General features: G+C 34.6%; 1 protein-coding gene and 1 long non-coding RNA gene across 5 annotated transcripts; one reads left to right on the top strand and one right to left on the bottom strand.

Moving 5' to 3' along the window:
- Positions 1–28,921: 28,921 nt before the first annotated feature.
- On the bottom strand, positions 28,922–64,644 carry PARP11 (poly(ADP-ribose) polymerase family member 11). Of its 4 annotated transcripts, none has more exons than XM_074194625.1 (8): positions 64,567–64,644; positions 51,544–51,675; positions 50,901–51,021; positions 48,275–48,350; positions 43,271–43,343; positions 43,052–43,182; positions 35,733–35,884; positions 28,922–31,723 (listed from the first exon to the last, which is right to left on the bottom strand). In XM_074194625.1, the coding sequence occupies exons 2-8, from the start codon at positions 51,670–51,672 to the stop codon at positions 31,407–31,409; spliced, it is 999 nt and encodes a 332-aa protein (XP_074050726.1). In that variant the 5' UTR covers positions 51,673–51,675; positions 64,567–64,644; the 3' UTR covers positions 28,922–31,406. The 4 variants fall into 4 exon arrangements, with proteins under 4 accessions (XP_074050726.1, XP_074050723.1, XP_074050722.1 ...); XM_074194622.1 differs by lacking the exon at positions 64,567–64,644 and adding an exon at positions 63,587–63,703; XM_074194621.1 differs by lacking the exon at positions 64,567–64,644 and adding an exon at positions 59,533–61,969.
- On the top strand, positions 59,812–135,481 carry LOC141493379 (uncharacterized). The gene is made up of 4 exons (XR_012470200.1): positions 59,812–60,146; positions 109,762–109,847; positions 130,686–130,978; positions 135,435–135,481. It is a non-coding gene; the product is annotated as an uncharacterized LOC141493379 (long non-coding RNA).
- Positions 135,482–144,179: the final 8,698 nt, after the last annotated feature.

Raw genomic sequence — 144,179 nt, 5'->3', positions numbered from 1 at the left:
CAGGAAGGAGCTCTGGCCCTTCTCTCTCTTTGTTCTCCTGCCTTTCATCCTTATCTTGTTGAATATTCTCAGGAAGGACCTTTTGTCCTTATCCCTCTGCCTTTCATCCTCATATTGTTCAACTGTCCCAGGAAGGAGTTCTAGTTCTTATCTCTCTACCTTTCATCTTTATCTTGTTGAAGATTCCACATTTTTCCAGGATACAGACCTTTTGTGGCATGCCCCTTATACTTCCACAGGCCTGGAGATGAGGGATGCTGATACAAGGGGCTAGGCTTATATATACCCTTATTTCAACTATGTGAGTCAGAGATGTAGCATATACCTGCAATAAACTCCTTGCTTATCTCTCACTGGCTTACTTTCATTATTGAACATGCGGGACATGTCCGGCAGAGCTCCCCGAAGAGTTGTGTGAATTAAACTGAGACCCGGCTGCCCAGAGTGGACCGCAACAGGTGATTTTTAGCAAAGAAGAGTATGTACACACACACACACACACACACACACACACACACACATACACACATATATACACACACAAATGCACACACATATAAAAATATAGATACACACACACACACACACACACAAAAGAAACATGCACAAATGATTTAAACCAGAGACACCAGTCAACTACAAATAGTTCTGTGATTAAACCCAAATCAGATGGCTATATAAGATGGTTCCAAAGAATTAGACATCTATATGGAGTGAGATTTCTATGAAATGGATAATTTCTTGTTTTTTTCTTTTCCCTTTCTACCTTTTACCTCTAAGGTTACTTTATCAAAAGGTACTTCCCCCTTTGATTTTGACAAAGTATCAGTCTATCTTTCCCTTTACTCATATTGTTTACCCACATAAAAATTCCTCCACAGAAATTCTTGATGAAGTATGACAATTGGACTGGAATCAGTCTCTAACCTATGAGTAATCAGAGCCTACTAGAGATAGGATATTCAGGAATCAAATCAGAGTGAAAATTCTTGTAGTCAGAAATCCTCCTGAGAGGATCTTGGCTTGCTGGGACAGGGTGAGGCCTTTTATACATGTGAACCACAAAGGGGCTGAACCGCAATATAATCATTCTTAGGTCTTAAGCAAATAGTTCCTATGTCAGATCCAATCAAGGCCAATATAGACATTACTGGGTCCTGTGGGAAGAGTCTCCAAGTTGAATGTCTCCAATCTTAAGGGTAATTGAGCTTTGTGATTGTTCAGTGGGGTACAGAACCAGAGTTAGTATAGTGCAACAAAAGTGCAGTACCTGATTTGGTTCACTTAGCACAGGGGTGGGAACATTTTTTTCTGCTAAGGACCATTTGGATATTTAATAACTTCTTTCACAGGCTATATTTGGTCAAACATTTAATTAATTTTCCCCTAATTAGCTACTAGATTTATTGAATTTCAAGTTCATTTTCTGTTGGTCTTGGAAATGCCAGACCAAATGCCCTGTGGGTCAGAGGTTCCCTGCAGGTATAAGAAACAAAGATTGTGAGCCTGTCAGGATGTGTGAAAGAGAAATTCACTTTTACTATGAATTATTCATTTGAACATGGTTAGATTTTGAAAATGTTTTTTGGTAAATAATTTACTTGATAGACTGTATTGAAATTGATTACTGGATGTATTTGTGAATTCCATTCTGGAACCTTTTGTTACAATGGAAATTACTTTGGCAGGGGTGTTCCAAAAGAAATTTAAGCAGCTATTGATTAATATGAAAATCATAAATCCCTTAGTAAACACCTGGTGATAGACAGAGTAATGCATTTTGCCAGAGGATGTGATCATCCAGGAAGTGGGTGCAAAGGATTGTTGTTATACCAAGATCAGGGCACAATCTGCTTGCTGGGCCTTAGCTCTGGGAAATAGGATAGATCAAAATTTCTTGATATTTTACTCTTTTGGCCAAAGTTAGGAAGTCTAAAAGAATCTCTAACCTTATGACCAGTAAAAGAGAGGCAGGTAGAAGCCAAGATGCCACAAGAGGTCTATTCAGTCAGTACAAGATGTTGTCCAGGGGATTGGTTCCATAGGGAACCTATCAGGGAACTTTGTCCCAGAAGTCATTGCTAGTTATTATTTACTTGAAAGCAGAAAGTGGACAATGGAGGAAGACACCAAGAATGTAGAGGTGGAAAATGCTTAACACATGCTTGAATCAGGGTCTTGGTGGTTGGGGACATAACAAAGTGGAAGAGGGAAAAAAAATAACTAGAACAATGAACTCAGTGCTCATCTAGAATCTTGGACCAGCTGTTGGCTGCTTCTGGGTACATTCCAAATGAATCTTGAGATCTCTGGAGGATTATCTTCAGATTATCAAGAAATCTACACCTATAAGTTGGACAGGTTGATGGAGTAGTAAGAAGGACCTGGTAAGGGTTCTTAGGAAAAACTCCTTGGATACATGTCTGGAAGTGACATCCCACATCTAACTAAGAACACCTTATAGCCTGAACAGCAACCTTTATTCCTGATAAAATAGGAACCATTGTCAAAGATCAGCTGATTATGAATGTCCAAAAGGAAAACCAATTTCCCCACAACAAGATCACTGATTTTAGAAATGCTGCAGTTGTCATGGCTATCAGTAGCTTAATGAAAGTTCCTACTGGTGAATTTTCCCTAGTTGATATCATAAAAGACAAACTAAAGGGAGAGATGACAGATCTCCAACATGGCAGCCTTTTCCTCAAAACACAAAAAATTGTGTCTTACAGAGAATACAGTGTGACTGCAAATTCAAAAGTAGTTGTTGCTACAGTTGGAGCACATCAATAGGAGGGAAAATTGTCTTAATTTGGTCCAATGTAATGTGAATATCTTTAAGTTCTTTATTCTTGGTGTTGTTAAATACAGCCCTAATTGCAAACTGCTTGTTGTACAATGAATGCTTTGATATGTGTGGCCTGGAAGTGAAGTGGCTTTCCTAAAAATTGTGTTATTGGAAGTGATTCCAATCTGGATTCTGCCTGTTTCCAGTACCTAATAAGGAAGAGACTTGGTGTCATGCTTCAAATTGTCATGGATAGGTCTTTGAAGAATGGAGATCAGAGTTCCTATATGAGATAAGAGCATTGTTGATATGAAATCTTTATCCTGCTTTGGCAACCGGTACTGATTCAGAGAATTGGAATGAAGGTCATAAAGGTGGTTTAAAGTGCTTATGAAGTGATCTAACTGAAGGGCTACACTTCTGGTCCAATGGCTTATCTGGCAAAAAACAAAGGGAAAAATTCCTCTCATCAATCTTTGGATCTGAGTTTCTGGTCAACATAATATAGGCCTTTAGTCAAGAGTCTCTAAACAATACATAGTTATGATACAACCTCCTAGTCTTGCAGGACTAGGTTCAAACAATGCAATAAAATTTTTCTCACAATTCCCACAATTGCATAATTACATAAGGTCAGGGAACAAATCAAACTATTTAAAAGGCTCACAATGGACTACTTTTAAGTAAGGAGATTTTCATGTAACCAAGTAAAACTTAAACCCATGCAAAGCAATACAATAATTATAAGCAATGTTAACTAACATCAAGTCTCTTGTATCCTAGTAACCCATTCTCAATAGCCATTTAATCAGCCCATTTTGAGTCCCCAAAGTCTCATATATCCAGTTCCTAGATAGTTTTTCTCAGACATTAGGCTTTATTCTTAGGACAGTTCTAAAAGGCAGTCTACTTTTCTGGTTTCAAATCTAGAAGTTCCTAAATAATTTTACTAGTACAATCACTTAAATTAGGATCTCTAATTTTGAAACTTGAGGGAATTTCAATTTACAAATTATTTGCTGTTTCTATCCTTAACTAAATCTTGTGCCTATTATGAAATTTTTTTAAAATTATTAACTACCTTTCTACTTCTTAGCCTTATTTCTTGCTTCTTAATAATTACTGTCATAATATAATTAATATCTGATACTGCTAAATCTCCTTCCTTTACATGTTTTTATTAGTTTCTTTGACACTCAATTTTTTATTCTTCATTTTTATTATATTTACCCTACCTACATATGAATAACTTATATTTCTCCAACTATTTTAATCTAATACAGTTCTTTGGTTTGGTTTGGCAAATGTACTTCCAGGTATTTTATAATATCTAAAAATTATTTTAAAATTAGTATCTCTTACTATCTCTTCTTGCAGAGTTTTATTTGTGACATATAGGAATGCTGGTGCACCATATGGTCAGCAAAAAGATAATTTTATTTCCTCATTCCTGTTTTGATTCCTTCTTTTTCTTTTTCTTATCTAATTGTTATTACAAATATTTCCAATATTATATTGAATAATATTGGTGACACTGGGCATCCTTGTTTCACACTCATCTTACTGGGAAAACTTCTAGCCTATCTCCTTTGCAAATAATGCTTACTGATAATTTGAGGATGCTTTTTATGAATTTAAGTAAAAACCCAATTATACCTATATTTTCCAATGTTTTAATAGAATTGAGTGTTATACTTTATCAAAAACTTTTTCTGCATCTAGTGACATAATAGATTTTCTTTTGTTATTGATACAATCGATTATGCTAATAAGTTTTCCTTAGTTATATCATTCTTGGTATAAATCCTATAATCTTGGTAATATATTGTTGCAATGTTTTAACTAGTATTTTCTTTAGGATTTGCATCCCTATTTATTAATGAAATTACTCTATACTGTTCTTTAGCTGTTTTACTCTTCCTAATTTTAGGTATCAGTATCATATTTGTTTCATAAATAGAATTTGGTAGGATCCCTTCTTTGCCTATTATTCCATATAAATTATTTAACATTAGAATTAGTTAATATTTAAGTGTTTGACAGAATTCACTTGTAAATCTGTCTGGTTTTAGTGCTTTTTCTTAGGGAAGTTAGGGACCTCATTTATGGCTTCTTCTGCCTTTTAAAATTATGAGTTACTTTAAAAAATGGAAAAATAATTTTACTCTTTATCATTATCACTATAATTTATATGCACCTTCCTTAATTAATAAATCCTTAATCCAATTTTGAAAATTTATTACCAAAACATATTCAAAGTCTGAATTTCTGTGAAAGATAAATTTGGAAGACAATCATATACATCTGTATTTAGTTCTTAGAGAAAACAGGAAGGTTTATCCTTATCACCTTACCAGGATTCCTCCAACCTACTCTATGGGAGAGAAAGAGAATGGAAAGTTGCAGGAAAAATTTTTAACAAGCTAAAGAATCCTTAGAATACTGAGTAAGGAGGGCATAGTCAAAGGAGGCAACTGAGATTTTTTGTCAGTTTCATAGTTCCTTTTTTTGGTGGAGCTTACATAGAATTTGTTCTAGCAACATCTGACAAAAATCAATGGGAAGCTTTATTCTTTGTCCCTTTTTCAAGCATTAAATGATGAATTTTTCATATTTGACCCAATAAAGATAAATTATCTGTATCGTCATTCCCCTAAAGGAAGACAGCAAGGGTGAAATTTATAAAACATATGGGTTTAGTAGACTCCCTGACATTAATTTCCCTTATATCTAAAGAGCTGTTGATACAATTAGATTGTATCTTTGGGGAAGAATCTTACCTGATGATAGCCCTATTTGCCCCAATAACTCCTGGACCTGTACCATATTGCACCAGTTGATCTGCTTAGGTTTTTATGATAGTGTGGTGGGTAATATCCAGGAGTTATTGGGGCAAATAGGGTTATACACATTTAAAGGCACTCCAGGGATTATCATCAGCATAGTAAATGAACAGAAGGAGAAGATGCTCTTTCCCATAAGGTTCTTTGGGTATGACTTTTAAAAAATGAAAAAGATGTTTGACGATCAATCTATGGAGATGTTAATGAATCATATAAGGACATCCAGCAATAAGGGTCCTTACATTGTTAAACATCTCCACTCTATCTGGTATTATCTCAATAACCATTGGGTCATCTTCACACTCTACAAGTCATGTGAAACTTCCCAAGACTTTATAAAGATTTAGGGACTGTTGGAATAAATATTTTTCCCCACTCTCACCCCCATCATGAGGGCCCCTGACTTGACTATTATATATAAGGGAAGGGGGTCTAAGTCTCTGTGGGAACACCACCTCTTTAAAAAGTGATAGATATTGACAGCTACAATAATATAAATACCAGGGACTACTGTGTCTCCTTTTGTTTTGTTTTGTTTTTTGGCAAAGACATTGAAGTGGTTTATCATTTCCTTCTCTAGCACATTTCAGGGATGAGGAACTGAGGTAGAAAGAGTTAGGCAACCTGCCCAGGGTCACACAACTAGTCAGTATCTGACTGAATTTAAACTCAGGAAGATTCCCAATCCATGGGAATCCACTGTGTCCCCAAGCTGCCCATTCAGGTTGTTGGGGGTAGGGCAAAATAGAATTGGAATAGAAAATGCAATTGCCTGTACCATCTAGTGTAGTTAATAAAACAATATCCAGTTCCAGTTCCTAGTAATGGAGATGAATGAGCCTACAGTCCCTCACTATATAAACTCTTCAGTTTGTACCTGGTAATTTATAGTAAATCATCAAGAAATAAACAAAGTTGTTTCACAAATTGCTGTCATTGTTTTTTATTTATCTGAATAGGCAATTCAGGATCTGAGCAAATGATGTGTGATTATTAGTTTCACAAATGCCTGTTTCTCTACTCTTATGGCTCAGTCAAGTCAGAAACCATGCTTTTGCCTGGGGAAAAAATCTGGCTCATAGGCTCAGGAAGACAGTGTAGCAGTACTGGATAAACTGAGGTATCAACATAGTCCCTGGGACAGGTTATGTGACAACATTGTTCAGAAAATTATTAACATCCACTTGTAATATGGAGTATCACAAGCATCTTGACAAAGTCAAAATTCCAACAATAACATTTCTATTCTTAAAATAATGAGATCAGGTTGAATTGTCAGACCTTAAGTCCAATTCTGAGATCTTGCCTTGTGGGGGGGAACTCATATCAAGCTGAATCTAGATCATTGATGTCCTTCCCCCTTTTCATTGAAATTCATTACATGAAGGGCAAAACAGCCAGAATGAAGTCTCCTTGGTCAGACTGCCAGGGGTAGATGGGATCTTATGACCAGGTCTTGCTACCTTGTGACCAGGTCTTATTATTGCTAGAACTTTCTCCCCCCTTCCCTCCTAAAATTTCTCTGTGAGCCTCTAGTTTGGACATCATCAGAGTGGCTGGTTTGCTATTCTGTTATCTCAATTTAAAATAATTAATAATCTCAATTCATGGCTTTCATTTATTTCAATATTTAGCTTTAAATGGTGTCAGAAATGGGATTCATCAAAGATTATCTTCCACAGAACTGCATATGAGCTTCCAGAAGCCCTGATACCAATACAGGCCTTCAGTTTTCAAGTACCCTCTCACTGGACTGAGTAAGTACCTAATCATACTTGAATTTGGACTCCCATCTCTTTGGTTTGAGTTGTCTCTTTAATTTAAAATTGGCAATAAGACTCATGGACAATCTATTTGGGGTCCACATTACCTTACTCTACCAAAAGGACTTACTACAGTCAGTCAAATGGTTTTGAAGTATGGGATTAAATATTTGAAAGTTTTTTGGAACATTGGCAATCATTAAAACTGTAAAGGAAGTTGGATCTAAAATACTTACCCTTCATGAAGGTTTAGGCCAATCAGAATCTTAAAAGAAATGATTTTCTAAATTACTTTTTAAGGAAACTGTATCCTTTTTTCCTTCTTTATGAAATAGTGCAGTGTTGGTAGTTATGCATGTGTGACTGGAAATAGCTAGTAATTCAAAATGAAAGTACAATCTTGTTTGTTATTAGTCCTATGCTTGCTAATTTGTTCTTTCTGAAATACCTTTCTCTCAGCAGAGAGCCTAGCACAGTGGAGTTTTAAGCTCAAAAGCCTCATGCTACTTTTTTCAAATCATCCATGTTTAAAATCAAACTAGCCCTTTCCTGAAGTCACTGTCACATACCTTTTAATTGGTTTATTTATGTGTTCCTCTGTTCTCAGAACCTTTGTTAATGCACTTGATGTTACCCACTCTGAAAATTCTGAGCTTTTGAAAAGATCTTTCCTTTCCCTTTACCTCTCTGAGATGTTCTAGTTTGAGAAAGTAAGAAGTAGACTAATACTCTCAGAATCAAGTGAGATAAGAACAACCTCTCTTTAGAAAAAACAGGTTCTGATTTTGCAGTGAAGAGAGAAAAGGTAACCTTACTGTCAAGAGAAAAATAAGTTTGGTAAGGAAATGTTGGAAAGTTTATTTGTGTTCTTAGGAGTTTTGAGACACCTATTCATTTTTTTTTTAGGTTTTTGCAAGGCAAATGGGATTAAGTGGCTTGCCCAAGGCCACACAGCTGGGTAATTATTAAGTGTCTGAGACCGGATTTGAACCCAGGTACTCCTGACTCCAGGGCCAGTGTTTTATCCACTATGCCACCTAGTTGCCCCTTCCTATTCATTTTTTATTACAGATTCAGATTTATTATTTCATAGCTAAGGACAAAGGAGATCTCTCTAGATGTTGTCCCTTGTTCTTGTGTCCTGTATCTTTAATTTTTAGTTTAATTTAGTTTAATTGATAGCTTCCCACCTGTCTCATGCTGCACATCCCCTCAGGAGGGAATTTTAGCTAAATTTCAATTAAAATTGAACTAAAAACTTCTTCCTTTTGTCTATCGAGAATTTGGGCTATATTTAAATTAAAACAAAAGATTTACTAAAACTTCTCCCTTTGTTTAATCAGGTTAATGTGATTTTTATTAAATGATACAAATGTTTTTCACCTAAGAATCACCACCTATATAAGTAAGCTTACAAGAGGAGGACAAGAATTCCAAATATTCTGACTAACTGAAGCAGTATAGAAAGAAATCTATTACTATTTTCTAGGCTAAAAAACTTTAATTGGAAAATGATATTGGTTTAATTGGATCCCAAAACTAAAGTTTGTGGATTATATTCCATTCTCCATTAAATCTAGATAACAGTCTTCCCCCCTTAATATCTATTTGATATGAATTTAAAAATGCAAAATAAGTTTTTGTTCTATTTAAAACATGCTTTGAGTCAAGGTTATTCCATAGTGACCTTAAATGAAATCATTTTAGAATTTCAGTAGCTTTCATTTAAATTAACTCTATAGCTTCAAAAAGTATCAGGATAGAGAAAAACAATGTAAAGAAGAGTTGGTAAGTCTGAGTAATGGATTTGAAAGATTTGGAAAGAGAAATATAAGCTGGAAGGAAAATGTGAAAAGTAGATAAGATTTAAGAATAAATAGAGGCCAAGCCCCTCTTTTCCCCTGCAGCCAGATCCAGAGATCAGCTTGGGGCTGGGGAGATCCTAGGGGCAGTGGTTCTCTTAAGTTAGGAAATCACCAGGCTCTCTGACTCAGAAGGATAAGAAAAGACTTAAATTTTAATTCACAGGGTGGGGCAGAGCCAAGATATTGGAGTAAATGGAGGAACTCCCATGAACTCTCCCCCAAAACACTCTAAATGCCTTTAAATAATTACTCTAACCAAATTCTAGAGTGGCAGAACATATAAAATGACAAAGTGAAGCAATTTTCCAGACCAGGACAATTTGGAAGATCTGTATTAAGGTTCTGTTACACCAGGGCTCACACAATATAGCCATGGCCATGTCAGAGCAAACTGATTAAAGTCATTCAAGAACAGAACACTGGGTACCTGGGCTCCTGGGGGAAGCTGGGTCCATGACAGCAGTGATAATTTCCAGACTCTCAGACCAAAGATTGCCAAGGAGAACTTGGAAGTTTGGCAGAAAATCACTGCCACACCAGAGTGAGAGCAGAGCCCAGTCCAGCCCTGACCCCAGCACAGACCCAGCCCCAGGTCAGGAGCAGGCCAGGGGAGCAATCCCATAGCTCCTTCCAGAGCTCTCAGCCCATGGATGTTAAGGAAGTCAGAAGAGATTGCAGAGGTCTCTTTACTGTCCCCTGAGGCAGGATTCTGTTGTTTTACCCATTCTCAGATCAAGGTCCCATTATTCAGTCCCAGTCTCAGGGAAATGAGTAGAAAAACAACAGAGCTCACTGCCTACAGTGGAGCAGGGACTCTCCTCATAGTTCCAGGGTAGAGGGGAGTACTTGTGGTCATCCACAGAATAGAGCACAGGCCAGGAGAGCAGTGGGTCCCTAGGAGGGGGGGGGGATATCCCCCAAAATAGTTGCAAAGACCCTCAAAAACTTGGGAAGTATATCCTCCATCCTGGAAGCAGAGCCCCACCTTAACAAAAAATTAAAATCATATCAAAGGTTGGGGAAATGAGCAAATAACAAAAGAAACAAAATCTGACCATAGATAATTACTTTTGTCCTATGAAGGATCGAAATAAACATTCAGAATATAGCAAAGTCAAAGTTTCAAAGCCTCCAAGAAAAATATGAATTGGTCTCAGGTTATGGAAGAGCTCAAAAAGGATTTTGAAAATCAAATAAGGGAGGAAGAGAAAAATTGGGAAGAGAAATAAAAACAATGCAGGAAAATCATGAAAACCAAGTCAGTAGCTTAGTGAAGGAGATGCCAGAAAAATACCGAAGAAAATAACTTCTTAAAAACTAGTTCAGGTCAAATGGAAAAAGCAGTCCAAAATGCCAGTGAGGAGAAGAATGCCTTAAAAAGCAGAATTGACCAGATGGAAAAAGAGATGCAAAAGCTCTCTAAAGAAAATAAAGCCTTCACATGTAGAATGGAGCTAAGGGAAGCTGATGATTGTGAGAAATCAAGAAACAATAAAAACAAAACCAAAAGAATGAAGAGCTAGAAGAAAATGTGAAATATTTCTTTGGGAAAAAACAACTGACCAGTAAACAGATCCCAAAGAGATAATTTAAAAATTATTGGACTACCTGAAAATCATGACCAAAAAAACAGCCAGACCTCATTTTTCAAGGCATTCTCCAGGAAAGCTACCATAATATCCTAGAAGCAGAGGACAAAATAGAAATTGAAAGAATCCACCAATTGTCTCTTGAAAGAGATTCCAAAATGAAAACTTCCAGGAATATTATAGCTAAATTCCAGAACTCCCAAGTCAAGAAGAAAATATTGCAAGCATTCAGAAAGAAATAATTCAAATACCATGGAGCTACTGTCAGGATAACACAAGATTTATCACCTTCTACATTAAGGGTTCATAGGGCTTAGAATATGATATTCCAGAGGCAAAAGAGCTTGGAATCCAACTGAGAATCAACTTTCCAGCAAAACTAAACATATTCTTTCAGGGGAAAAGATGGGCATTCAAAAAATAGGGGATTTTCAAGCTTTCCTGATGAAATGACCAGAGTTGAATAGGAAATGTGATCTTCAACTTCAGGACTCAGATGAAGCATAGAAAGTATGGATGGGAAGTGCAAATTATGACAGATTTAATGATGTTGAACTGTTTGAATTCCTGCATGGGAAGATGATACTGTTAATTCATAAAACTTTCTCATTTATTAGGGCAGCTATAAGGAGTATGTATATATATATATATATATGTATATATATATATATATATATATGTATATATACACACACACACACACACAAAGGCACAGAAGGGAGCTGAAAATGAAGAGATAATATATTAAAAATATGTAATTAATAGGTAAGAAAATAATGTACTGGGAGAAAGGGAAAGGAGAGATAGAATGGGGTAAGTTATTTCACATAAAAGAGGCAAGAAAAAGCTTTGCAATGCAGTGGAAGGAGGAAGGCAAGAGGGGAGTGAGTGAGCTGTACTCTCAACCAAAGTGACTCAAGAAGGAATAACATACACACTCAACTGGGTAAAGAAATTGTTCTTACCTTAAAGAAAAATTGGAGAGCTAAGGAATGAGAGAAAGAGGACAGATGATAGAAGAGCAGGAAAATTGTAGGAGAGAGTAGTCAGATACAACACACTTTTGCAGGGGAACAAAGTAAAAGAAGAGAAAGAATAGAATAAATGGGGGTGGGGGAATAGGATAGAGGGAGATACAACTAGCAATAGCAACTGTGGAGAAAAAATATTGAAGCAATTTCTCTGATGGACTTAGGATAAAGAATGCTATCCACCCCAAAGAAAGAGCTGATGGTGTCTGAATATAGATTGAAGCACACTTTTTTCCCTCACTTTATTTTTCTTGATGTTTCTCTTTCTTTGTGTGTGTGTGGGGGGGGGATTATGTTTACTTTTACAGTATGACTTTTGTAGTAATACCTTTTATGGGTACACATTTTCAACCTATTGACTTTCTCATTGGGGAGAATGGGGAGGAAAGGAGAGAATCTGGAACTCAAGGTTTTGGAAGTAAATGTTGAATCTTGCAAAAAAAATTAAATTTAAAACTTTTCTTAAAAAGAATGAAAAAATGAATACTACAAGTTAAATGATGGTAGAGTCTATGCCAATTTAAAAGGTATTTTTTAGCCTTAGTTCCAACCAGATCTTCATAGGTTCTTGTTATTTATTTTTTTTAAATATTATTTTGTAGCTGTTTCTGTTTGATTCCAAAGAATTGAAGTTAAGCAGCTGACACATCACAGATTCTTTCATCCTGTTGTTGGCAATGCTCAAATATCTGGTTAGATAAGGATAAGAACAGCAAAAAATATGGGGAAAAATGTAAATTTTCTGTTCTAGCAGTTTTTAATCTGATTTTCCTATTAGATTTGAGCTCTCTCTCTCTCTCTACCTGACTTGGTTATTAACAAAGTAAATTTGAATTTTAAAAGATTTATTTCATAAGAGATTTTAACAGAAAAGGGAAGATCTGCAGATCACCTGAACCAAAAGAAACCACTAGAATCTACAATGACACCCCACCCAAACCAGAGGACTGCATTAGGAGATGGTCCCCTTTTTACTCCCATTGTAACAAACTCTTTTCTTTTTACTTCTTCCCTGTGCTCCTCTGTTCTGTGTAAAGTCTGCTTGCTTGCTGGGAACAGCCCCCAACCATCGATCAATCTCTTTCCCTTTCTATTTCTATATTCTATTTTTATCGAATGTCATGCTGATTCAATGAGAATTCTCCACTATCTCAGAATCCAGGTTGGGGGAGGGAGATATGACATAATTGTTCAGGAAATTATTAATATAACTGTATTAAGGAGCATCACATTCATAGTTATTCTGACATTGTCAAAATTCCAATAATGGTGCTATAATCCTACCCTTAAAATGAAATTAGGTTGAACTGAGTCAGACCTTATGACCCTTCTTGAGATCTTGACTTATGGGGGAACCTGGTATAAGCTGGATCTAGGTCATAGTAGTCCTTGCCTCTTCCCTTGGAATTCATGATTTGAAGGGCAAAACAGCCAGAATAAAGTGGTTTCCCCTTGTTCAGATTGCCAGGGGTGGCTGGAATCTTTTTTACCAGACCTTGCTACCTTGTGACAAGGTCTTGCTATCTCATGTTGCCTCCTCCCCCTTCCATCCTAGATGCATAAAAGATTTTTTCCCATGGATTTTTACTATGGAAAATCCACTGTATATTCCTGAGGTAGACAGGCTAGTTATCCTGTTATCTCAATTAAAAATGCTTTATTTCTTAATTCATGACTTTGATTTATTTCAGAACTTAACATATGCAAGGAACCTCTGTGGTCTCTTCCAGTCTTAAATCAAGGATATGACCTAGAGTAAGGAAGCAGGGAACAGAGAGGGAGGTGAAAAGAAAAAAAAGGCAAAAATGACTGAGGTAGTGCAACAGAAAATTACCAGGATGCTAATGCAATGAGATAGCTTTGCTTGTGTGCATTCTAAGATTCATTATGCTTTAAAAGACAGAAAAGGAAAGGGTTGTGATGTGGATATGGGAAGGGATAGGGACTTTTGAAGGGAAATAGAGGGGGAAGAAAGACAAAAAGAGTCATTTGGAATGAAGCCAACCATGAATTTTTTGCTAAGATTTTAATGGTGAGCATTAATCAGAACCAAGTGCAAAAGGTGAATGTAGTAGAGCCAAGAAAAAAGGAACTCTATGTACTAAGACCAGAGAGATTAGGATCTGAGACTGCTTTCAGCTTAGTTTTTCTAAGAAGTTAATGTGATAACAGACTAGATACTGTGTTCTGGGAAATGGAAGCAACAGTCTCCAAAAATCCATCCATACAAAAAAGTACATACATATATATTTTTATATAAATATATACATGTATACACATATACAGCTGTGTGCATATTTGTATATGTATGCATATACACATATATGTGCAACAGTTATGTACATGCTTGTGAGGTTGAAGAGAGGAGATGAAATTAAGGTTTTCATATTAAAGTTTGTAATGTCAAAACAAAAACCTAGTTTCCTTTTATAACTTAGTTAAACATGTATTCTAAATATGAAAAGAGGTTAAGTAATTTGGAACAATGGTAAATAAGAAGAAAGTAGATATTCTTTGGTAGGCTGGAGACATGGAGTCATACAACTCCATTAGGTAATATTTGCATATAAATGAGTCCTACACTTTGATGATACCAATGTGATGAGCTAAAAGAAAGGCAACAGAGGCAACTAAGAATCATAAAGAGCAGGGTGGTGTGCATAAAAGCCTAGGGAACAAGCATTTGATTAACAACACCTGGGTTGCTCTATTTATGACAATGGTATGTGTAAGGGATAGTGAAGTACTATCAACTTTTGGTTCCAGATATCAGAATTAGGATGGATAAGTGGAAGTAGTAGAGGGAACAACTTTACTTTTTCTTGAAAATTTGAAGCATAAAACTTAATGGGATAGGGGAGAGAAGAATCAGTTGTTTGGGTGGTAAGGTGAGGGGAGGGCGTTTCAGTTCATTAAATAAATCTTTGGATATCTTTTCCAAATTATGTCCCTGTTCTGTTCACAATTTTTCTCAGTGATGAAAATAAGCTGACTTGCTAATCAGATTTGTTTAATGACAAAAAACTCTGAGGGACTTATTGGATGATAGAACTGGGATGAATTAGAAAAATGAGATAAATTAGATAAAATGAAATTTAATAGGGAAATATGTAAAGTCCTACATTTGAGGGGGTTTTTTCAATCAAATAAAAAAACATAGGATGAGTAAAGGATTGGGAGACTAGGCTAAAAACACATGAAAATTATCTGGGGCTTTCAGTAAACTGTAATCTTAATATGCTTCAATATAATAGCAGCACTGAAAATCAATATCATCCTAAGCCTAGTAAAAGATAGATAATGAACATAATAAAATTGGTAATTTGGAGTATTGTGTTTAGGGCAAAGTATGCCGAGGAGAATGACCAGATTCTAAGGGGACCAAAGTATTCAAAATGAAGTTTCATTGAATGAATTAGAGATGTTCAATTTGAAAAGAGAAGATTGGCATAAAAATATTCGAGTATTTGAAAAGTAATGCCGTGGAAAGGGGTTTAGATGGTTTCTCTTTGGCTCTTGAGAGCAATGGATGGAAGTGTTAGAAGGTCACATCTGAACTCAGAAAAAAATGTTTTTTCTTTCTTTTTTAGGTTTTTTTTTTGCAAGGCAATGGGGTTAAATGACTTGCCCAAGATCACACAGCTAACCAATTATTAAGTGTCTGAGACCGGATTTGAACTCAGATACTCCTGACTCCAGGGCCAGTGCTCTAACCACTGCACCATCTAGCTGCCCCATAGGAAAAAAAAAACTTTTTTTAAAGCTCTAACAATGAGATCTGCCCAAAAGTGGATAGTCCTGCTTCCAGATGGAGTGAGTCACTGAAGCTCTTCAAGGAAAGAATAGATAACCCTCACCAGGGATGTTGTAGAGGAGATTTCTATTCAAATATGGGTTGAACATCTTAGATAACTGCTTAAATCTCTCCCAACTGATATTCTAAAAGTTGAACTATCAAAACAAATATAAGGCAATTCATAGCACAATGTGGTGGGATAAAGTCATTCATATTGGACTTCTCAAGAATTGCTCAGGCTCTTATAAAGATGGTATATTTTGTTAGAGAATAAAGAAAATAGGTATTAACAATTCTGTTAAATGAATTGTAACTAATTATAATGAATTTGAAAAATGTGAAGTTGTTTTTCATTTTCCAAACTTTTCAATTACAGTTTCTAAGTTTCCTAAGTTTTAAATAGCATGGTTAAATTACTGTAATAAAATTCAAGTTTGAAAAGCAAACTGATAATCTGTGATTTGAGAATTATAATAATATGCAAAGCACTCTTTTGGAGATGGTACAAAGGTCCACATGAAGCTTACAGAATTGTAGCTGGGTCAGGATTTGGGGGAGAACCACTCTAGTTCCTTCCTTTCCCCAATCTAAAGACTTGCTCAGTTTTCATGGCTTCTGCCATGTTGCTTGGTCTATATTAATTCCCATAAAGATTAGATTCTCCAAGACTTTCAAGGTAACAGTCTAATAAACTAATCTACCCTAATTAGGAAAGATCCCTAGGGACTATCTCTCTTCTCAGAAAATATGTGAATTTTTAAAATTTCATATATATATATATATTTAAATATTTCCTAATTATATGTAAAATTTTTAATATTAATTTTTGAGCACAAGTCCTCCTGATTCCAAAAGTCAGTGCTTATCCACTATGCCACCTAGTCATCCATCATTTTTTTTTTGAAATTGAGTTTTCAATTCTTCCCACACCTAGTGAGAAGGCAGGCAATATGATTTCAATTAAACATGTGTAGTCATGTAAAACATATTTCCATATTAGCCATGTTGCAAAAGAAAATGTAAGACAAATAAATCCTCAGAAAAATAATGTAAAAAAGTCTACTTCAATCAGCACTCAAAGGTCAACAATTCCTTCTCTGGAGCATTTTTCATTATGGTTTTTTTGGAATTGTCTTGGATCATTGACTTAATAAGAGTAGCTAAGTCATTTACATGTGATCATCCTTACAATATTGGTATTACTGTGTATAATGTTCTTCTATTTTTGTTTACTTTACTTTGTATTAGTTCATATAAGTCTTCCCAGGCTTTTCTGAAACCAACCTTTCATCATTTCTTTTTTTCCCTTTTTTCTTTTTTTCTTAAAGATTTTATTTATTTTTGAGTTTTACAATTTTATTTATTTTGAGTTTTACAATTTTCCCCCAATCTTACTTCCCTCCCCCCACCCCCCACAGAAAGCAATTTGTCTTTACATTGTTTCCATATTCTACATTGATCCAAATTGAGTGTGATGAGAAATCATATCCTTAAGGAAGAAACAGAAAGTATAAGAGATAACAAGATCAGACAATAAGATATCAGGGTTTTTTTTCCCCCTAAATTAAAGGGAATAGTCCTTGGGCTTTGTTCAAACTCCATGGTTCTTTATCTGAATACAGATGGTATTCTCCATTGCAGACAGTCCCAAATTGTCCCTGATTGTTGCACTGATGAAATGACCATGTCCATCAGGGTTGATCATCACCCCCATGTTGCTGTTAGGGTGTATGTACAGTGTTTTTCTGGTTCTGCTCATCTCATTCAGCATCAGTTCATGCAAATCCCTCCAAGCTTCCCTGAATTCCCATCCCTCCTGGTTTCTAATAGAACAACAGTGTTCCATTTTCATCATTTCATCATTTCTTATAACACATCACATCACTCCATCACAATCACATGCCACAACTTGTTTGCCCATTCCCTTTTAATTACCATTAATGGGTATGGCCTTGATTTCCAATTCTTTGCCATCACAGAAAGAGCTGCTATTAATATTTTGTACAAATAGGTCCTTTTCCCTTTTCTTTTTTTTTTTGATTTTTTGGGATATGGACTAGTTGTATTATAAATCAAAGGGTAAACACACTTTTAAAACCCTTTGAGCATAGTTCCAAATTGTTCTCTAAAATGGTTGCACCAGTTGACAACTTCACCAACAATGTAACAGTGTCACTAATTTTCCACATCACATCCAGCATTTAATATTTTCCTTTTCTGTCATGTTAGCCACTCTGCTAAAAACACTCATTTTTAAAATTTGTATTTAATCAATAGTGATTTAGAGAATTTTTATATGACTATTGATAGCTTTGATTTCTTCCCTTGAAAACTGCTTGCTCATATCCTTTGGCCATTTATCATTTGGAGAATGAATCATATTTTTATTAATTTGACTCAGTTCCATATATATTTGAGAAATAACACCTTTATCATGGAAATCTGCTATAAATTTTCCCCAATTTCCCATTTTCCTCATAAATTTAGTGGCACTAGTTTTGTTTGTGCAAAACCTATTTAATTTCATGTAATCAAAATTATTATTTCCCATGGTTCTCTCTATATTTTATTTGGTCATAAACACTTTCCTTTTCCATAGATCAGATTGGTAAATTTTTCGATGCTCCCTTAATTTACTTATAACAACCTTTCATGTCTGTTATCCATTTTTGACTTTATCTTGGTATATGGTATGAGATATTGGTCTACCTGTTCTTGTTGAGTTATGTCTCACTTTTTGTAACCTCATTTGGGGTTATTTTAGAAAATATACTGGAATAATATTGCATTTCATTGTCTAACTCTTTACAGATGTGGAAACTAAGGCCAATAGGGTTCAGTGACTTATTCAAGTGGCCTATGGTAATTTCACACAAAATTATTTCCAGTTTCCCAGAAATTTTTTTTCAATGGTGAGTTCTTACCCCAAAATTTGGATCTTTGAAACTATCAAATGCTAGATAACTATGATCATTCATTAATGTATATCGTATACCTAATCTATTCTACTGATACAAAAACTCTATTTCTTACCCAGTACCAGATTGTTTTCATGATTACTACTTTGTAATGAAATTTGAAATCTGAAACTGCTAGACTTCCTTCCTTCACATGTTTTTCATTTATTTTCTAGATATTCTTGACCTTTTTTCATACAGGTGAATTTTTTTATTATTTTTTCTAGCTCTAACTTCATTGGTAATTTGATTGGTATGACACAGAATAAATAAACAGGTAGAAATGTCATTTTTATTAGTTCATCTTAATGAACATTAATTAATGTCTTTATTTCAGTGAAAAATGTTTTGTAATTATGTTCATATAGTCCCTGGTTTTGTCTTATCAGGTAAATTCCAAAGTATTTTATGTTGTATACAGTTATTTTATTTTTTAATTTTAATTATATATCACATAAGACAACTTTTAAAAATTGAAGATAATAAGTTTTGGTCTTCAATTAAACTCCACAGTTCTTTCTCTGAATACAAATGGTGTTCTCCATCTCAAATGCCCTAAAATTGTTCCTGATTATTGCACTGATGAAATGAGCAAGTCCATCATGGGTGATCACCCCATGTTATTGTGAGTATGTATATTCTTCTGGTTCTGCTCATCTCACTTATCATCAGTTCATGCAAGCATTTCCAGGATTTTCTGAAATCCTGTCCTTCATGATTTCTTAAAGAACAATAGTGTTCCATCACACACACACACACACACACACACACACACACACACATACACACATATATATATATATATACACATACACATATGTGTATATGTGTGTGTATATGTATACCACAATTTGTTCAGCTATTCCCCAAATTATGGGCATCTTAATTTCCAATTCTTTGCCACTACAAACATAATTGTTATATTTTTGTACATATGGGATTTTTATCCTTTTTCATGATCTCTTCAGGATACAGACCCAGAAGTGGTATTGCTGGATCCAAGGGTATGCACATTTTTATTGCACTTTGGGCATAATTCCAGATTGTTCTCCAGAAAAGGTGGAGTTTACAACTCCACCATCAATGCATTAGTATCCCAGATTTCCCACATCCCTTCCAACATTTATCATCATCCTTTCTGGTCATATTGACCAATCAGATAGGTGTGAGGTAGTATTTCAGAGGTGCTTTAATTTGCATTTATCTAATCAATAATGATTTAGAGCAATTTTTCATATGACTAGAGATAGCTTTGATTTCTTCAGTCAAGAATTGCCTTTGTATATCCTTTGACCATTTGTCAATTGGGGAATGATTTTTTTTATAAATATAACAGTTTTCTATATATTTTAGAAATGAATCTTTTGTCAGAAATACCAGTAAAAATTATTATCCCTTTGCTCTTGGTTTCAATGGTTTTGTTTGGCCAAAAACTTTTATTTTGATGTAATCAAAATTATCCAGTTTATTTTTTATAATGTTCTCTATCTCTTCTTTGGTCATAAACTGCTTCCCTTTCCATAGATCTAACAGGTAAACTATTCCTTGTTCTCCTAATTTGTTTATAATATTATCTTTTATTTCTAAATCCTGCACCCATTTTGACCTTATCTTGGTATAGGGTGTGATACATTGGTCTAATCCTAGTTTCTGCCATACTATCTCCCAATTTTTCCCAGCAGTTTTTATCAGAGTGAGTTCTTAACTCAGAAGCTGGACTCTTGGGGTTTGTTTATCAAACAGTACATTACTATGATAATTTCCTACTCTTTTGTACCTAATCTATTCCACTGATCCACCACTCTATTTCTTAACCAATATCAGATAGTTTGATAACTGGTAGTTAATTTTTATTTTTCTAGGTTTTTGGAAAGTAAATAGGGTTAAGTGAAACTGGTACTTTGTAATATAATTTTAGATCTGGTATGGCTAGGTCACCTTCCTTTGCATTTTTTTTCATTAATTCCCTGATATTCTTGACTTTTTTCTCCATGTGAGTTTAGTTACTATTTTTTCTACTCATTAAAGTAATTTTTTGGAAGTTTGATTGTTATGGTACTAAATAAGCAGCTTATTTTAAGAAGAATTTTCATTTTTATTATATTAGCTCAGCCTACCCATGAGCAATTGATATTTGCCCATTTATTAGGTCTGATTTCATTTGTGTGAAAACTATTTTATAATTATTTGCATTAAGTTTCTTAGTCTGCCTTGGCAGGGAGAATCCCACGTATTTTATATTGTCTGAAATTATTTTAAATGGTATTTCTCTATCTCTTACTGCTATATCTTGTTACTAATATATAGAAATATTAAGGATTTAGGTGGGCTTATTTTATATCCTATGACTTTGCTAAAGTAGCTAATTGTTTCTAGTAGTTTACTAGATGATTTTCTAGGGTTTTCTAGGTATATCATCATAGCATTGGCAAAGGTTGAGAGTTTTGTTCCTTCCTTACCAATTCTAATTCCTTCAATTTCTTTTTTCTTTTCTTTCTGCTAAAGCTAATATTTCTAAAATAACATAATATATATTATTATAATATAATATTAAATTGATTTCCTGTTTCTCTATTTTATTCATGTAAGCATTTAAAGCTACAATATTTCCTCTAACAACTGCTTTAGCTATATGACATGAGTTTTGGTATGTTGTCTCATTATTGTCATTGTCTTGGATGAAATCATTAATTCCTTCTATGATTTGTTGTTTGATCTACTCATTTTTTTTAAAATTAGGTTATTTCCAATTAGTTTTAGTTCTTTTTCTCCATAGACCTTTATTGTGATTTTTATTGGATCATGGTCTGAAAAAGATGCATTCAATATTTCTGCCTTTCTGCATGTGATTATGAAGGCAATTTTTGTGTAAGTGCTATGGACTACAGAAAAAAGGGTATATATATTCCTTTCTATCCCAGTTCAATTTTCTCCAGATATCCATCATATCTAAGTTTTCTATCATTTTATTCACCTTCATAACTTCCTTCTTGTTTATTTTATTGTTAGATTTATCTAATTCTGAGAGGGGAGGGGTTGAGGTCTCCCATCAGTAGAGTTTTACAATCTATGTCTTCCTGTAACTCATTCAGCTTCTCCTCTAAGAATCTGGATGCTATACCACTTGGTGCATACATATTTAGAATTGAAATTATTTCATTGTCTATGGTATCTTTAAGGAGGATATAATTTCCTTCCTTAACTCTTAATGAGATCTATTTGCAGCGGCTTTGTCTGAGATAAGGATTGCTAACACTGCTTTTTCACTTCAGCAGAGGCATAATATATTCTGAACCAATCTTTCACCTTTATTTTGTATGTATCTCTGCTTCAGATGTGTTTCTTGTAAGCATATTGTGGGATTCTGTTTTTAATAAATCCAGTCTGTTTTATCCACTTCTATTTTAATGGGAGACTTCATCCCATTCACACTTAAAGTTATTACTAACTATTGCCATCCATGCTGTCTCCCCCTCTATTTGTATTTTCCCCCCTTTTTTCACCTTATTCCTACTCCCTAGTATTTTGCTTCTAAACACCACCTCCTTCAATGTGTTTATGCCCTTCTATACAACACCTTTGCTTTTCTTTCACCTTTCCCTTTTCCCCTTCTTTCTTCCCTTCCTTCCACCCCACCTTAGCTTTCCCCTCTTAATACTTGAAAGGTAAAATAAGATTCTAAACTCAACTGTGTATGTTAATCCCTCTTTGATCAAAATCTGATGACAGTAACATTCGGGTGGGTCTTACCTCCTTCCTTCTTCCCCTCATTTTCAATAGATCTTTTTCACCTCTTCATGTGATGTAATTTACTCCATTCAAACTCCCCCTTCCAGGGGGTGGCTAGGTGGCATAGTGGATAGAGCACCGGCCCTGGAGTCAGGAGTACTTGAGTTCAAATCTGACGTCAGACACTTCATAAATACCTAGCTGTGTGACCTTGGGCAAGTCACTTAACCCCATTGCCTTGCCAAAAAACAAAAACCCAAACCAATTCCCCCTTCCTTCTGTCTCTTTACTGCTCCCCCTTTAATGAGATTTTTAAAAAATCATTCCATCAAAGACATGGACATATAATGAATATCCATTCCTTCTACCCTGGTTTATTCCCTCTAATAGAGTTACAATTCTCAAGAGTTGTGGGCGGGGGAGCCAACATGGCGGCAGGAGAAGAGCCTCTCCTAAGTGCTCTCTCCATAATATTTCAAAAATCTTAAATTATGACTCTAACAAAATTTTCAAGAGACAGAACCCACAGAAAGATCCAGTGAGGCATTTCTCCAGCCCAAGGTAACCTGGAAAATAGTGGAAAAACTCTGTTCCATGGGGTTAGAGGGGCACCACACTAGACTGAAGAAATTTTAGCCTCCTGGAAACAGCCCCAGGGTGCCTGGGAGCTGTGGCTCCTAGCAACAGAAGTAGTTTCCTGACCTGCACCCCCAGGTAGTACAAAGCACAACTTGGAATATCAGCAGGGAAACCTCTGTCAGAGTGAGCCCGAAGCCCAGGCTTCAGTGGTCACAGCATTCAGTGCACCCAGATCTAGGAAACAGAAGCAAACCCATGGAGCCACCAAGCAGGAGCCTCTAGGCAGCTGCACCACGAGTGCTCAGCCCACTGAAGGTAAGGGAGTGGAGGGAGACTTCCAAGATCTGTCCTCTGTCCCCGAAACAGGATTCTGGGGCTCTGACCATATTCAGATCCTGATTGCAGTCTAGGTGCCCCATAAAGCAAGGACCACCCACCCCCCCTCAGCCCCATGGCAGAGGAGTGCTCTTGTGGTCATTCACAGACCAGGAGAGCAGTCAGAGCCTCACACACTGAGATTCTTGTCAGGGTGTCCCAATGAAACTCAAAAGCTCAGGAAGCACCCCAAAACCAGGCACAGGCTGGGGAAATGAGTAAACAGAAAAAAAAAGGAACCAGACCATTGACAAATACTTGTCTATGATCCCAAGGAGGATCAAAATAGTCAATCTGAAGATAACGAAGTACAAGCTTCTGCATCTAAAGACTCCAAGAAAAATTAGAAGTTGGGCTCAGGCTATGACAGAGCTCAAAATAGATTTTGAAAATCAAGTAAGGGAGATAGAAGAAAAATTGGGAAAAGAAATGAGAAAGATGCAATAAAAACATGAAAACTAAGTCAGCAGCTTAGTCAAGGAGGTCCAAAAAAATGCTGAAGAAAATAACACATTAAAAACCAGCTTAGGTTAAATAGATAAAACAGTTCAAAAAGTTATTGAGAAGAATGCATTAAAAAGAAGAATTAGCCAGATAGAAAAGAAGATAAGGAAGCTCTCTTAGCAAGAGAAATCCTTCAGATGTAGAATGGAGCTAAAGGAAAGAGATGACTTTATAAGAAATCAAGACACGATACTTCAACACCAAAAGAATGAAAAATTAGAAGACAATGTGAAACATCTCATTGAAAAAAACAACTGGTCTGGAAAAGAGATTCAGGAAATATAATTTTAAAATTATTGGGATACCTGAAAGTCATGATCAGGAAAAGATCTTCGACCTCATTTTTAAAGAATTCCTACAGGAAAATTTTCCTGATATCCTAGAAGCAGAGGGCAAAGTAGAAATTGAGAGAATTCACCAATATCCCCCGGAAGGAGATACAAAAATACCCTTCAGGAATATTATAGCCAAGTTCCAGAACTCCCAAATCAAAAATAAAATATTACAAGCAGCCAGAAAGACACAATTCAAATATCATGGCACTGCAGTCAGGGTCACGCAGGACTTAGCAGCAACTACATTAAGAGCTCATAGGGCTTGAAATACAATATTCTGGAAGTTAAAAGATCTTGGAATGCAACCAAGAATCAACTACCCAGCAAAACTGAATGTCCTCTTCCAGGGAAAAAGATGGACTTTCAATGAAACAAGGGAATTTCAAATGTTCCTGTTGAAATGACCAGAGCTGAACAGAAAGTTTGACCTTCAAGTACAGGGCTCAGGTGAAGCATAGAGAGCAGAGGAGAAAGGTAAATTATGAGCAACTTAATGATGATGAACTGCATGTATTACTGCATAGAAAAATGATACTGATAATGTTCATATGGACCTTCTCATTTAATAAAGCAAGTAGAAGAAACCATTATAGAAGAAGCACAGGAGAGAACTGAATTTGAAGATATAATATATTGTAAAAATGGAGTCAATGGCTAAAAAGGAAATGTACTGGGAGTAAGAGAGAAAAGAGGTAGAAATGTTAAGATATTTCATATAAAAGATATTTTTTTTTGCAATGAGCTTTTGCAATGATATGGAAGGGGGGAAGGTGAGGGGGAATGAGGGAACCTTCACTCTCATCAGAAATGGCTCAGAGAGGAAACAACATACACACTCCAGAGGGTATAGACATGTAGAGTAAAAAGGAATCAATATCATATTAGGCATCAATATCATATTTATGTAAATAATTTGGTAGGACTCCTCCTTTACCTATTTTTTCCAAATAGTTTATATAATTGGAATTAACTGTTCCTTAAATGTTTGATACAATTCACTTGTCAATTCATATAGAAAATTTTGTAGGGAGCTCATTTATGGTTTATTCAATTTCTTTAAGATATTACCTTTTTTTAAGTGGCTTGCACAAGGCCACACAGCTAGGTAATTATTAAGTGTCTGAGACTGGATTTGAACCCAGGTACTCCTGACTCCAGGACCCGTGCTTTATCCACTGTGCCACTTAGCCACCCCAAGATATTACTTTTTAAATGTACTGTTTCCTCTTCTAATAATCTGGGCAGTTTGTATTTTTAAAATAAATATTTATTCATTTCACTTAGGTTGTCAGTTTGCTAGCATATATAATTAGACAGAATAACTCAAAATTTTATCTCCATTGTTAGTACATTCACCCTTTTGTTGATATTAGTAATTCAGTTTTTTTCTTTTTTAAAATCAAATTAACCAATGATATTTTAGGTTTTTTTTTTTCTTGCAAGGCAATGGGGTTAAGTGGCTTGCCCAGGGCCACACAGCTAGGTGATTATTAAGTGTTTGAGACCGATGAACTCAGGTACTCCTGACTCTGGGGCCGGTGTTCCACTGCGCCACCTAGCTGCCCCAAATGATTTTTTTAAACAAAACCAGCTTCTAGGCTTTTTTAACTTTCCATTTTATTAATCTCTCCTTAACTTTTCCTGATTTCAATTTGGTGTTTAATTTGGGATTTTTAATTTGTTCTTTGTTTTTTTTTTAGTTGTAGGTCCCATTCATTGATCTGCTTTTTCTTTTATTGTTGTATATGTTTGGAGATTCACATTTTTTCCTAAGCAGTGCTTTGGCTATATCCTCAAAACCCTGGAATGTTCTTTCATTGTTATAGTTCTCTTTAGTGAAATAATTGATTGTTTCTATGATTTGCTCTTTGACCCACTCATTCTTTAGGATAAGATTAAGTTTTCAAATAATTTTTAATCTATGCTTTATTGAATGTAACTTTTATTGTATTGTTATATGAAAATGTGCATTTAATATCTTGACTTTTCTGCATTTTTTGTATTTATGGATTTATTATTGTATTTTTGTGAAGGTATGTACAGTTGAGAAAATGTACAATTGTTTTCTATTCCCATTCAATTTCCTCCAGAGGTCTATAATATCTAACTTTTCTAAAGTTTTATTCATCCCTTAACTTCTTACTTATTTTAAGGTTTTATTTATCTAATTCTGAGGGGAAAGTTGAGGCCTTCCACCAGTATAATTTTATTGTCTGTCTCCTCCTGTAATTTACTTAATTTTTCACTAAAGAATTTAGATGCTATGCCCTTTGGTGAATAAATGTTTAGTATCAATTTTATTTTATTATCTATGGAACCTTATAGCAAGATGTGTGAGAAATGATTCATTTGGACCCCTACTATATTCCTATTAGCATTTACCAGTTTGATATTTTACAAAAATCATAGAGGGATTAGATAAAATAGGTTCTCATAATAGGTTTTTATAGTAGGCCTCAAACTTTAATTCAGTGTTCACTACTTGTTTACCAGTTATGAAATCCACGTGTGCAAAACAAGCATTCTGAAAAAGATATCTCCATCCTATTGTGCTCAAATTTCATGTCCATGCCAGGAGTGGGTGGTTTGGTATGAAAATTTGTTTTTGATATCTCTTGAACTCTCTGTTCCTCTTGCCCAACATGGGGATCACATCCATCTTATGATCAATTAGTTACTGTAGATATCCTGTGTTTTGCCCAACTCATGAACTCCTTGCTGATATATCATTTTTTTTTTTTTGGCCCTCAAAATAAGTTCTATAAATGAATGTGATTTTTGTTTTTTGCTTTACCTCTCTTGAGTGTCCTGGTATTAAACCCTATTAATAAAAGGTCCATGGAACCAGATTTGAGAGGGAGAGAACTATGGACCCTTTAATAAAAAACTATTGGCTTGGAGTTCTGCCTCCAAGTAACTTTTCTTGCAGATTGGACAATTTTGGATCTCACAGATAGTTTCCCTGCCTATCTTTTATAAATAGATTTATTTTTATTTTTTGTTTTGACTGAGATCATGATTACTTCCCCTACCTTTACTTCAATTGAAGCATTCTAGACTGTTCCATTCCTTATTTTAGCTATCTGTGTATTTCTCTATTTCAAGTGTTTTTCTTATAAATAACATTTGGTTGGATTCTGGTTTCTAATACATTTTTCTATTTGCTACCATGTTATGGGCATGTTATGATTACTAATTATGCATTTCCCTCCCTTCTATTTTCTTCTATTTATTATTCTCTCACTTTTTATCTTGTCCCTCCTCTAAAGTCTGGTTTGCTTCTCCCTTTCTTTATTCACCCAACCTTTTTTTTAACCCCTTCCCTTTCTCTTATCCCCTTCCCATCATATTTCTGTTTATTTCTCCCATTGTTATTCAATGGAGTAGGTATAGTTTTCCCTCTTCCCATTTCTGATGGGAAGATCAAGCATTATTTACCTCCCCATCATTTTCCCCTCCAGTGAAAAAACTCTTCTTGCGTGCTTCATATAGGTGAGACAATTTCTTTCTTTCTTCCTTCTCCCTTTGCTCCTAGTATCCTTCTTCCTTGCTCATCCATTAAAAAAATCATAGCAACTTAATCAAATTACTTCTATGCCCTTGGTCTATAGTGAATCTTTCTAACTGCCCTAATAGTAATAAAGTTAAAGTTTAATCTTATTGAGTCACTAGGAATTTCTCTTTCATGTTTATCTTTTTATGCATCTCTTAAGTCTTTAAAATTCAAAATTTCTATTCAGCTTTGATCTCTTCATAAGGAATGCAAGAAAGTCCTTTTTCATTATTCATTTTTTCCCTTAAGGATTATTCAGTTTTGCTGGGCAGGTTATTCTTGATGCAAACCTAGCTCCTTTGCCTTCTAGAATATCATATTCCAAACCTTTCACTCCTTCAAAGTGGAAGCTGCTGAATCTTGTGTGATTCTGACTGTGGTTCTATGGTATTTGAATAATTTCTTTCTAGCTGATAAGTTTGGTAAACACCATTAGTCCAAATAACGAGACAATTTTGTTTTTATGTTTTTGCAAGGCAAATTAGGGTTAAGTGGCTTGTCTGAGGCTGGATTTGAACTCAGGTATTCCTGACTCCAGGACCAGTGCTCTATCTACTGTGCCACCTAGCCACCCCTTACCTAGACAAATTTGAAGAAATACCACAACTAGTAAAAGTTCAAGTGAGAATATTATACCTTACCAGTTAGCTAAAAGGGTTTAGACAGGATTTCAATGAATTAAAAAAAAATCCTATGTCGGTGAATACGCCACATCTCTTTGTGTCTCATTTTTCTCATCTATGAAAAACATATCCTCTACAAATGTCCAATTTTGATTCTGCATCATAGTGTAAAGATGATAAGGGTCCAACAGAGCTAAAAATAAGTACTATATACATGATAGGTATGTCCAGAAGGTTATTTGAATGTTCCTACTATCTCAGGTAAAAGGAAGATTATGTAGTAGGATGAAAGCACATCTACAATGGCTCCCGGAGATGGATCTGTTTGGGGGTTTTGACAAAGAGAAAAGTTCTCTGCACAAGTTGTTTGAGATGAATTGGTGCTTATAATAGGTCAAAATAAAGATTAAAGTACCTCCCTCCCTTTAAAGGTGAAAGTAAAAGCTAAAAGCTGAAAATACCATGTAAACATATTAAGTTTGAGCTAATTAGATGACATATTGCATGATGAGGAAAGGGACAACACATTCCTAGTCACAAATTCAGCACACATATATAACTGAAGAATAATTAATGCTTCAATAAATGTGTGTAAAACCACTTTATTTAGTCTATCAAAATGTCTTCAAATTCCTTTCTAGTGACATCTACATTCTGAACATGAAATGTGCTCATTTTTTTAAAATCTGCTCATTTCATCACTGAAAGCTTCATCAAATGATGTTTTTTTCTACAAACTTTTGCTTTCTATCTCATCACATTCCAAGAAGGAAAAATTACAAAAAACAAGAATTCACACCATTCAACTAAGTACATTTAAAATATTCTGTTAACTTAGGACAATCTTTTCTTCACTAAAAGGACAGTGAATGGATGAGTCCAGGTATCACATTATTTATCAATTGTGGATGATCATTTCCAATGCAACTTTTTGATGGGAAAACCACCAAGAATTAACATTTGTAAAAACCTCCAATTCTGTACTTGGGCTTAAGTGGGTCTGTTCACAACTACAAATGTGAAAATTATCATGTGCTATCACATAATTTTGCTATTAGGCTTATACTGTCCTGGATAGCTTGCCTTGAGGAATGTACTTTGTAGTAAGGGCTGGATGTTTATTAGGAAATATATGTCATATCAAAACAGAATGTATCAATGAACAAATGTTAGCAGTATTGTTCTCAGCAAATTTAGGCAAGATTCAACATATCTTTTCTTACTTTCTTTTGAAAAAAGTTACTATATATAACTCAACTGGTGAAGCTTGGGGTAACTATACAATGCTTTGTTGGGATCCCACAGATAACCTGGATTTGAACACAATTTTCAAAAAGGAGACCTCAAACTTCCACCTTATTTACTCCATTATGATAGTCATGGAAGCAATGGGAAAAACATTCATCCTAAGGTTGAAAAATGATATACCTTGCTGGAGAGAGAAAAATAAAATTTTTTCAAGGTACAAATTACTGCTCATTTTGCAAAACAACCTTACCCTGAATTCCTAATGTCAGTAATATTGTTCCTCCCTTCCCTCAACTAACCATTACCTTGTCAATGCAGAATGACTGCCCAATGATCTCTGTATTCATTTATAGTTTGCTCCTTCAATATTTCCCTCTATCACAATCACCTTTATAATTCTTTGCTAATTTCATCTATATAGGCTGATTGGTCTAGAAGTTTGAGGCAAGAAAGCCTTGCTGCATTGAGCAAGTATTTCGAAGTTGGTACCATATGTAGTATTTCCTTTAGGTAGTGCTTACACATGCAGTCAGTATTAGAAAAACTTAGGAAAAATATGATTCCTAAAGATCAGTCAACACTAATCTTTTTCTTCACACATTTCATTTCTAGCTACCTTACCAGCCCACACTTATGACAATGGGACAGACCATAGACTAGATCTCACTGGGAAATTGGTTTTAACCTCAGTCTGGAAATGTCTAATGATGCTAACTAATGTAGAAACAACAACCCCTCAGAGTGTTTATAGAAGCTGAGAAAAGTTTTCAAGGAAAAGTTTGGCACCAGCTCCTCCTTATAATGAAATATCAAAATAGATGGAATGTAGAAAAGGCCTCCATAAAGTGGATTTGTGAATTATACCTAAGTTTTCAAAAGATTGTCCACTGCTACTTACAAGTACATAGCAAACCTTCCAAAGTGCTACAAACTTTGTATTAATACAACATGGAGACACACAGAATCGAAATATAACTAAGTTACGTAAATCACAGGGGAATAGGAAAGAGATATAAATCTCAGAAGTTCACAGAAGACACTCCAAGAAACAAACAGGAAAAGGGGATTCAGAGCAATAAATTAAAAAGTCACACTTTTCAGAACAGGATATACACCTTGTGCAGCAGGATTTGGTGCAGACAGCTCCAGAGGAACTGTGAATGGACTACAGGTGCCATGGCCTATAGTCTTTGTCATTTCAGCTGGAGAAGAGAACACTGAATGATGTAAGCAAGTCTGGGCCTTGCAGCATGCTTTCCCAAGGACATCTGAAACAGTAGGGTACTGTACCTTGGCTTTATCCTATCAGCTCCTGTGATAGCACTGTGGCTATTTCTCATCTGTTTAATCTACAGAGTTTGAAATTTCACTCTCCAGAAAGCACACAAAGCAGCACAACATGAGAGTTACATTAAAAAGGGGAAATTCTTACAAAAGTTTACAGCACAGTACATTTATGCCAAGATTTGTATTTCTCCCAAAGACTTGATATAGGAATTGTTTAGCCTTTAAATTGAAAAACCACATTCTGTTAACAGACAAGTAAACTTTCAAAACTTTTGAATGCTTATGTTAAGTGAAGTTATTATTTCAGATCTGAATTAGCTTTGCTACCTTATTTCTTAAAAGGCAACAGTATCGTTTAGTTCCTAACTAGTCCTTTGAAAGAAATACATAAGGCCCAGTGCATCTTTAAGGTAGAAGCCACTCTTCACATCTGATTCAAAAGTTGGTCAGAATACTAAACATTTAGGGACTGTATAACAGATATATCAATTCCTTTTACACAGAAGCAAAACCCATCCATAATCACCACTAAGACAACAGATCAGTGGAATTCTATTAAATACTCAGGATAGATCTGATTGGCATCAAAAACAACAAAGATCTTTGGATTCCAGGTGTTATCTACACAGCTGTCATATAAATTCACAAAGCTTCCATCTTTGGAAGGAGGACGCATGTATTTGGAGTCTCCATTTATGTAATCTCCAATTAACACTCGCGCAAGAAACATGGATTTGTAGGTTCTGAATAAGTGTCGCTGCTGCAAGTTGACACCATGAATCTGGAAAGTAGAGCCGTGCTTCATGTCGTCTTTGCAGAAGCGACTGGAGTATGCGGCATCTCTGGCAAAATAGGTCCCTTGAGGGAAAAGGACAAAAAAGTCATCATTATTCTATAGACTGATTATACATAAGGAAAAACCCTCTGATTTTCAAGGGAGTAAAATATACAGTAAAACAAACTGAATGTAGATGTTGGATCTTGTTATTTGTAAATCTTTCCATATGTAGCCATATGCCAGGGATGAAAATAATGATATTTATCCAAGCACTTTAAGGTTTGCAAAGCTTTATACCAGCATTATCTCCTGGATCCCCACAGCAGTCATATTAGGCAGGTTGTACAATTATTACTATTACCATTTCACAAATGAGGTAACTATGGTTTGAGGGTTTGTGTGTGGCGGGGGGGGTTAAAATCCTTTTCTTGGAGTTGTGATGCTGTGATGTGTTACAGGCAAAATCCAAAGCTGTTTCTCTATTGAGCCTAAACTTCCTGCTTCTCCTGCTCTCCCTGGCCTGGGCCTTCCACCACCTGCTGGGGACCCAACAACATGGGGCCCTCCTGTGCCGTGCTCAAGAGAGACTAGGACAGGGTTTAATAACACTGTCACCTCAGGTGAGTCATTTTATTTCCCAGGGCCTCTTGTTCTCATTGTAAAATGAGGCAGTTGAATTAGGTACCCCCAAAGTTCCTTTTAATACTCAATCTATGGTCCTATGAACTCAAAAGTGGGTCTATCAATAAAAAGATTTTTGTACTTGACAAAAAAAAGAATCTTGGTATTTCCTTAGCCATTAAGGTTTGCAAAGGGTTTCACAAATATTATCTCCTTTAATCCTCAGAATAACTCTGGGATGTTGATGGTATTATTGTCCTCATTTTATATATGAAGAAACTGAAGCAGACAGAGGTAAAATGTCTTGCCTGGGTCAATTTGACCACCTAATTTGAACTCAGGGCTTCCTGATTCCAGGAACAGTTCTCTATTCACTACACTACTTGCTAAAATAATTTCAAAAAATCAATACTGCTGAAGAAATAATAATTCATATTTACAAGACAATTATAGCACTTCCTTTCTTTCTCCACTTGATGGCAGGTCCATTACCTGTACAGTCTCCTCCCTGGAACCCTGGTCTTCAACTATGGTGCTCTGGCTCGAATCTTGCTGGACCCAGGTCTTCCCTGAATCTCCTCCCTTCCTGCTTTTCAGCTCCTCTTTTTGGCCAGTCTTCCCACATTAGAATGTAAGCTTCTTAAGGGCAGGGAATAGCGTTCTTACAGCTGGCAGAGCTTGACACATGGTGAACACTTAACATACTCGCATTCTCTGTCTGTCTCTGTCTATCTCTTCCTGTCTTATAGGTGTCTCTGTCCCTCTGTCTCTGTCTCTGTCTCTGTCTCTCCTCTCTCCTTGTATCTTTTTTCCCTCTCATACCTATACACACACACACACACACACACACACACACTGTACACACACATTCTTCTCCCAGTCACCTCTGATAACAAGAAGTAGGATCCTCTAATAAAGTGGGTATGAAAAAACAATATTGCTAAGATGTCATCTTGAAAAACTTTTAGAATTTTTGAAGCCCCTGATATAGCATTGGTATTATCTTTTGACCCTTATTGTTAAGCAAATGGAATGAACTCTGTGAATTGTTTTTTCCTTTCTTCATCAGATTTTACACATCTAGGAACTCTAAAAATCTTCCTGATTTTAACTGGATTCTTTGCAACTAATTATCTTTGCATAATTCCACAGATGGAAATGATCTAAGAGATCATTACACCATATATGAAGAAGAATCACAAAAACAAAAAACAAAAAGAGTTGAAAAGGTTTTGAGATCATCTAATTCAACGAAAAATATTAGAGGTGGTATGGTGACTTGTCCAAGGTCATGCAGGCAATCCTCATCTAAAATTACATTGACATTTGATTATTCAGTTGCTGTTTAAAGAGGAAGAATTCTTACTCCAAATTCCACTTTGGGACATTTTTAATTATTAGAATTTTTCCTAACATTGAAATTAAATCAATGTCTATCAATAAACCTACCATATAAAAGGCACTGTCTTGGACACTAGGAATAAAACAACAAAAACAACAAAGTCATTTTCCCCCAAGAACCTTACATTCCACTGAAGTTACTTATAATTAGACACAAGAAAAAGATTATTTGAGAGGAGTGAAAGCACTACAAAATAGGGGAATCAAAAAAGGTTTCCCATAGGAGGTAGCACTTGAGCTGATTCATAAAGAAAATTTGTCATTTTTGATGTTCAGGTATATTCAATTCTTTATGATGCCATTTGACATTTTCTTGGCATTTTTCTGGAGTAGTTTACCATTTCCTTCTCCAGCTCATTATACAGATGAGGAAACTGAGGGCCAGATTTAAACTCAGGTCCTCCTGATTCTAGGCCTGATATTCTATCTACTGTACTACCTATTTGCCCCATAAAGAAAGCTAAGGATTTGTAAAGTCAGAGACAGGAAAGGAGTGAAGTTCAGTCATTAAGAACAACCTCAATGGAGGCAATGGGTAGAATACAAGTTCTGGAATAGCAAGTAAGCCAATTGGACCAGAACACAGGAGTAGAAAAGTCTTAAATAAGCCTGAAAATGTCAGCTGGACCTGACTGTGCAGGACTTTAAAGTCAAGTGAGATGACATTTGGAAATATTCTGGAAGAGAGTGGCATGGTCAGTATGCCTCATTCAACATTTGTTCAATGCTCCTAGGTTCTGCCCTCTCTGCTCTCTCTTCTTCATATAACCTTTCAAATATTCAAGAACTCCTTAAACCTTATCCAAACAAAATATTCTCAAGTCTTTTAACTAAACCTCACAAGAACAGCTCTCTAATCCTCTATTCACTCTTGTCATACTCCGCTGGACACATACCAACCTGTCCTTAAAACATGATGCTCAAAACTGAAAACTATACTCTAAATATGGTCAGAACAAAGAGGAAGACAGTGGAAAATTGCTTCTGGACAGAATGGTTCTCTTTATTGTAGTCTAGAATAGCATGAGGCTTGAGGGAATTCTTTGGTCTCTGTTGACTCATGCAAACCACTAAAACTCACAATCTTTTTCACCTAAAAAGATATATCACATAATCAGAATTAAGAAATAAAAGATCAGAAATGCTACTGTCAAGTTCTTATTTTTTCTCCTCATCTCTTATTGACTTAGTTGCATACCTGGGAGAAGTCAGACTTTCAAAATTAAATGAAAGGGAAGAAATCATTGCTTCCTGACATTTATCTATATTCCTTACCATCATACAAATCATTTATTTTGTTCCAAATTCTCTTCCTGTAACATTTACATTTATGCTTATGTAGAATGTACATGTTTCATTTGCCTCTAAATTTGTGTAAATTGTTATATACTTTATACTAAATGCTGCCTGGTTTAGCATATAAAACTATCTATTTGTACTGTGTTGAGTATAAATACAAAATCATGTTATACTTGATCAATAAATACTTTTCATTGATTATTTTCAATACAATGAATAGAATATCAGAATATTCCTAGTATTAAGAATCAGAATAGTTTCTGGATCAGGTGAAGGAATTCAAGTTTTTCTTCTAATTCATACATATTGCAAATAATTTCTGTATACTTTACTAATTTTTTTTGTTTGTTTGTTTTAGGTTTTTGCAAGGCAAATGGGGTTAAGTGGCTTGCCCAAGGCCACACAGCTAGGTCATTATTAAGTGTCTGAGACCGGATTTGAACCCAGGTACTCCTGACTCCAGGGCCAGTGCTTTATCCACTACGCCACCTAGCTGCCCCTTTACTAATGTTTCTAAGATAAAACCATAGGCTTCTGGGCAGAACTCGGTGCTCAAAACTGTTACTTTGAATTAAATGAAAACCAAAACCTTTAATAAAAATAGCAATGGCTGATATTTATAAAGTAGTTTAAGGTATGTGAAGTGTTTATAAACATTATTTTGTTTAATATTAAAACAAAACAATTGGTTACAATGTAAAATTGAATAAGATTGTCTCCCTTTTCGGTTCTAAAATGTAAATGGAATCTTGATAGTTAGATAATTACCTTTTCCAAAAACAGCAGCATGGATACCATTTATCCTCCAGTCAAAATTGTGGATACAGATTGCTTCTACAAATTCACTGCTGGTACCATGGAACAGCATTTGTTCATTAATCTTAGGCACACCCCTCTTCTTTTTGAGCTGAGCTTTTTTCCTAAAAGTATGAAACAACAAAAAAGAGCCCACCAAATAAAAGCATAATACAGATAATATTTAAGTGATTTTTCTTAACAAGCAAAACTTAATAGAAAAATGTAAAAGAAATGAAACTGAAGGCCATGTTTTTAATACAACTTATAAACAGACAGTATTTAAGCAAATGTTTATGCCCCTCTTAGCCACATAAGAAATAACATAAAAATTATATACCCTTGCATGCTCCTAAGATAGAATATTTCATACAGAAAAATGGTTACTGCTCAAAGTAAAGTTTTGCTTTGCTACATCTAATATCTATGATAGGAATACTTACAAATACAATAACTTTCAATAACTTTAAATGTCAGTCTCCATTAGTCTGAGTTCAGTTTAGCTGTTTTTCTTTATTAAAAAAAGCTACACATTATGATTCTATGAAGTAAGAAGCACAGAATTTTGTGAGAAGACTTTTAGAACAAAGGTAACAAACATGCAGTCCTACAACATTTCTGAGTGAAGTCTGAATCAAATGAAACATATTTGGGGAATATTTAACAAAGTAAATAAAAATGCAAGAAGCATAGAAAATATTACATTATGTAAAACTAAATCTATATATAGCCCACAGAGATGCTTACATATGGATTAATGGACCTAAATCCTATTCGAGGTTGACCCCACTGCTCTAGAACAATCTCCTTGACAATGCAGGTCAACTCTTTTTTCATTTTATTTATGTCTTTTGTTTTTCATATTTGTATATGAATATGAATACGTCCCTCCCTGCAACCCTTGTGACTATAATTAAAATGGAAAGAAAAAAGTTTAGCAAAACCAATAAACACATCTACTACATCTGACAGTATCTTCAAAGTTCTGTCCTAGTGGTATCAAAATCAAATAGAAATGGGGACCTCTAACCCATATATAAAGATCTCTGCAGGTACATATCAGTTCATAAAACCACAAATTAAGATTATTTATGTTTTGCTGGAGTTAATTTATTTTTTAAATATTTCTCAATTACATTTTTTGGTTTTGTGGAATAATGGGACTTGACCAAGGTCACACAGCTAGTATGAAATGTCAGAGGCTGGATTTTAATTCAGGTCATCCTGATTCCAGGGTCATACTCCATATACTGTGTCACTTAGCTGCCCCACCCCCTTCCCTCCCAATTACATTTTTATTTTTTTTTAATGTTTTATCAAGGCAAATGGGGTTAAGTAGCTTGCCCAAGGCCACACAGCTAAGCAATTATTAAGTGTCTGAGGCCCCATTTGAACTGAGGTACTCCTGACTCCAGGGCCAGCGCTCTATCCACTGCCTTACCTAGCCACCCCCCAATTACATTTTAACATGGTTCAGATCACACTTGGGAATGTTGTAGGCTACATTTGGACTTCAGGCTGCATATCTGATACCACATTCTATATCAATGATGCATGTCTTTTCTCACTTCTCTAGGACTGAGCATGACATTGTATTTATACTTTCTTTAGTTTCATTTTGTTATTCCTTCTGTTTAGAATGTTTTAATAATTTTATATATTTTTTGCCTAGTTCTGCTTCCTTCACTTCAAAATAGTTTATATAATTCTCCCTATCTTTCTTTTAATTCTTCATATTTGTAATTTATTTTATTACATTCATGCATTACAATGTACCTAATCATTCCTTGTTGAATAGGAGTATTTAGCTATCATGAGACTTTCTGATATTAAAAAAATTCACAAATAGAAAATCTTTTATTTAACTTTGACCTCTGTGGAGTATATGCCTAGCTGTAGACCCTCTTGGTCAAAGGATATGGTCATTTTCTTTGCTTTTTTCCTGAATAATTCTAACTGATTTACAAAAGGTTAGGGCTAATCTATAGATGCAACAGTTTATTAGTATGCCTATCTTCCCACAGTCATTCTTACAATTGTCATCAACTTTTGTTATATTTGCTAATTTGGGGAGTATGATATGAAACCACAGAGTGTTTTAATTGTGATCCCTTGTCTTAGAAGCAATTTAATCTGTAAAGAACTGTAAAGAACTATTTGTTCATATGTTAGTTTTGCAAGATAGTTTATTCCATTGCAGATCATTTTAACTATCAGGAAGTCTTTCTTTAAATGGAGTAAAAATGTTCCTTATTTTTAATTCCAATAAGCATAAGAAAAGGAAAAAGTACTTGAGGTCAGTAAAGCAAAGGGAATTGTATAGGTGATTTGGCAGAATGTGGAATAGCAAAATAGATAAGAGACTGGTTTTCAGAAGGGAAAATTTCAGTGAAGCTGAGGAAAATTTGAAAGAAAGGCCAAGAAGGAAGGATAGAGAGTACAAGACTAGGTGCTATGGTCTAAGGGCACAAATACAGACAAAAAGCATGGGGTAAGACACATGCAAAAAAGAAGCTGAAAAGTGTTGAGTGTGAGAGAGAGAAAGAAAGGTATTTGGGAAGGGCCCTCAGAAAGAGACCAGGAGAATGAAGGAGGTCAACCCCAACTTCTACACAGAATGGAGGCTTCAAGAGGAGTTTCCCAGTGGGGGAAGGGAAGCAGGCCTTGTGGTAGGATATTCCAGAGAAAGGGAATATAGGAGCTAGCAGGCTATTTCAGAGAGAAAGGCCTCAAAGTTCCTAGATGAGCTAGCAGTACAGGGAACTTAGTTTTATACACTAAATGCTAAGTGTATAAATGTCAAGTTTTTTTTTTAGTGAAAAGGAAAAAAACAAGTTTGTTTGGTCAGAGAGGGAAATCATGCAGGGACTTGTATCAAGTGTATGCTGTTTGTATATCTGACACAGTGGAGCAACTATTGTCTGTGTTCTGAATGTAGGTGATCTCCTTCCTGAAGGAAAAGGTAAGGTTTTGAAGAATATCTTCCACAACCAGGTTTTGAGTAAGAATGAAATTTTCTAAAAGAAAAAGAGGCTTCCATGAAGAGAAAAAAAAGTATACGAGGATAAGAGTGGAGATTTGGTCCATGTTTGGAGATTGGAAAGTAGAATAATGCTAGAGTGAAGAAAAGGAGAAAAGGAGAGTAATGCGAGGTTGTATGCTCTGAGAAAGAACACATCAAGTAGAAAGCTATCCAAGGGGTTCAGGAAGCAGTTATATCACCACAACAAAACAAAAGATTTGTAAGCAAAGAAGACATACCAAAGAACTCATAGACTTATCAAACTTGATGAAAACTACACATTTTTCTTGATATATACAGAGGTAAAAATTATATTTCCAAAAGAAACCCACAAAGACTGACAAGGTTTATGATGTCTTAGCTAATAAGTTGAATAAAATAGGGTCACAAGTTGTGTTTTCACTGCTTTGGTATCCATTAAAAAGAAGATAGGCATAAATTAAAAGTTGATTTGTGAAGGTGGTGTCTGAGAATGGAATGTGGACTTCTAGACCACAGCTTAAACTAAAGGGATGACAGCTTCCTGATCAGAGGTATAGTAATAAAGTATTTTTCTGGTGATCAAGAAAGCATTAAAAGTAAAAGCAGATGAGGGAAGAAGTTTGCTCTCATGTGTGTGTGTGTGTGTGTGTGTGTGTGTGTGTGTGTGTGTGTGTGTTTGTCTCTATGGATCCATGTGTCAATACACATTATGTCTCTAAAATGTATATAGACAATATCTCTAAAATGTATAAACAAATAGTGCCAAAGTCTCACTTCAGTTTTAAGCTTACATATAAAAACACATACTATATGACATGTATAGCTGAGCATACATGCATTATTTATGTAGAGATGTAAATTTATATATGTAAAATACTTATCTGTGTACTCCCCCCCCAAGTGAATACTATAGAAAATAGCTAAATCTATTATATAATCTCATTTGATCCTCACAACAGTCCTGGGAAATGGGTGCTGTTATTATCACCATTTGGCAATTAAGGAAGTTGAGGCAGAAAGAGATGAAGTGACTTGCCCAGGATCACACTGTTGGTAAATATCTGAGGTCAGATTTAGAGTTCAGACCTCTGAACTCCGACCCAGCACTCTGTCCAAAGCTGTCCAGTAATTTCCAGAATCCACCTTTTCCCTTTCTTTGAGAGTCAGAGAGCAAATTCCCCATCTTCTGGCATTTCTCAGATTAACTCTAAGTAGGACAGTCAAAGTCAGGCTCCTCTTTAAGCTTACCTCACTCTAATTTATATGATCATTGTTTCTGTATGTTAGATTCTGAAGTGCTTGAGGACTCTTTCATCTTTGTCTTCCCAGTGTGTGGCACTTGCCTTTGACAGTATGTTGTACTGGAAAGACAGCTAGATTTGTCACCTGACACTGAATCCTCACTCTGCCACTCACCACCCAGGGCAATTTTCTGGACTTCAGTTTTTTCAACTGTCAAATGGAGAGGGACCTATATGACTAGAAGGTTCCCTTCTACTCTAGCTCTAGCTCTAGCTATGACCCCAGTATCATGGAGACACATGCACTGAATGTCAATGATGCAGGTTTCAATGTGGAAGAGATGCTGTGGAGTCGAAACCTGAGGTGAGGGTAGGAGGATCTAAAAATTCTACTCTTGGCCATTTTCCTTTTGTTTGACCTCTTTTCTTCTATTAACTCCTTCCTGCTAACTGAGAGCCTTGGAGAGAGTAAATTCAGCCTACAGGAAAAGTCCATATTCAGAATACAAGGGGACAAAAAGTTAGTAAGAGCCAAGGAATTATACTGCTTCTTTCTGTTTATCTATGAAGAGACTATTTGATGGGATGTTAAGTGTTTTTCATTTTTTTAAACAATGGGGGAAGAACTGAATAAAAGGGTTGCTAGGAGAATAAGTTAATGAGAATGTAAGACAAGGTTGACAGTACTGTTACTTTATCTATTTGGATCCCCAGTACAAGGCATGATGCCTTGGACCTAGCAGCCACTTAATGTGCTGAATTGTCAAATCATTTTCAAGAGTTTTCTTCTGGTGTCAACAAAATGACAGAGGATATACCAGTGAAATATGAGCCTAGGTTTCACCAAATTGAAAAGATTGTGATTAAGGGTTCTGAGATTGAAAACATATTTGTTATCTGAGAATCTGCCTATCAAGTATGGAAAAGTCTTCTATCATATGGTTGGCTACAAGATGATGATTTTTTTTTAGCCATGGTGACCATAAAACACTCAAATTATATAAAATGGATCTGATCAGAGTATGTATTTCATAAGACTTAACTAAGTTTGAATTAAGGATTCATTAGCTCATCTTACACAAACATTTCTTTAACTTATCCACAAAGAATATAAAGTAGAAAGGGAAAAAGACTTTGAAATCCATCATACAAGTAATCAAAAGTTGAGTAAATATCTAAAACTACTGGTATCTAAAACTGCTGGTATGGTCAGCTATTGTCACATAAAAAAGGAAAATTGGTATGGAAAACAAATTAGAAAATGACTTTTTTCATATAGAGTCCTGTGATTTACATCAATTCAGGTCATCTTAGGTATGTGGGAATTTGCTTGTATACTTACCAACCAGAAGCAAATCCACACCCAAGTTCTTACAAGTCAAATTTCATTGCAAAAATACTGATACTAAGAAAGTCTTACCAAAAACAACCCCAAAATCCTAATTTTTTATATTTAAGACACCATTAGTGTGAAAATAATAAAATTAACCAGATTATTTGACTGTTGAGCTGCAACTGATATGGTGGCTCTCTTCATATAATTGAAAGCTTTCACGTGAAGGAGAGATAAGACTTGTTCTATTTGGTTCCAGAAGGTAGAACCAAGAGCAATGAGTGGAAGCTACAGAAAAACAAATTTAGGCTAGAGATAAATCTTCCTAATAATCAGAGCTACCCAAAAGTGAATGAAGTAATTTGCAATATTTGACTTCTATCCTTACCTGAAAAAGAATATTAAGAAATCTATAAGAGCTACTTCCAACACATCTCTAAGCCTCAAAACATTTCTGCCTTTCAGTAACCAAGAATCAGTTTATTTCCCTCCCAAATTCAAATCTTAGTTTATTAACTAAAAGGAAATTATTTAGAATGTTCTCCAAAAGAAAACAAAAATTTATACCAAAATTTTTTAAATTTTACACAGAAAACTGAGTCAAACACTCAGTTGATTATTTTCAACAATTTGGAATTATTACAAGAAAAATTATGTTGATTCTGCCACTTATAACCTTGTTTGCTTGTAGCATGATAATGCCACTTGTCTAAAAAATTAGCTAGAAACAAATTAATCATGCAGTGATGGGGGAATAGTTGAACGAATTGTAGCTTGAATTTTGCCCTAAGGAATAATTCAAAGAAATACAAGATGACATATCAAATTGTACATAATGAAAGCAGAACCAAATAAACAATACATCCATTGATTACCATTATTACAGAACTTGTTAAATAAAATTCAAGGTAAATTTAGTAGATAGAATTGGTACCAACTTATTAAAGTTAAAAAATACACCTTTCTCTTCTTTTAAAAGAGTGAACTATATAAAAATATAGGTTTGCATGCAATCATTCTTTTAGGCTCTTTTGCTCAACTCTATTGGAAGACTACACTCTACAAGAAGGTTTACTTAGCTGAATTTGCTTGGTTTGGTTACAAATTTAGTTTGTCTTCAATGCTGAAACAAAATTAATTGGAAAAAAACAGATAAAAATCATATCAACAAAGCCACAATGGTCCTAAAATTTCTTTATTTTCTGCAAGGCAATGGAGTTAAGTGACTTGCCCAAGGTCACATGGCCAGGTCTGAGTGTCTGAGGTTGGATTTGAACTCAGGTACTTCTGATTACAGGACCTGGCTTTATGAATTGCACCATCTAATTGTCCAAATTCCTTTTTTTTAATACCAAATTTCAGATGCAATGGATTTGTTTTTAATTATACTAATGTTATTTGCAAAGATAGAAATGCTTACTGGAGTTTTAGTATCACATCATATAATATTCACACAAGATGCTGCAAGCAGTTGGTTTGTTTTACCTTATTTTAAAAATGAAACAAACTTTTATCCACTGTTAGGTAAATACAAAGTGCGTACTAAGCAAGAAGGACAAGAAGAGGATAACAAGGTTACACAGCCAAATAACAGGTAATTATATATGCTGTTTTAAAAAATGAAATGCATTTAAAGCACTTATGTTCTCATATCCTTAAAACATGTAGCCTCTTAATATGCTCAGAAGAGGATTTAGCTAAGAAATCAACTCACCTGCAAAAAAACTCCCACAAATCAAGGTTCTGAATCCGCTGAATTCTTTTGATACGGTTGCTATCCACTGTTTTCCCAAACAGATTTGCAACTTCATTGTATTCATTCGTTTGCTTGTGCAAAGGAATAAGCTGAAAAAGAGGTTTGCATAATTTCAGAGATGTACTTATTCTTTTGAGTTTTTATTGTGTGTATTCAGCACTGAAATTCTGCTCTTACCTGATATGGTTCTTCAGTATTCACATTCTCCCAATGGGATGGCACAGGAATAGCCTCGTTTTCGCATATGTAACTTCAAACACCACGACAAAACAAAATAAAACACCACACTTTAGAAACTGATTGTAACTATCTGCAAGCTTTCTTCTGACGTTAAATTCTCATGTTCTGGGTTTTAGAGAAATGTGAGGCCTCAGAGTAGAAATTTAGTAGAAAGTTTCCAAATCCAACTTGCAAGTTACAATTCAATTCAACAAATAATTATGAAACACCAGAGAATTAAGGATGGCATTAGGGAAACAGACAAAAACAAAATGATTTCCACCTTAAAAGGAGTTCAATATATTTGATTATAGCTGCCTAGTTGTTAGCAAATGTCCGGGTTTTTCTGCAAAAGTAATGTGATTACAAGAAAAGAGAAAGACAAATTTAACTAAGGCTTCTCTTTTTAAAAAGCCTCCAGGGGTTCCCCATTGTCTGGTTAATAAAATCTGAAGACCTTGGCTAGCATTCAAGGCTTGTCATAACCCAACCTCACCCTATCATCCCAGCCTTACCTGCCACTACCAATTGCTCCAAATTACACATTTCTCTTACTCTACCTAAACTAGACTATTGACCATTCTCCAAATACACCTTATGTTTTTGACTTTTACACTTTTCAATCTTCACCTAGAATGACTTCTTCTCCTTACCCATCTCCACCTACTAAAATCCTATTCATCCTTCAAGGACCAATTCAATTCTATCTCTTCCATGAATTCTTTGTTGATCATCTCAACTGTAAGTAGTCTCTTCCTCTTCTGAACCTCCCAAGCACTTTGTATATCACTCTGGGCATTAATAACTATGATATAAAAAACCCCAATATGCTATGTACATTTCTTACCTTTTTTTGTTTAGATAAAAAAAGATCTACAAGATAATAAGACAGTGATTGTCTCTTATTTAATCATGGCATTCTCTATTTCAATTGGGATTTTCAACAGTGATTTTCATATCATATACCATTCAAATACTTGTTGAAAAATGAAAAATAATGAAAAACCTACAAAGCCCTGTAACTCTAAAAATATTAGCTTCTAATTTTAAGCTTTCATGCTCTATAGCAGAAATTCTTAATATTTTTGTGTCACAGATCCCTTTGGCAAGTCTGGTGAAGGGTATGGCTCCCTTTCTGAGAATAATGTTTTTAAATGCATAAATAAAAGATAAGATTGCAAATGAAACCAATTATGTTGAAATACATACATATACAGACAGACAGATTTTAAAAGCAAGTTCACATCCCCCAGATTAAGAATCCCTCCTCTATAGTATTCTCAACCTATCCCACTCCATTACAATCCTACCTTTGTAATTTTCCTCAAAATGTCTTTAATGAAATGGGAGTGAGGGAGTACCAGACTCCATTCACAAGCTTTCTATACCAAAATGTACTATTTACATGCATATTACATTGATTTCCTATTTTTAGGGTTTTTTCCAGATTATAAATCCTTTGAATTTATTTTATTCCAGATTATAAACTCTTTGAAAAAAGGTATTAACATTCTATGCTGGACAATCTCTACAATAACTACCATACTGTCATGTATTTGGAGGGGTCCTCAATAACATTAATTACAATTATAGCAAAAAATAAACAAAAAAAAGAAAGTTGGAGAGAAAAAAACTTGCAATCCTTCTAAAATTTCTCCTTAGAAATAGCTTTTGGCCACATACCAAAACAAACTCTAAATATATACATGACAGTTATAAAGGATCTCATCCTGTACAAATTAGCAAAGTTAGAAAGCATCTACCTATTGGATCAAGGATAGGGGAAAAATTCATGATCAAATAAGAGACAGAAAGGATCCCAGAAGATAAACTGGATAATTTTGACTAAGTAAAATTTAAAATGTTTTCACAAACAAAACCAATGCAACTAGGCTAGAAGGAAACTGGTTAAGCAAGGGGAAAAAATCTTTGTAGCAAATTTCTAACAAGTTTCATTCCCAAGATATACAAAGGAATTAATTCAAATTTATAAGGAGCATTGCTGTTTTCGGGGGGGGGGGGAGAATAGCAGCTATCAATAGCTAAATGAAAAAAACTTCCAAATAACTAATAACTGGAGTTATGAAAATTAAAGCAACTCTATAATCCTACATCAGATTGGCAAAGATGATAAAAATTTTAAATGTCAAATGTTGGAGTGGCTACAGGAAAGCAGGTACATGAATTCACTGATGAAGTAGTATATATCAGTCCAACCATTTTAGGAAGCAATTTCGAACTATGCTCAAAAAATTAATAACCTGCACACACCATGAGATACACTTATATCACAATAACAAGGGCTATATTTGACCTCAAAGAGAAAGAAGAAAAAATAAATGGTCCAATATGTACAAAAATATTTATGGCAACTCTTTTTTGTGGTAGCATCAACTGGAGAATGGCAGAACAAATTATGAATATAAATGTAATAGAATACTGTTTGGCTGTAAGAAATGATGAATGAGATGGTTTTAAGAAAACTTGACAAGTCTTAAATGAATTGATAATGGATGAAGTAAACAGAATTGGGAGAACAATTTATTCTTAAAAACAGTATGAGCAATTCTGAAAGACTGAAAAAACTGATCAATACAAAGACCAATCATGATTCCAGAAAACTGATGAAGAAACATTGTACCAGTTAAATATGCAAAATGTGACATATTTTTAAACAAGGTAAATGTGAGAAATTGTTTGACTATGCATATTTATTACAAGGATTTTTGGTTTTCTTTTTAACTTTTTAAATTTCCTCTAGCAGAGAGGTGTGAGGGAAAGAATAAAAATGTGTATCAACTGAAAACAAATAAAAGAGAAGAAATCATTATCTAACATGACATTCACCTTAATTTTAAGCCCTGGGAAAGGCAAGGGGTTTGTTTGATAAGTCATTTTAGGACAAAATATAAGATTTTTCTTCTCAATCCTATTTTTTTTTTGGCAAGGAAACGGGGTTAAGTGACTTGCCCAAGGTTGCACAGCTAGGTAGTTAGTGACTGAAGCCAAATTTGAACTCAGGTCCTCCTGACTCCAGGGCCTGCGCTCTATCCACTGCACCACCTAGCTGCCCTTTCTCAATTCTATTTAATGTAAATATCCAAAAATATTTATCTTTCTTCCTGAGGATTTATTATTCTCCCTTTGGAATCCAGAAAAAAATCTCTGAAAAAAATTAGCCAAAAAAGAAAATGTTTCTGCAATGCAGCACCTGAAAACAGGAATTTGTGCTGTTACTATACCACAAGGACATAAGTTAACCAAATTGCAGTATTTCCTGGATCTCCTTCAGTACTTTTGCACTTAAGAAAATGGAGTTAGAAGTAAGTCCATATGGGGCAGCTAGGTGGCGCAGCGGATAAAGCACTCGCCCTAGAGTCAGGAGTACCTGGGTTCAAATCCGGTCTGAGACACTTAATGATTACCTAGCTGTGTGGCCTTTTGCCTTGCAAAAAAAAACCTAAGGGGTCAAAAAAAAAAGAAGTAAGTCCATATGAAGTACGACCTGGTTGAGAGGTAGGAAAGATTTGGAATCTGAATGCTTCTGGCCCTAGAGTCAGGAGTACCTGGGTTCAAATCCAGTCTGAGACACTTAATAATTACCTAGCTGTGTGGCCTTTTGCCTTGCAAAAAAAACCTAAGGGGGAAAAAAAAAGAAGTAAGTCCATATGAAGTACGACCTGGTTGAGAGGTAGGAAAGATTTGGAATCTGAATGCTTCAGTTCTAGTTCTGTTCTAGGTTTAAGCTGTGTGACCTTGGAAAGTACTATTGCTTTTTCCTAGTCTTTGAAATCATAATAGTTTTTGCTTCAGCTAATATAGGGCTCTTATTGGTAGGAGCAAATGGGATGATGAAAGGCATTTTCAGAACTTCAAAGCATCATATAAATTTAAGCCATTATTATGAGATTCAAAGGGTCCTTTCCAGTCCCACTACTAAAACTCACCTCACAGGCTTTAACACGATCATCAAGCAATTTTTAATGATTGTGTAATTTATTCTAGGACTTTTTTATGCAGAAAAGATGAGAATAACAGGAAAAAAGAACACTGCTAGAGCATACTATGGTTTTATTGCAGATGTAACAGTTACATCGTTTTTTCTTTGCGTTGTGTTGTGTTGGACTTTTCCTGACCGCATTTGGGGCTCCCTTGACAAAGGTACTGGAGTGTTTTGCCATTTCCTTCTCCAGCTCATTTTACAGATGAGAAAAGTGAGGCAAACGGGGTTAAGTGACTTGCCAGGGTCACGCAGCCTGTTAATGTCTGAGGGCGGATTTTCATTCAGGTCTTCCAGACCCGGGTGCGGTGCACACAAATGGGTGCCCCGAGTCACTATTTAAAAGATTTTATCATGAAACAGTGCCATCATGTGCTTTGTTAAATTTAATTAAAAAGAGACGGGAGAAAAATTACTTTTACATGCCACAAGTCCTACAAACCATTTAGCAGTCTGCACCCCCAGCCCCGGCTCTAGAGGAACTTTCCTTGGGATTGGGGCCCACGGAGCCCTCTGCATGGGGGCTGCGGGGACCGGCCCAGGTCAGTGGGGGCGGCTGACAGTGCCGAGCGAGGCCGAGCAGAGACTGGGCCGCAGCGGTTCGGCCGGCGGCGGCGGCGGCGGCGGCGGGGACAGCAGCCCTGGATGGAGGTCTGCTGAGGCGGTGGCGGCAGCGGCGGCGGCGGCGGACCACTCTGTGGAGCTTCCAACGTGGAGGGTTCCTCTGCGGCTCTTTTCTTCGGGGATTCTTTTTCGGGGGGGGGGGGATGGGGGAGGGGTGGAGGAGAGGCCCTGGGCTCCGGCAGGGCTGGGCTCCGGCAGGGCTGGGCTCCGGAGCGGAGAGCCGCAGCAGAGAGTCGCAGCACACACAGAAGATACGGCTGTTAAAGCACTATGCCCGAGCATAGGGACGGGGTTGGGGTGGGCGGGCAAAGTTCTTCTGGGCTTCTCTTTATTCTTACCTGAATGCTGTGATGGAAAAGGGGGCTCTTTTTATTGAACGCTGCTTTCCAGTTGTCAGATTCATTTGCTTCATTACTGGATGCAGGGATGGAAAAAAAAAAAACAAATGCAAAACTCTACAATATTCCCACAGGGGCACTTAAGCATTATATCTCAACCAGAAGTTATGATGCTTTGACTGGGGGGGGGGGGGCTTCATCTCATGCATATTAATTATCTCGAGAAATGATTCTCCGAAGGACTGTATCTTCACTGTTCAAATTAGGCTCATAGAACACATCAGCGCAGTACCCAGGGTGCTGGGTCAAGACACAAAAGTGATGGAAAAACTCTAACTTTGAGGAAAGTTAGAGCGATAAGATGAGAAAGGAATGACAGTGCCAAATCCTTTGATCTGCATGGGAGAAAAAAGCTCTTTTAAAGATGGAAAAGTCTTTTGCTAATGAATAAAGGGTATAAGACCAGAGCTAATTTGTAGAACTTAAAAGAATTTTTTTAGGGACAACCATTTGCTCCCTCTTCCATACATTTTAAGTGAAAATCAAAGAAATTATAGAACGTGGATATAGTCATAAAAGTTATACAAAGACTTCCTTATAATTTAAATAAAAAACCCGAAAAGTACCTGTTTTTCTTTCTCTCCCCTATCCCACCCCTGCATTTTCTAAGAAGTGAATCCTAGACTGTAAAATCTTGGCCAACATACATTTTGAATCAAATCACTCAGTCATTCCAAAATAAAGTGGTCCATCTATCTGAACAAATACAATACAATGCAAAGTGGAAAGGGCATTGAAGTGGAGTTAGAAGATGTTGATTTGAATCCTAACCTCTCTGGACCATCAGGATCAAAGGGAGAGGTGATGAGCCTAATGAACTCAAAAGTCATTTTCAAGTCTAAATCTTAAGAATCAGCGGTGAAGTACTGAAAAAAAAGGGACCTTCTTTCTCCCTGAATTTTCCTTGTCCCAATCATATTGGCAATAAAATTGTATAAGTGCCAAATAACACCATCCTTTGATGTGATTCATAGTCTAATGTCTTCTTTTTGAATTAGTATCATTTTTTAATCTGCTTCCTATAATCCTCAGTCAGGTTTATGGAAGAGAAAGTTAGTAAGCTAGTAGCAGGAAAGTAATGGAGAGATGACTTAAAAAAAATACAGAGTTGATGGCACTTTTATCATTACAAAGGATTCTTACTCTTTGATTAAGATATATTCTAGTGAATTGGAATTGATGGGATAAGTAGCAATATATCTTATTGTATTTTCCAAGGAGTGTTTGTGCAAGTCATACCATGTCAGTACCTGCATAAAAAGAATCTATACAAAAGACTGATTCTTTGTGACATCATCCTTCTGAATACTCAGCAGAAAAACAACTCAAAGACAATTTTGGCAAACAACTACTTGTTTGTTTTTCCTAAAGGTATCAACAATTTGTGGAGAGTTTTGAGTAAAGAATGTAGTTATAACCCTTGGCAAAAAAACTATTAGAAAAGGCAGTAGTAAAATTACTTCAATGCAATGGCAACTTTTAAAGAAATTTAACTATTTCAGACTTTGCAATTTTGACTATTCCCACCTGAAGTTTTACCTGTAAAACCTGAAACAATACTAATTCTGCCATATAAGTCACTACTTACAATAACATGGAAAAGTAAGTATAAAACGGAACTGCATAACAATAAAAACGTACTCTTCTTTTTAAAAAAAACCTGCCAATTATTAAAATATTTTGCTCTAGGCAACAAAAAGCTGACTGAACTAGAGACTTACAATAATAAGAATTAACTCTAATTGAATTTCATATTATACCTGATAATGTTTGTGTCATGAATGAAATCCAAACTACAAATGATTTCTAGATTAACCAGTAAATGTGTGAAAGAACCAAAGGAAAAGAATAATGGTAAAAGAAATACAAAGAGCTATATCTGATTTGGTCTGATACTATATTATTGACAAGTCACTTAAAGCCTCTATTTCTTCTTTACAAGGATAAAAGATAAATTTGCTCTTGATTTTGTTTCTACTACTGAAATATGCTAGGAGGATGAGTAAAAGAGTGGTACTCTATGAACTCAAGATATATTACAATCTATATCTATATGTATTATAATCTGTATATATATATATAATACCTATTAATATATGAAAATTCTTCATACTGTTCCTTGAGAGGCAGATTTTTAGAACAAAAGGGAGACAGATTTCAGCTTAAAAGAAGGAAAAATGTCCTAGGAATTAGAGATGTACAAAATGGAATAAACTGTCTTGGGAGATAGTGTGTTCCCTGATTTCGGAAGGTCTCAAACAGGGTGCATGACCACCTCAAGAATATAATGCAAGTAGTAATTAATTTGTAAGATTTATGCTTAGACTAGGTAATTTCTGAAGTCCCTTCAAACTCCTGGATTCTATAATTCTATCCATCATCAAGAAATTAAATCACTTAATTAGATATTATTAAACACTACAGTTTTCTTCATATTTTGCATATTATCATATATATTTCACTATTTTGCAATTAGACTAACCAAATTATGAGATTCTTACTATCATAGATTTTATCTCATCAACATGAATTCTATATAAACACAACTATTAGGAAGGAAACATACCTGAAAAGTCTAACTTGTAGCTGTATTTGGAAGTAGTAAAAGAGATGGAACCAATAGGGTTTTCCTTGAAGCTTTTTTCAATATCTTCACTACTAACGGAACACTGAATGTTGGTGTCCGGCTTCAAAACAAACCAGAAAGTTGTGTTTTACTAGATGAATTATTAATGGTTTGGTCAAAGAGACACTACTAATAGTGAGAGTAAAGCAAACAATAAAAGCTTCACATCATCTGTTCTAGCACTCCATATTTCAGGAGTATGGCAAAGAAGCAAAAAAATAAAACTGCTTATTCTTTTTTTATTATTCCAAAGAAAGAAGCCTCTCTCTCTAACCATAATCTTTAAAATCACCTTACTAAGTGGTTCAAATTAGTTAGATTCAGGTACACAAAAAATGTCACCCACCCACAAAAATCTAAATCTGTGGAGGTCCAAATTTGTCAACACTATATTATGATTCCTAAAACACAAATTACAGTGAAAAAGAAATAGTGCTAGCATTTATTAAATTTTAGGAAAATTATTCCATTAATTTCTTAATTTCTTTCAGCTACTTAAAACTCCACTAATTTTCCTGGAAGTTTTTCAATCTTTTGATATCTAGTCTAAAACCCTTCTGCTAAATAAAAGGAATGGAAATACCTGAAACATGTGCCATTTCCCACATTCTGCTAAATAAAACCAGCCCCACTGAGTATCTGAAGTATCCATTTCATTCATTCCATTGTTGCTTGGTTTTGAGCAGAATTCTTCTGCTGCTCTGTGAAACATTGCCTGAAATGTCAGAGAGAAAGGGAGAAAGACATTTCATTAATGACCAGCAATTTGAAAAATGTCAGGTCAAACCAATTTTTTTGCAATGAATTTCATTTCAGGATTTACATCTACCTAATTATTTGAATTAAAATAGATAATAAAATAAATTAAAATTAAATTAAAATGTTAAACTTCATTATTATATTTAGTCATCAGATAAATGAATTTATCATATATTACATCAATAACCAATGTAATATACTTGACAGAAAAACTTCCATTTCAATGTGTAAAAACACTTTACCAAAAGAATCCATTTATAAATTAAGATCAAATGCATCTGAACAATGAAAAAAAAGTAGTGAACATCATTATTTTTAAATGAAATTTAAAATTCAAGAAAATTCAAGAAAGGACTGAAGGAGGAAGAGGAGCAGCAGTTTGGGAAGGATATTCTTCATATTTTAAAATTGTAGGAAATTAAGACGCAACAAGACAAAACATCACAACTATGAAGGGCTAAGCAATTTAAGATTTGGATCCATCTAGCTCAGTATTCAAATAGACTGGATTTATCACAACCGATACTTTAAATTCCAAGGCTGATTATTCAGGATAACAAACTTTTGTTTTTGGTTTTGGGGGGGATTTTTCAAGGCAATGGGGTTAAGTGACTTGCCCATGATCACACAGCTAAGTAAGTATTGAGTATCTGAGGCTCCTGACCTGAGGGTGGTGCTACATTCACTTCACCACTTAGCTGTCCTCAGGATGGCAAACTTTTAGAACTTTCCCTACACCTGATTCTTTTCTACTAGAGTTCATCTTTTTTTGTTATCTTACGAATCATATCACAAAAAAAAGGAAAAGAACAGGATGGAATTAAAAAAGAAAGAGGTAAAAGAAAAGGAAGAAAACTGAATCTGTAATTTGTTCTAGCACATAATGACTTAGGACTCTTTCTGGAATAGTGTCAACTTTCTGTAGATTTAGATATTTGGTTTCTTGATGCTCTCCCCTCTAATTCTCCATTAGCACAGATGATGGAGATATATCTCTATCCAATATCTTTTCTAGAATACTCAACCTGTGTTCTAATGATGTTTGGGGTACACTAGTGTTTAGTAAAAGTTATTAAAAGTTTTCTTGCTCCTTTTGATACCCTCATGAAGAAAAAGGCCAAAGGTTGCTTAACTTTTGTCTTTAAATACCGATGTACTACTGCATAAAAGGTTAATGCTGAGCAGTTCCAAATGGCAAGATGAAGGAACAGAGGGAATTGAAGATGGAGTATTTGTTAAAGGCAAAGCGATTTAAGCTCAATATAAAGATAATACCATTCATTAAAAATGCTATAAGAAATGGGACTAGTTGACCTCTAAGATCCCTCCCTTAATTTTTTTGGATTCCATGAAATCCCCTCAGATGTGATCTAAAAATTACTCATCATATACTGAAATCTACCAAGGAGTAAGTTATGAAATAAAGATTCCATTGTATTTAATATTAATATTAAAAGTTTGCAAAATGCTTTTACTACTTTATTTTAGACATTTCCTACCAAATTATTAGAACAACATAATTCTCAATTTAATGATAGGAAAACTAAGGCACAAGGCAATAAAATTATTTTTTCCATGATCATAGAATTAGCCATACAAATATACATGTACATGTATACATACTTGTAAATACTGAGGGTTTTTTAAGACTTGCACATGGTCCATACTCCACAAATGCTCTGTGCTTTAAATACAAATATCAACAACCACCTAAAAAAGTGTTTGGTCAGAGAAATACAAGTTTTCTTAAAAAGGGATGCCATTTGATACCACAATTGGCAAAATTCAATACTGATATTACCCTAGAAAACTTGATCTGCTATTATATTGTCAGTAGAACTCTGATTGGTCCCCCCCTTTTTATTAGAAAATAATGTGGAGTTATATAATAAGAATTACAAAAATATTCACACTCTTTGAACTAGTTAGGTGATACATTAGATAGTGCTGGGACTTAAGAGTCAGGAAAACATGATTTTAATTTTAGCCTCAAGCACTTACTAGCAGTGGGACTCTGGGCAAGACACTTAAATTTTGGGTTTTTTTTTTTAGTTTCCTTAACTGTAAAATGGGGATAATAATAGTATCTATCTCAAGGAGTTGTGGGATGAAATATTTGGAAAGTATTTAGCACAATGCCTGCTGCATATAATAAATGCTTATTCCTTCCTCTCCCTCCAATGATTCTAATATTATTCTCTATTATATGTGTGATATTATATTTTCAACTTAAAGATATATCACATATAGCATTATGTAACATATAATACTATACAGTCAACACATAGCATTTAAATTTATTTATAATATCAGTATTTATACCTTAGTTATAGGACAAAAGACAAAGGAAAAATATTTTAGTATCATAAATTGTAATAGCAAAATGATGAAAATAATGCATATGCCCAAGTATTAAAGAATGAGTCAATAAATTATGGTATGTTAATATTTTATTGCATCTAAAAAAGTGATGAATACAAATATTCAAAATATTCAAATAGTATTCATGATTGCATCACTGTAGCTGTTCTTTCCAATAATGTAGATCACAAGACATCTATGGCTACTCATTCTATGGGACTTTTACCTGTGTCTTACCAAAAGTTCACCATGTCCAATATACTAGGGATGGGGTGAGTGTAATGGGGTGTAGTTTTTTTTTTTTTTTAAGAAACCAATGTTTATTTTCCATTCACATTTTCCCAACACTATTAGAGCATCTGGGTAAAACTTAAGACCAGTCTGTGACCTGAGCAGTAGGAGCTGCAGACCAGTCCTCAGTAGCCGGCCGAGCACTCCGAATCTTCAGTAGGGAACTGCTGAATGGGCACAGATGGCACCTGGATGCCCTCAGACCAATCAGCCACCTCTGGCTGAGCAGCAGTGAATTCTGGGGCAGGTGCAGTCCATTCACCCTGAAATTCCTCCTTTGTCACTGCCTTCTCAGCTGCAGCCTGCTCTTCCTTTTCAATCTCCTCTGGATCTCTGTAGAAGTAAAGATCACGCATGACCTCCCATGGGTGCTCACGGGAGATGGTACTATGCATCCGCAGGACTTCTCGGGCCAGCATCCACCACATCAGACCCACTGAGTGAGCTCCCTTGTTGTTACATGGAATGGCAATGTCCACATAGCAAAGTGGGGAGTCGGTGTTGCACAGTGCAATGGTTGGAAAGTTAACATATGATGCTTCAGTCAAAGGCTGATGATCTGCACAAGGATCAGTGACCACCAAGAGGCGAGGCTCCCTGAAAGCTGCCTGGATCTGGTTAGTGAAGGTGCCCGGGGTGAAGCATCCAGCAATAGGTGTGGCGCCAGTGGCAGCAGCAAATTTCAGAACAGCTCTCTGGCCAGTGTTCCTGGATGAGATGACACTAACATCAGCTAGATTTTCAATGGCAACAATGGCACGAGCTGCCAGCAGAAGCTTTTCCTAAGTTCTCTTCAAATTAATGATATAGATGCCATCACTCTTCCTTTTGTAGATATACTGTTCCATCTGGAAGTCCAAATTAGTGCCACCCAAATGGGTGCCTGCAGCGAGGAATTTGAGGACATCCTCCTCCTTCATCTGCAAGACATCCAGGGCTCCGGATATTGTGAAAGTTTCCCTTGAAAGTTACAACGGAAACCGGGAACAACGCTGTATGGACCCCTCTTCTGGGCAGCGCAGAAAACAGGGTGTAGTTTTTAAATTGGGACAAGGATATAAATAGAGCAGGAAGGCTGTCTATAAATTATACTCTCTCATACACTCATTTTCTTTTTCCTTTAAGCATTTTACGTTATGAAATCCTTTACTCTTCTCCTTCGTTACTTCTTATTCATAATATGTTGCAGTTGGTGCATATTCACCCTATATCTCTCTCATACACTTCCAATTTTTATTCAGAAAGTATTTTTCTTCATTCAAAGCATAAACTAACTTTCCTGGATTAATTCCTGCTATATTATTTTAAGAGGTATTTTTAATTTGTGAAACAAAAACAAGCATTTCCATTAAATAGTATAATAAAGATAATTGCACATAAAACCGCAAATCTACTATCAATTTGCTAAATTTTAAATTATATTATATATAATTATATAATTTTAACTATAAAACAAAGTTATATTTTTCCTTTTTTTTCTTCCCTTCCCTCCTTCCCACTCTAGAGAAGCCACCATTAGATGCAAATTATGTGTATGCCAAATTGTTCTATACATTCTTCTATTTATGAGTTTTTTCTCTGGATGTAGTGTCACTATTAATTATTAAAATATGGATTTAATTAATATTTTCAATGCTTTAAACAAAGATTTTTTTATACAAAGTGAGCTACAATTTACTAAAGATGTTGGTTTTGATATAATTTCAATTCTTAGCATAGTCTTAGCAATTCTAGCATAGTCTTGTAAAGAGCTAATAAAGTAATTAACTTCCTAGAAAGTTTGCCTGCTCAATATTCTTTCTCCTACAAAGAATAGCTGGAACATGGTATAGAAAATGAAAGGATTAGACAGAAAAGTGGCTTGGAATAGGTGTTCATTAGGTAGAAATAGCTACGGCAATTCTAAGAAACATTAAAAGGGATGAGTAATGTTCATCACCTCATCACCCGTACATGTTGGTATATTTATATTATTTTTTTAAGATGCATAAAGGACAAATGTTTTAAAATGTTACTAAATAATACATTTTATGCATTTCTACAATAGAAAAATAGGCATAGGAGAATCTTGGTTTCCCAACATCTTTCAGTCAATTGTGATGATATAGATGTCATCTTATGTGGAATTGTTCATAAAAGCCTGTCTATTCTCTTCTAATACTCTCATGATAGTTGATCTTGGTATTTGGGGAGGATTACTCTCACAAATATTTCATAGAGATGGGATAGTTCAAGAGGTATTAATGTCCTCCTTGTCATCTTAAAAAACAAAAAAGTTTCGAGATGTTCCCCTAAGCCTTTGATATCCTCCTCACTCTCAGAATTTATTTCATTTGATCTTCCCAAGTTTTCTTCAAATTAATTTTTCTTTCTACTGCCTCTTGCTGGAGTTTTGGGTGGGTTTTTTGGGGGGGAGGGGTGGTTTTGGTTTTGTTTTTAGTGGGGGAGAGGGAAAGGGAGTTAGGGCACTGATCCTAATCTTCCACTATCTTGCTCTGTACAATTTCAAATGTGAGTTTGCATTTTAAGATGGTGGTAGTTGCTCTTGGCTGCTGTCATTTTTCACTTAGCCTGCATGTCAAGTGTCTTTATCTTTTAGGCTCTTTTGGTTCCCTTGTGATGGCAACTGATCTACATTGTTAAAATTTCTTATGAAATTGTTATAATTAGTACTGATGTCCTTTCCTCCAGATTTCATATTACAAAGTTAATACATTGTTTAAATAGGTCAGGTTTGATTTATTTTATTTGTCCATCATTTTCTTTTCATGTCTATTCTTTGTTTTTATTAATTTTGACCTTTGCTGTAACAAGTCTGTAGTCTCACTCTATATAGCTTATTCAGAAATAATTTTCACAAGAGATTTATTTCCTGTATTTTGAATTTTTTGTGATACTTTTCAATACTCACCATGTCTAGTAATTTCAGAGTATTTCTCAAAGAAAGTATTCATGATGGACAATTTGACTCAAAGATCTTACTTCTAAGTACATACTGCAATGGAGGTAATATCAGCACTCTTTATGATAATAAAGAATGAGAAACAAAGTATATGAACATTGATTGAGGAATGCCTATATAAACTGTGGTTTATAGAATATTGTGTCAAAAGAAATGAAGAATTAAAAAAGACTTTGGAAAATATCCATGAATTAATAAAGAATGAACAAAGAGAACAAAAAAGAAAATAGAATGTAAATTTGAGTGCAGGGACTGTTCCATTCTTTTTATTTTTATCCATTTAACATATTGCCTGGCACAGAAAGGTACTCAATAAGTGCTTGTTGAATAACTGAATCAATAAACAAAGCAGATAAAATGTTTACACTTTTTTGGCAGGTTTTAACTTTTTCTTATTTATATATCTGAATACTTGCATGATTGTTCAATGTTAAAGTAAAATTTAATTGAGAAAAAGGGAGTAGTGTTGGCTCTTCCTAGAGAAGGATGGCATTTCCCTTTAGATGTTGGGCTACAAGATAATGATTATCAAGATTAAGAGAAGTCACTTTCTTCAGAGCAGTCCGAGGTTGCAACTGTCTTTCCCTGAAGACATAACTGGACCACAGGAACACTAGCCAGATTCAGCTAAGAATGATTGCTCTTTGGCCCTTAAGCTTATGTTCTGGGCTTAGCAAACCCTTTATCCCTGATCTTGTGCTTATTTAAAAATTCCATATACAGAAATCATGAATGTAGAATCTCTACAGATCTCATGGCACTGTCTTGAAAGAAAATAATTTGAGAAAATAAAATTTAACTATTTAACTTTAACTATTTTGTTCTCACTCATAAGACAAATATTTAAAAATTAATGATTTTACATATGAATGTTATTCCAAAGAGGTTTTGGTGTTTTTTTTAAATGTACGCCAGAGACTACTGACAGGGTTAAAATAGTATTGATACAACTCATGTTCTTCATTCAAAGCATAAACTAACTTTCCTGGATTAATTCCTGCTATATTATTTTAAGAGGTATTTTTAATTTGTGGAACAAAAACAAGCATTTCCATCACATAGTATAATAAAGGTAATTGCACATAAAACCGTAAATCTATTATGTACAATTTGTTGTTCCTTTTATTAGGACCAAGACGGCAAAGACAGAAACCAGGAAAATTCTTAAATTATGAGTTCATGCCATCTATTTCATGCACAAGTGAGATTTTGCAATTATTTAACTCTCAATAATCTGGTTTAATAAAAGGGCTTATATAAAACAGAATTTCTATTTGGTTTTGAAATATTACAGACATCCCTTGACATTTGTGGGTTTCACATTAGTGATTTTGGCTATTTATGGGTTGGTCATCTATAATTTAATGGGAATTTTGGGAGATTTGCAACATCTGGAACAGAAATAGGCAAAGAAAACTAAATAAAAAATTAATGAATCATAACTGCCTAATACTGTTTACAATTATTTTACACTTACTACTATAAGCATACATATATAAATTTATCGTAAACATTTAACATTTTGTTAAATGCTTCAGTCCACTAGAAACTCTTTTGGGAACGCCTCCTTGTTGTTTTGCTACCCTCCAGACTCAGGCAGGTGATGTTATCTGCTGTGATCTTTGGTATCTTGCACTTTTCATAAAAGAAAGAAATCCCTGAAGCAGACTGCTTCTTTAGTTATGCAAGATCCTAATCTCTCATAGAAACTACAACATTTTTATGGATGTAGTGTGCTATTTTACTTTGTCTATTAAATAAATTTGATCAGTTATTAAAAAATAAAGATTTGTAATAAGAACTAGAGTCATTTGCAATTTTTCACATTTACCGGGGTCTGTGCCCTGAACCTCAAGAATGTCAAAAGATGACTGAGGTAATGTTGCTTTGGGTTTCTCCCTTTATTTTAAGAGTAAACGGTTATTTTTGGTTTGAGCTAATATTAACATTAAGTTGTATTTTCGAAGCAAGAGTTGAAGCAGTCTAGAAGTATGTCACATGATAAGTTAAAGGCAGCTAAAGATTAAAGTTTTACCATAGATAATACAAATGTGGAAAACGGAGAGATTAATATAAAATCTAATATTTGTTTAGAATATTCCTTGATTTCTGGAAGAAAAATCTAAGTTTGCCACAAATCATTAAATACATTCTCATTCAGATTTTTACATAAAAGCTCAAATAGGTAAGAATATATACCTGGACATGGAGCACCATCACGAATAGAGTACTTGTCTTACAATCAACAGACGGCAAGAAAACAATATTCCAGTTTATTTAGAGAAAACGAAGGCAGATTTCTTACATGGATCTTTTAAGGTGATGAGACAAGTGCGGAGAGGGGTCAGGGAGAGCGATAGAGACCCGCTGCCTCTCCCGCGGCTGTGCTTTCTCTAAACTTTGAGGCTGCCCTTCCCGTGACATATGGGAAGTTAACTGCTTTGTGGGCGTAAGCACTGGTCATAGTTGATGGTGAGACCATCAACGAAGCTGTGGGCCGGGGAGCCAGGACGCAGAGGCTCTTCACCTCAACCAGCGATCCTGCCCTCTCTGGTTCCCAGGTCCGCACCTTGGGATCGGCGGGGTCCACAGAATGCGCAAGGTCCGCTAGGACCAAGGTCTCGGGATCCGCTCCTCTTCAGGGATAAGCTGTAAAAGCGGGCTAGCGGCTTGACGGACCCACTCACTTCCTAGAGCACAGCTCACACAAGCACCCCTGGAAGGGCCAGACACCACTCCTGCGGTTCCCTGAATTCACCCGCTCTCAGCAGGTAATCAGTGGCTTCTGACCCCTAGGTACGAGGAGCAGCCAGGTACGGTACCCCCCACAGCAAATCTGTAGAACTTGTAGGTATCCATATAGCGGAAAAGGAAAATGACAACTGTTGGAAGGAGAGGTGGGAAAACCCGGACACTAATGCCTCATTGAAGAACTGTGAACCGATTTAACTATTCAGGAGAGTAATTAGGAACTGTGCTCAAAGGGCTAAAAAAATGTACATACGCTTTGATTCAGCAACCCGCCTACTGAGTCTGTAGTCCAATGGACCTATTTGTACAAAAATATTTGTAGCAGCTCTTTTTGGTTAAGAATTGGAAACTAATTCCCCATCAATTGGGGAATGGCTGAACAAGTTGTGGTACTTGATTGGAATGGGAAATAAGGAACAGGATACTTTCAGAAAAACCTGCAAAGTCATGAACTGATACAGAACGAAGTAAGCAGAATCGGGAGATCGTTGTACACGGTAACAGCAATACTGTATGATGAACAACTGTGAATGGCTTAACTATTCTCAGCAATCCAATGATCCAAGACAATTCCAAAGGACGCATAATGAAAAAGGTTATCCTCTTCCAGAGAAAGAACTGATGGATTCTGAATACAGACCAAAGTATATAATATTTTTCACTTTCTTTTTGGTTTGAGTTTGCTTCCACAAAGCAACAAATATGGAAATATGTTTTAAATGATTACATATGTGTAATTTGTCAGATTGCTTACCATTTTAGGGAGGTGGGGGGAGGAAGGAGGGAGAGAATTTAAATTCAAAATAAAAAAATTATTAAAAACTCTTATACATATTTGGAGAAAAATATTTTTATAAGAATTTTTAGCTATCAACAAAGATAGGGAAAGAGATCAGTTCCACATAAGCAGGAAGCAAAAGCGTCAATGAGAGGTTAGACACCATTCCTGCTCAAGGATTAGTCTGAGAATGCTTGGCAGAGACAGAATGCAATGCAGGATCTTACTAGTCTTCCATTTCACTTTCAAAGTTTTCCATTTTTTTTATGGAGAAGAACTTGTAACATATATTCCTCTAGTGACTTTCAAACCAATCATATGATTTACTATGAATATTCTAAAAGTCTGGGCTCTTCCCTTCCCTTTCCTTCCTCCCAACCCCACAATACATTCTGTAAGAATAGGATAAAAGGCAATTTTGCAGTTCTAATTTTTATTATAAATGATTAGGATCAACATAGATTATCTTTTTAAAAAAAAATTGAAACCAGAAACTGCCTGCAAAAAATTCTGCTTACCTTGCTGCAAACTACAATTTACTCCCTGCTCAAATGTTTTTATTTTCTTCCTTTAAATTCACTTAAAACATCAACCTAATTGTAGTTTTTTGCACCTTTTCCAGAATCTCCAAAAACTCTTAAAGATTTTTCTTTGGTTAGTTAATGCCTATTTCTTGTTCCACCTGTCAGTTTGCTATCTATCTCTCAGTTAGGGCTACTTGATAGAGACCTTACTTTAAAAAAAATAGCTTTTGTTTTTGTTTTGTTGGTCTGTGAGCATTTGCATAATTGTTCAAGCTTTGAAGTCAATTTAAAATTCATGAGTTAAAGACTGACCAGCCTACTTAAAAAAAAATTAAGAACTTAGATAATTACTTTTCACAAGAAGAATGTAGATATCAGGTTTTTGAGTTTGTCAAAAAAATGTGCTTAAAAATCTGGATAAATGACTAAAACTGCTACATGCACCATTATATGTTTATTAGTTGATAAAATAAAGCTTATTTTCCTTAACAACTTGTAGTTTTAAAAGGGTGATGGGACAGTGAAAAAATAACCACAATATATACATAAGATATTCACTGAGGTTTTTGTTAAATAAAATTTAAATATTAAAAAATTATCTATGGAAAATTCAGCTTTGAGGGAAAAACTCACAATATTAAAAATTAGTATAGCAGACATTATGGAGATAAAACCAAATCTGATTAATGGCCAAAGCAATGCTTGTTGTTAGCAGAGAATGGGCTTGTGTGGAAATTCTAGAAACTATTGACAATAACAGTTATCAAAAGTATACCATAATTGTGGAAATTCTAGAAACTGTTGACAATAAGTTATCAAAAAGTATATCAAAAAGAATGCTAGGTTTATTTATTTTTTGACTACTGAAATCATTAAACATATTTGATTAGAATATCTACTGAGGTTTTGACTAATAGGCAAAACAATGGATAAAAATATCATATGCTTAACCTAAGAAAATTTGAATATGGAAAAATTATATGCACAGAGCTAAAAATACTTTAGAAAATTACTAGATAACACTGGATTAGAGTCATAGCAAATCAAGAAATCTTGTCCAAAGATACCAGATATTCTGCTATTTGATAAAGTTAACAAGGAGGTGAAACTTCTGGATACAGTTGTGTCACTTCAGTAGAAACATCACATAAATCTGGGGGAGGGGTGAGAATATAATAGGATCTCTCAGAGAAGCTAATGATAATGTGTAAACAGAGTAGCAAAGTAAATATATATTAGCTGGACTTTTTTTTTTAAAGAGGAGTGCCTCGTCATTTTGCTATAAGATCAATTTTTCTTTATCTTGGTCATATCGTTAGAGCTCTATGTCTGAATTATTTTTTTCTATATTGATTCTTTTAAGCCTGTGAAAACCTTTTTTTTTTTAAATGGAGCATTTAAAATAAATGCAAAAATGGAAAGAAAATTATAGGAAAAAATGCAGAAGTCACTGGACATAAAATCAAATGGTGCTTTTGCGATGTTCGATGACAGATGGAAACGAAAAAGCCTAGAAATCCTCCATGTAAAAGCTGAAAGACAAACAGCTTCCACCCTTCTCCCATCATCTCCCCCCAGGCGCTGGAAGGTTCGGCCCTCACGCACACAGGTACGGCCTCCGTGCCAGGTGCGGAGGAGGCCTCGGGGCTCGGGGGCCGGGCCGGGCCGGGGTGGAAGGTGGCGGGTGGCAGTGCGCGCAGGGGCAGGGCGGGCACTCCAGGGCCACGAGCTTCCTCCTTTGTGGAGGGCGCGGGAGCACCCGGGCCTCGCTAGGGGCCTAGCGCCGCGGGGTCCCCGCCACTGGCCAACTACTGGGGGCCGGAGCCGAGGAAGTCGCCGTGGGGGGGGAGGGGAGGCAGCTCGACCGCGGGGTTAAGGAGGGGCGCCTCCGGCCGCGGGCCGGACCCATTTTCGGGGGCGCAAAGGGACGGGAGGTAAAACAAACCCCAGTTCGGGGCCCGCCGCTCCCGCCCACCGAGAATCCCCCCCTTTTCCCCCGAAAGGCCCGGGGGCGCGGCGGCCACAAAGGCAGGGAGACCCCGCCGCGGCGGGGCGGGCGGAGCGCGGGGCCGGGGCCTCCGCACGCGGAACTCGGGCCGGGCCCGGGAGGGGGGGCGGGCTCTGGGGCTCCCCCGCCCCTCTCGCGCCCAGTCACAGCGCCGCCCCGCCCCGCCCCGCCCCGCCCCGCCCTGCCACTCACCCGATTCGCCTCCCACATGATGGGGGCCGGCGCGGGAGGGCCGCCCCCCAGGGGGAGCGGGGCCGGCACGCCCGCGGCGGCTCCCCGGAGGGGCCTCGGAGGGATCCACCGGCGGCGCGACCGCCTCCTGCCCCGGCGGCAACGGCAGCCACTTTGGCCTACGGGCCACACTTCCGACTTCCGGCCGGCCCGGAGCCACGCCCCCTCCCCACCCCACCCCCCCGCCGGGCGGGGGCGGCCGCGGGGCGGGGCGGCGGAGGGAGGTGACCCGGGGAGCCTCCTGGCCCCGGCCGGCCCGCCCCCCCCGAAGGGGCGCAGCCCCTGCCCTCAGGCAGCTTGGGGCCGGCCGGGGAAGGGGTAGGCCCTGGCCCCCGGAGGCCGCCCCGAGGCCGCCGCCTTCGGGAGGGACGAATTGGGGCCCGAGGGGGGTGGGGAAGGCGCCTCCATTAAGATGGCCCGGGCCCCCCTCCCCGAGAGGAATCCCAGCCCGTCCAGTAACAAGCTCAGCTCCAGCAGCAGGGGCTGGGGGGGGGGGGGGCAGCGGGGACCTCCTCCTCCCCGGGCCCCCCCGGGCCCCCCGGGAACCTCCGCCCCCCCAGCCCCTGCTGCGGGATCCTCGGGTCACACGCTCCCCCGATCCCGGGGATCCGCTACCTCGGAGGCGATCTCAGCCTTAGGTTTTCGGGTCGAGGTCTGCAGTCGGAAGGAGCCTCTGGGAGGCCAGCGAGCCTCGTTCGTGACCAGAGGGGGAAATTTTGGGGGGGGTGGGCGTCTGAGCACCCCCACCCCCATCCCCGTTTGGGTCTGGGGGGGGTGGATTTTGCAGTCGGGGAGACCCTCTGCTGTAGCGAGCCAGGCAGACTGACGGCTCCTTCACGACGTCCCCGAGGAAAGTTAGGAGCAGGCAAACAAAAGCCCGGGGATGCTGGAAGGACGCCCCTTGGTTTCAGAGAAACCTGCCGATCCCCGGGGTCACTTACTGTCCCAGGTTGGAGGGCTCCTGGATGGTGTGCGGAAAGCGCCTCACCCGGCTCCGATCGGGGTCTCTTGCTACCTGCTGCCTGAAGCAGGGAAGTGTGGTGGCGCCTTTCTCTCTCCCGTTCCCTCCCTTTCCCTCTCCCCACCCCCCTCCTTCTTCCTGTCATTCCTCAGGTCCTTTTCGAATAGCTTACGCGATCCGATCCCCCCCAGGTTCTCCAACCAGACGGGCAAATCTATAGGCTTCTTCGATCTCTCTATGCTGTTTCCAGGGTTTTCATTGGATCGCCTCTGCCCACCGACCTTCTTCACGTCTTTAATCTCAACAAGTCACCATCCCCACTCATCGCCATGACTATCCCTTTGGGGATGCTGACATTTTATTTTCCCAGTTATGTGGGGAAAGGAGGGGGGGGGAAAGGGAGATGTCATAGTGTGTATTGCGGTTATTTGTGGGGGTTTTTCCTCCTTTTCTGCTGCAATGTCCAAGAAGGTAGGGTTCGTGTCTCCTCTGATTTTTTTTAGGTGTTCTCTATACAAAGCAAATACTTATTATTTGTTGAATTAAATTGAGAGGTGATCCCCCCCATCCCCTTTAAACCTGACACATACTTCAGTACTAGCAGAAAATTTCTCTCGATATTGTGTTTTTTAACGAATTTTTTTTTGGCCCATATAAAGGGATATTTGTCATGTTGCCACAATACTTGAGGCCAAGGGAAAGGTTTATTTTTTTTTGGGGGGGGGGGAATCTTTGAATTACATGTTCCAGGTGGTTGTGTGTTAGAACAGCAAAATCATCCAAAATAGTCTGATTGGTTTAAGTCTCACTTTAAACATCGAATTTGAGTCTCACAAAGAAGGTTCATATTAATCTTCAGATTAGTGTTAAAAGGCTGAGTTTTTGTCTCAAAGACAGGTTGAGATTGTTGAAAGTGCTGCAGAATTTGTCAGATGTGATGCATCCAACTGAATTTTATTTTGAGCTCATTGTCTTACTATATTGACTATCCTGGATATATGTGCTAATAGCCTAATTCAATGAGCTGCGCCTCTAATGCATGTTCCAGATTGGAAAACAGGCATTCTTCAAAACAGGCATTCTTCATCCTTTTGACTTTATAAATAAACGAAGAGAGGCTATGGAACAATTGTAAATCTCATTGAGAAGATTCTAGTATAAGCGGACTTGATTCTATCTGCATGTCATCTACGAATAGGATTGATCATCTGGGGAATTTCACTATCCAAAGAGGAATATCTCTTCCATTTGAACTCTGCCTAGGTGATAAGCACATTTAGTGAAAAATTTCCTGTTTTCTGCTTCACTTGATGCTGAAATCAGAGAATTATTGAATAAAATTTTTCTGTAGTTGCATTAAGGGAGCTTATATGATATATTTATATGCACAGCAGATTCCTTGTTGAAATAGCACCTTTCAGGGTATGTTTTGGTCTGTTAGATGCTTTAAAAAAAACTGGGATCAGGAGAGTGACGAGTAGTTATGTGTGCCAAACATAGAAAACTGAAAAACTCAGAAAAAATATGTACCAGATAAAAAATAATCTCAATCTAAGCCACAAGATCAGAAATCATTACCCTAAGGTAAAATCAATATTGAATAAAATGTCAAATAATTTTAGAAAACTTTAACCCTAAAGAATTTCCCTTCATACCCACTCTCAAGTCAGTCTTCCCAAGAACAAATTCAAAGAAACTAGAAAGGTAGTTAGGCTATGAGAAAAAAAAGTATCTTTGCAGTGAACATCTCTCTCTGATAAGAGTCTGATAATCAAGAAGTGACAGAAATCAACATTAAAAAGAATGTTTTTCCAAAAGATATGTTCAAAGGATACAAATAGTTAAAAGAAGGGTAAAATGTGAAAAAACCACGTTAAAAAGTTGCTTCAAATCAACAGAGAAATTCAAAATAAATCAAGGTTTTACTTCATACATAGCAAATTTGAGTAGATGACAAAAGATGAGAAGGATCAGTGTTGGAAGAGCTACAGAAATCGACACATTAATATTTTTGATGGAGAAGACTAAAGTCATCTTTATCTACTGCCAACCAACTGCCAACTATGGGGCAATTGAGCAGACTAGAGACAAGACTAAAGACAAGGCAGTATTTTCTGGGTAAGTCAGAGGATCACCAGTAGCTTCTCTTAGACTTCAGTGAAGATGGTCTGAGACTCTGAACCCAAGAGCTTTGGCAAGAACATTGCTCCCTCACTGCCAGCTCCACTCCAAGTCTAAGCCCCACAACTATTACTGTGGAGAAGAGTCACACCTTCCATCCCACAACCAATACCAACTACTCACTAACTGCCACAGAAAGACAAGCAATCTCAAGAATCCTGGAAGTGGCATCATTCAACCTGTTCTAGCCCTGTATTTGCAGCTTTTAGCAATTCCTATAGTTTAGAAAGGGTCCATCATCCCCACTGACACAAGGAATGCAGATCAATGTAGCTAAAGCATCAGGGCACCCTGGGGAAAAGATGGGAGGCAGCATATATCAGGCAAGTTGAAGATTCACCACTTTCAGCTCAATCATTCAGCTTTCCATAATCCCAGGGACCATAGCTTCACTATTGTTTCTTTTTTGAAAATTTATTTTTAATTTATGGGATAAAATAGGCATTTCCATAACACAGTACAATAGAAAGATGATTGCATATGAAACTGCAGATCTACTTGTTATTCTTTCAAATAACAGAATTATCATATAAACTTTTTTTCTTGCCCCCCCCGCTACCAATAGGTGTGCATGTGTTATGTGTATATAAAATTATTCTATACACACTTCTATTTATAAGTTCTTTCTCTGGATGCAGATAGTATTTTTCTTCACATTTGGGTTTTTATAATAGTCAAAATCATGTATCTCTCAAAATCTTAAGACAATATCACTTATTATTTACAATGTTTTCTTGGTTCTGCTCATTTTACTCTTCAAGATTTTATACAGATTCTCCAACCAGATGGACGTGTATTTTCTAAACTCATTGAAGCTCTTTTTCTTTACAGCAGAATAGTATTCCATCACAATCATATACCATAACTTGTCCAGCCATTCCCCAATTGATGAGTATCTCTGTACTTTCCAGTTCTTTGCCACCACAAAGAGAGCTGCTATAAACAATTTAGAACACATAGATTCTTTTTCTTTTTTCCCTAATTATCTTTGGAAATAGACCAAGTAGTGATATTGTTGGGTCAAAGGGGAAACCTTTTCAAAGAGTATATAACTCTTTCAGTATAATTACATACTACTCCCTAAAATGATTGGATCAGTTCACAATTTCACTAACAATGAACTTGTGACCCAATTTTCCACATTCTCTCCAGCACTGATCACTTTCTTCTATCATTTTAGTGGATTAATCCGGTAGATTCAATGTTTCTCTCTTGACGTCTAATCCTCTGACATCCCCTTTTCCTTTTATTTCTCAATATCAGATTCTTTTCCAATCTTCTCAGGCAAAGTAGTTAAGCTTCAGTATTTGACTTTTCAGTGAAAAGCCTTTCTGATCTGATCCACTTGCTGTCCAAGGGATTCTGAAAACTCTTCTCTAGCCCTGCAGTCAAAATGCATTGATACTGCAGCACTCGACTTTCCTTATAGTCCCACTCTCACAGTCTTACAATGCTGCTGGAAAAACCATACCTCAGATACATCTTCCCTTCAGAACCCACTGGAAGTAGCCTAGGACCATGAATGCAAGAGCTTTGGGAATAGCAGTGCCTTGAACCTAGATCTTATAACCATCATCTGGGAATAATCTCAATGGGGATGAGGTTGGGCAATTATTTCTCTGTTCTTTAGCATTGCTACTAAAGAGTCAGCTAGGTGGTTCAGTACATAGAGTACTGGACTTGGAATCAGTAAGACTCATCTTTGGAAGTCTTTCTCAGATACTAGCTGTGTGAATCTGAGGAAGTTGCTTTCCATATCTGTAAGTTGGAGAAGAAAATGACAAATTCCTCCAGTTTCTTTACCAAGAAATCCCAAATGAATTCAAAGAATTGGACAACTGAACAACACCAAAGAGCAAAAAAGATGCTGCCAAATGGCTCAACATCAGAATCTGATTTGATTTCATCAGTGGAAATGACATTAAAGAAAAGGCTGCTTTTGCCCCTGAACCCTGAACATCCTACTCCTTCTGTCTATCTATCTATCTATCTATCCATATATATATATATATATATATATATATATATATATATATATAGAGAGAGAGAGAGAGAGAGACAGAGAGAGAGAGAGTCTCCACTAAAATGTGAACTTTTTGAGAGTAGCGATATTACATTTTTATTTGTATCCCCAGTGCTTTGCATATACTAAACACATTAATAAATCTTTTTTCATTCATTCATGGGAATTCATAAAACAATTCTAGAAAATTATTTTATATTATCCTTTATAAAAAGGATTATAATTCCCATAACCAACGAGCCCACTGAGATTCACAGATACATATGTGTTTATTTGCATTATATATAGATATTGCAACATCTATATACAAACACACGGAATACACACATACACCCACACAAACACATATACACAACCTCTATGTGTGTTTGTCTTTGTGTGTATAAATTTTACTAAGGTGCTCAAAGACAGAATATACACTCAAAACCCATATTAAACAAAATTTTTCATTTCGCTTTCTGTAGTAGCAAAGAATTGAAAACCAAGTGAATGACCATTGATTGCAAATGGTTAAATCAATTTTGGTAAATTGATGTAATGGGTATGAGTGGCTTTAAATAAGGGGAGTTAACCTATATAATCTTAAAGGTCACCTTCCACCCTAAATCTAGTGTCATTCATTCTATGATCCATGATCCAAGACAAAGTAATAGGAAAAGCAGATGCAAGTAAGAGAATAAAGCATTAAGCCTGAAAGTATGAAATAATATTAAATTTAATATGTATGCATCAAACTTTTGAAGCCAAAAGTGTTTAAGAGAATCAATAGATAACTAATTAAAAGATCTAAATAGTGAGGTAATAATTGTTGAGATCTTCAATGTGCAGCTTTCTGACTCATACACAACACAAAAGAAAAGTTAAATAAGGAAAATTAAGAATCTGAAAATCATATTAGGAAAAGTATATTGATAGATTCTTATCAATTATTGAATGGGAATCTTTAAAATTAACCTTTTCAGAACCTTTAAAAACTGATCTAGGAAAATAAGGATTTAAGGCAAATTCTAAATACAAACTTTGTAGAACTTTATGCAAAAAATGCAATCAATGAGGAAAATAAAAAGGGATATGGATTTAAATGCAAATGAAATAATTTATACTAAAAAGTGAGTCAGAACAAATCACAGAAACAACAGTCATATTAAAGAAAACAATTTGCATGCTCACATTAATGAAAGAGAAAAGACGTGTACCCTTAAAAGCCTGAAGAAAGAAAAAAAACCCTCCAAAACATTGATCTACGTTTGCATTTTAATACAGATGATCTTGATGACTGATGCTTTATAATATAGTTTGAGGTCTGGAAGTGATTTTTCATAATTTCTCTTGACTTTCCTCAAAATGAATTTTGTTATTATTTTATCCAGCTCAGTAAAGTATTTCTTTAGTATGTTGATTGGTATAGCATTGAATCTATAAATTAACCTTCGTTCATTTTTTTTTCTTTTCAAAGAGGATCAATGATATCAATGAGGCAGAGTTGCACAAAGTCATCAGCCTTACCCTCTCTTCTAGAGTCATCAAAGCCCAGTAGCAAGATAAAAGCCAGAATGATTGGTGATGACCTGGGATGCAAAGGTTGACTTTGGTGTCTTCAATATCTTTGTGTGTATAAGCATTCATATCATCTGCTTTAGCCACCTTTATGACCATTGGACCAAATTTTTCTTAACTGTATATTCTACCAGAGGAAATCTTCACATGCTTGTGATAGATATTCCCCAAAGTTTGAGGCCTGTTGGCTACCCTCAAACTGGTTCACCCCTCAGATGATATGGTTTTCCTGAGTTGTGGCTGCTGTTCCGTCTTTTTGGAATCAAAGGTGAGGGTTGGGGAAAGAGATGAATACCAAAGGTGAATGAGCAGCCCTGAAAAGGGCTTGGTAAACCCTCATACCAGAGGTGCTAATCCTCCTTGCATACCCCCATATGCCCTTGATTTGGAATATACTTGTCGCTGCTGTTGTTAGGGTATAATCTAGCCATGATACTTCTAGTCATTCAAATTGTCTTTAAGGAGAATTTTGTTTGAGTATGCTTTGAAAGATTGATTATACAATATTTATTGTAGCTATTTTGAATAAGGTTCCTCTTTCTACTGTTGTGTTCTGGACTTTGAGAAATGTTGATTTTTTGTGGTATATTTTGTAGTTTGCTAAAAGTATTGTCTCAATTTTTTTTGTTAAGTTTTTAGGATTTTCTAAACAAACCACTGTGTCAATAGAAATTAGGGAAACATTCATCTCTTTTTTGCCTAACTTTCTGTCTATTTATCTTTTCATATTGGTATTTCTAACATTTCTATAATTACATCAAATTATAAGAGAAAAAAGGGGCATCTTTGCTTTATTTATTATCTTTATTGGAGATCTAGTGTATCTCCTTTGCACATAATACTTATTTGGGGTTTTAGATACTTTTATCATATCAAGAAAATGTTCTTCTGTGTCCATAGGGACTTTTTTTAAGTGTTTTTTTTTGCAAGGCAATGGGGTTCAGTGGCTTACCCAAGACCACACAGCTAGGTAATTAAGTGTCTGAGGCCACATTTGAACTCAGGTACTCCTGACTCCAGGGCCAATGCTCTATCTACTGCACCACCCTATGGGACGTTTTTTAGGATAAAGGAGTGTTAAGTTTTTCATCATTCTTTCTGCAATACTGAGATAATTATGTAGTTTTGCATGAATTTTTAAAATTGATCAATTATATTATTTTTTCCTAATGTTGAATATTCTTGGCATATAACTGGGCAAAATTGTTTCTAATTATTTTCTTAATTTTTGTTGAGAATTTCTCTTTTTATTTTTATTGGTAATTTGACTTTTTCTTTTTTTTCAAAGAATCAAATTAGCTAGTATCTCTCTATCATGTTAGTTTCTAATTGCCATATTTTATTTCTTAATCCAAACCCTGAGATTCCAGCATCTGGGATAAGAACTCATTCTTGGATTAAAAACTCAGAAAACTGGAAAATAGTATGGCCAAAACTAGGCATAGACCAACATCTTACACCCTATACCAAAATAAGGTCAAAATGGGTACAGGATTTAGATATAAAAGGTGATATAAGTCAATTAGCAGAATAAGGAATAGTTTACCTGTTGGAACTATGGAAAGGAGAGCAATTTATAATCAAAGAAGAGATTGAGAACATTATAAAATGCAAAATGGGTTTTGTTTACATTAAATTGAAAAGTTTTTGCACAAATAAAACTAATGCAACCAAGATTAAAAGCAATTTTTGCAACTAGTATTTCTTCATTTCTACTAAATATAGAGAACTGAATCACATTTATATGAATACAAATCATTCCCCAATTGATAAATGGTCAAAGGATATGAACAGGTAATTCTCAGATGAAGAAATTTGCTTTTATTTTATATAAGATCATGACTACTCTACATAGTTTGAACTCATCAGAAACATAATAGATTTTGCTCCATATGTCCTTTCCCCCCTTTTTTTAAAACATAAATTTATTTATTTATTTTTCCAACTCCATGAAAAGATAGTTTTCAATATTCTTTTTCTGTAAGATTTTGAGCTCTACATTTTTTCTTCCTCCCTCTATCTTTGCCCTTCTACTCTTGACAATGAATCTGATATGGGTCTTATAAATATGTAAATATATATGCATATATATATATATATATATATACATTCTATGTTAAATATATTTCCATATTAGTCTTATTGTATAAGAAGAATCAGAACAAAGGGGGAAAAACTATGAAAGAAAAAACCATACAGCATAAAAAAGCAAAATTTAAAAATGGAAAATAATATGCTTTGGTCTTCATTCAGACTCCATATATAGAGGGAGATGATAGATAATTAAGACAGATAATTTGGCATAGAGTCAAGCTCTTCTACATATTGGCTTCTTTCTATTGTCTTCCTTTCCTTTTGGGCCCTCTTTCTGAATAAAATCTGGAAGCCCAAGGACCAAGATCTCTACACTTTCAAGCTTTTGTCTACTCCCTCAAACAGGCATCGAGCATCAAATAATCATTCTCCACCATTATGGAGAATCTCATGCAAATGAGCTTGAAGCCCTGGTGACAAATATTTTGCTCCTTGGGGTTAAAATGGGAAAATCAAATAAGAAAATGAATTTGAAAGAATACAAATAACCAAAGAGAAAATGAAATTTTCAATTGATGCAGAAGATATGCTGGTTTACTTGGAGAACTCTAGAGAACACATTTTAAAGAATTGAAATAACTATAGCAAAGAAACAGGATAAAAATTAAATATACATAAACCATCAGCATTATTATATGTTGCCAACAATAACTGGAACATATACAATACTTCGTATTCTGCCTATCAAGACACATACAAAAATGGTACAAATTCAATTATAAAATACTCTATAAAAAGAAAAAGACAAAATTAATTAGGGAAATGTTAATTGCTCATGTATTGACTGACACAATATATTAAGTTGTGAACAAGCATTTTTGTGGTTTTTCCTCTGGGTAATCATATACATACAAGCAGAAAGAAAGAGTCCCTGCCATCACCAGATATAGGGGGGCTGCTAGTTGCCTTAGTGGATAGAAAGCTGGGTTTGGAGTCAGGATGACTTGAGTTTAAATCCAACCTGCACTTGCCACTTCTGTGCCCTTCAAGTGTCACTTAACCACTATTTGCCTCAGTTTCCTCATCTTAAAATGAAAATAATAACAGAACCTGCCTCCCAAGGCTGTTGTGAGAATCAAATGAGATAATAATTCCAAAATGCTTAGCAGTGTCCAGAGCATAGTAAGTTTTATATAAATGTTAGCTATCATTATTATCATTATATAAAAGGTCTAAGGATCAGAGAAGAAAGGGAACAAGGATTCATTAAGTACCTACTATCACTCAAGTATTTCTTTGCTACTACAAAAAGAGCAGCTCTAAATAATTTTGACCATATTTTTTTTATTTGATCTCTTAGACCTAGTAGTAGCCTAGGTGGATCAAAAGAATATGGACATTTTAATATTTTTGGACATCATTCCAAAATGTTTTCCAGAATTGCTAGACCAATTCACAACCCTACCAACAGTGCATTAATATTTCATTGTCCCACAGCTCATCCAATATTTGTCATTTTTTAAAATTATCTTTGCCCCTCTGATTGAGTCTGAGGTAGACTCTCAGAACTGTTTTATTTGATTTTTTCTGGTTACTAGTGATATGAATATATTAAATATGACTACTGTTAGATTTATTAACTTGAAAATTACCTATTCATATCATTTGACTATTTTCTATATTTGAATCAATTCTTCTCTCTTGGAAAAGAAATCTTAGAGAAATTGTTGAAAAGATATTTTTCCCATTTAATTTTTTATTAAATCTTGCCAACTGGTAAATTTGGCAAGATTTGGGTTGTGGTCTTAATAGATGGTTTTTCTTGTACAGAACCTTTTAAATTTTATGGGAACAAAATTGACCATTTTTAAATTCTATTATTCTCTTGGTCATTTTTTGTTTATGTACTCTTCTCTCTTGTAATTGAGAAAGGCAGCTAAGGCACAGTAGAGTCAGGAAACCTTAGTTCAAATCAGATACTTACTAGCTGAGTGTTCATAGGCAAGTCATTTAACCTTTGTCTCAGTTTCCTCAACTGTAAAATAGGGATACTATCACCTCCCAGGGCTATTTGTAATTATTACAAGAAACAAAGAAATAGTTACTGTTGTTTGTCTTTCATTTCTCAAAAGATGACCATGACACCAGAGAGGTGATACTATGACATGTACAGGAACTGAATTTGAATGAGGAGGCTGTGCTAAGTCCCCAGTCTCACTTTTTCCTCCAGAATCATCTGGGTCCAGTGGCCAGATATGGATCAGGATGACTGAAGATGGCCCTGGCTGCAAGGCATTCAGGGTTAAGTGACTTGCACAAGGTCACACAGCTAGTAAGCATCTGAGCTAAGATTTGAACTCAGGTCCTTCTGACTCCAAGTCTAGTGCTCTATTCACTGTACCACCTAGCTGCCCCAAAGAAAAAGAAACTAAGAGAATAGCCATCTATTAGGAAATGGCGACAGAATAATATAAAAAATAATGAAGAATATGATTTCCTAGAAAAATGAACTGATATAATGTGAATTGAGCAGGATAAGACTAAAAATTTATACAATAGCCACAATTAAAAAAGAAAAAAAGTTAAAAGACTGATAAATGCAATAAACACACTTCTATGGAACTGATCACATTACTTACCTCCCAAAAGAGGGATGGTGAATGAAGGAGCAGAATAAGATATACATTTCTGGAAAGGACTAAAGAATGAGAGAAATTATTATTAATAAACAATAATTTGGGAAGATACCAAGTTCAACCCTTCTTCTAATGTCCTGATTTTAAAATTTTCAGCCTCTTTAAGGACATTACTGATAATGAGATAAATTAATTTTCTTGTTCTCTTGAAAAAGAGAACCCTATTAGAGTAGCCATTGTGTTCTGTTCAGACTTGGGTGGAACCTACATTCTTTGAATTTATGGTCCAAGACTGGGAGGTCTAGGTATAGAGATAAGCTTCTCTGTCCAAGGCTGACATATCATTCTCAGCCCCTTATTTTAATATAACCCTCTTCCCACTGGGTTGATTTCATTCTTCTTCCAAAAAAAAACCTTATGAGCTCTGAGCACATCACCATTATTATCTTTGGTCTAAGAGAGATGACCAAATGACTCTCATTTTTGTTAATAGTTACTGGCCTTATTAATAAAATGATTTAGAGAAATTATGTCTCTTGAACCTTATTTATTTTTTCTTAAGCACAGTTTTGACAATTCACAAAGGAAAAGAAGAAAAGAGACAGATTTGACTTGAGGTCTCTCAGGAAATGCTCTTTCCTTTGAACATTCATAGGGAGATTTCCTCACCTAGAAAGAGAACGTTTCCTGAGAAATTATAAGTTGGGTTTTGACTCTCTTTTCGAACTGAAATTTCTGATCTTAATCTGCAATCATCTTTGGGTAAGCATACATGTGTCTATCTATTCTATTTTTACTCACAACCGTAAGGAGATTGCCTCACCAAGGTTATGGAGATATATTGAGCACACAAATTCTTGAAGTTCCACTTGGGAGGCTTAGATTCACTTTGGAATAGGAGTCAAACCATTTCAGTTCTGCTGTAATTAAGCAAATGTGGTCCAAAGTCTCCTATAAGGAAGAGTTCTAATTAAAAAAATTCTAGATTTCAGGAAGGAGGTGCAGTTTTTGCCAAAGAGGCTTTGGGGGTGGAGGGTTCTATTTAAGAGGGCTTAATATTGGAATTAAGGTAATTGTAAGAGTACTCTATGTTCTGTCTGTGTATTGTCTTTGTCTTTAAGATATAAGGCTATGTTTGCTCGGTCGGGGGGAACTGAAAAACAAAACAACAACAACCTGGATGAGATTCTCCCAGAAGTTAGTTTGGGAGGTGGAATAAGAAAAGAGATATCTCTCTCTCTCCCCCCTGCCCTCTCCCTCTCCCTCTCCCTCTGCCTCTCCCTTTCCCTCTCCCTCTCCCTTTCCCTCTTCCTCTCCCTCTGAGTAATAATATCAAGTTTTGCTCTAGTGGGATTTTAACTGCAGCTCCGAGCTGATAGCTTCTCAAACCAAGGAGCCCATAGCTTAACTATAGCTGCAAGGGCTGATTCTTAGAAGCAAGCCCATCATCTCAAGTGAGCTTATTTAATGAGCCACTTAAAGCCACTAAGATTATTTTAAAATTAAATCTCGAAAATTGTCTTTGCCCTTGACCCCAATATATCTGACATCAGAGCAATGTGTTTAAAGCTGCAAAAATAAGGTTTTTTTTGTCTCTTAAGACATTTTGATCAGGGTTTTAAAATTCAGTCACTTTGGTATATTAGGAATGTATTTAAAATATATAACATTGTAAAGACTTTTTTTAAAAAAAAATAACGTTAGTGAAAATTGCTAGAAATACAGCTCTGTTGATTTGTAAATTATTAAGTGTTAATTTTCTCCATATTCTGAAAAGTGAGGAGCAGCAAGAAAGGAGGATGAGTATGATTTGGAATTTAGAAAACTATGTAAAGTAAGCAGTCAAACCTTTTGTAAGACAGTTTCTATTATAGGAGGTTAGGAAGAATCAAAATGGAGGACACCATGTGTTTCAAGAAGATTTAGCTGGAAATAAAGAATCTTACAATATGAAATGCTTGGAATAAATATCCCTTATATCAATATAATTCTAAATCACTGAAATTATAAATTAAGGCTCTATATGCTATTTTTTGGAGAATAGGTCTAAATATATGCATCATCATCATCATCATCATCATTATCATTATACTATATCAGGAAAGTTGTGACCTGTACAAATATATGTATAAATATAATATTAACATTAATTTAAAAACTTGTTATGCTAGAAATATTGCTTAAAATGTGAACTCTTCTTTAATTATTTTGGGTTATGGATTTAATTTGTTATAAAAGACTGATATAAAAAATAATAATCCATAGTTGTAATAGCTGCATTAGGCTGTCAGTATTTAAGATTTTAATCTATCCCCATGATGGTTAAAATGCAGTGATTTGGTTTCAAATAAGAACTAAAAATTACAAAGGAAAAGATTTTTAGATCAGTCTGTAATTCACCTTTAGTCCATGAGTAAAGTTAGATAATCTGGTTAATTATGTTCACCCAGCTTTCAGGATAAATTTGTGTTGTTCAATTATTTAATTATTATTTAAGCCAACTATTTAAGTAAAACTGTGAAAGCTCTTGAAGGTTTCTGCCAGGGGGAACTGACCACCCCCCAGCAATATTAAATCATATTCCTTAGGTCACTTCTTGGACTGTGCCAAAACCAGCCTTTCAACTTAGAATCTGATACTATTTTAGCCTAGTACAATTTAAGCCAGTCTATTGATAATAGAAGTGAATTTGAACTGTTGTAAACCTTTATGTATATTTCTTAGTATATACATCTTAAAAATCCCAGGAGGATCAGAATTGGAAGCTAGAATTCATGGTAACTTTTTATCTGATAAGTCTCAAAGGTAAAGGAGGCAGGAGATTTTAGCCCTTTCAGGAATAAAAGATAAGGTTATACAGATCTTGGAATTGTTACCATGTGTCCTAAAAAAAAGAGGGGGGAATACCTGAATTTATGGATAATAATCTATTTTCCTTTTAGTGATTATGTCAGGATTTGATTTGATTTAAGTAAAAATCTCTCCTGAAGGAATAAAGAACAGGATCTGATAATTTCTATCAGAATTATGATAAATTACAACTGAACACAAAAAGACATTGTTATTTGACATTAAGAAATTTATTACTTTTAAGGCCCCAGGAAAGATTTTTTAACCGCCTAGGGTGCTATTTTATATGATTATAAAGTGGTTGGCATAGGGCAAATGCTATATGAATGCAAACTGTATTTATTATTACTTTAAATAGATGTAATTTCTTCATACTTGATAACTTTATATGTTTTAGATGTGATTACTATGCATTGTCATGTGATTATTATACAGTGTCAGTAGTATTAAGATGAATGATTTTCTGTTTAAGATCATTTGTAAGTACATTCAGCTGAAGCCACCTGATTGATCATGAATGGATTTTTTCAAATTTTAAATGTATAATATTGCTTATGGTATTGTTATGTTTCTAAATTTTCTTAAATTATGTAATTTGGTAAACTATCAGCAATTTCCATTGCTGGATTAAGAATTTCACTGTCAGAAAAAATGAATTGGTAAGGAAACTGTTAGATCATTTTATGTGCAATAATGTTCTGAAGTACTGTAACTTAAGAACTTAAACTTCTAGTTTTACCTTTATTTAAGAGGAAATTTCACCTAAAATTGTTTGGCAATCAGTTATGAAAATTATGACATTGTTTACTAGTTATAATTTTAATAACCTATAAAGCATTTACATGGGTATTTTAAAAAGAAAAATGGCTAATAATACAAAGAAAAATCTTGTAAAATCTCCTTTGTAAACCTATAAGAATTCTTGGAACCATCTAGTCATAAGTTCATATCAATCCTGTTCAAGAGTTTTCTCTGTTGTGGAATTCCTACTGAACAGATGGGAATCCTTGATTTGATGATTAAACAAATTAAGGAGTTCAAAAAAGGATTATCCTGGGAGAAGAGGAAATTGGGAGGTAGAATGGGGTAAATTATCACATGAGGAGGGGATGAGCTTTGTTTGAAACTCATCAGATTTAGCTCAAAAAGGGAATAAGGTGTAATTTTTAAGCCTTGTATATGTTAAGTTGGTACTTAAAGCAATTAACCAGCATTGTTTTAATAAAGCTTTAAGTGAACTATTGCAAATTCACCTTCTATGTGGAATTCCAAAAGGTAATTATTTTTCTTGATTTCTAGTGATTTTTAAAAAGACAATGGCAAGAAAAAGATATCAAGTAAAATTTTAAAGACCTGTCATTGTGATATGACCAATTTAATTAGTTTATTTTTTGGCTTAGAAAAACTGAATCTCCTCCCCATTGTAAAAACCTTTTAACTAGAGGGGAGTAGTACTTAGAAATTTGTGATGATTAGGTATTTATTTTGTTTTTAATATTTAGGCGATTTATTTGTGATACTTGAGGATATTTTACAACTTCATCTTGATAAATTCCAGTGTTAAAGATTTATTTTTGCCTTAAGGTTGAATAAGAATGAGTTATCTGTTAAATTAGTGGCTTCCAACCAATTTACTTCATGACAGTTTAGTGATTATTTTTTTAACAGGATAAATTTTAAGTTGTTTTTAATAAAGAGAAATACTTTTACAAAGGAATGTTTAATTCAAAAAAACTTTAGAAGGCCTGATAAATTTTATTTGGAAGATAATTTTATAGTATTAATAACATTAGGTCCAGCTTTACTGTAATTAGTGAAACTTTATTGTTTGAGAAGATAACCTTTTAGGACCCTGAATTTTCCTTCTGAGTTTCATTCTTAGGTTTGTTGTGTTCTTGGATTGACCTTAAATGGGTGCTTTAAGAAAATAAAAGTCAGCAGTCAACTCAATAGAAGCAACATTGGAAATATAAGGATAATGAATATCTGTCCATATTTATCCCTTATTGTGTTATTCTTAATTCATTTTCTCATGCAAGAAATATATCCCCACCACACAGTCCCAGCTTAGCAGACTAGTGGCACTGCAGTCTGGCTATGAGGTTTCTAGTACTGCCAGCCCCCTGAAATTCACAGCACAACAGGTGTGATTAGAGCAGGCCACCATAGCACAGTGGGTCAACTGCCAACCCCAGAAGCCCTGCCATAGAAAGCCAAGGACCTGGCCCATGCCCCCCCCCCCCCCAGTGTAAGGAGCTTGGGATACAGTCTCCTGTACCCTGGGAGCAGACTTTAACTTTAAAAAATGAGCAAAAAAAAACCCCAAAAAGAGCACTGACCATGGAACGCTAATAAAATGACAGAGAAGACCAAAACACAAACTCAGAAGACAACAATGCCAAAATGACCACATGCAAATCCCCAAACGAGAATATAAATTGTTCTTAAGACCAAAAAGTCCTCTTGGAAGAACTCAAAAAGGATTTTTTAAAATCAAATAAGAGAGATAGAAGAAAAATTGTGAAAAGAAATGAGAGCTATACAAGATAACTATATAAAAAAGTCAACAGCTTGAAAAAGGAACCACAAAAAACTGACTGAAGAAAATAACTCCTTAAAAATAGAATTGGCTAAATGTGGAAAAAAATCCACTGGTGAGAGAAAAAAAGAACTTTAAAAGTAGAGTTGGTCAAATGCAAAGGAGTTACAAAAGTTAACTGAAGAAAACAATGCCTTAAAAATTATAATTGGATAAGTGGAAACTAATGACTCTATGAAACATCAGCAATCAGTCAAATAAAATCAAAGAGTGAAAAAATATAAGAAAATGTAAAATATCTGACCTGAAAAACAGATCCAGGAGAGATAATTTAAGAATTATTGGACTTAAAAAGTTAACAAAAATGGACATGCCCTTTGATCCAGCAATACCACTACTGGGTCTATACCCCTGAAGAGATGATGAAAAAGGGTAAAAACATACTTGTACAAAAAATATTCATACCAGCCCTGTTTGTGGTGGCAAAGCATTGGAAATCAAGTAAATGTCCTTCAATTGGAGAATGGCTTAACAAACTGTGATGTATATATATATATATATATATATATATATATATATGTGTGTGTGTGTATGTGTGTATATATATATCTGTGTGTGTGTTTGTGTGTGTGTGTGTGTGTGTGTCATGGAACACTATTGTTCTTTTAGAAACCAGGAGGGATGGGAATTCAGGGAAGCCTGGAGGGATTTGCATGAACTGATGCTGAGCAAGATGAGCAGAACCAGAAAAACACTGTACACCCTAACAGCAACATGGGGGTGATGATCAACCTTGATGGACTTGCTCATTCCATCGGTGTAACAATCAGGGACAATTTGGAGCTGTCTGCAATGGAGAATATCATCTGTATCCAGAGAAAGAACTGTGGAGTTTGAACAAAGACCAAAGACTATTAACTTTAATTTAGAAAAATAACTGATATCTATTTTCTGATCTTGCTATCTCTTATACTTTATGTTTGTTCCTTAAGGACATGATTTCTCTCTCTTTACATTCAATTTGGATCAATGTATACCATGGAAACAATATAAATACTGGCAAATTGCCTTTTGTGGGAGGTGGGGGGAGAGAAGTAAGGTTAGGGGAAAAATTGTAAAACTCAAAATAAATAAAATCTTTTAAAAAAAAGAACAAGAAATTTTCTGATTGCTGCAAAAAAAAAGAATTATTGGACTACCTGAAAGTCAAGTAGTTTAGTTTAGACAGCATCTTTCAAGAAATTATCAAGGAAAACATTCATAGAAAAAATCCACCAATCACCTGCTGAAAGAGATTCCCAAAATGAAAATTCCAAGGAATATTATAGCCAAATTCCAGAATTGTCAGGTCAAGGAGAAAATACTAGAAGCAACCAGAAAAAATAATTCAAATATCAAGGAATCATAGTCAGGATTACACAGGATTTAGCAGCTACTACATTATTGGATCAGAGAACTTGAAATATAATATTCTGGAAGGCAAAAAATCTTGGATTAATCACAAATCAACTCAGCAAAATTGAGCATAATTTTTTTCAGAAGAAAAGATGAAAATCCAATGCAATAAGTAACTTACAACCTTTCCTGATGAAAAGATCTGAGCTGAATAGAAAATCTGATCTTAAAATCTAAAACTCAAGAGAAATATTAAAAAGGTAAGCAGGAAAGAAAAAAGCAGTAACATGATATTCAATAGGGTTAAATTGTTTACATCCCTACATGGGAAAATGATACCTATAACTCTTAAGAAATGTATCTCTATTAGGTCAGTTAGGAGTATACTTAGATCATGTGAGGATAAAGCGACTTTGATTTGATGATAAAAAAAATTAAGGGGTTCAAAAAAGGATTATCCTGGGAGAAAAGAAAAATTGGGAAGTAGAATGGGGTAAATTATATCACATGAGGAGGGGATGAGCATTGTTTGAAACTCTCATCAGATTTAGCTCAAAGAGAGAATAGGATGCACACTCACTTGGGTAAAGAAATCTATTTTACCCTATAGGGAAGTAGAAAGAAAAGGGAGAAAGAACAGGGAGAGAGTGTTGATGGAAGGGAGGGGAAGATTGAGGAAGACAGGGGTTAGAAGCAAAATACTTGGGGGGGGGGGGACAGGTTAAAAGGAGGAGTAAAGTATAAAAATGGGGGGTTTTGAAATAGTAAAGAAACAAGTTAAGTAATCATAACTGTAAATATGAATGGGATAAACTCTCCCATAAAATGAAAGTTAATAGCAGAAAATCAATTTCTATAACATGCTATTTACAAGACATATATTTGAAGTAGAAAGCTACTCATAGATAAAAGGTAAACGACTAGAGCAGACAAAAATTGCTAGGGAGAAAAAAACTGGGTAGCTATCCTGATCTCAGACAATGCAAAAGCAAAAATCTAATTAAAATAGATAAAGAAGAAAAACTTCATCTTGCTAAAAGGTACCATAGACAATGAAATAATTTCAATATCTAAACATATTTGCACCAAGTGGTATAGTGTCAGAATTCTTAAAGAAAAAGTTAAGTGAGTTACAGGAAGAAATAGGTAGCAAAACTATACTAGTGGGTGACCTTAGTCTCCCCTTCTCAGAACTAGATAAATCTAACCACAAAATAAACAAGAAAGAAATTAAGGAGGAGGTGCAGCTAGGTGGCACAGTGGATAAAGCACTGGCCCTGGAGTCAGGAGTACCTGGGTTCAAATCTGATCTCAGACACTTAATAATTACCTAGCTGTGTGGCCTTGGGCAAGCCACTTAACCCCATTTGCCTTGCAAAAACCTTTAAAAAAAGAAATTAAGGAGGTAAATAGAATTTTAGAAAAGTTAGATATAATAGACCTCTGAAAAAAATTGAATTGAGTTAGAAAAAATATATACCTTTTTCTCAATGGTATATGCTACCTACACAAAAAATTGACTATGTGTTAGGACATAAAACCTCATAATCAAATACAGAAAGGCAGAAGTATTAAATGCATCCTTTTTAGATTATGATGCAGAATATATATATATATATAATAAAGGAACATAGAAAGATAAATTAAAAATTAATTGAAAACTAAAGAATGAGTGGATCAAGAAACAAATCTTGGAAATACTCAATAACTTCTTCAGTGTAACAATAATGAGTCAGCATATCAAAATTTAGTGGATGCAACCAAAGCAATATTTAGAGGAAATTTTATCTGTAAATGCTTACATTAATAAAAGAGAATAGAAAAAGAACAAATCAATGAATTGAACATGCAACAGAAAACAGATTAGAAAAAGAACAAATTAAATATCCCTAATTAGATGCCAAATAAGAAATTTTGAAAATCAAAGGAGAGATTAATAAAATTGAAAATAAAAATATTATTGAAATAATAAAACTAAACTATTATGAAAAAAAGTAAAGTACATTTACTTTTGGTTAATTTGAGTTACAAAAAGAGGAAAATAAAATGCCAGAATCAAAAATGAAAAAGGTGAATTCACCATGAAAGAAGAGGAAATTAAAACAACTGTATGTCAATCAATATGGTAATCTAAGTGAAATGCATTAATATTTACAAAAATATTTATTTGTATTACCCAGATTAACAGAAGAGGAAATAAAATATTCAAATAACTCCATTTTTAGAAAAAATTTCCTCAAAAAATCTCCAGGACCAACTGAATTTGCAAAATGAATTCTACCAAACATTTAAAGAACAATTAATTCAAATCCTATATTAAAAATAGGTTAAGAAGGAATTCTACTAAATCCCTTTTATGACACTAATATGGGACTGATACTTAAACCAGGAAGATCCAAAACAGAGAAAAAAATTATAGATTAATTTCCCTAAAAGAATATTGATTCAAATAATATAAATAAAATGTTAGCAAAGAGATTACAGCAATTTTTCATGAGGATTTCATGAGGATTTATCATGATCCAGTAGGATTTGTGCTAGGAATGCAGGGTCAGTTCAATATTAGGAAAACTATCAGTATAATTAACCATATCAAATAAAAAAATAAATTCTATGATTGCCTAAATAGATGCAGAAAAAAGTTTTTGACAAAATACAGCACCCATTCCTGGTTAAAAAAAAAACACTATAATAAATGGAGCTTTCCTTAAAATGATAAATAGTATCTAAAACTATCAGCAAACTTATTCACAGTAGGGATAAACTAGAAGCCCTAACAACAAGATCACTAATGAAGCAATGATGCCTATTCTCACCAGTATTATTCAATATAGTACTAGAAGTGTTAGTTTTAGCAATAAGAAAAGAAAAAGAAATTAAAGGACTTGGACTTGGCAATGAGAAAACAAAACTATCATTCTGCATATGTTTTGTTGATATACTTAGAGAATCCTTGAGAATCAACTAAAAATTACTTAAAATAGTTGAAAACAACATGCAAAGTTATGACATAAAATAAATCCACATAAATCATCAGCATTTCTTTATATTACCAACAAAACTCTGCAAGAAGAAATAGAAAGAAATTCACTTAAAACTAACTGGAAATAACATTAGATATTTGGATGTCTACTTGCCAGGACAAACCCAGAAACTTTATGAAAACATTTACAAAGACTTCACACAAATAAATTCAGACCTAAACAATTTGGGAAAATATCAATTGCTCATGGATTGGCTAAGCTACTATGACAATTTTATTCAAATTAATTTACCAAACTGCCAAAAATTGTTTTAAAGAACTATAGAAAATAATAAAAATTGATCTTGAGAAATAAAAGGTCAAAAATATCAAGGAACTCAATAAAAAATGCAAAAGAAGATGACCTAGCAGTACTAAACCTAAAACCATATTATAGCAGTCAGCAAAACTATTTGGTACTGGCTAAAAAATAGAGTGGAATAGATTAGCTACACAAGACAAATACTAGATATTTGATAAATCCAAAGACTTCAATTTCCGAGATATTAATTCACTATTTGACAAAAATTGCTAGGAAAACTGGAAAAAGTATGGCAGAAACTAAGCACCTCACACCATATACAAACAAAGAATCAAAATGAGCATGTGATTTAGACAAAAACTATAAGAAAATTTAGATAAGAAAATTATGAAAACAAGGAATAGTTTCAGATCTATCAAGAAGGGAAAAATTAGTGACTAAATAGGAGATAGAGAACATAATGAAATACAAATGGCTCATTTTGATTACATCAAATTAAAAAGATTTTGCACAAACAATACTAAGATTAGAAGGAAGGCAGAAAGATGGGAAACAATTTTTAAAAATGTTTCTGAAAAGGGCCTCATTTCTCAAATATATAGAGAATTGAATTTATAAGAATGCAGGTCAGTCTCCAATTGATCCATGATCAAAGAATAAATAAACAGCTAATTTTTAGATGAAGAAATTAAAGATATCTATAGTCATATGAAAAAATGTTCTAAATGTTCTAAATCACTATTGATTAGAGAAATGCAAATTGAAACAACTCTGAGGTATCACCTCAATCCATCAGATTGGCCATTATGACAAAAAAAGGGAAAGGATCAATGTTAGAGGAAATGTGGGAAATCTGGGACACTAATGTATTGTTGATGGAGTTGTGAACTGATCAGTCTTTCTGAAGAGCAATTTGGAATTATGCCCAAAGGGAAATAAAACTGTACAAACCCTTTGATCAGTAATAGTCCTACTAGGTCTGCATCCCAAAGAGATCACAAGAAAGGGTAAAAAACCCACATGTAAGAAAATATTTATAGCAGCTCTTTTCATAGTGGCAAAGAATCAGAAATTGAGGGGATGTCCATCAATTGGGGAATGGCTGAACAAATTGTGGTATGTGAATGTAATGGAGCACTGTTCTAATGAAGGATGAAAGCAAGATGCTTTCAAGAAAACCTGAAGACTTACATGAGTTGATGCTGAGTGAAGTAAGAGAACTAGGTGAGCATAGTACAAAGTAACAGCCACATTGTGCAATGATCAACTGTGATTGACTTAGCTCTTCTCAGGAATACAATGATCCAAGAAATTCTTAAAAACTCAGGATGGAAAATGCTATCCACATCCAGATAAAGAATTGATGAACTCTGAGTGCAGATCAACACATACTCTTTTAACTTTTGGTTTGGTTTCATTGGGTTTTTTCTTTTTTTCTTTTTGCTGCATTTCCCTTTGCTTTGTTTTTTTTTTTCACAATGTGACTAGTGGAAATATATTGACATAATTGCAATTGAATAACCCATTTTTAGATTGTTGCTCCCTTGGGGAGAGAGGGAATGGGAGAAGAGAGGGAAAAAAATTTGATACTCAAAATCATGTAAAAATGAATGTTGAAAACTATCTTTACAAGTAATTGGAAAAAGTAAAATACTAGTTACCCCAAAGAAAGAAAGAAAGAAAGAAAGAAAGAAAGAAAGAAAGAAAGAAAGAAAGAGAAAAAAATATGCTAGGCTACTTATTGCAATTGCCCTGTGAACACATTTTGATGCTATTATAATCATGTCCCTACTTATAACTCTCAGTAATTTTCTATTACAGTAGACAAACAGCAGAAGTTTGTCATTTCGATACTAGATCTATTAATTATTAGATTAATACTAAGGCATGTGAATTAGTTTAATGAGCTGCAAGTGGGAAAGATGCTTTGAATCTCAATTTATAGTCATTTCATGACCTAAGCAAGAATTATATTAGTACTTGAATTTATTACAAGTATAAGATTCAATTCCTGAAGAATCTCATTCTTTCTGAATGATATAAATATAATTAGACAAAGGTAAATAAGCATGTAAAACCAAGTTGTAAATCTACTAAATTGTGAGATTTGTCAGGAATCTATTTTGCTTATGTTTTAAGGACTAAGAATTCAGGACAGACAACTGTGTTAGTGAACAGAAGTTAATTTATGAGCTATCTTGTGTCACCTTGATAGGAACTCTGATTTTGTTACTTAATCTGGGATTAGAATAAGTGTAGAAATGCATGCAAAGAGTCACCTTAATGATGTTACTTTGCTTAAAGGGATTCTGAGAGCAGTAATTTATTTTTATGTCCATTTGAACTTGGTTAATAATTGAACACATTTTACAATAGAAAATATTTCATAAAATCTACTCTCATTATACAATTTGGTATTATTATATTTATACATCCCAAGTCTTTTGTTGTTTGCTGTTAAGTATCTTAAGGCAAAATCATTTGTATAATGTATTTAGGAGGAAAATCCACTTAGCCTGAAAAACATACTTAACACTATTATATCAAGATAGGATTTTTCTTGATGAGTACCTTCCTGTTACCAACAGGTAGATTGTTATCTAGATTACATAATCTTTGAGAGCTAAAACCACCTAAAGCTCTGATTATTTGAATCTTTTATTTAAAACCTCTTAGGATGTAACTAATATCCTAAGTCTGACTCCAGGTACTGACTATCAAGGAATGCTACTGAGTCAATGAATCAATGTCAGTAACCCTATATCGTTTACTTCTATGAATTGTAGGTAGAGTATTTATGGGAAAGGCTGGAAGAATGACTCTTGGCATGAACTGAGTTGGATTTTCCAATTTGCTGTTTTTCTCTTGAAAATATCCCCCCCTAACATTTTTTTAATCTAGTAGTATGTATGTTCACCTACTGGATGTGAACTGTGTTAGAAATCAAATAATTTTAGGGTCCTTTTCATACCCAATGGTTGAATTCATCAAGAATAAAGAAAATAATTTTTTAAAGTGAATAAAATTGGAAACTTTTGAAAAATTGAAATCCGAAGCAATTATATTGTATAATTTTTAGTTCTTATATGTGAAATGTAAAGTCTAATTTATCTAAATGTTTACAAGTCACTATATGAATGGTCCATTTAAAATATTCAACACACATTTACTAAGCCTCCAACTTTGGACAAGATTTTGTGCTAGGTGATAAGAATAAACATGTAAATTAAGATAAATCTTGAAAAATAAAGGAAAAAAAGAAAATATCACACCTGGCTGACTTTAAACCTGACTCAATGCAATTGGCTATTCATATAAATTTTGCCTAGAACTGACATTAAGATAAGGGAACATTTTCCCTTATGTCTCTATTCTTTCTTTATGACAAATTTCTATAATTATTGCAGATGATCAGTACGAATATAACATTAACTATTTATCTTATAGGCAAATACTGGAGCACATCTGAGTTACTACAATAAGATGCAGGTGTAAGATTTGAGTCATTTGGTATAGAATTTTGGTCTTTTCTTTATTACAAACAACTGCTTAAGTATTTAATCTTGACATCTGTTTCTAGCTATATATTCCTGTGAAAGTTAAGATTCTTTAATTTTTCACAGTGGTATGGGAATAATTAGGCAAATGATACAAAGATTTGTAAGAACAGGAAGTGATTCTGTTATTTAGTGAATATCATAATTATTTCAGTTCAATGTAAGGAAAGAAATATCAGTAAAATTAATTATCTTAGAAGAAGAATGGCTTGTGGTCTATCTTGTAAATGCCTTAAAAAGATATCCACTTTTGTTTGGGGTTATGCATTTGAATATTGCTAGAAGTTGAAAATGTTCTACTATAAATAACTCAGTTGATATGCACTGTTTTAAAATTGATTACTCCATGTATTTATATATCTCATCTCAGAACTTTTTGTTACAATTGAAGTTGTTCTGGCAACTTTTAAATGAATTTTATTATTGTATTAAAATCCATCTTTTAAAAAGTGTTGTTATTAATTTCTTAGTGGAATCTCATCTTCCTAATGGAGGAATAAATAATGCCAAGTTAAAAATTGGGTTCTAACTTTCTGTTTATCTGAATATATATGTATATATATATTAGAATATATAATCATATATGTATAAAAGAACATAACAATTGGCCAACCTAAAAATATAAATTCCATGTTCCAAAAGGATTCAAATTTGATTTTCTGATAATAGAAAAATAAAATTTGAACTAACTTTCATCTGGTTATCAAAGTAAATTTAAAATCATGTTAAAACCAATTTTGTAGGAAATTTTTGATAGAAAAGAACATTTCCAAAAGTTACCTGAGTTGGAGAACTACTCTCAGACCACAGCCAAACCACAGGACATCATCAGATGTTTCCAGAGTAATAGATGGAGACATGTCTATAAAATACATGATCCCATTACTTTTTAACCTTTGCTCCTTTTATGCGTAAGTTCTTTTTTTTTTTTTTTAGGTTTTTTCAAGGCAAATGGGGCTAAGTGGCTTGCCCAAAGGCCACACAGCTAGGTAATTATTAAGTGTTTGAGATCGGATTTGAACCTAAGTACTCCCGACTCCAGGGCCAGTGCTTTATCCACTGCACCACCTAGCATCCCCTGTGAGTTCTTCTTATCAAAGGGGATCACCCTCTTTGATTGTCAAAATGTTTTCAAAGGAGATTAACCCCTTTGATTTTGTCAAGTGCCTTCCATCTTTCCCTTTTCCCCCTCACATTATCTCTTCTCATAAGTTCCATGGGGAGAAATCCTAGATAAATTATTCTTCAACAGTTATTTATTCATTGAGGAGGCTTTGCAAAAGTTAGTTCTAGAAATGAATCATAGGAGTAATTATTTGCATACAGTGAATCAATTTAGTTCCACAAAATACTATGTTTTGGATAGTAGGTAGGTTAGGAATTCCAAACTGAAAAACAAAATGGTGTTTACCTTCAAGGTCAATACTTGGATGAAAATATGAATGGCACAAAGAAAATTGTGATACATATAAAGCAAAATGTTTTTAAAATATTGAAGAGGAAAAGAACATTTCAAACTGGGGATCTTGTTCAAGGAAGGATTCTTGGGGAAAAGGGTCTTAAAAAAAGAAAGATTTCAACAGGTAAAAATGTAGAGGAAATGAGTTCCAAAGGGGAGACTGTCTGCATAAAAATACAGAACTGGTGGTGCAGGATGAGTAGGGAACATTTTAGTGGCTGATTGGACACAGAACAGGGGAGGGAGAGTAATGAGGAAGAAGAGTGGAAGGTAGATTGGAGCCAGATGCTGGCAGACCTTAGCCAAAGAGCATTTGTATTTTGTCCTACAGATAGTGGGAAGTTACTGAAGTTTTTTGAGTAAGGGGTTGCCATGGTCAGAGATTAATTTGTCAGCTGCAGGACAAATAGATCAGGTAAGGGAAACCAGAGTCAGAGAGGTCATTGTTAAGAAATAAGTCATTTACAGTGTTACAGGTGAGAGTTGATAAGAACAAGATGAGGGAAAGGGTGAGAGGGAACAGATTCATGAAATATAGTATGGATTTTGGAACTGATTAGAATGTAGAGCTAAAGCAAAATTTTAAGTCTTTCCTGAGCTGTTAGAGTAAGAGAATCAATTTGATATATGTTTTCAAGACTCTACTGTAAGTGATTTTATTCTCTGCAATTCTGCTCAGATTTTCAAAGCCCTGATTATCTTCACATGTTTATTTCAGTAAAGAAATTTGATTCAGATCTTGAATGGGGATTTAAAAAATAAATATCCTAATTAGATTTTATGATCATTTTAAAATGTATGACGACTGAATCACTATAAAATGTTGTTGCATATGGTTTAATTTTCTCTTATTCAGTATTCATTCAACAAATATTACATTTATATATGCAATATAGCATACAGGGATGATAAGGGATGTCCTGCAAAGATAAAAAAAAACTGCTTTCAACAGTCTAGTAGGGGGAAATAATATATAGACACAGATAAATACAACAGAATTTAACATAGAATTATATGGGAGAGAATGTAAGACATTATATTAGATGAAGAAAAAAATCATTTGTAGGGTTAATGGAGATGATGACATTGTAGCTGGACCTTGAAAAGTAAGGATGGAGGGGTGGAGCCAAGATGGCATCAGGAGAGGACCTTCTCTCAGTTGCTCTGGAGCAAAACTTATAAACTTATAAAACTTACAAACTTATAAACTACATTTTCAAGAGACAGAACCCACAGAGGAATCTAGTGAGGCAATTCTCCAACCCAAGGTAACCTGGAAAAGAGCAGAAAGGCTTGGCTCCATGGGTAGGAAGGGTGGCCCACCAGAGGGGTGGCCTGCCAGAGTGAAGGAACATCAGTCTCCCAGAGGCAGCCCCAGGGTGCTGGGAACTACAGCTCATAGCAGTGGGGGCAGTTTCCTGATCTATACCCCGGGAGCACCAGGCACAACAGTGGGGGACCTCTGCCAGAGTGAGCATGTGAAGCCTAGCCCTCAGGGCACACAGTGAGCAGAGTGACCACCTCAGCCCACATCCAGGAACCAGAAGCAGGCAGAGCCCATAAGCAGGAGCCCCCAGGGCATGAACCCATTGAGCCTAGGGAGGGGAGTGAAGAGAGAGACTGCTGAGCTCTGTCCTCTGCCCCCTGGAACAGGACTCTGAGGTTGTGACCACATTCAGTTCCTGATTGCAGTCTAGGCCCCCCATAGAACAGCACCTCCCCAACTCAGCCCTGTGGCGAGGGGGGGTCGTTTATAGTCATTCACAGACCAGGAGGGAGGACAGAGTCTCACACACTGAGATCCTTGTGGGGTGTCCCAAAAGCTCAGGAAGCACCCCCAAAACAGGCTTAGGCTGGGAAAATGAGTAAGCAGAGAAAAAAGAGAAAGAACACTATTGAGAAATACTTCGCCTATGATCCCAAGAAGGATCAAAACACTCAATCTGAAGATGAGCAGGTACAAACTCCTGCATCTAAAGACTCCAAGAAAAACAGAAATTGGGCTCAGGCCATGACAGAGCTCAAAAAAGACTTTGAAAATCAAGTGAGGGAAATAGAGGAAAAAATGGGAAAAGAAATGAGAGAGATGCAGGAAACACATGAAAATTAAGTCAGCAGCTTGGTCAAGGAGATCCAAAAAAATGCTGAAGAAAATAACATGTTAAAAACCAGCATAGGTCAAATGGATAAAACAGTTCAAAAAGTTATTGATGAGAAGAATGCTTTAAAAAGCAGAATTGGCCAGATGGAAAAGGAGATAAGAAAACTCTCTGAGGAAAACAAATCCTTCAGACAAAGAATAGAACTCAGGGAGATTGCTGATTTTATGAGAAATCAGGACTCAATACTTCAAAACCAAAAGAATGAAAAATCAGAAGAAAATGTGAAACATCTCATTGAAAAAATAACTGATATGGAAAAAAGATTTAGGAAAGATAATTTAAAAATTATTGGAATACCTGAAAGTCATGACCAGGAAAAAATCCTTAACATTATTTTCAAAGAATTATTACAGGAAAATTGCCCTGCTATCCTAGAAGCAGAGGGCAAAATAGAAATGGAGAGAATCTACCAATCTCCCCAAGAAAGAGATCCCCAAAAAACAACCCCCAGGAATGTTATAGCCAAGTTCCAGAACTCCCAAGTCAAAGAGAAAATATTACAAGCAGCCAGAAGGACAAAATTCAAATATCATGGAGATGCAGTCAGGATCACACAGGACTTAGCAACAACTACATTAAAAGCTCGTAGGGCTTGGAATATAATATTCCAGAAGGCAAAAGAGCTTAGAATGCAACCAAGAATCAGCTACCCAGCACAACTGAAGTCCTTTTCCATGGAAAAAGATGGACTTTCAATGAACGAGGAGAATTTCAAATGTTCCTGTTGGAATGGCCAGAGCTGAACAGAAGGTTTGTTCTTCAAATACAGGACTCAGGTGAAACATAGAGAGTGGAGGAGAAGAGGAAAATGTGAGGGACTTAATGATGATGAACTACATGTATTCCTGTATAGAAAAATGATACTGAAAATACTCATATGAACCTTCTCATTTAATAGAGCAGGTAGAAGGAGCTTTTATAGATGAAGCACAGGAGAAAACTGAATTTGAAGATACATTCTAGTGTAAAAATGGAGTCAATAGATAAAAGGGAAATGTAATGGGAGAAAAAAAGGAGAGGAGGAATAGGCTAAGTTACTTTGTATAAGATTTTTCTTTATTACAATGAGCTATTGCAATGATATGGAAGGGAGGGAAGTGAGGGGAAATGAGGGAATCTTTGCTCTCATCAGAGTTGTCTAGGAGAGGAAACAGCATATATACTCAATGGGGTATAGGCATCTGGAGTAAGAAGGAGGGAAGGGGGACAGGGAGAAGGGGGGAATGTGAGTGATGGAGGAGAGGATGGACCATGGGGGGAAAGTGGTCAGATATAACACATTTTCTTTTTTTACTTCTTGCAAGGGGCTGGGATTGGATGACCTGTCCAGGACCATAGGGCTGGGTAAGGGGTGGTATGTGGGTTTGGGGCCTCTTGGCTCCAGGGCTGGGGATCTGTCTGCTGGGCCACTCAACTACCCTACAGCAGAGACAGAGTGAAAGGAGAGAGAAAATATAGATCATGGTAGTAGAGAAGTGTGAATGGAGGGAGTTGCGATTCAGCAATGGCAACAGTGGAAAAATATGGAAGTAACTTTTGTGATGGACTTATCCTAAAGAACGTGAACCACTTGAGACAGAGCTTGTGGTGTTGGAACACAGACTGAAGCACATTTTTTATTGTTATTATTTTCTAGGGGGTGTTGCAGTGCAAATGGGACTGGGTGGCCTGCCTGGGGCCGCACAGCTAGGTGATTGTTGGGTGTCTGAGGCCTCATTTGGACCTGGGTGTTCCTGGCTCAAGGGCCAGTGAGCTGTCTGCCACCCAGCCACCCCTACTATTATTATTACTATTTTATTTTTATTTTGGGTCTTTTTTTTTTTTGGTTTTTATAAAGCAATGGGGTTGGGGTGGCTTGCATGGGGTCACACAGCTGGGTGATTGTTGGGTGTCTGGGTCTGGATTTGGGCTTGGGTGCTCCTGGCTCCAGGGCCAGTGCTCCATCCACTGCACCACCTGACCATACCTACAATTATTATTAATTATTTTTTTAATTTTAATTTTAATTTTTTTTCTCTCCCCTTTACTTTATCGCTTATTCAGGTCTATATTTTCTTGGGGGGAGGGGGCATTATGTTTACTCTTAAACAAGAATATTTTAGTAATGTATAAAAAACATTATTTGTACAAAATAAGAATACACAAAAGACTGACAGATTTTTTTCTGTGGGGGTGGGGGGAGGGATGTAAGATTTGGAAAAATCGTAAAACTCAAATAAAATCTTTAATAAAGAAAAAATTAAAAAAGAAAAAATTAAAAAGAACAGTGAGGATTGATATTCATAAGTAAAGATGATCAGGGGGATATTTCAGACTTATATTCAATTGGTGGGGCAGATGGGTGGTACAGTGGATAGATCACTGGGCTTGTAGTTAGGAGGACAGGGGTTTGAATTCAGCCTCAGACACTTGACACTTAGCTGTGTGACCTTGGGCAAGTTATTTAATCCTGATTGCCTGGAATCCAGGACCATCTCTAGTCATCTCAATTTAAATCTGGCCACTGGACCCAGATGACTCTGGAGGAGAAAATAAGGCTGGTGACTTAGTGCAGTCCCCATCCCCACTCAAATCTAATTTATATGATTGTCACAGCATCACCTCCCTGATGTCATGGCTTTGTTTGAGAACGAAGGAAAAATATTATTATTACCTCTCAATAGAATTAAATGGGAGAAGGTGAGAAATGATTATTAATAAGCAAGAATTTGAAGAGATCCTGAGTTCTTTCCTTTTTCTAAAGTCCTGATTTTAAGTCTCTTGAAGGTCAGTGTTGATAATTGTTCAAGACTCATCTGATGTTGTAACTAGCTTTGGGTGGGACATGGATTCTTTGAATAGATGGCTCAAGGCTAGGGGTGGTCTGGTTGTGCAGGTCTATATTTTTCTTGGGGGGAGGGGGTATTATGTTTACTCTTAAACAAGAATATTTTAGTAATGTATAAAAAACATTATTTGTACAAAATAAGAATAAATAAAAGACTGACAGATTGCTTTCTGTGCGGGGGGAGGGATGTAAGATTTGGAAAAATTGTAAAACTCAAATAAAATCTTTAATAAAGAAAAAAGAAAAAATTAAAAAAGAAAAGTGAGGATGATATTCATAAGTAAAGATGATCAGGGGGATATTTCAGACTTATATTCAATTGGTGGGGCAGATGGGTGGTGCAGTGGATAGAGCACTGGGCTTGTAGTTAGGAGGACAAGGGTTTGAATTCAGCCTCAGACACTTGACACTTAGCTAGCTGTGTGACCTTGGACAAGTTATTTAATCCTGATTGCCTGGAATCCAGGACCATCTCTAGTCATCTCAATTTAAATCTGGCCACTGGACCCAGATGACTCTGGAGGAGAAAATGAGGCTGGTGACTTAGTGCAGTCCCCTCTCACTCAAATCTAATTCACATGCTTGTCACAGCATCACCCCCTGATGTCATGGCTTTGTTTGAGAATGAAGGAAAAATATTATTATTACCTCTCAATAGAATTAAATGAGAGAATGTGAGAAATGATTATTAATAAGCAAGAATTTGAAGAGATCCTGAGTTCTTTCCTTTTTCTAAAGTCCTGATTTTAAGTCTCTGGAAGGTCAGTGTTGATAATTGTTCAAGACTCATCTGATGTTGTAACCAGCTTTGGGTGGGACATGGATTCTTTGAATAGATGGCTCAAGGCTAGGGGTGGTCTGGGTATAAAGAGTGCTTCTCTGTTCAAGGGTGACAAGATGTCCTTCTTGGCCCCTCATTTTAATATAGCTCACTTCCCAATATGTTAACCAAATAGAGTTGATTTCCATTCTTCTTTCAAAAGAACATATGAGCTACCATGATAATCTTTGATTGAAGATAGATGGTCAAATGACTATCTTTTTTATAATCACATGTTATTAATAAAATGATTATTACCTAGAAACTGTCTCTTTAATTTTTTTAAACATCACATGTAGGAACTTATTTTCTTTGATTATGCATATTTTTTCTTTCTCAATAAGGCCATCACATGTGGTATGAATAAAATAATAAAATGAATATGTGAACTGGACATTAAACAATGTACTACAAAATAATTAAATGAAAAATACATATGTTTCACAGTTATAGGCAGGTGATCTTCCCATGTTTCTCTGAAATCATCTAGAAATAAATTCTTAAGCAAATAAGAAATAAAAGCAATTATAAAAGATAAAATATATAATTTTGATCATTTGAAATTGAAAAACTTATATAAAATAAATTTATAAGATAGGAATTAATTGACTGAAAAAACCTTTATTTCAAATGTTTCTGGTTAGGATTTGTGTGCATGTGTATAGGTGTGTATGTATAGACAGCTAATAAAAAATAAGATTAAAAGCTACTTCTCAATAAAAAAAAATTGATCAAGGGATATGAACAAATAGGTCTCAATTTAAAAATTGCAATCTATTAGCATATATATGAAATAATGCTTCAAATAATGATGAGAAAAAGAAATCACAAATTAGCAAAAGTAATAAAAGACTGGAATAATCAACATTGGAGTGGTTAAGGAGACACAAACACACATATATACATTCTTGTTAGAGTCATGAATTAATATAATTATTCTGTACATCGTTTTTAAATTATGCAAGTAAATTGACTAAATATTCATACCTTTAAATCAGAGATTCCATTAGGAAGTCAATGATAAAAGAAAAGGCTCCATATAAATTCATTTATAACATCATTTTATAAGAGCAATTTTTTGTGGAAGCAAAGAATTGGGGAATAGAACACACGTTCCTAGATTGGAAAATGACTAAAAATAATGGAATATTATTGTACTTTAAGACAAGTATGATGAAAGAGAAGCATAGAAAGACTTATATGAACTGGAAAAAAGTGAAGCAAGCAGAACCAGGAAAATAATATGCAAAATTATTATAGTGATGTATATTGAAAGAGAAACAATTATTAACAAATCACAAAATAATCAAAATAAATATTACAAAATTTTGAAGAATAAGTTTGAACCTCAAAGAAGTCATATTAGGCAATCACCCCAAAAAACACAGAGATAGAAATATACAGTCTTGTAACATTTATATTCTGCTTAATAGTGGTAGTGCTCAATGGTTTTAATTAATGTTTATCTTCTTTTTAAAAAAATATTTGTAATTAAGGATGATTCTAGGAGGAGCAGGCTTGGAGCTAAGTAAAAACAAAAAGGTATTAATAAGTCTCTTTCAAAATTCCAATAAAATAAATTAACATTAACTAATTAGATAAAAATTTATATGAAACCCAGATTATCTATCTAATAAGACAAAATTCACAATAAACAGTAAATTTTTTAAAATGCAGAAGAAACAATATTTGAATATGTGACAATGAAACTATTTCAATGAAATCGATAAATATTTACAAAAATATAAAGAATCCATGTTAACAAAACAGAAAACAGAGAGTATAAACAAGCCTGCTTCTAAAGGAGAAACTGAGGAAACCATGGATGAATTACTGGGATGGTAGGTATTCTGGTCTAGTAAATTTCCCAAATAGATTAGATAAAATGTTTAGAAATCAAATAATCCTTCTGTCATGTAAGTTGTTTTTTAAAACAAAGGAAGATTGTATCTTAACAGATTCTGTAGGATGGTTTCAGTTGATCAATCTAGGGAAAAATCAAGCAGACTCAATCAACAAACATTTATTTATTATCAACTACATGATAGGCACTTGACAAAAGTCTGAATTTACTAAGAAAGATGAAGGATAGTCTCTGACCTCAACATACTCACAGTCTAATGGGGGAAACATAATAATTTTGTGTTTCTGTGTGTGGGTGTGTAACTTGAAGCTAATTAACACAGGAGGAAAGCTAGCATTAAAGAGGATTTCAGTTGTTCATTCATTTCAGTTATGCCCAATTATTTGTGACTCCAGGTGGGATTTGTGGCTAAGATGCGAAATGGATTGCCATTGTCTTTCTCTAGTTCATTTTACAGATGAGGAAACTGAAGCAAACAGGGTTAAGTACTTTCCTCAGGGTCACTCAGTTAGTATGTGTCTAAGACTAGATTTGAACTCAGAAAGATGAGCCTTTCTTACTCCAAGATTGGCATTCTATTCTCTATTCCCCCCAGCTGCTTTTACTGAGGATAGGGAAGAGCTTATTGTAGAAGGTAAGATATTATCTGAGATTTTAAGGCACTGAGTTGTTGAATAGCGGAGGAAGGTAATATGGTCAGACTATGGGCAAGTCATTTAATCCTGAATGTCTCACATCCAAGACTATCTCCAGTTGTCCTGATTCATATCTGGTCAATGAACCCAGATAGTTCCTGAAGAGAAAGTGAGACTGGTGACATAACACAGCACCCCCCTCATTCAAATCCAATTCATGTGCTTATCATGACATGACTTCCCTGATGTCATAGTCTTCTTCAAAAAAGTCTTCAAAAATGAAGGACAAACATCATGCTGCTGTTAGACACACTACAAATTGTAATGATGCAATTATAATTTGACAGTGCTTTGAGTGCCATGAATATAACCACATCACAAAATTTTATTTAAGTTTTATTATCACTACATATCCATAATATCAAAACAAGAAAAATAAAGGAAAAAGGAAGTTTTATTACAATATTTTTTAACTTGAGACTAGCTTCACCAGTACTATTGAACACTGAATGACTTTAGAATAAACCTTTGCTGCAGAATCAATAATGTTTTTAATTAATTTAAACAAAAAAAGGTAAAATTGCACTTTTATGTGAAACATACTGTGACAGAATCAATTTAATGTCAACTAACATCATTTCAGGCAGAAGTAAAGTTAAGCTACTTTATGCTTTCCCAATATTTTCAAAAATAAAAAAAATGAGATCTTTATCCTGATACAAATTTGCAATAAATATAACTTTTGAACTCAAATCACAGTTCCAACAGCATATATGACAGGTACATAACAAGAAATAATGTAATAAGTTTCTATAAATGTTTTCCAAGTAATGAATATATTCTCAATTATAATAATATGCTCATGGATTGATAATCAGTATTTGGTCAATATCTGTTGGTATGAAAAGACATTTTCAAAGACAAAATATGAAAAATCTCTTTGCACATCAGCATTAACAAGTGAGTATTTTCTATCCATTTTAAAGATAAAGAACACTAGCTTTGAACTTCAATTAAAGTAAAATATCACCTAAAAAGAATTTCATTTTTCTCATTAGTAGATCTGTATTACCTAAAAAATCATAATCAATTATTATACTACAATGAATTTCATCAAGAAAGTTTATGGAAATCTGATTTCTCTTTGTTTATACAGTATATCCCTCATTTTTGCTTCTTCACTTGCGAAGTCTAAAATATTTGCCAACCACTGCAATACAGAAAAAAAAAAGATTTTTAGTAAATTTTGATGCTCATTTATGTTCATATCATTAAAATATATAATAACAAAAGGACATATTCTTAATGTGATCAAAATTATTTATTTAAGATCAGGATCTGGCATTATTTGCAAGAACTTAAGAAATTTTCCCAGTAATCTTGCAAATAAGTAAAGATGTCCCCTGTATTCACTCATTTGACAAAAAGATTAAAAATATGGATTGAGAAAAAGAAACTGAGAATAACCATTATAAGGGGAAAGGGGGGAGATTAATACTATTTGTTGATGATCTAATTACTTAAATAAGTCACTGAAAATATTCTGACAACAACTTTAGTAAAGTAATAGGATAAAAAAATCAACTAATAAAAAGCATTATCCTTTCTTTCTGTACATTTCTTGGGATGGGGGAGGGGGAGGGAACCAAAATGGATATCTATGATGAGAAATTCCATTTTCAATAATGAAATTCCTTAAATATCTGCTTACCTCCCAAGATACTTAAATGTAAGACTTAAATGAATACAACTACAAAACAATTTTTACAAAATAGAAATAAAATAACCAGTATGAAGTCAATATTCATGCCTAGGTTAATACACTATTGACCAAATTATTACACAGATTTAGGGCTATACCAATCAAATCATAGAGATAATTTATGTAATTAAACAAAATAATAATAAAATTCACCAAACCATAGAGATACTTTATGTAATTAAACAAAATAATAATAAAATTCACTTGAAGGAATAAAAACTCAAGAAGAGATCTAAGAGGACAAAAGTAATAAGGAGGCTTAGTGCAATTAAAGTTGCAAAATACTACAAAGTTTTAATTATCAAAACTATTTGATTCTAGGCAAAAAAGAGTTTATCAGTGGAACCAAGTGCATAAATATAATTTAGAAACAAATAGATAAGATTGTAATGACGTAATTTCTGATTCAGCAACTCAAAAAGATTTCTAGGATCACATTGTGTAGAAAATCTCCTTCTAATTAGAAAGCAGAAATTCAAGAACAGTTTTGTCTTTCCATTTACCCATCTCTTGTGCCATATAGTAAGAATGTCTATCTCTGCCGTTTGTCTCATCAAAGCTACTACTAACAGCTCTTAGGGGAAAGAATACTGTCTCCTCTGCCTTCATACACATGTTTTGCTATGTTTTCAGGATATCTGGAGAAGAAATATGGAAGAGAAAAGTTAAGAAAAAAAAAAGCTCCAAATTCTTAATAAAGTGTGACCCCTTCCAACAGAACCTTTCACTTCTGACTTTTCAGGCTTCTGAAAGACAAAATTACAAAAAAGTGAATTTATGTTTGAGATGAAGAAAATCTCCATAATGATTCAAGCTGTCCAAAAGTTCAGTGGACTAAGTAGGTTCCCCTTTTTTTGAAAGTCTTTAAGAAGTTGGATAGCCATTAATTTAGCCAATTATAGTAGGGCTTCCTTGCATGTACGTGTTGGACTAGATGCAAAGTTTCTTCGAGCTCTCAAGTCCTGTGATTCTGTGATTGGTGACTGCCTTTCCTTCAAAAAAAAAAAAGCTCTAGCAGAACTTCTTGTCACATAGGAAACACTAAATAAATATTTTTTCATTCATTCATTCTTCCTCAAAGACTGAGACATCAATTCATCTTCAGGGCAGGTTGAAATGAGATAATTGGCAAATTTTTTATTCCTCTCAACAAGGTTCCCTGAAACCTGTCAATACCCAGAGGAAGATGTAGTAAAAGGTCCCAAACAAAGCATAATGGCTCTTTAAATTCCATTACATTTTTTAAAAAGTGGTTCATCCCACAGTAAATTCAAGTGGATAGGGAGTAGCTTTGATCAATCCCCTACAGTCATTTTTTATATTCTATTACTTTTTAAAAGCTACATTTATGGTCAGATATGATAAGAGTTAGGAAAGAATATAGATAGAGATGAGAAAACAAATGAAAAAAAATGAGAGCCAAAAGATGTAGGGAAAGGAAACAAGAGTCAAGAGAATGATGAAATTAAGGAAAAAAAGTTCCTTTTTTTTAGATTTCTAATGATAAAGTAACAAGACTCAGCTTGAAAGGAAAATAATGATGAATCCCTGGGGTCAGTCATAGGACTGAGTCTTACAGTTATTAAACTGAGGAAGAAATTAAGAGATGAAGATTAGTCAATACACCTTACCTGGGAAGGATTTAGAAAAGGAAAAACAGAGCAAATATCACAAACCTTTTTTTCTAAATTATAGGAAATTGAATCTAGAAGAGTAATTCTCATTGTAATTCACACTATATAGAATAGATATATAGAATATCTATAGATATTATATATTATTATATATTCTATAGAATATATAGATATATAGAATATCTATATTGAAAATTACTAAAAAGAAAAAAGAAAATACTAATGGTTATTCCCTTTAACTATTCAGAGAAATTGTCTTGGAAAAACAATAGACATCAGCATTCAGATCACAGTACCAGCAGTCAAAAACAACAGCTGACATGATGGAGACGCTAAAAATATTCTGAGGCTGTAAGTCTTGGTTGTTGCTTTTCATCACAGGAATGATGTATTTGGGTTGTGTTCCCCATATCTCAAAAATCACTTAATAGGAAGAATTCACTGAAATAACTTGGAGAAAGTAACAGATTTTTAGTCATTTGAGGTAAAAACTAGAACTTCACAGGATTTTCCTATGAAACCACCTTGGAAATTATCTAGTCCAATTTATTAATTTTACAGATAACAAAACTGGGGCCCAGAGTGGTTATTGGACTTGTTTAAGGCTAGAAAGGTGACAAACATCTAAGGCATGATTTGAATTCAAATTTTCTGACTTCAGTGTTCTTTCCCCTATAACATTAGCAGGGACCTTAGAGATAAGTTAGTTCAATTATCTTATTTTAAAGAAAAAAAAATGGGATTCAGAGGGAGCAAAGTGATGTGGTCAAAGTCACATGGTAACAAATAACAGAGCCCTTAAGATTTATTTACATTATTATAGTGATTGTAGTAATAAGTAATATTTATACAACACTTTAAAGTTGACAGTTATATATATGTGTATATTCACATACTTATTTGTTGTTATTTTTGTCATTTTTCAGGCCACTGACTCCATGATCCCATTTGGGGTTTCCCTAGCAAAGATAATGGAGTATTTCAAGTTTATTTTACAGATGAGAAAACCTAGTCAAACATGCTTAAGTGATCTGCTAGTGATCACACAGCTAGGAAGTGTCTGAGACCAGATCTGAAAGTGGGAGGATGAGTCTGGTGTACTGTACACCCTAGCTCTCCCCACAAAACTCTCTCTCTCTCTCTCTCTCTCTCTCTCTCTCTCTCTCTCTCACACACACACACACACACACACACAGTATATATATGTATATATATATATATACTCATATAGATGGCATACATACATTGATATGTATGTGTACACATATGAATAGACACATGCATGTATATGGGACAGTGACTTTGCTCAGCAGATAAGAGTGCCAGTATAGATAGACAGAAACAGATGCATCTATGTCTATGTGTGCATGTTTATGTGATGGTTATATGTATATTTGTTCATATGTATGCATATATATATATATATATATACATAATTTGATTCTTGCCACAATCCGGAGAAATAGGTGTTATTATCATCTTTTTACCAATGAGTAAACTGAGGCAGAGATCACATGACTTGCCCAGGGTCTCATGGTTACTAAATGTCTGATACTGAATTTGAACTCAGTTTTCTAGATTCCAAATCCAATTCTTTATCCATGGAACCACGTATGTTTCTGATCTTATTACTCTGCATTGCTTCATACAAGTTATCTTAAATTTCTCTCAATTTAGCATATTCATGATTTTTTATTCCATTATATTCACTTACCATAATTTTTGAGCCATTTCCCAATTGATGAGCACTCATTTTGTTACAAGATCTTTGCTATAAATATTTTTGTCCTTTTCCTTTTGTTCTTTGTCCTCTTCAGGGCATATGCCTAGAAGCAGCATGAGTAAATCAAAATATATGCATAGTAGTAACTTTTGAAGTATAGCTTCAAATATAGCTTCCCAGAAACATTAGAGCAATCCACAATAATCCTGCAAAGTTTATCAAGGGCACTTGACTTCTGATCCCAGACTTGCTCTATCTCCATGTCTGTCTCCATCTCAATCTCTCTGTCTCTGATTCTTTGTCTATCTGTCTCTCTCTACCTCTCAAATTTATTTATTTTTTTCTGAATTTAAAAAATAGAACAAGCATTTACATAGCAATAGACTAGGAAAAAAAGATGATTGTACACAAAACTGCAAATCTAAGATGCCTACTTGCTATTCCTTTCAAATATAAATCAGACTCTTGATCTAGTGCTCTCTTGATCATATGACTTCATTTATATGAATTAAACAAAATGAAACAAAAAATCAAGGATTAAAAGTGGAAAGCAAAGTATCTTTGGGCTGGATACTCCATAAATAGATCATATTTTGTTTTCAGGAAGAACTTCAGTTCAATGATATCATGATGTCTATATTTTTCCCTAATAAATTCTAGGAAAGAACACAGTGCAACTTTCTCTATTCATTTCCCCAGAAAGTTGTGAAATGTTTCTATATATCTAACCTGAATCCTTATAATTTATTTATCCTTTTCTTTCTGCTAAGATTTAAATATATGTAGAAGGTTATTAGAAAAGGAGGCATAGGAAAAGAAGAGAAGGGGATAAGGAAATATGGGCTTTTGGAAAAGGAAGAAAAGAGGAAAAATAAAACAGAAAAAGGAAATTCTTTTTGTTTTTTCTTACTCCAACCTTTCCCCACTTCAACTCAACCTTCATAGCTGGCAAAGTAATTTTCTTGTAATGCAAGTCTGATCATGTCAGTCTTTCTTGTTCAAAAAATTCAAATAGTTCCTTATTGTCTCAAGGATCAGATATAAACTCTTCTGCTTGACATTTCAACTTTTCACAAACAGGTCCCTTTCTAGTCTTCTTCTCTTAAATTTTAATCTCCATCTTTGTCACTGCAGTCCAGCCATTCTTGACTACCCACTGTGCTTTTGTCTTGGCTGTCTCCCATAACTGGGATACATTCTGTACTCTCCTGTTTCTTGGAATTTACTTCAAGGCTCACCTCAAGGACCATTTTATTTGTGAAATTTTCCTGCATATTCTAATATTTATGCAATTCTTTTGCCCATTAGAATGTAAATAAACTCTTTGAGGACTGGGTTAATTTTATTTTAGTTTGTTTATCCATGGTGCTTTCCACAGTGTCTGTTGCATAGTAAATACTTAATGTTTGTTGATTGATTGAAGAAAGCAAAGGGAAGTAGAAAAAAGAGGATAAGTAAAAATACCATCCTTTAATTACCATTCATTCTTTAATCCTTTTTTAAAGCTTATTTAGTATTTTATATTCCTCATATATAAAAACAATTTTTCTCAGTTATATATAAAAACATTTTTAACATCCTCTCCCTTCCTCCTCACCTATCCCTCCCCTCCCCATTGAGAAGGGAAGCAATTCTATGTGGGTCATGCAAAACATAATAGTCATGTTGTATAAGAAAATACAGACAAAACGTTCTCAAGAAAAATAAAGTTAAAAAAGTATGTTTCAATCTTTATTCAAACATCAATTCTCTCTCTGATGTTGAATAACATTTTTTTTCATCAAGAGTCCTTCAGAGGCGGCTAGGTTGCGCAGTGGATAGAGCACCGGCCCTGGAGTCAGGAGTACCTGGGTTCAAATCCGGTCTCAGACACTTAATAATTTCCTGGCTGTGTGGCCTTGGCCAAGCCACTTAACCCCGTTTGCCTTGCAAAAATCTTTTTTTTTCTTTTTTTAGGCTTTTGCAAGGCAAACGGGGTTAAGTGGCTTGGCCAAGGCCACACAGCCAGGAAATTATTAAGTGTCTGAGACCGGATTTGAACCCAGGTACTACTGACTCCAGGGCCGGTGCTCTATCCACTGCGCAACCTAGCCGCCCCTTTTGCGCCACCTAGCTGCTGCTGCCTTGTAAAAATCTTAAAAAACAAAGTCCTTTGGAGTTGTCTTGGATTGTTGTATTGCTGAAAAAAGCTTTCACAGCTGATTATTTTACAACATTGCTGTTTCTTTGTACATGGTACATTTCACTTTTCATTGGGTCATATATGTCATTCCAGGTTTTTCTGAGAACATTCCTGCTCATCATTTCTTATAGCAGAATAGTATTCCATCATAAACATATTCCACATTTTTCAGCCTTTCATTTCCCAGTTGATGGGTATTCCCTTAATTTCTAGTTCTTTGCCACCAGAAAAGATTTGCTATAAATATTTTTGTGCTTATAAGTCCTTTTTCTTTTTTTATCTCTATTTTTTATATTTTTTAATTTTTTTAAATCTCTATTTAGGAAAGAGACCTAGGAGTGGTATTGTGAGGTTAAAGACTATGCATGGTTTTTGTGACCCTTTGGGCTTAGTTCTACATTGCTTTATAAATTGATTGCATCAGGTTCAAACTCCACCAATAATGCATTAATGTCTCATTTTCCCCACATTCCTTCCAGAATTTATCTCTTGCCCATTCTCTCCTTTTAGCTAATCTAACAGATATCAAGTGCCTCAGAATTATTTTAATTTGCATTTCTCCAATCAATAGAACATTTTTTCAAGTGGCTATAAATAGCATTGATTACTTCATATGAAAACTGTTCATATCTTTTGATCATTTACCAATTAGACAATGGTTCTAATTTTATAAATTTGACTCAGTTCTATAAATGTTGGAGAAATGAGACCAATATAAGTTGCTTCAGAAGTTTTTTTCATAGTTTTTATTGCTAACATCCTATTTCCCCCCTTTTTATTCTATTCCCCTCTCCTTTCACACTGTACCTCTTCAAAAGTGTTTTGCATCTGACTATTCTCTCCCCCAGTCTGCCCTCCCTATATATCTATATATGTATATATATATATATATATATATATATATATATATATATACACAAAAAACTATATAAAATGAGAAAGTTTTTCTGAGTTACTAGTATCACCTTTCAATGTAGGAAAGGAAACAGTTTAAGCTTATTGTTTATTATTAATTTTATTAAATCCCTTATGTTGAATTATTAGTGATATAGTATGTTTTCATATGGTTGTTGATAATTTGAATATCCTGGTATGCCAAGACATCTAAACTTGAATTGCACAGTTGGGTCAGAAGTGAAAGTAAAAATATATGTTCAGCAGTTCTTACAAAATTTCTTTTGCTTCCTTGGAGTATAATATGCTGTAGGTTATTGTTTCATGCTTTAAGTATTTGTTTAATATATACTAGAGGAAATAAAGAATTGCCTTATCTCTAGTATTTATTTGACATAATGTATATTTTTTCTTAAAAGACTTTGTTCAGTCCTTTTAGGGGAGACCCTAGACATGAGCTATAGTTAATCTTTCAAAAGATTTTTCACTGGACTTCAGTATGGAGGCATAAGCTAGAAATCATGATAAAATCCTGATTCCTTCTCTTTGGGGTCAGGCCTTCCCCAGACTGAATCAGTTTGTCTCCAAATCAAGAGATCTTTGTAATAGGAAATAACCTTTGAATCTTGAGTTCTACTTACTTCCCTCTATAATCATTATACTAGTCTTTCCACATCTCTCCAAATGCTTCATAATTATCATTTTTTCCTGAAAAATAAATTCCATTATATTCTTATACCTCAGGCATTCCCCCAATAAATGGGAATTCATTTTTTTTTTAGTTCTTCGTCCTACAAGAAGTATTGCTATAAATGTTTTGGTGTACCTATAGATCTATTCTTTCTATCCTTCTAGATAGATCTATCTTCTTTCTTTCAACTACAGAGATAACTAAGTCAGAATATGAAATGTCATTACTTTTCTTGCATAATTCCAAACATATTTCCAATATTTGCTTGAATTCCCAAGGCTATCAACAATGTGTTCATATACCTGTTTTGCATATATTTCCCTAAGCAAAGTAATGAGACACAGATCTTGAGAGATAGACATGTCTTCCCACAGCTCATCAAATATTAACTATTTCTACTTTTTAGTCATCTTTATAAATTTTCCAGGCATGAGATGAAATTTCAGAGGAGTTTTAATTTGCATTTCTCTTATTAGTGATTTGGAACAATTTTTCAGAGAATCACTTATAGTTTGCAATTCATTTTTTGAAAACATTTTTTCTTTTTCTTCTCATACACTTTATTGAGTAATGGCTTTAGGTCATGACCTATTCAAGAGCAATGGCTCTTTGTAATCATCACATAATTTTCTAAGTACTCATTTATCATTGCTTTAATTTTAAGAGTTTGCTAAGAATCATAATTAGGTCCATATATTAGTTTGCGTAATAACCATACTCTATTAGTTCTATTTTGATCCCTAATTTCTTTTCATTATACTTATGCAGAACCAGTTATTTCTTGTCTATGTAATTGTGAATTTCCCCCCCCTTCTTTAAGTATATTAAGTTCAAATTCTTACTACTAAAGAAGTTCATAATACTTCTAGTGAATCATTTATTTACTCTTATGAACCTTCCCTCAGGGTGCCTAGCTTGGTGTCCTCCATGAATCTGATGATCTCCATGATGATGATAAAGTCATTTTTATCTTTTACAACATGCTAATAGAAATGTAATGAACAGTAACAATAAAGTAAAAATTTGATATTTTGCTTCTCTGAAGGCATTATATTAGGTGGTCTCACTTAATCTTTTGGGAAGACAAATTAGATAAAAATATATAGGACCATTTCCAATGTTTTTATTGCTGCCAAGGCAGCAAAAACTGACATTCCAATGCATTGGGCATTGAGTTATGCAAGCAGAATTATGGACAGGGTGAGCAGATGTAATTAGATAAGTCTGTGTCCTTATGTCCTTTTACCTATTTTTTTTCTACACAAATTAAGTCTCTGTGAGAATCCTGTTTCATATTTCACTGGTAGTCATTTGCTGAGAGCTTCCTTCTCCATTCTTCTTCAACTCAGTTCTTCCAGATACCTTCTGTCACTATCTTCACTTTCCCTGTTGCTTCGCTGAATGAGGTGGCCCTTCTCCTTGCCAAGACAAAAACGCTATATATTCACAAATGATCCCATTCCATTCTATCCTATCATTTCCATTCATTCCCAAGTTACATCATTCTCAATTCCTCACTCAACCTCCCCATATCCTATTTGTTGCCAATGTCCACTAATTTAACCTTCAAAATATGTCTCATAAATATCCCTCTTCTATCTTCTGACATTGCTACCATCCTAGCTAGTTCATGCATCTATCACCTAACTCTTGGGCTCTAATATTAATGGGTTACTTATTCTACCTGCCTCAAGTCTCTTCTTATTCAAGTCTGTTTTCCACTCAGCTTCCTAACAAGTAGATCTGACTATGACACTCCTCTGTGCAATAAAGAAATAAAGATGTCTTCCTATCATCTCCAGAACAAAATATAGAATCCTTTGGTGTTCAAAGTCCCTTATAACCTGCTCCTTCATACCTTTCCAGATTTCTTGTACCTTACTCCCCACCAACTTGCTTGATTGGTTGGTTCTTGCCCTTCATTAGGAAAGAAGACCAAAGTAACATCACTATGTTGCAGACAAGTTACAGTGTATTGGCCTGTGGCTGATCAGACCAATAGGAGCTCAGAATACTCTACAGCAGGTTGGGCACAAATAGTTCATGTGAACACCTGAGGTGGGTGGATATTCTGCCTTGCTCATAAAACACAGCACTCTCTCTGATAAGGGCACGCCATGCTGTGGGGTCCTGTGCCAATGTATTCTATGTTGAACAATCAATTCCAAAGATAGTCTTTTTGACAAGCATATGTTTGGCATTCTAACAATGTGGCCAGTCCAACATAGTGGCACCCTCTGTAGTAATGTTTGAATACTTGGTAGTTTAGCTCAACAAAGGACTTCAGTGTCTAGAATCTTATCCTGCCAGGTGATCTTCAGAATCTTTCTAACACAATGGAAATGGAAGAGATTCAGTTTCTTGTTGGTAAACTCTACATGTTTCAATGAATTCAGCACAATGGCTCTGTAGACCTTCAGTTTGGTAGTCAGTCTAATACCTCTTCTCTCCCACACTTTCTTCCAGAGTCTCCCAAATACTGAGTTATCTCTGGCAATGCATGTGTCAGCTTCATTATCAACATGTACCTTCCTGGAAAGTATACTGCCAAGGTAAGTGAATTTATCCATAGTATTGAAAACTCCTCTATTTGCTACAACCAAAGATTCCACATATGAATAGTGTGTTGGCTGATGAAGCACTTGTATTTTCTTAGTATTAACTGTTAGATCAAAATTAGCACAAGCAACTGAGACTAGATCCATACTTCGTTGCATCTCAGCTTTGGAGGCTGCACTGAGTAGATAATCATCTGCAAATAGAAAATCATGTGCCCATATTTTCTCTACTTTCCTTTTGGCTTGTAGCTTTTTCAAGTTGAAGAATTTACCAATAGTGCAGTATGCAGTAGCTGACTTTGATGTTGCATTCATTCTCAGGTAAAGTGTCTGATACATGGTTGAAAACATCATGATAAAAAGCATGGGAGCAAGGACATAACCTTGTTTCATTGCATTGATAACTGGGAAATCTGAAGAACAAAATTCATTATCTAAAACTCGGGCAAGAATGCCATCATGAAATTGATGTACAATACTGATCAACAGTATGAACAGCCTTGGTCAGAAAAATAAATGTTGTATACAGACGTCTGTTCTGCTCCTGGCATTTTTCGTGGAGTTGCTGGGCAGCAAGTACCGTATTGACTGTTCCTTGTCCCTTTCTGAAGTTCTCAAGTAGTATCTTCTAGGTGAAGGATTAGCCTATTAAAGAGGACTCTAGCAAGAATCTTGCCATCAATGACTAAGATTGGTACAGGATAATCTTATGCCTTTTGCTTTTTTTCTGTCTCTCCTGGGAGACAAACTTCAGTCAGTTTTTATTTGATCAACGAATCCCCAACCTTGTAAATCTCAGCTGGCATTCAAAACCTCTTCTTCAGCTAAGGTCTGATTGACTTCAACTGGAGATAAACAGTCAGTGACTTCTGCATTGATTGATGAAGGTTGGTTAAGGATACTATGGAAGCATTCAGCCCATCTCTCTAAGACTATGTCCCTATCACTAATCCATGTTTCTATCAGTCCTGAGTAGTTGACATACATTATATATTCTTGACCCATAAATTGCCTTCAGAGTATCATAAAAGCACTTTGAATTGTGACTATCTGCATTAAACTGAATTTCATCTGCCTTCTTAATGAGCCAAGAATTCTGCATCTCTCTAAGCTTCACCTATACTTTACTCTTATTAGAATTAAATGTTGCCATCTTAGAAATGAATGAACTATCCTGCTGGGTAAACCCTCTGGATTCTCATTTTTCATTTAGCAAAATCTGTATTTTCCCATTATTTTCATCAAACCAGTCTTGATGTTTGTAAGTGTTCTGAACCAGAGGAGCAAATGAAATGCTATATATACCAAATCTCTGAAAACTGCCCATTCCCTTTCTGTTCCACTGTTGCCAACTGTATATTGGCTCAACTTTCCCTCCAGGTTAGCAACAAATTTTCCCCACTCAGAGAAGCACTCTAATTTCACATTCATTCTTCTGGAGGTCATTTTGCCTTGGGCTCATCATTTCTTTTAAATGTAAATATTTAGCTTGGAGAGGATGATTCTAATCAGACCAGCTCTCTGTACTATACAATGCCTTCTTCACTCTTACATCCTGTATGTCTCTTCTCCTTACAGTCCCATAGTTTATTTGATGTCAATGTTTGCTGTGAGGAGGCATCCAGGAAGTTTTATTACATTTAGGTGAATGGAAGATGATGTTTCTGATGAGGTCATGAAATATTTAAGTCTTCAGTAGTAAGTGGCCATTGCTGTTATTCTTTTCCCCACTCCATTCCTTTCACACACTGCCTGCCATGTCTGGTAATATTAGCCTACTTTAGTGTTAAAATCACCCAGAATTAGAAGCTTGTCCTCTTTTGGTACATTGATGACAAGAGTCTCCAAGTCTTCATAAAATTTTTCTTTGACTTCATCAGGGTTTGTCATGGTGAGAATTTAGGCACTTGTAAGAAAAGCTATACAAAAGAAGACAGAATACTGTGGGTCTTGCTTCAAACAATTAGGAGGAGAAGGAGAATTTATACAATGACCTGTCAAAATATACTTCCTATGTATATGTCTCTGATACCAAGTAATACCATCATAAGCCCAAAGTGAAAGTTTTTCTGTCCTAGAGAAGCAAGTAAAAAGTTTAGAAAAATAAGTCTCTACTCTTAAAAGACTCCAAAAACTGAAAACAAGTATCACAATCAAGCAAACTTTTACCCATAGTTCATAGAAACTGTGACACTGAAAGTGACACCATTGAGAGATAAACTAGTAAAAAGAGGAACATGTAGAATTCTTCTTGGCTGGGTCATGTGAAGAAGCAGATGGAGGTAGGGGTGAGGGCAAGGTCAGAATGATGACTCCTGTCCTTGATCATGGGGACTTTTGAAAGTTGCTATTACAGATGATGGCTACTAGTAACTGAGGAAACCTAAAGAAGTCTAAAAACTGGAAGAATAGAGAAAGCCCTTTAAAATATTTGAGCTGAATCTTATATCCTGAAAAAAAAATACAGAATTTATATCCACAATTATGATCTCAGACAAAGTTATGGCTAAAATGGATTTAATTTAAAGAGATGAACAGAGTAATTACATTTTGATAAAAGGTACTGTACTATGCATACCAATATAGCATCTACATTTTAAAAAGAAAAATTAAATGAATTATAAATGAAGATAAACAGTAGTACTATAATCATGGGCAACTTTAATTTTCCCCTTGCAGAAGTAAATTAACTAAAAAATAAATAAGAAGGAAGTCAAGGAAGTGAATAAAATTTTAGATATGATAGTTATCTGAAAGGAATTGAATGGAAATAGAAAGAAATTCACCCTTTTCTCAGGGGTTCTTGGTACCTTTATAAAATATTTGTATACCACTGCATCTGGGCTCATCTTCAGTAGTACTGCTCTGTAACTTACCACTGAACCCAGATGATTCTATAAGAGAGAGTGAAGTTGGTGCCTCACTTATATCCAATTCTATAAGAGAGAGTGAAGTTGGTGCCTCACTTATATCCAATTCACTTGCAGGTCATGCTGTCACCATCCTAATGCCACGTTCCTTTTAGAGAACAAAGGACAAACAACAGCAATATATTAGCACATTGCTAGATTAGCAGAAAAGGAAATAGAATATCAAAATGACCTATTTTAGAAAAAGAAATTGAACAGGCCATAAATGAGTATCCTAGGAAAAAAAGTACCAGACCAAAAAGATTTACAGGTGAATTCTTTCAATCATTTAAAGAAAAACTAATTCCAATGTTAAATAAATTATTTAGAATAATAGACAAAGAAGGGATACCATCAAACTCTTTTAAAAAACAAATATTATAATGATAACTAAACTAGGAAAAATAAAAACAGAGGAAAAAATTATAAACAATTTCATTAATGAATTTAAATACAAAAATCCTAAATAAAATATCAGCTAAAAGATTACAATAATATATTACAAGGATTATTCATTATGATCAAGTGGGATTTATACCAGGAATACAGGGGTGGTTTAACAGAAGGAAAACTACTAACATAATTGATTATATGAATAATAAACAGTTAAAAAATAATATGATTATATCAATAGAAGTAAAAAACCTTGATTAAATACAATAGTAATTTCTATTAAAAAGCACTTGAAAGTATAATAATTAATGTATTTTTCCTTAAATTAATTTAAAAAATCTAAAATTATCAACTATCATTATTTGTAATGGGGATAAACTTCTTTCTTTCCAGTAACATCAGGTATGAAACAAGAATGCCCAGGGTCACCAATATTGGTGATCTTGGAAATCCTAGCAATAGCAATAAGAAGAAAAAATAGAAGGAATTAGATTAAGGAATGAGGAAATAAAACTATTTCTTTTTGCAGATGATATGATGATATACTTAGAAAATCCCAAAGATTCTGCTAAAACATTATTTGAAACAATTACTAGTTTTAGCAAAATAGCAAGATATAAAATAAATCCACATAAATCATCAGCATTCTGATATGTAGCATAAAGAAAATTCTGCAAGAAGGGGTATAAGTAACCCCATTTAATCCCATTTTAAGTAACCATAGATGGTATAAATACCTGCTAAGACAAATCCAGTAATTATATAATCAAAATTATAAAAATCTTTTGACACAAATAAAATCATATTTAAGTAATTGAAGGAACTAATTATTCAGGAATAGGCAGGGTCAATATAATAAAAAAAATCAGTTTTCCTAAGCTAATTTATGTATTTATCCTAATTAAATTACCAAAAGAATCATTTTACTCAATTGGAAAAAATAGAATTCATTTAAAAAAACAAAAAAAGTCAGGAATATCAAAGAAACTAATGGAAAAATATCAAGGAAGGAAATTTAGTAGTACCAGATCTTAAACTAAGGCAGTAATTATCAAAACTACCCAGTACTGGCTAAAAAAATAGAAACGTAGATCAATGGAAAAGAATAAGCATAGAACTTACAGCAACAAATAACTATAATAGCTTCGTATTTGAAAAATGTAAAGACTTAGGATTTGAGGATAAGAATTTAAGGCTGGAATGACTGGAAAACTGGAAAGCAGTATGACAGAAACTGGGCATATATCAATATATTACACCATTTAGCAAAGTAAGGCCAAAATGGATACATAACCTAGATATAAAGAGAGATAATAGAAGAAACTATGAAGAGCATGGAAAATATTACTTATCCACCTTATGGATAGGTGAACACTGTGTATAAGCAAAAGATAAAGAGAGAGGTAAAGTAAAAAATGGATAATGTTGATTACATTAAATTTAAAAGTTTTTGTACAAGTACAACAAATGACTACAAGATCAGAAGGAAAGCAGAAAATTGAGGGGGGGGAATTCATAATTTATCAGATAAAAGTCTCATATCTGAAATATATAAAGAACTTTGTAAAATCTATACAAATATTATCATATTTAAAAAGCTTTGAGAGGCATAAATTCTAGGGAATTTAATCATTTTATAATCCTAGCTTGATTAATTGTCATTTGCCATAGACTATTTAGGAGACAATCTGAAATTATGCCCAAAGGGCTATTAAACTCTCTCTACCCTTTCACCCAGTAATACCACTACTAGGTCTATTTTCAAAGATGATTAGAGGAAAAAGAAAAAGACCCTATACATATCCTAAAATATTCAGAGTGACTCTCTTAATGGTGACAAAGAACTGGAAATTGTAGGGATGGCAATCAATGGGGAAATGGTTGAATAAATTGTAATAATGATTGTGATGGAATCCTACTGTGCCAAAAGAAATGATGAGCTTGATGAGCTTAGAAAAACATGGATACACTTGTGTGGAATAATGAAAAGTGAAATAACAGAACCAAGAGAATGTTGTATACAAAAACATCAATATTGTTTTAGGAACAACTTTGAGCAAATAAGTCATTTTGATGACTATACCCAAATTAACTATAAAAGCCATATGAAGGAAGACACTATCTGCATCCAGAGAAAGAACTCATAAATAGAGGTATGGATAGAATGATTTCACACACACACACACACAGATATTATACATATATATATACATACATACATATATATATATATATATACATATATGAAAGTAAAAAAAGATAAAATTTCACCAATGTTTGGCTCTATAAGGTAAGTGAGAGTTGTTGCTCACTTGTTCCCTTGTGTCCAACCCTTTATACTTCTGTGGACCATACTGTCTTTGGAATTTTCTTGGCAAAGATGCTGAAGTGGCTTTTCATTTCCTCCACCAGTGAATTAAAGCAGACAGAGGTTAATTGCTGGAAAATGTTTTAGACTGGATTTGAAATCAGCTTTTCTTGACCCCAGGCTCAGCAGTCCATCCACAGACCCAGTCAGCTACCTCCTTAAGAATGATTATTACAGGGGTGGCTAGGTGGCATAGTGGATAAAGCTCCTGCCCTGGAGTCAGGTGTACTTGGGTTCAAATTTGGTCTCAGACACTTAATAATTACCTAGCTGTGTGGCCTTGGGCAAGCCACTTAACCCTGTTTGCCTTGCAAAAAAAAAGAATGATTATTACAAGTCAAAACCTAGGAGAATTTTTTTTCAAGGATGATTGCTAAAAGTGAAAGTGAAAACCTCAGTAATTAGTATACAAAGTAGTACTCAAACTGAGTCTTTTAAGGAAGCATGGAAGGGTGGACATGAGGGAGAACATTACAGTCAAGGAAAATAGATAAAAGACTTCTTTTGCTTGGCCTTCCAACTTCTCTATAGGTTTTTGATAGGGTTAATCATCCTCTCTTTCTGGTTACTCTTTGTTCTCTGAGATATTGTTATTCTTGTAATAACACTACTTATTTTCTTTGCTGCTAATCAGATAGACAGACAGAAAGATATAGATATAGATATCTCATTCCCTCTGATGATATTCTCTAAGGTTCTAAAACACACATATAATATATATGTGTATAATATATATATATATATATATATATGTATATACATAATATCTGCTGATAATTCACAAATCTGTCTCTATCCTAAGTCTATTCTATCAGCTTCGGGCCTGCATCACCAAACTGCCTATTGAATATTTCAAACTGGACCTTTGTCCCAGTAATATTTCAAACCCAACATGCCCAAAACAGAACAAAGAATTTCCCCCTTCAAATTTCCCTCTTTCAGACTTTTCTACTTCTGTCAAATATTCAATTATCCTTCCATACACTCCCTTATCTCATACATCAAATTCTTTGCCAAATCTTGCTCTAATAAAAATCATGTGAGACTTAATCAGCCAATGAGTGTGAAAAAAGAAACGTCTCTGTTGCTAGAGGCCAGACTCCCCAGGACTAAATCTAATCCAAACCAAATGGTTGGCTGTAGAACAAATAAGGATAAGTGAGTTAGAATCTCTATGTTTACCTGAGCTGTGTCTCCATATTGGACTTTCATTCCATTTTAGTTCAAGTCATTAGGTTCAAAATCATCTTTGAGTTTCAGTTTTCTCTTCTGTAACATGAGGTTATTTGACAATATCTAATGTCCTTTCAGTCCTAAATCCTAAAAAACAAAGTGTGTTTGTCAATGGAGAGAAAGGAAGACAATGGTTCCTTGAAAAGTGTACCTTTCATTAATGAACTTTTTTGACTATAGTCCATTGCCATCTAGTGTTTAGAATGTATGCGTTCTACTTGTAAGAATAAGATAAATATTTTATTTTTCTACTAGCTCTCCTTGTTTTTGGTTCACTTCTCATGAAAAACTGGCTAGTCAAGCTGTGGGCTAAAACTGAAAATTATAGATTCACAAAAGTTATATTATGGGAGACATTTAGAGAAAGGGTGATAGCCCTAAAGTGAAAAGGACAAATTTTTCAAATGTGAATAGAGTACCTGCATGCTAATACAGCCATTTGCCACCATTTACAACAGAAAATAATAAGAATTTTTCTTAAAACCCTCCTCAATCTTATTCATAAAGATCTCTGCATCTATCAGTGTTTGACTGATCTCTCATGTAATTTCAGAGTTGAAAGGTACCCATTATAATAATTCAATTGTCTTAATTATGATTATCTTTACTTGAAGACTTCAAGTGATAGAGGACCCCAAACTCCCTAAGAAACCTCCTGTCTACTGTTAGATCATGAGTTCTGAAACAATTTTTGCATCATGAACTCCTTTAGTAAACTACTTTTTTAGCCCATGCCCCTTGTCCTAATAATGTTTTAAAATACATAAAACAAAACATGTAGGATTAAAAAGGAAACAAATTATTTTAGAATTGAGATATCAAAATATTTTTTAAAAGATTAAAAAACTTAAATTTAAGAATACTTATCTAACTACAAGGAATTTTTCTTCTTTGAAGCCTAAAATAATCAACTAAAAATATGCAATTTGACCTTTACAGGGTTAAAACTGGCTAGTCACAAGATTACTCTTCAAATAGTGAAGATAGGCATTGTTTTATTTCCAGCATTGCTACCACCACTACCCTAATATATCCCTTCTTTGTGTTAAATATCTTTAGTTTCTCCATTTGATCCATATATGATATTATCTCTAATCCCCTCACATTCAACTTGAACTCTTCTCCATTTTCTCCATGTTTTTTTAAAGGTGGTACCTAGGATTGAAAACAGGATTCTATATGTGGTTTGAACAAGGAAGAATATAGGATTTTAAGATTTGCCAAAGCACCTTCCTTATACTATTCTATTTGGTCTTCACAAAAGCACTCTGAAATAGATGCTAATATTATTCACATTTTCTATATGAGGAAATAGGCTGTGTGGTTAAGTGACTTGTCCAGGGTTATAGCTAATATGAGAAAAGATTTAAACTTAAATCTTCTTGAATCCAAATTCAGTGTTTTATCAACCATGACGCTTAGTTGCAACATTCATTTTCCTCTTAATATATAACACTTATATACCCTTTATAATTTACAAAATACTTTAGATATATTATCTATGAGTATAGTCTCTTCTTGATGGTTCCTTAATCTGTAAAATGAATTTTATCCAGCATTCAAAGAAAATTCCCATTATATAAACTGTTTCCAAATTCTATGATCCATATATATATATAGTCTTGGAACCTAACCTAATGAAAGACAAGGGAAGAAAGACAAACCAGTGTTCCCAAAGAACACTGTTGCCAAAAGCATTAACAAATAGCCTATAAAAAATAAATTAACTATGACCAAATTGAATTTATACCAGGAATCAAGTTTGGTTCAATATAAGGGAAACTATAAATAAAATTGAACCTATTAATAGCAAAAATAATTTTTAAAAACACCATAGTCACACATTAGGCATTTCACAAATTTCAACACTGATTTCTATTAAAAAGAAAAAAATCACCAGAAAGCATAGGAATAAATGGAAATTTTTTAATGTGGCAAATAGTATTCATCCAAAACCAAGAGCAGGCATTATATGTAATGAATAAAGGTTGGAGGCTTTTCTGATGAGGAGAGTTAAAGCAAGATTGTCTATTACATTACTATTATTTAATATAGCAGTAGAGATGTGAGCTATATCAATAAATCAAGAAAATAAGTAGAACAGAGAGGAAACAAATCTATCAATTTTTGAGGTCTATCTAGAGAACTTTAAAGAGTCAACTAAAAATTAGTTTGCAAGATAAAAATTATGATCAATATTCTTATCTATTATCAATAAAACAGTAGATAAATAAAAAGGCAAATTCCATTTAAAATAATTGCAGAATGTATAAAATACTTTGAAGTCAATCTAATAATATAGACAGGGTGGCAACTAGGTGTTTCAGTGAGTGGATAGAGCACTGACCCTGGAGGCAGGAGGACCTGAGTTCAGATATGACCTGAGACACTTAATAATTACCTAACTGTGTTTTCTTCAGCAAGTCACTTAACCCCATTACCTTGCAAAAACCAAAACCAAAAAAAACCCCCCACAACAACAACAACAACAACAAAAACAACATAGATGGGACAGGTGAGTCAGAAGGATGGGAGTTCAAATTCAGTCTCAGACACTTGGCACTAACTAGCTATGTGACCTTGGGCATGTCATTTAACCCTGCTTGCCCTGCATCTAGGGCCATCTCCAGTTGTCCTGATTCATACCTAGCCATTGGACCCAGAAGCTTGAAGCAGAAAGTGAGAGTAGTGACTTAGCACAGCACCCCTCACTCAAATCCAATTCATGTACTTGTTATGGTATCACCTCCCTGATATCATGGTCTTCTTCTAAAATGAAGGAAAAATATTAACACACAGACACACAAAACTATGTGAGTTGTTTTCAAAACACTCATTTCACAAATAAACTAATTAGAGAGATTAAGTATTTAAGTAAGCCATGCAATATATTAAAAATTACAGTTTTACCTAAATTAATATATTTATTCCAGGATAAGCAAAATGCAAAAATAGAAATAGAAATAGAAAAAATAACATTGAAATGAATCTGGAGAGATGAAAGGTCAAGAACTTCCAGAATGAAAAAAGTGTAGGTAAGCCTCAAATAAGAGGCCTTATTTAGATCTTCTCAGAAGGAAGAGGAAATGGTGGTGTGTTTCAGGAATCATAGCAAAATAATTTGCATGTAGAAAGGATAATGTGCAAAGGCCTCATGTGGACAATTATTCTTTGTGGATTTGGCTTGGGGCCAGATGAGAAAGATCCAGTTAGAAGAACCTATTCCTTAGGCCCCATAATGATTCCTCTGAAAGACTTTTTTTTAAATTAATTTTAAGGTTAATTAATATATAATAAGGTCAACTATACCTCTAAAAAAGAGAAAATGGAAAACAAAATTTAAAATATTTGATTATTTGAAGTTATTTTATTACTCTAATTATTTAGAATAGAATTTCTTTTCCTATTTCTTCCTAATGAATTTATTGGTAATAAACAGTAATATTAATGATTTATTTGGCTTCATTTTATGTACTTTTCTGAATTTATTTATTGTATCAATTAATAAAATTCAAACATCATCAATAAAGTGATTTGGTTAAAAAAATAGGTCAACCAGTGAAAGAGATTAAGCATATCATATATAGGAGAAAATAAACACAGCAGTCCATTGTTAAATAAACCCATTTTATCACCTGCAAAAATGACCTCATTAGCTGAATCAAGATTCAACTGAAACTTCTAGGGAAACTGGAAAACAGGTTGGCAGGTATTAGGGATAGACCAGGATCACACATTGTATGCCATGATAAGCTGCAAATGAATATGTGACTTAGACATAAAAAATTAGAAGAACAAATAAGAAATTCTTTTTCCCAACTATGGATAGGGAAAGAATTTATGATACAACAAGAATAAGCAAGCATATAAAAAAAACAAATGGACAGCTTTGCTTATATAGAATTTAAAAGGTTTTGCACAAATACAACCTACACAATTAAAATTAAAAGGAAACACATACCTGTAGGGAGGTGTGGGGGTTGGGAAGTCTTTGCAGCAAGTATATCTGATAATGACCTCATCCAAGATATTTTAGGAGGTAACTAAAATGTATAACAAGAATCTGTCTGCAATAGATAAATGATCAAGGTTATGAATAGGTAGGTTTTAAAGGAAGAAATTCAAGCCATCAACAACCTCATGAAAAAAATTTTCCAAATGACTAGTAATTGGAGAAAGGGAAATTTAAGCAACTCTGAGATTCAACTTCATATCCATTATATTGGCAAAGATAACCAAAAAAAAAAGGAAAATGACAAATGTTTGAAGGATTATAAAGAAATAAATATTCTAATAGATTGTTGATAGATATATGAATTAATCTAGCTCCTCTGGAAAGTAATTTGAAACTGCCTCAAAAATTATCTACCTATATATGCCTGGTGAACTAGCAAAGCTACTAGTAGGCTTATGCATCCAAAAAGGTCTACTCTCTCCCACACTAAAAAAAAACAAAGAATAAGATAATTAATACACACTAATTAAATATAATCAAATTTTATTTAAAAAAAGAAAATTCTTGTTCATTTCCTTTGAAAATTTACATGATAATCATTTATTTTTAAAAATTGTGAAAATAAATACAGTTTATGTTCCAACACTGGTTATAGAAAATGAAAGGATAGAGTCATCATTTTATGAAGAATTCAATAAGAGCATCTAAATCATGTCAACATCTATTTCAATACTTGGTTACTTTAATGGAAAATGGAAATAGAAAGGATGGTGAAAATTGAAAAATATGGTTCAACAGTAAGGAATAGAAAGGAAAATTACTTTTAGGCTACACAAAGCTTTCATTATTATCAATATTTTCTTCTAGAAAAAATTGGGAGTCATTTAATATAGCAAGCATCACATAATGCAAAAAAGCAAAATTTATTACATTTTAACAGAAATGGCTCGTTTCTCATGTGGGAATCAATTCTGAATCAACTGCACATGTACAGTCAGATCTCTAATTTGTTAAAAAACAAAGAGCAATATTAATTTTTTAAATTGCCTAAAAAATAGTATATTTTTCAAAGAACTTCTACCTGACTTATTTAAATACATTATTGAAGTAAAAAATGGAATGAAGGAAAGGTTAATGTTATAACTGAGACAAATTTTTAACAATTTCATCAGTTTAACCAATATAAATTAGTTTCCATAAGGAGGATAACAAAAGAGCCTAGAGACTGCCTCAGCAAGCAAAGACTTGATCTCCTTGACAACAGGGAGACGTGGCAGCCAAGAGCAGCACAGGTTTGGAATATAGAAGCTTATCTGTAAAATCTTACAGAGAATGGTGGTGGGAGACAATGAGCAACAGCACCTTTCAAAAAAAGTGAGGAGTTCAAGGAAAAATAGTTTAAAGAAATCATGGTGAGAGGTCCAAGTTAAGCTAGATCATTTCAGGGGTATTTAAAGATGAAACTGGAAAGAAAAATAAAAAGATCTAAAATGATTAAGATCTATTAAAAACAGATTTAAAACCAGATTATTTTATAATCATGTGACAAGAATAAGTAGCAATCATTAATGTAGGTGTGTTATTTAGAGTTCATAAAAAAAAAACCCTCCTATATGTTGGTGAGCCTCTTTGGAAATTTAATGGAGGACATGGATGAGAGTTGAAGGCATGGATGGATCAAAGGAATATAGATTTATTGCTAGAAGGAACCATTTTGTCCATTTCTCTCATTCACAAAAGAAGCTGAAACTCAGTGACCTATCCAAGATCACACAGGTAGCAAATGGCAGATCTGAGATCTAAACCTAGGTCCTTTGACTCCAAATCTAAAGCTCTACATTATAGTATATATCATTGGAGGAAATACCCTTGTTAGAAAGATCACAAAAGCATTGGAGAATTAGAATATTAAACTGACAAAATGCCATAAATATAACCTAGATTTTTAGCAAAGCATTTGATAAAATTCCTTATGATATTCTTGTGTAAAAGGTGGGGATGTAGGCTAGAAAGTACTTGATAATTTTACTATATTTGGGGGAAGGTACTTTCTTTGTTCAACAGAGGTGATTGAGAGAGAGTTGCTCATAGCCTATCTCTCATTCTGACATCTTCCCAATATTCCTACGCATTGCCCTTGAAAATTTTAATTTCCCTGAGCAGACAGCAATAGTTGTTTATCCACCTATTTCTCCTCTTCAACATCTCTCATCACCACACACAACATGCCAATAAAAGGCTTAGAATGCCAGTTTTTCCAAATAGGAAAGTTTATTCTTCTTGATAGTCTCTGACTTCTGGAATGATTTGTTTCCTAACTGCTTTTCTAGGGTCTGTCCCTGTTTTACTCTGTCCTGAGGTCACCTCCTTAAGGTCATAGGAAGGTGAAATGTCCAGCTATCCCACAGAAACTAAATTAGATTAGATGTTTGGAGTGCCTATATCTCTAAATTTTATGAAACTTCCAAAATTTAGGAAGTTCCCTTTCCATTCTGCCTCCTTCCACCATCTTTCCTCCTTCTGGCCCACTCCCACATAATTATAATTTTAAAAATTCTTATTTTAATATCTTGGCAAGTAAAAATCCCTCATATAGCAAAATCAAAGATCAGTGCTAAAGTCTAATCCTAATTAAGCTAAAATCAAAATCCATCCCCACAGTCTCCTTTCTAAATTTCCAAAATTTAACTCTTACTTTTTCTAGTTCTTTCCATGACCAAAATAATACCCAGAGTCACTGTCTTTATCTTCTGAAAACTTGATGTAGGGGGGGTATTAGAACTCTCCAAGGGAAGTAAAATAAGATCATTGGGAACTGAAACAAAAATCAATAAGGAGTGAAATATGATTTTTTTCATACTGAAGTAGAATTTTTCATCCCTTGGTTCCAGGATATAAATCCCTTGGTTCCTATCAATAGGAAGTGATGTAATATAGTCTGTGACTTTTGATACACAAAGGTGTATATGATCTTAGGTTGGAAATTAGTAGGAAAAATACAATTGAGACCTATGCTTTTACTCTGGTAGGTAGAGAAGTTTGCTTCTTCTCTGAGTGTCTAAAGGTCTCTCTTTGGAGAACTCTAGGAAAGCTGAGTCTCCAAAAGAGTTAATAACCAGCTGAAAGCAAACTTTTCTTTCAAAAGAAAACTGTAGACAGAGTCAAGAATTATGGGGGCAAGGGGAGGCTAGGTGGCACAGTGGATAGAGCACTGGCCCTGGAGTCAGGAGTATCTGGGTTCAAATCCAGCCTCAGACACTTAATAATTACCTAGCCGTGTGACCTTGGGCAAGTCACTTAACCCCATTTGCCTTGTAAAAACCTAAAAAAAAAGGAATTATGGGGGCATGCATGAACTGATGCTGAGTGAGATGAGCAGAACCAGAAGAACATTATACACCCAACAGCAACATGGGAATGATGATCAACCTCAATGGACTTGCTCATATCAACAGGGTAATAATCAGGCACAATTTTGGGATATCTGCAATGGAGAATACTATCTGTATCCTGAGAAATAATTGTGGAGTTTGAATAAAGACAAAAGACTTTCTATGTACCTTTAATTTTTAAAAAATTGTCTTATGTAATTCTGCTATATCTCATACGATATGTTTCTTAAGGATATGATTTCTCTCTCATCACATTCAACTTAGATCAATGCATATTATGGGAATGATGTAAAGACTAACAAACTGCCTTCTGTGGGGGGGAGGGAAGCAAGATTGGGGGGAAAATTGTAAAACTCAAAATAAACAAAACCTTTCTAAATTAAAAAAAAACGAATTATGGGGGCCATGGAATGAAAGAGAATCAAGTTGTTTATTGCAGCAGCAATAGCAACAGAAGTGCAGCAAGCAGATTGTAGAAGGGGTCTATAGAATCTTAGATCTATCCACCATGGACTGCACTATGATGATGCTGGTGAGCGTAGTGTCTGAACTTCCAGAAACTACACCATAAAGGGAATATTTCCTTTACTTGCTGTATATAATCTGTTCTTTGATGTTTTATTTGCCTTGCTGCTTGCAGTGGAAATAAGATATGGGTCTGTAAAGAGGGAAAAAAGAACACAAGATCAGAAGGATTTATGAGAAAAATCTATCAAGTATTTAAAGATTAATTCGAATACTACATGAAGTATTTGAAAAAAATGGAAAAAGAGTTCCGTTTATCAAATTCCTTCTATGACACATTCATAGCCTAATACCAAAATTAAGAAGAGTAAAAAAGAGAAAGAAAACTATAGACGTATCTTCACTGATTTTTATGTGAAAATTTAAAATAAAATATTAGCAATAAAACTATAGTAACAGATTATAAATATTAAAAATTATGAGCAAACTGAATTTACACGAGTAATGCAAAACTAGTTCAATATTAACAAAATTAGAAACATTTCTAAACATACTAATAACAAAACACCAAATCATAGAATTATATTAATTGACAAAAGAAAACACTTTAACAAGATGCAACACCCATCTTGTTAGCAACACTAGAGAGCATAGGAATACATGGGAGCTTTTCATAATAAATCTGAAATCAAGGGTCACCATTATCTATAATGGGGAAAAGTTGTCAGCCTTTTCAATGGTTGTTGTCTTGTTCTAGAAGAGGACCAACATGACATATCAAGGTACAGTGTGACTGTGACTGATTAGACCATGGAATGCTACTGCAGATCAGGCTAAAAATACTCCCCATGAACATTTAGAAGGGAGATGTCTATAAATTTTAGCATCTTAGATTTCTTTTGAGAATCTGCAATTCTGCTTTTCTCAGAGAGCATTGTACTTTTCTTGATATCTACATGTTACACTGGACAATCCTGAACTAGTGTCATCCATGTCTCACAATAACCATATTTCCCCATGTACAAGATACACTCTCTTTTGAAAAATTTGGGGTCTAAAAAGTGGGAGCATCTTATATAGTAGCTGTAGACTTTTTTTACTTGCATTTCCCACTTTTTTCATGCTTGTTTTTACACTCATTGTTGTAGTTTTTTTTTTACTTGCGTTTTCCACTTTTTTCTTGCTTGTTGTCTTTGTGTTTATTGTTTCACATTTGTTGCCAGTATTTTAGGTTACATTAAATGGCTCAGAAAAGATTTTCATCCAGTGCTGAATTCAAGTTCAAAGTGATCCAGTTTGCAAAAGCGAATGGAAATCATGCTGAGAAAATAATCTCAGACTGGCTCGGGGAAGAAAAAACCCTACTGAAAATGCCAGAGCAGAAGAAGGTCATGAGAGGCAAGCCAGCAAAACAGCCCGAGTTAGAGAGAGAATTGAAGAGATGGATTGAAGAGCAAAGGGCCATTGGAATTCCTGTGTCCACAAAGATAGTTCAGCAGGAGGCAAGAAGAATTGCTGATGAAAAAGAAGTGACTGATTTCAAAGATCACAATTAGTGCTTCAGGTTCAAGAAATGGGATGGACTAAGCATATGTCCACGTACCAGACTAGCCCAGGGAGTGTCTGTGGTCAACCCTAGACCAGAGCTCAGTCAGGAGAACAGTCAAAGCCTCTCCTAAAATAGTGATTTGTCACCCTACACAGATAAGGATGAGCTAATGAATGGGAGTCTTGATAGTGATGAGGAGCTGTATGAAGTTTATGATGAATACAATTTGAGTTCAATACCTTTTGTAATACCTTTTTTATTCAATTTTGGGCACTAAATTGAGGTGTATCTTATACATGGGGAAATATGGTACTTCACTGAGACCTTGAGAGTATCTTTGTATCACTTCTAACATCCATGTGAGCATGGACCTTGGGTGAGTTCTCTGTAAAATAATCTTTTAGACAAGTGCATATTTGGCTTTTGAATAACAGTCCATCTGATTTACACTCTGCAGTGGAGTTTGAATAGTTGACAGTCTTGTTAGATAAGCTTCAGATTTTTAAAAACAATTCAAATTGAAGTGATTTCATTTCCTAGAATGTCCCTGGTAGACTGTCCAGATTTCACAGGCATACTACAATGAGATCAGCACAATGACTTCATGGACCTTTAGTTTGGAAATCAATCTAATACCTCTTCTCTCCCACACTTTCCTTTGGAACTTCCCAAACTCTGATCTAGCTCTGGCAATGTCTTCATCAACCTCATTATCCAAGTGTGGATCCTGGAATTTTACTGCCAAGATAAGGGAACTTATTCATAGCATTCAAAATTTCTCTATTTACTATAACAATGATTCCACAAATTGATGGTGCAGTGCTGATTGTTGGAGAACCTCTATTTTCTTGATGTTGTCAGACCAAAATTAGAACAAACAGCAGAGAATCTATCTATATTTTATTGCATCTCAACCTTAGAGGCTGCATTGAAGCCACAATCATCTGCAAACAAAAAGTTTATAACATCTCCCTCCATTTTAGTCTTGACTTGTAGTTTTTATAGTTTATATAATTTATTGTCAATGTGGTAACTGACCATGATTCCATTTTCATCTTTATTGAAAGGACCCTACAATATCACTGAAAATATCTTGCTAAAAAAACATGGGAGTAAAATACACATGAGGGAGCAAAATTTTACTCCATTGGTGAATGGGAAAGTATGAGAGCATTACTCATTATCCAAAATTTGTGGAAGTGGTAGCTAGTACTGATGAACTTCTCTGGACAATCAAATTCTGCCTTGATCTTCAACAAGCACTTATTTTTGACAGTATCTAGGACATTAGTCATTAGTTAGAGCAAGGTTATGTACAGAACTCTGTCTGCTCCTAGCTTTTCTCCTGGAGTTGTTGTTGGGCAGTTAAATCCTTATCAAATATTCCTCAGCACTTTCTGAAGCCACACTAGCTCTCAGGTAGATGAAATGAAGAATCACTCTATTAAGAACTTTGGCAAAAAATCTTGCTGGTGATGACTAAGAGAGAGATCCCCTGTGATTAACAGAACAGTCTATTTCTTTTATATTTTTAGAGATGAACTGGAGGCAGTCTTGACATTCCATGGGATAATCTTCTTGTGCCATATAACTCAGAAAATTATTGTCAGTTTTTGTATGAGCATGAATCTTCTACCTTTTGAATCTCAGCTGGAAAGGAATCATCACCAAGTGTTCTGCCTCATGAGATGAGCCTAATGGCATTTAAAAGATGTTCTTCAGTTGGAAGTTCAGCTAGAGAGGGATCAACCTCAACTTAGGTAAAAAGATCAATGACTTCGGCATTGATTGATGAAGTTCTATTGAGAACACTATAGAAGTGTTCCGCCCATCTCTCCAAGATCATGCTCTTATCACTAATCAATTTGGCTCCATCCAGCTGAGTAGCTGAGATTCATTATAGGTCTTTGTTCCATAAATAGACTTCAAAAAGTGCTTTGGATCATTACTAACAGACTAAAACTGAATTTTTCCCCCTGACTTTTTTACTGAGATAAGAGTCTAAGTTTTGCTTGCATTTTCCTTTCCTTTTTTATGGAGTTAAATGCTGTCATCTGAGAGACAGAGAGCTATCCTCCTGGTAAACCTTATGGAGTCCTCATTTTTCATTTAGCAATTTCTGAATTTCCCTATCATTTTCATCAAATTAATCTTGATGCTTATAATACTTCTGCTCAGATGAGTAAATGTGGTATGGTTCACCAAATCTTTAAAAGCTGTCCACTCCTTTTCTGCTCTTGACTCATCTTTCCCTCCAAGTTAGCAATAAACTATTCAAACTTGGAGAAACACTCTAAAATATTGGTAGTCATCTTGCCTTAGGGGGTCACTGATTGTGATTATTTAGCTTAAAAGAGTATAAATCTGATTGATCTAGCTTTCTATGCCACACATCACCTTTGTCACTCTCACATCCTGTCTGTCTCTATAATGACATTTTTGACTATTAAATGCCAATGCTGCTAGGGTGCGTTCACAAAGTTTTATTGCATTTAGACAAATACAAGACAGTATTGGTGATAAAAAGGCCATGAGACATTCAAATCTTCTGTAGTAAGTGACCATTGCTGTTGCTATTTCCTTCTCTGTTTCTCCCAAGGACTCCCTGCCATATATGATAGTCTGTGCCTACTCTGGCAATAAGTTCACCTAGAATTATAAACTTGATTAGTCAAATGAAAAAAGGGCATAAAAGCTGACTGAAGAAAAAAATTCCTTAAAAATTAGAATTGAGCAAATGAAAACTGATATGATGAATATGATTAATTTATGATAAATCAAGAAACAAAATAAAACCAAAATAAAAAATAGAAGATAACATAAAATATCTTATTGGAAGACCATTGGTTGATGGAGTTGTTAACTGATTCAAACATTCTCTAGAGGAATGAAAGATTATTATATGCCCAAGGATTATAAAACCATGCCTACCCTCTAATGGATCAATGCCACTCCTAGGTCTAAATCCCAAAGGAGATAAAAAACAAAAAGGAAAAGGATCTATAAAGACAAAAATATTTATAGCAGCTTTTTTCTGATGGCAAAGAATTGAAAATTGAGGGGATGACCATCATTTGTGAACAAATTGTAATATATGGTTGGGATGAAATACTATTCTACTTTAAAGAACTTAGAAGAGGTAATGAAAAGTAGAATGTACAGTGTATGAAGTAATAACATTGTAAGAAAATCAGTTGTGAATGACTTAACTTTACAAACATTGCAATGATACAAGACAATTTCAAAAGACTTATGAGGAATGCTGTCCATTTCTAGAGAAAAAAACTGATATCAGAATATAAATTGAAACAATTTTTAATTTTATTTTTCTTGAGAGTTTTTTGGTATATATATTTTCACAATAAGACTATTATGGAAATATTTGGCAAGCTATATAACCTATTTAGAGTTGCTTGCCTTCTCAATGATGGGAAGAGGGGAGGGAAAAAGGGAGAGAATTTGTAGCTCAAGGTTTTAAAAATGAATGTCAGTGGGGCAGCTAGGTGGCGCAGTGGATAGAGCACTGGCCTTGGAGTCAGGAGTTCCTGAGTTCAAATCTGACCTCAGACACTTAATAATTACCTTAGCTGTGTGGCCTTGGACAAGCCACTTAACCCCATTGCCTTGCCAATAAAAAAAAATGAATGTTAGGGCAGCTAGATGGCACAATGGATAGAGCACTGGCCCTGGAGTCAGGAGTACCTGAATTCAAATCAGGCCTCAAACACTAAATAATTACCTAGTTGTGTGGCCTTGGGCAAGTCACTTAACCCCTAAAAAAATAAATAAATTTTAAAAATTAATGTTAATAATTGTTTTTTACATAGGGGAATGCTAAATAAATTTGAAAAAAAGAAAAACATGGGTAGATTTGCATGAAATAATGAAAAGCAAAATGAACAGAACCAAGAAAACATTGTATATGTTAATAGCAATATTGTTTTAAGAATAATTTTGAGTGATTAATTTTTATTATGACACCCAAATTTACTACAAAAAATCTATGAAGGAAGATGCTATCTGTATCCTGAGAAAGAACTGATAAATAGAATACGCATAAAATGATTTTACATATTACATGTGTACATGTACATTTTTATGAATATATATGTATATTTGTGTCTAATGGGAGAGATCTCTAGGACTAGAGTAAAGGGAAGGAAGAATAAAAGAAAAAAGAGTGTTATATAATAACTTTATTATATATTTAAATGGAATAGCAAGTTGTACATAATAGATTTGCAGTTTCATATGTAATCTTTTTTTATTCTTCTATGTTGTGGAAATGCTTGTTTAATTTCATAAATTAAAAATTAAATTAAAAAAGAAGGAAATGAACAGACCTCAACAGAGATCCTATTCCTTCACCACGATCTTCAAGTCTCTTCAGTAAATGTTGGACCGTGGTAGTGAAGGTACCTGAACCCTAGGAGAGGGAAGCTCGATGGAAGGCACCTCATCTACTATCTATTCTTATTATTACTGCTTTATTAAGTCAATTGTTTATTTTATAACTTGTTATTGGAACTGTACGTTGTACTTAGAAGTTGATTTGTTTTTCCCTGCAGTATTCAGAGTCTTCTGAAGTCAAAGGGGAGATAGAAGAGCTGAGAATAAAAGACTCAAGCCTATCATAAAGGATAACTCAGAGATCAGCAATCTTTCTGGTTGTTATGAGCAGTAAGTTTCATCTGCCTGCTAGTCAGGAAATGATTATTATTCAAAGGACTGAGAAGTTGGAGTTGGTAAAATGAATTGTCATTCCTCCCATCCCTACATCATGGACTTTGGGATTTTTGAAAGTGCTTCGTACAAAGACCTTTGCATTCAACAGCTCCAATTTTTCAATGAAAGAAAAAAAGTAAGTATATAATTTAGAAAAGGATGGGAGGAATTGGAGATTTAGGTAAACTATGCGGAACTTTTCTGAGGAGGAAAAAGAGATTGGAATATCATGAATTATTATTGGAATAGGAAATTTTGAAGGATCAGGAAATGAGGTTAAGAAAGCTGCAAAAATGATTGTTGCTATCTCTGAGTGTATAATTAGAATTGATGCAACGATGAACTGATGCTGAGCAAGATGAGCAGAACCAGAAGAACATTGTACACCCTAACAGCAACATGGGGTTGATGATCAATCTTAACGGACATGCTCATTTCATCAGTGCAATAATCAGGGACAATTTTAGGGTATCTGCAATGGAGAATACCATCTGTATCCAAAGAAAGAATTGTGGAGTTTAAATAAAGACCAAAGACTATTACCTTCAATTAAAAAAAGTTATCTTATGTATGATGTAATTTTGTTATCTCTTATATTTTATTTTTTCCTTAAGGATATGATTTTTCTCTCAACACATTCAATTTTGATCAATGTATAGCATAGAAACAATGTAAAGACTATCAGACTGCCTTCTGTTAGGGGTGCGGGGAGGGAAGTGAGGTTGGGGATAAAAATTGTAAAATTCAAAATAAAAATAAAAATAAAGAATTGAAGCAACAAAAGGTGAATTCACAAATAATCCACCTGAATGATTAGTGCAGTTTTTAAAGCTTGGAGTGCCATCTGGTGTCTTGATCAGTTAGAGCAACTGATAAGCAACTCCAATCTCAGCCTTCCCACTCTCCATCCCACAACAGTCTCACTTCTTAATAAAGGAAACTCTTTTTACAGTGTGGTGGTAGTATTTCAATTTGTCTTTTAAATTTTTTAAAGCCTTGCCTGCAGATGAGGCTGAGGAACAGGAAACAATTCTGTAAATCATACTTTTGATATTCCCAGGAGTTGTATTTGGGCGAAAACAAAGACCAAATGACTTTATCATTGAACAATCTCCAAAAAGAACTTAGTCTTTATGATCCAAATGTAAAATCTCACCTCCATTTCTCCTTTACTTAATGTTCTAGCCTCTTCCACTTGGAGATTTCATTAGCTTTTTCCTTGATCTCAAATTTGTTATATGGGGTAGAAACTTAGAGTTGTTCTAATTTTCTTTTCTCTAATAATTAGTGATTTATCATATCTTCATCTTTTGGTCACTTGAAAATTGGAAAATGACTTTTATGCTTACCAATTTGATTAGTTCTTTTTATTTTCTGTGAGACTTTTATAAGAAATTTTTTCAAAGATTATTTTCACTAATATTTTTGCCTTCTACCAACAATATAGGTTTTGTCTGTGCAAAAATTTTTATGATTTTATATAAAAATTGTTCAATTTATCTTTCATGATCATCTATCACCCTTGTTTAGTCATACATTCTTTTCTATCCGTAGTTGAAAAAGGTAATTGCCTCTTTATTACTTTATTTATTTATGATGTAACCTTTTTATATATTATGTTATATTATATTATATTATATATTTATATATTATATATATATTTGGAGATTATCTTGATATGTCAGAGTTCATTTCATCTATTTTTTGCCACATTACTGTCCAGTTTTCCAAGAGATTTTATTGTACAGTGAGATCTTGCCTCAATAGATAAGGTATTCTGTTTTATCAAATATTAGGCTAGTAGGTTTATTTTTGTTATATATCTAATCTGATCTCCTTATTGAACCAGTACCAGCTTACTTAGTTGGTATAGTATGAGAATTGGCACTATTAGATCTTTTTCCTTCTCACTTTTTTCCATTTATTTATCTGGAGATTTTTGACCTTTAGTTCTGCCACATGGATTTTGTTGAGTTTTTTCTTTTATGAAGTAATCCTTTGGAAGTTTTATTAGTATGACACTAATTAAATAAATTTAGATGATATTTTGTTACACTGCTTCAGTTTACTTATGCCAAATTAAGATTTCCCTAATTATCTAGGTATGTCTTTATTTCCATGAAGAATATTTTGTAGTTCATTCCTATAGCTCTTATATATTGGGAGACTCCTAAGTATATATATATATATATATATATATATTCTATAATTACTTTAAATGAAATTTCCTATTTCTTATTGTTGGATTTTGTTGGCAATATATAGAAATTATTTATGGGGATTTAATTTGTATCCTACAATTTTGTTGAATTAATGAATTATTTTAGTTTTTAAAATATTGGGGGGGTTGGTCCATTGCAAGGCAGTGGGATTAAGTGACTTGCCCAAGGTTGCACAAGAAGGTAATTTTTAAGTATTTGAGTTGAGATTTGAACTCAGGTTCTTCTGATTCTAGGACTGGTGCTCTGTACACTGCACCACCTAGCTGCCCCTTAATTAATGTTTTAAGTTACTTCTCAAAGAATCTTTAAATAAAGTCATCATATGAACTTCAAAAGTTTTTTGCATATGCTTAATCTCTAAAATGAATTATTTTGCTTTATTGCAATAACTAGCATTTCCAGCACTATTTATTGTTGTTCACTTATTCAGTTCTCTTTATGATGTTCATAACTCCTCCTGATACCATGGACCATGGCATGCCAAACCCTTCTATCTCCTGAAGTCTATCCAATCTCACATTCATTGAATGTATTGGACATCTTCCTATCCGAGGCAATTATCTTCTGATGTTATATCTTTTGGCATTTTAATACTGTCCTTGGGATTTTCTTGGCAAGGATCCTGGAGGAATTTCCTATTTCATGCTCCAGTGGATCACTTTTTGTCAGAACTCTCCACTATGAATAGTCCATCTTAGTTAATACTGCACAGTATAGTTGATAGGTTCATTGAATTATACAAACCCCTCTGCCATGATAAGGCAGTGATCCAGAGAAGAGATTACTATAACAAATAATAATTGTTATGATAGACAGCTTTGATTTACTTCTGAGCTTAGAAAAACCTCTTTCATTTACATCATATATAATGCTGACTTTTGGTTTTATACAGATATTGTGCAGCATTATTAACACATTTAGAAAATATCCATTTTTCCTATATTTCGTGTTTTTGATTGAAGAAGGCAGTAGATTTTGTCAAAGCCCTTTTCTTCATCTATTAATAAAATGATCATATGGCTTTTTGATTTTGATTTTATAAATATCAATACCCATTAGAGATCAATACCCAATGTATCAATTCTCATTAGAGATATTGATCTATTGTTTTCTTTCTCAATTTTAATGCTCCCTAACTTAGGTATAAAACCTATATTTGTACCACAGAAGGAATTTTGTAGGATTCATTTATTTTTGAAAATAATCTGCATGATATGAAAATTATTCCTTGAAGGCTTCATAGAATTGGCTTATAAATCTATCTGGCTCTAGGAGTATGCTCCCTTTAGAAGGTAATTTTTGACTTGTTAAATTTCTTTTTCTGAGATTTGATCATTTAATTTCTCTATATTATGTTGTGTTCATCTAGACTTTTTATATTTTATTAATGTCATCAATTTCAGTTTGGTTGCATATTTTATTGGCATGTTATTGGGCAAATAATTTCTATTAATTTTCATTTTTATTCATCAGCAGTGAATTCTCATTTTCAATTTTTTCATGCTAATAATTTGTTTTTTATTTTTAATCTAATTATTTTATTGCTTGTTTGAAAAACAGCTCTTAGTTTTGGTTATCAATTCAATATTTGCTGCTTCTTTTCTACTTTCAATTTTACTAACCCTATTTGATTTACATAATTTCTATTTCTGACAAAGTTTTGGAATTTTCTAGGAATTTTTAATTATCTGCACAATCTATTGATCTGTTTTTACTGCTATTTTGTTGATTTAAAAATTAAGAGATATAAATTCCTCTCACAAGTCTGCTTTTGCTACATCTTAAAATTTGTGTTATCTCTTTACCTTTAATGAAATTATCTATATTGTTTATTATTGGATCTTTAGCGCCAAAATATTTAGGATTAAGTTTATTTCAATTAAATTTATTTTTATTTCCAATTTATTTCCAATTCTTTCTTTAGTAACCTTTGACTGATTATAATTTTTGTTGTGTTGTAGTTGATAATATCTATGCTATTTTTGTTTGTGGTTTTAATCTTATTTTTGTAAATTTTTATATTTTGTACTTATTCTTGTAAAATGCCATGTATACAGAAACCATGCATATTCATTTCTATTCCCCTCAAATAATTATTAGATATCTATCATGTCTAATTTTTCTATTCAGGTTCCTCCTTTCTTGTGTTGTCCTTCTAAAAGGGATAAATCTAAGTCCTCCATTATTATAGGCTTACTATCTATTTCCTCCCAGTAATCCATTTAGCTTTTCCTTTGAGTATTAAGATACTATATTATTTGATTATATGTAATTATTCAGATTTATTCATTGCCTATGATACCTCTTAACATAATGTAGTTTCTCTGTTATTTCTTTTAATCAAGTCAATTTTTACTGTTGCCTTGTCAGAAACTATTGCTGCTGTCCCTGGGTTTTGCTGAAGAATAAAGGATTTAACTCATATTTAACTGTGTAAGTTTCAAATCTTTTTAATATAGTCAACCTATTAGTGGATTTTGTTTTTGAACTATTTTGTTATACTCTTCATTTTTATAGATAAGTCCATTCTATTCACATACAATTTGATTGCTATTTGTGTATTTCTCTTCTTCCAATTCTCTACCTATCATTTCTTTGCTTTTTGTCTTCTCATTACAAAGAAGAGAAGTGTGAAAGGAACACCTCCCTGTTTGATTTTAAACCTCTCTTTGTGATCCATTCTTCTAGGTACAGTTTGTTTTGTTTATTACTAACCCCTCCCTGAATTTACCATCTCTTTAATTATACCCACCCATTCTCAGCATTTCCTTCTCTTTCCCTGATGAGTTAAATGCATTTCTACACTGAGCTGAGTGTATATCCTACCCTCCTTTGACTAGGTCAAGACAAAAAATCAGGCTTAAGTATCATCTACCCCTCCTATACAGTACTGGGTAAAAAATGGAAAGGTAGATCTTGCTTGTTTATATAGATTTCCACTAATATGCCACAACTATTTGAGATAGTAACTCCCTAGTTTTCTTCCCTGCTTCTTTTCCCTTTAATAAGGTAAATATATACAATATATTTACTACCATAATTTGTAAATTCTGTGCTTATAAAGATAGCTTGTGCTTATACTCCCTCAGAAATCTCATGAGTTGAGGATTTAGCTTCTAGTGCTAGAATAAGACTCCTCTCTCTTGAGGAGCTTCCATTTCTTCTGTTGCAAACCAAAAAAATTAGGCAATTTAAAGATAAGAGCAATCACAGATAATTATAAATTTAATATAAAAAATCCAGCAAATATAGTCTTTTAATTTTTTAAATCAATTAAGAAGTAGAAATAAAGGAATAGACCTTTCCTCCCATCAGTTTTATCCTCAACATTGTTTTTAGAATGAGCAGTCTACACACACACACACACACACACACACACACACACACACACACATTACTTGCTCATGCAAAGGTCACCTCTCAGTGCTCTGAAAGGAAAAAAAAAATAAAAGAAATTGCAGGTGTCCTGGTCACAGTTTCCATAGTTACACTGCTGTCATGATCTTCCTTCTCTCCACCTCTTTCCTCACATCCCCTGTGATCAGTTGCATGCATTAGTTTCCTCTCTTCCCCAAATGGGAAAAACTACAAATCCCAGTGGGCTTTGTGGTCCTTGTAATGAAAGCATACTTAGACTGGGAAGGACAAACAACAACTACCACCCACTTCAACTCCTTAAAGGTCGACCTCACATTATATGATATGACATGATGGGAAGCTGTTAAAAAATATGACTTGTTAAAGAGATTGCTTATAAAAAAGTTAATGACCCTATAATATTACTAGTTAGTAGTTAGATGTATTGTCATTTCCATTCTAGTCTACAAGTTTCTTAAGGACAGGATAGCATCTGTCTTAAACTTTGTATCTTTTCTTTATGTTAAACACAGTGTTTTCTCTCATACATTCATTAATGTTTACATTGAATTAAACTTAAAAATTTGCGATGTTTATTTTCAGACAAGGAGCCAAATTCAGGTCTCACCAAAGTACTCAGCAATCCCCAATTCACACAAAGAGCAATACAAATTTATGTTCTGGGCTTCAAAGTAAATTTCTTATGCTCACATATAAATTTTCTTCTACTCTCACCTCACCTTTTTTCACAAAACTCACATTTATATTATCAAATCAAAAGACATTTAGTAAATGCTTACAATGTATCAGGTTCTGTGTTAAGTTTTAGGGACACAAAGACAAAAAAACAATACTAGTTCTCTAGGAGCTCAGTCCAATGGAGGGGACAACAGGTAGACACTGATGTGTGAACAAGATGCTTACAAGATAAATTATAGATTAACTGATAAGGAAGATACTAAAATCTCAGGAATTGGAAACGATTTCTTCCAGAAGGTGGGACTTTAGCTGAGACCTGAAAGAAGCCAGGGAAGTCAGGAGTTAGAGATGAGGAAGAAAAGAGTGCTAGTGAAGAACAACCTCATGTTTGAAAGTTGGGAGATGGAAAGTTGAGAAAATACTTGAAGTAAGGAGATGGAACCTCATGTGTAAGAAGCAAAACAGGAGGCCAGTGTTGTTAATTTACAGAGTCCCTGAAAGGGAATAAAATGTAAGAAGACTAGAAAGGGAGAGGCTAGGTCAGGGAAGGATTTAAAAGTCTAACAGGATTTAAATTTGATCCTGGGGTGAGTGGGAGTCACTGAAGGGCAAGAGAAATGTGAAAAGATGGCTTTGACTTGGATGGAAAAGGTGAGTTGTTTTTTTTAAGGATGGGGAAAACATAGATATGTTGGTGGGGAACCAGTCAGGAGACAGACAGATTGAGAAAAGTAAAAGAGTGAAAATGTTAGGAGATGATCTGTTGGAAAATTCAGAATGGAATAGAATCACTTGTTTGTTTAAGGGATTTGTCTTATCAAGTTGACCTCTTCATATAAAATGTATGAAGACAGTGACAGACAGCATCTGAAAGTACTCTTAGAAAATGGTCTCAATTTTTTAGTGAAATATGAAGTAAGGTTCTCAGCTGAGAGAATGGAGGGGAGGAAAATCTAAATGAGGTATCAGAAGGAATGAAAAGTTTTGGAAAGGCTGCCATGATAAGTGAGTAGTATAGAGAGGAGTATAAAAGCATCACCTTGCCTCAGTAAGGATTCAGTTGAGATTATGTAATATAAATTTAAAATGAACTAGTAAGCATGGTTTTGTGATTTCCTCCAGTTTTGTTCAATCACATGCCAGTATGAGTGAAATCAGTGATGGTTAGAATAACCATCTGAGACAATAGCCATCAGAATCCTGATTGGGTGATAAATATGGAGTAAGTGAACTTTGTGCTTTGGGGAATAATAAAGAACTGAATGAATGGTGGGAGAATTATTAACTCTTTTCAAATAGGGAAACTGAGCCTCAAAGAAGTTATGCTTTTCCCACTGTTACATGAAAAGTATTAATGCTTGTCCTTAATTTCTGAAGAAAACCAAAACATCAGGGAGGTGATGCCATGACAAGCACATGAATTGAATTTGAGTGAGGAGGATGCTGTGCTAAGTCACCAAAATGATTTTCTCCTCCAAAGTCATCTGGGTCTAGTGGCCAGATATGTATCAGGATGATTGGTAAAAGGCAATCAAAGTTAAATGACTTGCCCAAGGTCACACAGTAAGAGTCATGTGTCTGAGACTGGATTCAACTCCTGTCCTCCTGATTCCAAGGTCTGTAGGTGCTCTATCAAGCCCTGGTTTTCTAACTCTTGGTCAAATTGTCCATTTACATACTCACTGACTTCTTTTCATCCCTGCCTGACCAGAACCAGACTCCACAACACCTCAGAAATAAAAATTTCTCAGTCTGGTACTTAAAAATATTCACATTCTGGATCTAATCCATGTTTCAACCTAACTTATTTACTGCTGTAATTTCCATCTGTCACTCTTCCCTCCCTTTGGTTGGAGAAAATGAGGAGTTGACAATAGAAAACTCCTTCCAGGTCTTCCATTTGAGGAGGACCCCAGGGAAATCAGCTTTTCATTTCCCATCCAGCTGCATTACCCCGCTCTAGCTCCCAAACTTGTCTTCTACCATTAGAATGTAAATTTCTTAAGGGCAGAGACTATTTTTTACCTTTCTTTGCATTCCTAGCACTTAGCACATAATATTGGTACTTAATAAATGTTTAGTGACTGATGGATTGATTAACAGATCTAGTATCATTTTTGTATTATTTCACAGCCTTCAAACAAAAGAACATAAGAATTAGAGCTGAAAGACACTTTAGATATTACCTCTTCCACACTCATTTTATATAGCAGGACCTTGTTTTTAAACATCCAATCTCAATTCTTACACAAACCAGATTCCCTTTGCATTAACATTATGCTTATATAATAAATTCATGAGAGTTTTCTAAGTCTACATTTTTAAAAAAACAAAATAATCTATAATAATACTTCATCAAGAATCCCTAAACATAAAGGAGGTAAATAACTTTGCTAACGATAACTTCCTCAAAGTTTTGTTGTTCCCGTGGCTCCAGTTTTCATGAGGAGAATGGGAAAAGGCAAGGGAGAATAAACTCCAAGAGAAAATGAACCCTAATAGACACCTTTCTTACACATAAATACTGTCCAAATAGTCATGTATGGCAGTTCTAATGATCTCTTAGCTAATTTTGTGATTAACTAAGGGTAAGAATCTTTACTTAAAATTATGGTCCAGGGTTTCCAACTGTCTCAGCTCCTTTCCCAGTATCTAGTCATCATATTATGACTACTCAGCAGAGACATATTTTTATTTAATTTCATATAATGAAAACTTGTTTTAGGTCATCAAGTTACTCAGATTTGCTCTCTTTTGAAACAAAGTATTCCTAGGGCAGCTTGGAAAAAAACAAAGACCAGTCTTTAAAGATTGTTGCCTGTTAAATGTGAATAAAACACAAACACTTGTCTCATTTGAATCTCCCGGTGTCTATAAAAGTCTAGAATGATTATATGATCAATGTCAAGGCCCACTTTTCCTTTATTGTTCTCATGGAGGCATTTCCTTGCCCTGTCCTTCTGCATTACTGCAGCTGCCCTGGCGTTAATAACACTATTTGAGTGTTTCTTGAGCTTTGTTTTAAACATGGTTTTTGCCTATATTAACCACCGGCTGGCTCCATGACAGACATGAATAGGGTTCTGATGGTCTGTCAATCAACAATAATAACAATGCTATCTGGATTTGAATAATATTAAAGAGAAGAATACTTTGTATTAACACAGCACCCCTATCCCAGAAGCACAGAGGGTATTCAAGATAATAATTCATTCATGAATGATGCATTGCTCAAGAGTAAAGGTTATTGTCCCACTGCAGAGAGGGCAAATGACTGCCTCTGAGGTCACACAGCAAATAAGAGTTAAAACAGGCACAAACCTCAAGGAATAACAGTTTCTAGGATAATATAAGATCAGGTTGTTTCTACCTCTGATTTGAAAAATTATCAAATGAGGATTGAAGGAACTGAGAAGAAATTTATGCTTAGGATGGGGGGGGGGAAGATTCAACTTGTCTTGAAGGTATTTGAAGGAATGTCATATAAAAGAGATATTAGATACATTTTCTTATTTCCAGAGGGAAGAACTAGCAATATGTGGCTTTCAGAGAGACAGATTTCAACTCAATATAAGGAAAACTTTCTAAGTAGTCATGCCTAAGTGAAATGGATTGTCTTTAGAATGTAGGGATTTCTTCATTATTAGAGGTGTTTAAGTGGAAATACTAGTAATGAATAAAGTAAACTCTTGTTTAACTAAGTATAGGCCCGAAAGACCTATAAAGTCTTTTCAGACTCTGAGATTCTGAAAGAGGCTGGATGGTGGGAAAAGACAGAATATAAAGTCCTAGATAAAACTTGCTTTTGCATTTTGTGAAGGAAGAAAAAAGAGGTTCCTGCTTTGGTTGAGAGAAATGAGTTTTATTTGAGTATAGATTCCCTCATTTTTTTAAGTTTTTAAGTGAAAACTGGATGACTATTTGTTGATGTGAAAGATCCCTTTTTTAGGTAAGAATCTATTTGTCCATACTTTTTACTATATATGAATTATAGAATGGCTGCTGACCTCACATATTTTTATTGACCTAATTAATTTATTAAGAACTTGAATATCAGAGATATTTGTTGTCAAGATTTTCCTCAATCAAGTTTCACTCTTAACTTAGCTACATTGATTTTGTTTGTGCAAAAGCTTTTCAGTTTCTTGTAATTAAAGTTTTCTATTTTTAACTTCTGTGATCTCATCTAACCCTTCTTTGCTTAAGAATTTTCCAGATACAACTAACATACTATATATAGAACTGTGAATTAATTGTACAACTGTTTAGGAAAACAATTTGAAGTAATATCCAAATATTCATTCAACTGTGTGTAGAACCCTTTGACCAGTAATACCACTATTCATACACTCTCAAAAGAACCCAAAGATAAAGGTAAAACCCTCATTTCTTGAAGCAAAGATATGTAAATAAAAAAGAAATGACCTCAAGTTATGGTACATGAATGCAAATGAACAATACTGTGCTGTACTGAATAAAAATAGAGATTCAGAGAAATCAACCTTGGTTTTTTCTTTTCTATATTATTTACCATATTCTTTTCCATTTTATTTACAGATGAGGAAACTGAGGCAAACAGGGCTCAATGACTTGATCAGAGTCACACAGTTAGTTCTGAGGCTGAATTTGAACTCAGAAAGATAAGTCTTCCCAACTCCAGACCTAGCACTTTATCCACTGCAAAATTTAGCTGTCCCTATGCAATAACATAAAGAAAAACAATTTTGAAAGATTCAAGAACTCTCATCAATACAATGACCAGATATCATTGGGATAGAAATGACAGACTATAGATTAAGAATGAGACATATTCTCCAACTCATGTGTGAATTTGTTTTGCTTGACTAGAGGGGGAAAATGAGGAAAGAAAGAATGAATTGGTAGTTGTATGATTAACAGAAAAGAAAAAAACAGAAAAGAGCATCAGTGAAATAACTATTTAATATCTGAATACACATACAATCAGTTTTGCTATTATTATGTAAAATTTACATCAATATATAATAGACATTCATAGTTTATGCAAAAACCCTTTTTCATGTTCTTTGTATAATGAAATATTCATATTTTCTCATGTTTAAATGATAGTCAAAAACAATAAAAATTCTCCCTTTACCATAATTGTGGAATGATTAGGTGGTATATTGAAGAGAGTGCTGTTACTGGAGTCAGGAAGGTTTATCTTCCTAAGTTCAAATCAAGCCTTAGTCACTTATTAGCTATGTAAACTGAAAAAGTCATTTAACCCCATTTGCCCCAGTTTCCTCATCTGTTAAAAATGAACTGGAGAAAGAAATGGCAAACCACTACAGTATTTATTTTTGACAAGAAAACCCCAAATAGAGTCATGAAGAGTCAGACACAACTTAAGTGACTCAACAACAATAGCCATAGTTGTTTTTTTATTTCTTGTGATGATATCAGAGGTAGAAATATATAATGTACAGAATAAAGAATACTGTTCCTGGAGTCAGAAAACTATATTGACATCCTTCTTCTGTTGTTTGCTTATAGGATAGGCTTGGGCAAATATTTAACCTTACTGTGTCTTTGTTTTTTTTTTCATATATAAAACAAAGGAGTTGGACGAGATGGTCTCTTAGGTATTATCCAACTCTAATCTATGACCTAAAATTTTTTTATGGCTAAATTAATCATCAATATGAAAATATTTTGGCATTTCAAAGTAGTTTTCTCACTTCACCCTTATTTCATTATTTTCTTTGCAGTTCTAGACTTTTTGTTCCAGTGAATTTTGGTTTTCTTTTATTTAGTTCTATAAGGAAACATCTTGATCCTTTTATTGGTATAGAACTAAACCAATAAATTAACTCCAGTAGTGTTATCATTTTATATTGATGAAATCCAATGATAAACAATAAACATTCCTCAATTTTTAATGTATTCATTTACTTAGATTTTTGTAATTTTTATGTAAATGCATTGAGTGTGTTTTGAAAGATTAATTTTCAGTTGTTTTTACTAATTTCATAGTGATTTTCACTGGTATTTCCCCCTTTATTGTTTTCTTTTATATTTTCTTATTGTTGTATAAAAATACTAGTGCGTTTTGGAGGGGGTGGGGTTTGAGGCTGACTCATTTGCATAAAAGTTCAGTCACTAATGATTGCTATAGGAAATTTAATTTGTTTTTTTCCTAATCTGAATCACTTTGCTCCTCCTTAGGAAGCTTGACGGAAACCACTTCCAAGATCTTAACATATTAGTACAGGTTTCAGTGTAGATACTATGGATTTATTTTTGTATTCTGCTACAGTAATGACAATATCAATTAGATTATATAGTTTTTTGGTTGATTCTCTAGGGTCTTCTAAATAAATGGAATAACTTTATTTCTTCTGTATTCCCAGTACCTAATATTATGTTTAGTACATCGTGATTAATTAATGCTTATTGAATTGAGCTGTACTGAATTGAATTGAAAAAAACACCAAATTTAGAATCAGGGGAACCTGAATTTGAATCCCAGAAAAAAAGAAAGGAAAGTATTCCAGGGAAGGAGATTAACTTCTGAAAAGTCTTAGAGGTGGTGCACTCTGAAATGCTAAGTGCAGAGAAAAGTCTAGTTTGGCCCGGCCCTGGATCAGGAGGACCTGAGTTCAAATTTGGCCTCAGACACTTAATAATTACCTAGCTGTGTGACCTTGGACAAGTCACTTAACCCCATTGTCTTGCCAAAAAAACCCAAAAAACAAAAAAAAATTAGTCTAGTTTGAGTGGAATGTAGAGTGGGTAAAAGGAAGTAATATGAAATGTTTGGAAATTCCTGTTGGAATTAGGCAATGGAGGACTTTAATGCCATGCTAAGGGGGTTTATATTTCACCCTAAAGATAGTAGGGATGCACAAAACAATATTTAAGCAAGAAAATGATACGCTCAGTGCTGTTTAGTAAGATTATTTTGGCAGCCAGAGTAGAGGATTGACCAGAGATGTAAAGAGGCCAATTGAGTAATTATTACAGCATCTGTCTAATGAGAGTACCAACAGCTTACTCTCTCTCCATGTGGGCAGACAGGATGTCATGAGCATCTGGCCT

The sequence above is a fragment of the Macrotis lagotis genome, chromosome 7 (assembly GCF_037893015.1).
Source record: "Macrotis lagotis isolate mMagLag1 chromosome 7, bilby.v1.9.chrom.fasta, whole genome shotgun sequence".
Classification (NCBI taxonomy): domain Eukaryota; kingdom Metazoa; phylum Chordata; class Mammalia; order Peramelemorphia; family Peramelidae; genus Macrotis; species Macrotis lagotis.
This window is presented reverse-complemented; position numbering and strand designations above follow the sequence as displayed.

What these genes read in the sequence shown, in the direction of transcription:
- PARP11 (XM_074194622.1), bottom strand. An exon ending in CTACAAGTTAGACTTTTCAG is followed by an intron (nt 48,351 to 50,900) that starts GTATGTTTCCTT and finishes CCCTGCATCCAG; the next exon opens with TAATGAAGCAAATGAATCTG. An exon ending in ATACTGAAGAACCATATCAG is followed by an intron (nt 43,183 to 43,270) that starts GTAAGAGCAGAA and finishes CCTCTTTTTCAG; the next exon opens with CTTATTCCTTTGCACAAGCA.